The sequence below is a fragment of the Mus caroli genome, unplaced genomic scaffold (genome assembly GCF_978045245.1).
Source record: "Mus caroli unplaced genomic scaffold, Mus_caroli_1 scaffold_8, whole genome shotgun sequence".
NCBI classification, from domain to species: Eukaryota; Metazoa; Chordata; class Mammalia; order Rodentia; family Muridae; genus Mus; species Mus caroli.
This window is the reverse complement of record NW_028227263.1, coordinates 105,915,199-106,037,094: the sequence shown is the minus strand read 5'-3', so window position 1 is coordinate 106,037,094 and position 121,896 is coordinate 105,915,199. Positions and strand designations below refer to the sequence as shown.

General features: G+C 39.1%; 3 protein-coding genes across 7 annotated transcripts in view; all 3 read right to left on the bottom strand.

The window, feature by feature from the left end:
- Nucleotides 1-255: 255 nt before the first annotated feature.
- On the bottom strand, nucleotides 256-28,916 carry LOC110297357 (uncharacterized). 2 transcript variants are annotated; one of them, XM_029479766.2, is made up of 4 exons: nucleotides 28,787-28,916; nucleotides 4,086-4,212; nucleotides 3,822-3,879; nucleotides 256-2,711 (listed from the first exon to the last, which is right to left on the bottom strand). In XM_029479766.2, the coding sequence occupies exons 1-4, from the start codon at nucleotides 28,787-28,789 to the stop codon at nucleotides 1,679-1,681; spliced, it is 1,221 nt and encodes a 406-aa protein (XP_029335626.2). In that variant the 5' UTR covers nucleotides 28,790-28,916; the 3' UTR covers nucleotides 256-1,678. The 2 variants fall into 2 exon arrangements, with proteins under 2 accessions (XP_029335626.2, XP_085697991.1); XM_085841865.1 differs by lacking the exon at nucleotides 3,822-3,879 and having other exon boundaries at nucleotides 1,632-2,711.
- A 2,943-nt stretch (nucleotides 28,917-31,859) lies between these two features.
- On the bottom strand, nucleotides 31,860-76,990 carry LOC115031507 (vomeronasal type-2 receptor 116-like). 4 transcript variants are annotated; one of them, XM_085841862.1, is made up of 7 exons: nucleotides 76,742-76,990; nucleotides 76,010-76,188; nucleotides 59,413-59,704; nucleotides 58,250-59,056; nucleotides 57,364-57,591; nucleotides 55,732-55,855; nucleotides 31,860-37,296 (listed from the first exon to the last, which is right to left on the bottom strand). In XM_085841862.1, the coding sequence occupies exons 3-7, from the start codon at nucleotides 59,692-59,694 to the stop codon at nucleotides 36,365-36,367; spliced, it is 2,373 nt and encodes a 790-aa protein (XP_085697988.1). In that variant the 5' UTR covers nucleotides 59,695-59,704; nucleotides 76,010-76,188; nucleotides 76,742-76,990; the 3' UTR covers nucleotides 31,860-36,364. The 4 variants fall into 4 exon arrangements, with proteins under 4 accessions (XP_085697988.1, XP_085697987.1, XP_085697986.1 ...); XM_085841861.1 differs by having other exon boundaries at nucleotides 76,080-76,188; XM_085841860.1 differs by lacking the exon at nucleotides 76,010-76,188.
- A 38,624-nt stretch (nucleotides 76,991-115,614) lies between these two features.
- Nucleotides 115,615-121,896, bottom strand: part of LOC110289203 (uncharacterized) — a 19,181-nt gene continuing 12,899 nt past the window's right edge. Inside the window, exons 2-4 of the mRNA XM_021155359.3 lie at nucleotides 118,291-118,417; nucleotides 118,024-118,084; nucleotides 115,615-116,964 (exon numbers count right to left, since the gene is read on the bottom strand). Of these exons, the coding sequence (XP_021011018.1) occupies nucleotides 115,749-116,964; nucleotides 118,024-118,084; nucleotides 118,291-118,417 (1,404 nt within the window). The 3' untranslated portion in view covers nucleotides 115,615-115,748. The remainder of the gene's footprint in view (nucleotides 116,965-118,023; nucleotides 118,085-118,290; nucleotides 118,418-121,896) is intronic.

The window sequence follows — 121,896 nt, the reverse complement described above, 5'->3', positions numbered from 1 at the left end:
GTATCTCCCAAGCCACACTAAGGAAATCAGGCTCAGCACTTATCCCCACCAAGTCAACCAAGGGAGCCTAATTAGCTGGCTTTGAAATGCCCAATCATAATACAGGCCCTCTACAGGAAAGGTGGAAAACTCTCTGATATTCTAGATGACCCAAATCTATATACTTATTTCGAGGCTAGCCAGAGATTCAGGGTGAAACTATTCTTTTAAAAAATAATAAATGGAAAACAATAGAAAAGTCAGAAAAAAAGGAAATTTATCATGAAAATTAGAAACATATTTATTGAGTGCAACTAAATTGAAATAATGACAAAGATAGAAGCAAACTATGCAATCGTTGGGGATAATAGCATACTTAGGTGAAGAAAAGAGACAGATGCAAAGCAAGTAATCCATGCAAACAGTATAACAATTTTCCAGCCATCCCTTAAACTCATTCTAAGCAACTCTGTCTCCTGCAATGTGCAAATGTTTCTTCAGCAGAAGCATTCTTCAATGGAGGACTCAATCTTACCCAGAATGTGATTACCCAGGAAATTTGAATTTCATGCAGCCCAGTGGTTCACTAATTGTTAGCCAAAGGGAGTGGTATGTCTCTTTAGAATATCCTTAGTCTTCCCAGGGAAGCAGGTTACAAGGATTGATGAATAGGTGGGGATTGCCAGGGAAGGAGCACAGTGCTCTTACTGGCAGCTACATTGTAGTTGCCAAGAATAAGGAAAGAGTGGAAGACCTGGAGGGGCTGACCCATGACAGCTAAGTGGATGCAGAGAGCACAGTAGGAGCCAGCTTGTCCTCAGGTACACCCTGAACATCGACCTCTAGTCATTTGATTCTTTGGCTTTCAAATCCAAAGCTCTCCCACTCATAGTTCATCCATACCTCACACAGCTCTTTGCAAAGGCATGATTGTCCCAGTCTTAGGGTGACTGACTCCTGTTGAAGTCTTAGGATCTCCAGGAGTCCTCCTAACAGAATTTTACAGGCTTCAGAGAAGCAGAATGCAATCCTGATCTGACAAGTCAATCTTCATCCCTGCATATCTCTTTCTCTCCTTATGCGGGACATAAACTCCAGCAGGCATACAATGTACAATGTTTCCTTGTAGGCCTGCTCCCACTCTTGTCTTTTTTTGAGATAAACTGTCTTGTGGCATTGGCCAATTGCTCAGCCACTTTTTAAGACTTGTCAGTTTCTCTCCTGATCTTTCTTTTCACTCTTCTTCATTTTGTAGAGATTTGGGACTCTGAAACTTCTTTAAAGTGCCAAGGCTTCAGATACTTCTGATGCAATCAATCTTATATTTCTTCCAGGTCATCAGTGCATAACAGAGGGACATAATTCTTGAATACTTTGTTGAAAATTGTCAGATTTATTCCCCTGAATAAATAATTTTCTATAACTTAATGTAAATGTGTTGGCTAAAAATCTTATCAAATCTTTGATAGTCAAAAAATTCCATTAAGTATGAGTTTTATCTATTCAGTATGAGTTTTATCAGCACTCAAAATTACTGTGATGTGCAAAGGCATTAACAGATAACATCAAAGGTTTTACTCTTGTTTAACAATTTATGAAGTGCAAAACTTTATCACATTGACTATATTTATAGAGTTCCTCTGCAGTATGAATTGGCTCTTGATTTCTAAGACTACACACAAAGGTTTTACCACATTGCTTATTTATAGGGTTTCTCTCTAGTATGTGTTCTTTTATGTGTTCGGAGATAACTGTGTTGTGAAAAAGTTTTACCACATTCATTACATTCATAGGGCTTCTCAGCAGTATGTGTGCTTTTATGTATTTGAAGACCACCGTATTGTGCAAAGGCTTTATTACATTGATTACATCTGTAAGGTTTCTCTCCAGTATGAATTCTTTCATGAATTAGAAGATGACTATGGCGTGCAAAAGCTTTACCACACTGACTACATTTATAAGGTTTCTCTCCAGTATGTGTTCTTTTATGTATTCTGAGATGACCTTGTTGTGAAAAGGCTTTATCACATTGATCGCATTTGTATGGTTTTTCTCCAGTATGTGTTCTTTTATGTATTTGGAGGGTATTGTGCCGCCTAAAGGCTTTACCACACTGATTACATTCATAGGGTGTCTCTGCAGTATGTGTCCTTTTATGTATTTGGAGAGTACTGTGAACTGCAAAGGCTTTACCACATTGATTGCATTCATAGGGTTTCTCTCCAGTATGTGTTCTATTATGTATTCGGAGATGACCTTGTTGTGAAAAGGCTTTATCACATTGATCACATTTGTAGGGTTTCTCTCCAGTATGTGTTCTTTTATGTACTTGGAGACTATTGTGCCGCCTAAAGGCTTTACCACACTGATTACATTCATAGGGTTTCTGTGCAGTATGTGTCCTTTTATGTATTTGGAGATTACCTTGACCACATTGGTTCCATTCATCGGGTTTCTCTTCAATATGAATTCTTTTATGCTTTCGAAGGTAACTACGATGTGCAAAGGCCTTACCACACTGATTACATTCATAAGGTTTCTCTCTGGTATGAATTCTTTCATGCCTTTGAAGGTGACTTTGATGTGCAAAGGCTTTACCATGTTGAATACCTTCATGGCTTTTCTCTCCTGTATGCATTCTATCATGATTCTGAGGATGACTGTGATATGCAAAGACTTTGCCACACTGAGTATATACAGAAGGTTTTTCTCCAGTATGTCTTCTTTCATGCCTGCACAGATAATTGAAACATGTGAGAGCTTTACTGCATTCATTACACTAATGAATCAGTTTATCTCTATGAGTTTTACAATGTGTTCTAATTGTAAAGAGGAATCAGATCTTAAGGTTTTAACTCATTGTTTACATTCATGGTGTTCCCATTCATTATAGGTTACTTTTGTGTCTTTGAAGATACCTGTGATGGTAAGAGCATTTATTACATGGTTCACATTAATAACATCCTTTTTCTATATGAGATTTCTTTTCATATTTGAAGAGAACTAGAAGAACTCAGCTTTACCACACTCATTGCATTCACAAATTTCCCTATAGTGTGAGTCATGCTGCATATGTAAAGTGAACCAGGATATACAGAAGAATTTCCACATTCCTAGCATACAGGGATTTTCTGTAGTTTGAGCTTGTGGTTGTATTCCCAATGAAGTTGGAAAACAAGTTAATTGTAAATGTTTACCACATTTAGAAAGTCTATTGAAACTGGGGATTACTATATATCTTCTCAGTCTACTGGAAGAGAGGTATATTGCTTATTTTAATATCCCTATGCTCATATAGTTTAGATCTATTGTGACCATATAGCTATTGAAAGAAGAATATCAAATGAAAGGTTTCCAAATTGCATTCGCATAATTTGACTTTTTGCTCTTCACAGATATGTGGTATAGAGATTAAGGTTTCTCCATAACAACCTTCTTGACTCTCATACACTGTCCACTTCACTAAACTTAAGAATACTACAAATATATAAGTAACAGTAACTTATTAGAGGCTTTGGACATATACTTACCACCTATTCAATGTGTATACCTTTTGCAACACCTAAATTGTATGAGATTAAACAGACTGGCAGTTCTACAACATAGTGGCTAAGGGACTGATTCAAATGGGGATATCTGTTAAGGCACTGTTTCCCTGTCTTCTTTCTTAGAGGAATGACTTGCAAACACAAATCAAATACCTGACATTGAGGTATATAGTTTTGTGAAAATTTTTAATAATCATTGATACACTAAAAATCAGGTGTTTTATTTTACACTGTTGCTTTTCTTTAAAATTTTCATAAGAGGCATATTCCTATCAGCCTACATCTGAAAATTACCTTCCATGTCTTCTAGAATGTTGAAAATGTTCACTATTATGGTCTTCCCAATTGTAACCTAAAATAGAGTACCAGAAATTATATGATATATTATTGGAAATTAGGCAAAATTGAACTTGCTTTATATTCAGTGAACCTTAGAACCATGTTTGGTTTAGTCACCTTATACTTCCACATCCTCATTTGAAATTACAAAAGATCATCAATAACAAAGAAACAGTTGTCCCCATATTTTAAAATCCCAAATGAAATTCACTTTCTTACCTATAGCAGTGAGGTTCCTGTAGGTTTCCAGCATCACATCCTTGTAGAGCCTCTTCTGGGAAGGACTGAGCAAAGCCCACTCTTCTCCAGTGAAGTTTACATGCACATCATCATAGGTCATTCCATTCTAAAATACCCCATACATGTTAAAATAAAAAACATGATGCTGACAACACTGTAACTGTATACTTCATTGGCAATATATTCATATCATTCTGGTGCTTCCTCGACTTATTTCCTGATGCAGTAGTAGTAAGGCATGTTAGAAGGAAACTAAATAATGAGGCTTACCTCTGTCATTTCTGAGTTCTTTGAATAGGATATTGCTTTGCAAGAGAAATGTCAGTTAAAAAACATAAAAAGAGACAAGCAAACAGATAGAGATAAGCAAACAGATGAAAAGAATGGAGTGAACATCAAAGAAATTGTATGAACAATTACTAAAAAAAAAAAAAAAAAAAGAAAGAAAGAAACAAAAAAACAAAACAAACCTGCTGGTCAAGCTAGGTGTATTGGGTTGTGCCTTTAATCCTAGCACACAGGAAGCAGAGATAGGGGTATTCATTGAGTTGGATGTCAAGGTGGTCTATGCAACAAGTTCTAGGACAGCCAGATGTCTCCCGTACAAAAATCAATCAAACAAATTAAAAAGATAGAAAGAATTCAGAAGGTTTTTACTGAAGTTCCTCCAAGAAACTGTACCTGCACTCCAGTTCTGTATTCATCTTCCAGAAACCTACAGTGCCCTAGTTTGAACTGTAACATAAATAAAATCTTACTAAAAAGAAATGGACAGACGTCACTATAAGCAATGTAAATGCTGATCAAAAATAAGAAACATAGGGCAGAAGAGATGCTCTCCAATGAAGAGCTCTTGTCAGTCATGTTAATAATTAGGACCAATCACCACAACTGTGGTTACATTTGGGCTCACAACTATTCATTATTCATAGTTCATGTCTTCTAAGGCCAGGTTCTGACTGCTCTGAGGACCTGGCACAATGAGATGCATATTCATGCACAGAAGCAAAATATTCATACTCATTAAAAAAAAAACAAGTATAAAGACTATTATAAAATTATAATCTAATGACTCAATAGGTAGTACTAATGCCATGAATAGATGCTATTCTGAGAAATAGAATATACTCTGTCAAATTTCAAAATTCAGGATGTGGATGAAGATTAGTAGAACAGCATATTCTTGGTGTATACAAAACCCTACATTCCAGGTCCATCAGCCAATAATATGAAAACAAAACATGCCAGGCATGTTGGTCCACATTTAATGCCTGTACTCTTGAGGCACAGTCAGATGGATATCTTAAGTGTGAGACCTGCCTGGTCTACATAGCTACTTTAAGGGCAGCCAGGGCTATACAGAGAAACTTTATCTTTAAAAACAAAAGCAACAAAATTAAAAACATAAAAATATCAGCCTAGCAAAATCACTTAGCACTGAATAGCAACTCCCTCTATTGTATGTTAGATGAATTAGAGATAGAGTCAAAGGCAAGACTGCAAGAGGCAGAACCTGACTGATCAGGTTCAACAGCAACATAGTAGACAGGAAGTACAGGAAATGGGTTGAGTCTCTGGACACTTCAATTCCAAACCCAATAAGGAATCTAGAATGGTTGCTTCACAAAAGCTACCATAAGGTCCCCAAAGAAACAGACAAAGGAGAGACAAGCATCATCCTATGTTGAAACTGCATTTAGTAACTTCAATGATCTCAGTAGTCTACAACAGCCCATGCACTGTTCAAATGTCCAAAGTCTTTTCTGACACTCAAAACAATCTCTTGATTGCCATATCTTGCAAAATCACAAAACAAGATACATCTTTCCAAAATAAATTGGCTCAGAATACCCCATAGTGAGGGAGGATTGAACCAAGGCAAGAAACTAAGCAGGGAAAACACCAAATCCTTTATCTTTGGTTCAGATACATGGAGCTTCAGTTTCAAAGAACTTGGACAACCTTGTCCCTGTGACATCTCATCCATCTTTCACTTGGTAACTTATATTCATCTCTTCATATTAGATTTCTCATAGCTTGGGAATCTCAACATCTGTGGTCTCAAAATTCAACTCAGGCTTTATCCTCACAGCCTCCTGCAATGAACTCTGAGTTTCCTCACTGGGTCTCTGACTCTGCCAAACAGATGGCTGGAACAGCATTGAATTGAAACCACATAGGAAAAAAAAAAAATCCATGACGTTAAAGTGTATATCTTTCTTGCTTGTGGAACTAGTAGAACATGGGTGATAATGCCACTTCTTCTAACTTGGGATGGACCCTGCCCTGCTTGGACTATAATTGCAGCAGGTTTTAAAATATAAAGTTCCTTCTGGTGACTAGGAATCACTTTCCTTACTCTTTCCAGAAGAGAAGTCTTACAAGAGGGAATATTACCTTTAGGGTACCGTCATAGACTTCCAGTATAGAGCAAGGGCCTTCTCTTTAATGGTGATAACCTCCTTGAAAATTCCTGCATCTGTTTCAGAATTTGCCTGCCATCTGAAATTACCTAGTGCTGTTTTTCTCTACAGAACACACTTTGCATTTATTTCTGCCCTACTTATTGCTTTTCTTCACTGTAGTCCTGAAAGAGTCACCAGTAATAACCAACCAACAGTGTCAGGGTTTCTTCTAAGAAGTCTTCTTCCTTCCTTCCTTCCTTTCTTTCTTTCTTTCTTTCTTTCTTTCTTTCTTTCTTTCTTTCTTTCTTTCTTTCTTTCTTTCTTTCTTCTGCTTTACTCAATATCTCAGAGCATGGGCAGAATCAAAAAGATTTTGGACCAAAATATCACACAAATAATCTCCAGCTAAAGGTTTTTTGGAGTCTATTTTCAACTGAAATCTTATGACCACTGTATTACTCTCAACACTCCAATATTCCAGGTTCTCAAAGGACACCTGAGTAAGCTCTGGGTACTGCTTCACATGCCTTTGCCAGCTCAAGCCCTGATATTTTCCATATTCCTCCAAATAAGAACGTTCACAGGTTATGTCCAGGAGCAAAATCACATTTTGCTTACCATTTTTTTGTTCTGCTTTGCTTCTTTGCTGCTGTGATTAAATCCTCTAACCAAAACCATCTCAAGTAATAAGTGGATTTTTTTTTTGGATGGTTCTGTCAGATCACAGTCCATCATTTTGGGAGCTTAGGTTAAAAACACAAGCTAGAAAATGACTGTAAAAAACGTGGAAGAACCTTTTTTACTGGCTTGCTCCCTTGCTTGGTAGCTGCCTTATGATCAGCTAGCTCTCTTACCTAGGCCAGGCCTATTTGGTTAGGGATATTGCTACTCTCAGTGGAAGAAACATCCCACATCAATCATCAATTAGCACACTCTCTCACAGACATAGCAACCAACCATTCCGAGGGGGATGTGTCCTCAGATGAGGCTCCCTCAGATGACTGATGTTCTGAAATACTGAGAACTAAAGCTAATGATGACATAATAATATATGAAAAAGTTTTAAAAACTCCAAAATGTGTTAACTGTATCAATCATGTGAGTAGCAAAACTCCAAAGACTGATGACTACAGCAAGTGGAAAACACAGATTTACCAAGAAATAAGGAGAGGCAAGCCTTTAGGTTCAAGAAGAGAAACTTAAACTGTTTGTCCCTAAAAGTCCCAAACTAAGAAAAACTCAAGGAACTCATAATATAATATACACATTTTCAGGGGGAAAAATTGTAAAAGTCTAAACAACAATATCATTATAATTAATAAAATCACAGAACATAGATGTCATCACTGATAAAAGGAGACACAAAGACAGACCTATAAATATAACATAGTCCTTTAAAGAAGGGCAGGAGTATAGTCAAAATAAAAAAATCAAAGAAATTACTGGCCAGCACTCAGTCTGTGTGTGCATGCTGCTTCTTTGCTTTACCAATAACAGAAAGTGGATTGAGAGTGGAGGGCTATCCCAATTGGAGAGATTCAACTACAGCATAAACTGGTTCAATATCACAGAAATAGTTTTGACTATTAAAAGTATGTCCTTCTCTTATGATAAAGAAAAGGATGTCTGTTCAGATCACTTACAAACCATTTTATTCCCTATGATTGATAACTGGATATAAGTCTACACATGTGTGAGGAAATGCAAACTTTTAAAAAGTAAATTCAGCAAGCAGATTTTATAGAAACACCGTGTTTGTGTTATATTCCTAAATAGTTTGGTTTGCACTGTTTTAGAAGTCATACATAAACACTTATGAAAGCAAGTCTATCCCAATTTCTATCCTTATATTTGTGTGTGTGAGAGAGAATGCCTTCCATTGTGTATACAAGTGACACACAAGAAAAGGAAGGGGGGCTGGTGAGATGGCTCAGTGGGTAAGAGCACCCGACTGCTCTTCCGAAGGTCCAGAGTTCAAATCCCAGCAACCACATGGTGGCTCACAACCATCCGTAACGAGATCTGGCGCCCTCTTCTGGAGTGTCTGAAGACAGCTACAGTGTACTTACATAATATAATAAATAAATAAATCTTAAGAAAAGGAAGGGTCCGATCTCCTGGAACAGGAGTAGCAGGTGTTTATAAGCTTCCCAACTTTGGTTGAGTGTTGTTTAATTAACTCAGGTCAAACCCATAGAGAATATCTGCTGAATGATCTGTCAGCCCACATTGTACATGTTATCCAATAAGTCCTTCACAGATTAACAACAAAATTCTAAATATATACACGGTAAACAAATAAGCCCTGGAAATCTGATGCATCAGTATTAAGAAACTGGGTATAGGACCAAGTAGGATACCTCCAGACCTTTGCCATTCTGTTACCTGAGATCTAATGCTCAGGGTTTCCGCTAGTGATCAGCTTTTGCACCCCTACCCACGCCTCCAGTAGATAACACAGAACATCCCCATGATGTTGGCTGTTGGTTTGCTATCTATTGCTTTTATTATGTTTACATATGTGCCATGAATTCCTGGTCACTCCAAGACTTTGAACGTGAACTGCCAGCAGTTGTATTTTGCTGAAGGCTTCTTTTAGCATCTAATGAGATGGTCATGTGGCTTTTTTTCCCTTGAGTTTGTGTATACAGTGTATTACATTAATGGATTTTTTATATATTGAACTATCCCTGCATCCCTGGGATAAAGCATACTCGTTCATGCTGAATGATAGTTTTGATGTCCTCTTGGATTCGGTTTGTGAGAATTTTATTGAGTACTTTTGCACTGATATTCACAATTGAAAGTGGATTAAAGTTCCTTTTCTTTGTTGGGTCACTGTGTAGTATAGGTATCACAGGAACAGTGGCTTCATAGAATGAATCAGGTAGTGTTCTTTTTTATTCTATTTTGAGGAATAGTTTTAAGATTATTGGTATTAGTTCTTCTTTTAGGTCTCGTAGAATTCTTCACTGAAACCATCTGGACCTGGGCTGTTTTTTGATTGGGAGGTTTTTGATGACTATTTCTATTATTGGGGGAGTTGTGGGACTCTATATAATCTACTTTATCTTGATTTAACTTTGGTACATGGTATCTGTCCATAAATTTATCCATTTCATCTAGATTTTCCAGATTTGTAGAATATAGAACGATCTCATGGCAGTGGGGCACCAAGGCCTGATACTATTACTGATGCTATGATGTGCTTACAGATGGGAGCCTAGCATGGCTGTCCTCTGAGAGGCACTACCAGAGCTGACTGAGACAGAAGCAGATCCTTACACCCAACCATTGGACTGAAGTCAGGGACCCCTATGGCTAAATTAGGGGAAAGATTAAAGAAGCTGAAGGGAAGAGTGACCCTGTAGGAAGATCAGCAGTTTCAACTAACCCAGACCCTGAGAGCTTCCAGAGACTGAGCCTCCTACCAGGAACTTAGATGGATCAGACTGAGACTTCTGGCACAAATATAGCAGAACCCTGCCTATTCAGATCTCAGTGTGAAAAAAGACTTAATCCTTGAGAGACTTGAGGCCCCAGGGAAGGAGGCCTGCTGTGGGCAAAACACTCTCTTAGAGGCAAGGGGAAGAGTGAATAGGATGAGGAACTGGAGGGGGGGGGGTGCGGGAATTGAGAGGAGACAACAACTGGAATATAAATAAGTTTAAAAAAAAAGTGGAAAAGTAGTCTGCACAGGGGAGAGTGTGCACACAGAAGCGAATAGCTTCTGGGACAGGCAGGAGCCACAGAGCTTCTGAGGCAGCGCCCGTTTCGGGCTCCAGACATCTGACCACCTCCCCAGCCAGAGGACAGCTGTCCACCCAGCCCGGAAGGTTTTTGCCTCAGGAACGGTGGGAGCCATCTTGGTCCCGGGACTCCACCGAAAAGTAGTCTGCACAGGTGAAAGTGTGCACACAGAAGCAGACAGCTTTAGGGACAGGTGGGAGCCACAGAGCTTCTGAGGCAGCGCCCTTATCGGGCTCCGGACATCCTACCACCTTCCGGTCCACTGCAGCCCCGGGGTTCCTGGCCCGGGGATTCTCCGGACACCCGCAAGGACCCACACAGGATCCCCCACGTGACCCTAAGACCTCTGGTGAGTGGAACACAGCATCTGCTCCAATCCAATCACGTGGGACCTGAGACTGCATTAACTAGGGAAACAGATAACCCGGCCTGATTAGGGACACAAGTCCCTTCTGGTCCACTCCAACACCGGGGTTCCTTGTGCGCTGAGTATCTGGACACCCCCAAGTTTCTCACAGGACCCTCCACGGGATCTTAAGACCTCTGGTGAGTGGAACACAACTTCTGCCAGGAGGCAGGTTCGAACACCAGATATCTGGGCACCTTCCCTGCAAAAGGAGAGCTTGCCTGCAGAGAGTAATCTGACCACTGAAACTAAGGATAGAGCTAATTTCCCAGGTCTGCTGATAGAGGCAAACATAATCACCTGAGGAACAAGCTCTAACCAGAGACAACTATAACAACTAGCTCCAGAGATTACGAGATGGCGAAAGGCAAACGTAAGAATCCTACTAACAGAAATCAAGACCACTTACCATCATCATAACGCAGCACTCCCACCCCACCTAGTCCTGGGCACCCCATCACAACCGAAAAGCTAGACCTGGATTTAAAAGCATATCTCATGATGATGGTAGAGGACATCAAGAAGGACTTTAATAACCCACTTAAAGGAATACAGGAGAACACTGCTAAAGAGTTACAAGTCCTTAAAGAAAAACAGGAAAACACAACCAAAGAGTTAGAAATCCTTAAAGAAAAACAGGAAAACACATCCAAACAGATGATGGAAATGAACAAAACCATACTAGACCTAAAAAGGGAAGTAGACACAATAAAGAAAACCCAAAATGAGGCAACGCTGGAGATAGAAACCCTAGAAAAGAAATCTGGAACCATAGATGCGAGCATCAGCAACAGAATACAAGAGATGGAAGAGAGAATTTCAGGTACAGAAGAGTCCATAGAGAACATTGGCACAACAATCAAAGAAACTACAAAATGCAAAAGGATCCTAACTCAAAACATCCAGGAAATACAGGACACAATGAGAAGACCAAACCTACAGATAATAGGAGTTGATGAGAATGAAGATTTTCAACTTAAAGGGCCAGCGACTATCTTCAACAAAATTATAGAAGAAAACTTCCCAAACCTAAAGAAAGAGATGCCCGTGAACATACAAGAAGCCTACAGAACTCCAAATAGACTGGACCAGAAAAGAAATTCCTCCCGACACATAATAATCAGAACAACAAATGCACTAAATAAAGATAGAATATTAAAAGCAGTAAGGGAGAAAGGTCAAGTAACATATAAAGGTAGACCTATCAGAATTACACCAGACTTTTCACCAGAGACTATGAAAGCCAGAAGAGCCTGGACAGATGTTATACAAACACTAAGAGAACACAAATGCCAGCCCAGGCTACTATACCCAGCCAAACTCTCAATTAACATAGATGGAGAAACCAAAGTATTCCACGAGAAAACCAAAGTCACACATTATCTTTCCACGAATCCAACCCTTCAAAGGATAATAACAGAAAAAAAAACTATACAAGAACGGAAATCACACCCTAGAAAAAGCAAGAAAGTAATCCCTCAACAAACCAAAAAGAAGACAGCCACAAGAACAGAATGCCAACTCTAACAACAAAAATAATAGGAAGCAACAATTACTTTTCCTTAATATCTCTTAATATCAATGGACTCAATGCCCCAATAAAAAGACATAGACTAACAGACTGGCTACACAAACAGGACCCAAAATTCTGCTGCTTACAGGAAACCCATCTCAGGGAAAAAGACAGACACTACTTCAGAGTGAAAGGCTGGAAAACAATTTTCCAAGCAAATGGTCTGAAGAAACAAGCTGGAGTAGCCATTCTAATATCGAATAAAATCGACTTCCAACCCAAAGTTATCAAAAAAGACAAGGAGGGACACTTCATACTCATCAAAGGTAAAATCCTCCAAGAGGAACTCTCAATTCTGAATATCTATGTTCCAAATGCAAGGGCAGCCACATTCATTAAAGACACTTTAGTAAAGCTCAAAACACACATTGCACCTCACACAATAATAGTGGGAGACTTCAACACACCACTTTCACCAATGGACAGATCGTGGAAACAGAAACTAAACAGGGACAGAGTGAAACTAACAGAAGTTATGAAAGAAATGGAGTTAACAAATATCTATAGAACATTTTATCCTAAAACAAAAGGATATACCTTCTTCTCAGCACCTCACAGGACCTTCTCCAAAATTGACCATATAACTGGTCACAAAACAGGCCTCAACAGCTACAAAAATATTGAAATTGTCCCATGCATCCTATCAGACCACCATGGCCTAAGGCTGATCTTCAATAACAACATAAATAATGGAAAGCCAACATTCACGTGAAAACTGAACAACACTCTTCTCAATGATACCTTGGTCAAGGAAGGAATAAAGATGTGGTCTCCCTTCCCCCAGCCTGGAACCTGTTTGCTCAAGGGTGGAGTTTCCTGCTCATTCGTTCTGCCACGCCCACTGCTAGACCCTGTAGCTTTGCTGCTTTGGAGCCACACACTTGTTCATCCTGCTACTGGACCCCGAGTTACTTGATGGGAAATCGGGTTCCCTCCCCCTTCCTTTATAACTAGATGTTGAAACTAGTAAAATGGGGCTTTGAACAGGATGATCTTGCCTTGGCCTGGTTCCTTCTCCCTCCCCATCTAGCTTCCTCTCTTTTCAGCTCGAGCTGCCATCCTCAGTTGAACCGTTCACATTGCAGAGTGCTGGTAGGGCCACAACATAAAGAAAAAATTAAAGACTTTTTAGAGTTTAATGAAAATGAAGCCACAACATACCCAAACCTATGGGACACAATGAAAGCATTTCTAAGAGAGACACTCATAGCTATGAGTGCCTCCAAAAAGAAACTGGAGAGAGCACACACTAGCAGCTTGACAACACATCTAAAAGCTCTAGAAAAAAAGGAAGAAAACTCACCCAATAGGAGTAGACGGCAGGAAATAATCAAACTCAGGGGTGAAATCAACCAAGTGGAAACAAGAAGAACTATTCAAAGAATTAACCAAACGAGGAGTTGGTTCTTTGAGAAAATCAACAAGATAGATAAACCCTTAGCTAGACTCACTAGAGGGCACAGGGACAACATCCTAATTAACAAAATCAGAAATGAAAAGGGAGACAATAACAGATACTGAAGAAATCCAAAACACCATCAGATCCTTCTACAAAAGGCTATACTCAACAAAACTGGAAAACCTGGATGAAATGGACAAATTTCTAGACAGATACCAGGTACCAAAGTTAAATCAGGATCAAGTTAACGATCTAAACAGTCCCATATCCTCTAAAGAAATAGAAGCAGTCATTAATAGTCTACCAGCCAAAAAAAGCCCAGGACCAGATGGGTTTAGTGCAGAGTTCTACCAGACCTTCAAAGATGATCTAATTCCAGTTCTGCACAAGCTCTTCCACGAAATAGAAGTAGAGGGAACTCTACCCAACTCATTCTATGAAGCCACAATTACTCTGATACCTAAACCACAGAAAGATCCAACAAAGATAGAGAACTTCAGACCAATTTCCCTTATGAATATAGATGCAAAAATCCTCAATAAAATTCTCATTAACCGAATCCAAGAACACATTAAAGCAATCATCCATCCTGACAAGTACGTTTTATTCCAGGGATGCAGGGATGGTTTAATATACGGAAATCCCTCAACGTAATCCATTATATAAACAAACTCAAAGACCAAAACCACATGATAATTTCCTTAGATGTGGAAAAGCATTCAACAAGATCCAACACCCATTCATGATAAAAGTCTTGGAAAGATCAGGAATTCAAGGCCCATACCTAAACATGATAAAAGCAATCTACAGCAAACCAGTAGCCAACATCAAAGTAAATGGTGAGAAGCTTGAAGCAATCCCACTAAAATCAGGGACTAGACAAGGCTGCCCACTTTCTCCCTACCTATTCAACATAGTACTTGAAGTCCTAGGGAGAGCAATTCAACAACAAAAGGAGATCAAGGGGATACAAATGGGAAGAGATGAAATCAAAATATCACTTTTTGCAGATGATATGATAGTATATATAAGTGACCCTAAAAATTCCACCAGAGAACTCCTAAACCTGATAAACAGCTTCAATGAAGTAGCTGGATATAAAATTAACTCAAACAAGTCAATGGCCTTTCTCTACACAAAGAATAAACAGGCTGAGAAAGAAATTAGGTAAACAACACCCTTCTCAATAGTCACAAATAATATAAAATATCTTGGCGAGACTCTAACTAAGGAAGTGAAAGATCTGTATGATAAAAACTTCAAGTCTCTCAAGAAAGAAATTAAAAAAGATCTCAGAAGATGGAAATATCTCCCATGCTCATGGATTGGCAGGATCAACATTGTAAAAATGGATATCTTGCTAAAAGCAATCTACAGATTCAATGCAATCCCCATCAAATTCCAACTCAATTCTTCAACGAATTAGAAAGAGCAATCTTCAAATTCATCTGGAATAACAAAAAACCTAGGATAACAAAAACTCTTCTCAAGGATAAAAGTACCTCTGGTGGAATCACCATGCCTGACCTAAAGCTCTACTACAGAGCAATTGTGATAAAAACTGCATGGTACTGGTATAGTGACAGACAAGTAGACCAATGGAATAGAATTGAAGACCCAGAAATGAACCCACACACCTACGGTCACTTGATCTTTGACAAGGGAGCTAACACCATCCAGTGGAAGAAAGACAGCATTTTCAACAAACGGTGCTGGCACAACTGGTTGTTATCATGTAGAAGAATGCAAATCAATCCATTCCTATCTCCTTGTAATAAGGTCAAATCTAAGTGGATCAAGGAACTTCACATAAAACCAGAGATACTGAAACTTATAGAGGAGAAAGTGGGGAAAAGCTTCGAAGATATGGGCACAGGGGAAAAATTCCTGAATAGAACAGCAACGGCTTGTGCTGTAAGATCGAGGATTGACAAATGGGACCTCATGAAACTGCAAAGCTTCTGCAAGGCAAAAGACACCGTCAATAAGACAAAAAGGCCACCAACAGATTGGGAAAGGATCTTTACCTATCTTAAATCAGATAGGGGACTAATATCCAATATATATAAAGAACTCAAGAAGGTGTACTCCAGAAAATCAAATAACCCCATTAAAAAATGGGGCTCAGAGCTAAACAAAGAATTCTCACCTGAGGAATACCGAATGGCTGAGAAACACCTGAAAAAATATTCAACATCCTTAATCATCAGAGAAATGCAAATCAAAACAACCCTGAGATTCCACCTCACACCAGTCAGAATGGCTAAGATCAAAAATTCAGGTGACAGCAGATGCTGGCAAGGATGTGGAGAAAGAGGAACACTCCTCCATTGTTGGTGGGATTGCAAGCTTGTACAACCACTCTGGAAGTCAGTCTGGCGGTTCCTCAGAAAACTGGACATAGTACTACTGGAGGATCCAGCAATACCTCTCCTGGGCATATATCCAGATGTCCTAACCGGTAAGAAGGACACATGCTCCACTATGTTCATAGCAGCCTTATTTATAATAGCCAGAAGCTGGAAAGAACCCAGATGCCCCTCAACAGAGGAATGGATACAAAAAATGTGGTACATTTACACAATGGAGTACTACTCAGCTATTAAAAAGAATGAATTTATGAAATTCCTAGGCAAATGGATGGACCTGGAGGGCATCATCCTGAGTGAGGTAACACAATCACAAAAGAACTCAAATGATATGTACTCACTAATAAGTGGATATTAGCCCAGAAACTTAGTATACCCGAGATATAAGAGACAATTTGTAAAACACGTGAAACTGAAGAAGAACGAAGACCAAAGTGTGGACACTTTGCCCCTTCTTAGAATTGGAAACAATCACCCATGGAAGGAGTTACAGAGAAAAAGTTTGGAGCTGAGACAAAAGGATGGACCATCTACAGACTGCCATATCCAGGGATCCATCCCATAATTAGCCTCCAAACGATCACACCATTGCATACACTAGCAAGATTTTGCTGAAAGGACCCTGATATAGCTGTCTCTTGTGAGACTATGCCGGGGCCTAGCAAACACAGAAGTGGATGCTCACAGTCATCTATTGGATAGATCACAGGGCCCCCAATGGAGGAGCTAGAGAAAGTATCCAAGGAGCTAAAGGGATCTGCAACCCTATGGGTGGAACAACATTATGAACTAACCAGTACCCCGGAGCTCTTGACTCTAGCTGCATATGTATCAAAAGATGGCCTAGTAGGCCATCACTGGAAAGACAGGCCCATTGGACATGCAAACTTTATATGCCCCAGCACAGGGGAATGCCAGGGCCAAAAAGTGGGAATGGGTGGGTAGGGAAGTGGGAGGGAGGGTATGGGGGACTTTTGGGATAGCATTGGAAATGTAATTGAGGAAAATACGTAATAAAAAAAAAATTTTAAAAAAAAAGTAAAATAAATTAACAAGCGAAATGAGAAAGAAATCAGGCAAAGAACACACTTCACAATACCCTGAAATAATGGGAAAAATGTTGAAGTAACTCTAAAAATATCAGAAGTTATAAAAGTCTCTCATGTTCATGGATCAGAAGGATTAACAGAGTAATAAGAGCCACCCTATCTAAAACAATCTACAGATTCAGCGTAGTCCCATCAAAATTCAAAGAAAATTGTTTATAGACTTTGAAAGAACAATTCCCACCTGGTATATATATTGAAAAGAACTTAAGAAACTAAATGTTCAAAACATAAAAATCTCCTGGCACAAAACATCCAGGAAATTCAGGACACAATGAAAAGACCAAATCTAAAAACAAGTGGAATAGAGTAGAACAAAGATGCCTAGCTCAAAGGACAAGGAAACTTCTTCAACAAAATCATAGAAAAAAACCTTCTCCAACCCAAAGGAAGGGATGGCCATAAATTTTCAAGAAGCCTCTAGAACACCAAATAAATAGGACCAGAAGAGAAAATCCTATCATCACATAATAATCAAAACACTAAATGCACAGAGCAAAGGAAGAATATTAAGCGCTGTACAGGAAAGGGGGCAAGTAACATACAAAGATAGACCTATCAGAATTATACTATACTTTTCAACAAAGACACTAAAAGCCAGAAGTGCCTGGTCAGAGGTCATGCAGACCCTAATATCACACAAATGCCAGCCCAGGCTACTATACCCAACAAAACTCTCAATCAACATAGATGGAGAAACCAAAATATTCAAGGACAAAATCAAGTTCAAACAGTATTTATCTATCAATCCAGCCATACAGAGGATTCTAGATGGAAAACTCCAACACAAGGAGGGTACCTACACCAAAGAAAAGGCAAGATATTAATCATCTTACAACAAAGCCAAAAGGAGAAAACCACATGAAAATAATACCACCCACAAAAACAAACATAACATGAACTAACAGTCATCCGCCTTTAATATCTCTCAATATTAATGGACTCAAAACACCTATAAAAAGACATAAGTTAACAAACTGCACACACAAACAGGATATAGCACTTTGCTGCATACAAGAAACACACCTGAATAACTAAGACAGACATTATCTCAGAGTAAAAGACTGGAAAAAAAGTCTTCCAAGAAAATGGTCCCAAGACACCATTGCATACACTAGCAAGATTTTGCTGAAAGGACCCTGATATAGCTGTCTCTTGTGAGACTACGCCGGAGCCTAGCAAACACATAAGTGGATGCTCACAGTCAGCTATTGGATGGATCACAGGGCCCCCAATGGTGGAGCTAGAGAAAATACCCAAGGAGCCAAAAGGATCTGCAACCCTATAGGTGGAACAACATTATGAACTAACCAGTACCCCGGAGCTCTTGTCTCTAGCTGCATATGTATCAAAAGATGGCCTAGTCGGCCATCACTGGAAAGAGAGGCCCATTGGACTTGCAAACTTTATATGCCCCAGTACAGGGGAATGCCAGGGCCAAAAAGTAGGAGTGGGTGGGTAGGGGAGTGGGGGGAAGGGTATGGGGGACTTTGGGGATAGCATTGGAAATGTAAATGAGGAAAATACCTAATAAAAATAAATTTTAAAAAAAATTAAAAATATATATATATATATACTGTACCTAGGTATATATGTAGATACATGTGTGAAAAAAATAAAAAAATAAAAAATAAATATAAATAAAAGAAAAGAAAAGAAAAAGAAAAGAAAATGGTCCCAAGAAACAAGCTGGAGTTGCCATTCTAATATCCAATAAAATAGACTTTCAAACAAAAGTTATCAAGTATGATGAGGAAGGACAGTTCATATTCACCAAAGGGGAAAATCGAGCAAGAGGAAATCTGAATTCTGAACATCTATGCCCCAAATGCTAGGGCACCCACATTCATAAAACAAACTTTACTAAAGCTCAAAACACACATTGAATTCCACACAATAATTGTGGGAGACTTCAATACCCCACTCTCAACAATGGACAGATTATTGAAACAGAAACTAAATAGAGACATAGTGAAACTAAGAGAGGTTATGAACCAAATGGATTTAACAGATATCTACAGAACATTTTACCCTAAACCAAAATAATACATTTCAGCACATCATGGTACCTTCTCCAAAATCAACATATAATTGGTCACAAAACAACCCTCAACCCATAAAAGACTGAAATAATCCTATGCATCCTAGCCTATCAGATCACCATGGCCTAAGGTTGGTCTTCAAAAACAATAAAAACAACAGAAAACCCACATACAGGTGGAAACTGAACATCAGTCTACTCAATGATAACTTGGTCAGGAAAGAAACAAAGAAATAAATTAAAGACTTCCAGGAATTTAATGAAAATGTTGGTACAACATACCCAAACTTATGGGACACAATGAAAGAAGTGCTAAGAGAAAAATTCATAGCATGGAGTGCCTTGGTAAAGAAACTGGACATCTGAATGACAATAACTTCAATCTCTTAAGAAAGAATTTGAAAATCTCAGAAAATGGAGAGGTCTCCCACACTCATGGATTGGCAGAATTAACAGAGTAAAAATGGCCATCCTATCAAAGGCAATCTACAGATTCAATGCAATCCCCATTAAAATCAACACAATTCTTCAAAGACATGGAAAGAGAATTCTCAAATCCACCTGGAAAGGCAAAAAAACCCAAAAAAAAACAAAAAAACAGAATAGTGAAAACAATTCTTAACAAGAATAGAACAACTGGGGGGGGGGGGGAGGGATTATCATCCTTAATCTCAAACTGTACTACAGAGCAATAGTGATAAAAACTGCATGGTACTGGTACAGACACACATGTTGTCAGTGGAATAGAATTGAAGACCCAGAAGTAAAATCACACACTTATGTACACTTGATATTTGAATATATATACATATATATATATATATATATATATATATATATATATATAATGGGAAAAAGAATCTTCAATAAATGGTCCTGGTCTAACTGACTGTCTGTATGTAGAAAAATGAAAATACATCCATATTTGTCAACTAGCAAAAAGCTGAAGCCCAAGTAGATCAAGGACCTCAAAATAAAACTATAAATATTGAATCTAATAGAAGACAAAGTGGGAAAGAGCCTTGAACTCATTGGCACAGGGGGAAATTCCCTAAACAGAACTCCAATGGCTCATGCTCTAAGATCAAGATGTCATAAATGGGACATCATGAAACTGGAAAGTTTCTGCAAGGCAAAGGCCATATAGGACAAATCGGCAACCTACAGATTGGGGAAAAATCTTCACTAACCCCACATCCAACAGAAGGGTAATATCCAAAGTACATAATGAACTCAAGAAGCTAACCACAAAAAACCAAAAACCAAACAACCCAATCAAAAAATGGGGTATAGAACTAAACAGAGAACTCTTGAATCTTGAATGGCTGAGAAGCACCTAAAGAAATGTTCAAAGTCCTTAGTGATCAGAGAAATCACTATCAAAACGACCCTGAGATTCTACCTTACACCAATCAGAGTTGCTAAGATCAAAACCTCAGGTAACAACATATGTTGGAAAGAATGTGGAGAAAGAGGAACACTTCTCCATTGCTGGTGGGATTGCAAACCAATACAATACACTCTAGAAATCAATCTGGAGGTTCCTCAGAAAACTGGAAATAGATCTACCTGAAGACCCACCTATACCACTCTTGGAAATATCCCCACCACGCCACAGGGGCACTTGTTCCACTATGTTCATAGCAGCCTTGTTTGTGATAGCCAGAAGCTGGAAACAACCCAGATGTCCCATTACAAAATGGATTTGGGTGTTACAGAATACCCAAAATACAGTCCATAGAACTCAAACAGGTCAACAAGATGAATGACCCAAGTGAGGACACCTTATTCCTACTTGAGAGGGACGGGGTGGGGAAGAGGGGAACATGATCAGGTATTGGGTAAGGAAAAAGGACTGAAGCCCTGAGGGCCAGCAGAAAGAATTGAAACAGGTAACCTCGGGAGGTAGGAGGTGGGGGAACCCTCCAGAATGTACCAGAGACATGGGAGGTGAGAGACTCCCAGGACTCAAAGGGAGGGACCTTAGATGAAATACCCTACAGTAGGGGGAGGGAATGTGTAGAGCCCACCTCCAGTAGAAAGACAGGGCATCAAGTGAGGGATGGGATTGCCATCCCACAGTTAAAACTCTGACCCATAATTGTTCTTGTCTGAAAGAACTGCAGGGATGGAAATGGAGAGGAGCCTGAGGAAAAGAAGGTCCAACAACAGGCCCAAAAGGAACCGAGCTCAAGGGGAGGCCCCAAGGCCTGACACTATTACTGAGGCTATGGAGTGCTCACAGAAAGGGACCTGTCATGACTACCGTCTGAAAGACACAACAAGCACCTGAAACAGTCAGATGCAGATATTTGCACCCAACTAATGTACAGAAGCTGCTGATCCCTGTGGTTGAGTTAGGAAAAAGTTGAAAGAAGCTGAAGAGGAAGGCGACCCTGTAAGAGGACCAGCAGTCTCAATTTACCTGGACCTCTGAGATCTCTCAGATACTGGACTACCAACCAGGCAGCCTACTCCAGCTGATATGAGGCCCCCAACACATATACAGCACAGCACTGCGGGTCTGGGTTCAGTCAGAGAAGATGCACCTAACCCTCTAAAGACTGGAGGTCCCAGGGAGTTTAGAGTTCTGGTAGGGTGGGGGGTAGGGGCTTGGGGACATCCTAGTGGAGATGTGGGGTGGGGGGGGGAGGGTTGGGAAGGTGGTATGGGATTGGGAACAGCTAGAGGTGGACCGGGAGAAGAATAAAATCTATACTGTAAAAAGGATAGATTAAATAAAATTAAAAAAAAAAAGAATAAAAAGTTCAATTTAAAATAAGAGGAATCTCAAATGGCTGAGAAACAGTTAAAGAAATGTTCAACATCCTAATTCATCATGGAAATGGAAATGAAAACTACTTTGAGATTTCATGAGATTATACATGTCAGAATGGATAAGATCAATAATAATGGATAAGATCAATGGATAACACAAGTGAGAGCTCATGCTGGCAAGGATGTGGAGAAAGGGGAACATTCCTCCTTTGCTGGTGAGAGGGCAAATTAATACAGCCACTATGGAAATCAATATTGTGACTCCTCAGAAAACTGGGAATTGTTCTACTTAAAAATCCACCTATACCCAGAAACTACTCCGTCTTACCAAAAGGACAATGGCTCACCTATGTTCATAGCAGCTTTATTTTTACAGGACAGAAACTGGAAACAAGCTAGATTTCTCTAAACTGGGGGATAAAGAAAGCATGGTTCATTTATACACTAATGCCATGAAATTTGACATCATGAAATTTAAAGGAAAATAGATGCCAACTCAAAAACTAAAATCACCCTAAGTGAGGTAGCAAAGACCCAGAAATACAAATATGGTATACTTTGCCTTCCAAATGGATGTTGCTTATTAAATAAATGATAGTTGGGCTACAATACTCAGACCCAGGGAGGACAGGTAAAGAGAAGTGCTCTACGGAGGAGGGGTGTACTGGCTGATTTTATGTCAACTTGACACAGCTGGAGTTATCACAGAGAAAGGAGCTTCAGGTGAGGAAATGCCTCCATGAGATCCAACTGCAAGGCATTCTCTCAATTAGTGATCAAGGGTGGGAGGGCCTCTTGTGGGTCGTACCATCTCTGGGCTCTGTAAGAAAGGAAGCTGAGCAAGCCAGGGGAAGCAAGCTAGTAAGAAACATCCCTCCAAGGCCTCTGCATCAGCTCCTGCTTCCTGACCTACTTGAGTTCCAGTCCTGATTTCCTTTGGTGATGAACTGCAATTTGGAAGTGTAAGCTGAATAAACCCTTCCCTCCCCAACTTGCTTGTTGGTCATGATGTTTGTGCAGGAATAGAAACCCTGACTAAGACAGGGGGAAACATGGATCTCTCTCAAAAGGGAAACCAGAATGGATTCTATGGGTGGACTGGGGGTGAATGGGGACAGGAATGGGAGAGATCAGTTGGAGACACGGAGAGAGTGCAGTAAGGGAACAGCTGGATTTTGTGAACGTTTGAGGGTTAGTGTAGAAACTGAATGCACTGGTAACTTCCTGGAATTTATGATGGTAAATAAATAACAAACAAAATAAACTAAAGTAACAAATGGAGTAAGAAAGAAATCAGGCAAAGAACACCCTTCACAATACCCTCAAATAATGTAAAATAGGCTAAAGTAACTCTAAAAAAGCAAGTGAAAGACGTGTATGATTAAAAACTACAAGTCTCTCAAGAAACAAACCGAAGAATTATCAGAAGATGTAAAAATCTCTCATGTCCATAGATCTGTAGGATGAACCGAGTATTAACAGCCATCCTCTTCAAAACAATCTAGGTTGAGTGTGTTACTGAGGAATCCTAGTAATGAAGAATTTGGAATCTGATCTGGCCATCCTTTGTAGCAAGGCAGTGCTTCAGTGGTGGGACTGAGCTACATTTGGTTGAGTGGTTGGCCAAGGAGGTCCTATGAAGATCTCTAAAGAACCCTGCCTTATGCTAGGGCAGAAGGTTGCTCTCTGAAACCTGACAGCAGGACCCTATTGCTCAGGACAACTTTCACACAGCTCACTGAATGCAGAGGATGGTCAAGAGCTTGGTTGAGAAGACTTGGAGCCTTCACCCTTATATTCTAGTCTCTCTTGGGTGAGAAGGTACCCTACAGGCTAAAGAAATAGAAACCTGTATATCAACCCAGGTTAAAAACCCGCTACCTAAAATCTGTCCTGCATGCAAGATGTGCAAAGGCACGGTGGCACCAAATGTATTTGAGTGTCAACCCAATGTTTGATTTTACTTGAGGCTGACTCCAGAGAAAGAATCCATGTCCTATTCTACCTCGAAGGCCAGAAATCTCACAGAGATTTAAATGGTAAGCATGGGGTGTGTATGGGTTTGTACCAGGTCATCTGTTGCTCTGTTACGGCTGTTAGCTTGGTGCTTTTCTGGGACTCCTAACAGTGCGAGCAGGTATAGCTCTGTCTGTCTTACCTGCTTCTAAGACTCTTTTCCTCTTATCAGGTTGCCTTGTACAGTGTCATTATGAAGTCTATTGCCTTGTCTTTTTGTATCTTGTTCTTGTTTCCTTGTGCTCTCTTGGAGGCCTGCCCTATTCTGAAAAGGAGTTGGAGGAGTAGATCTGAGGAAGAGGAAGACAGGAGAGGTTAAGGTTAGCTGGGGGGGAGTGGACACTGGTCAGTATATACTGTATGAGAGAAGAATATATATATATCAATTAAAAAAATCATTCAATATGCATAGATGAAAATACAAAGAAGGGAAGCAATAATGAAAAAAGAAAAGCAAAACAGCCGAGGCAGGGAAAGCACGATTTTGATAGATATAATTTTCATTCTGTTTGTGCAAAGGGTGACCATCACACAGGAACTCATAACAAGCTCATTCATGGGCCCTGTCCAGATCTGTGAAATCAGAGGTTTTGCTCTCAGCAATGTGAAATATATACCATGCAAGATATAAGACAAACAAACCCAGGTCATTTTTTCATTATCTTCCACTAGTTTGGATTGTGGAATTACAGAGGTTCCTGCACACTTAATACCAAAAGATAATTCTTCCTTCTCTTTAAAGAAAGGTAATGTTTGAATAACTATTTAAATAATACAAACACATATATAATGTAACACAGTAGAGGTATATTAATTATATAATACATTAAACATATACAAAGTGATATATAAAAATGTTTAAAAATGTCCTTCAAAGCAAAAGTGTTACCATCTAAGGTGGGTAATTTCATCATAGAAAACAAAGAGATGTGTAATTTGTCTAGGACTATTACATTTTTTATAAACTATAATTTACTGTCATTATTAAAATTCAAACAAAAAGACTCAGCCTGATTCTTACCCTCATTTTTACTTTTTCCTGCAATATGATTTGTTGGGTTTCAGACCCTGGACAAGCACCTGAGGTGCCTGTTTAACACACCAAAATGGACCTGGCATCTAGGTTCTCCCAGCATCCCTCACTCTCTACCTGTTACAGGGCATGGCTGCCATACACCATCCTCTAAGATGAACTTCTCCTGCCCCAGAAACTCTTCCTTCTTTGCTCCTTTGGCATTTTCTCCATCCTTGTGTGTGCACCAACTTTCTCCCTTTCTCTTCCCTGTCCCCGTCTCCCTTCCCATGACAACTTCACTGATCGCAGACATGACCCTAAGCAATGTAAGGACAGGGAAGAGCCAGAAGATGTAGCTATTCTAGAATTAATACGCCTTCACAGGGAGAAACCAATACATACACAATTAAAAGAATAATTAAGAAATATGTCTTTAATGACAGCATGCATTCAGCTCTGGTTAATGCTCAAGTAGAACACTGAGAACAGGTTTCATATTTCCTATATGCTGTCAAGCTTAAGTCTCTTTTAGGTTCAGTCTCCATAGTATATTATATTTTTGAACAATTTAAATATGGACAATAGACTGCAAGTCTGGCCACTCGTATCACAGATGGGAGATTTACAAAGCACAGATATTCCCATAATTTGTTTTTAAATCTCAACTGCTCTATTTTACCAATGAAGACCCAGAAGCTAGATGCTGGGTTGAAAGTCTGCTAATCAGAGGCAGAGAAAGTAAGCAGCTGACTTTTCTCCTCAGCAGATGCTCCACCAAGAATGATGCTCTCTCATACCACGGTAAAAAACACCCTCCAATGTGTGCATCTCTATTCATCTCACTGACTCCTTCTTACTCTTTATGGTTTTCTTTTTTTCTTTTCTTTTTTTTTGTTTGTTTGTTTGTTTTTTCGAGACAGGGTTTCTCTGTGTAGCCCTGGCTGTCCTGGAACTCACTCTGTAGACCAGGCTGGCCTCGAACTCAGAAATCTGCCTGCCTCTGCCTCCCGAGTGCTGGGATTAAAGGCATGCGCCACCACGCCCAGCTATGTTATTTTTCTTATCAATCCTATTTACACTTTTGCCAACTGGTTACTTACTCTGACTCTTAACCTATGGGTGACTTTATTAAATCTTGTTTACAAAATTCAAGCAGGAAGTTCTTAGATTAAAAGGTGTGGGCTAAAGTTGAGCCACAGCACAATTAAAAATAGGTTTCCCAGTGAATAACATGGGGTTCACAGTGAGAACCAATATCCTGCAACACAGAGTCATTTCTTCTTCTTCTTCTTTTTCTTCTTCTTTCTCGATACAAAATGAAGAGGTTTATTTTCTGGCATGTTGTTGTTGATCTTCAATTAGTCCCTCAAGTGACTAGAAGGCGACCCTGAATGGCCATTACAAGCAGTTTTTATACTTTCTAGGGGCACAGGTTACATCAGCAAGGTTACAGTTCAAACTTATTGCCTAAGCATATTGACCATTAAATCTATTGGCTAGCAAGCATGACATACATTTGAACTCTACCTGGGACTTTCCAGAGGGTACTATCATTCAGTACATTCTGAGAATTTTTTACTCAAGAATGTTCCTGTGGGTGGAGAATGGAACTTGCCCTAGCCTTGACCCCAGGCGGGAGAGGGAAGCTGTAAGGAGGATGTGGGAATAGAAAAAGCCCTTAGGGTCCCTCATTCTCCCTTTTTTCTTGTACAAGCTCCAATACTGGAGCTACACTCAGGGGTCTGGGGTAACTAATTCATATTCTTCAGGTCCTGTCCTCAGGGTCTCATATTGTTGGCACAGGACCATCAGCTGCACTGTTCCTATTCTCTTTTATGAAGGCTATAAGATTGTTCAATATGCAGGGTACACATGTCAATAGCGAGAGAACAATTAGGGGTCCTAACAAGGTGGATATGAGGGTGGTTTACCAAGACGAGGAGTTAAACCAAGACTCAAATCAGCCCTGACAGGGTTCTAAGTGGAAGGCCCCAGAGGATGAGAAAGATAGGAAATGTAGAAAGTAGAAAAGATAAAAGCTGGGGAGGGGAGGTCTCGTGCAAGCTATGTCTTATGCCAAATAGACATCTTAATAATAGCATCTGTGTTCTACTGACCAAAGGAAAATGGAAAGAAATGGGAAATTTCTATGAAGTCAGTAGAAACTACCATACAATGGGACAAACTCAGGAGGACTCTAATAAAATAATACTGTACAAGGGAACACAGGGTATTTCAAGGTCATCACTTAAAGCCTACAGAGGTCTTGGGTCTGATCACCACAACCCCATATGGTGAGAAGAGTTGGGTTCTCAGGATCTGAAGTAACCTTTTCCCAGAGGCTTTGGCCTCAGATCATTACCACCTCTCCCAAGCATCTTCCTTACTTTAGTAAAGGGACTCTTCCTATAGTGTTACAATCCCCTTCAGCTCCATCAGTCCTTACCCTAACTCTTCCACTGGGTTCCCCTGGCTGGGTCCAATTGAAAGAACAACAATATTAACTAACCAGACCCACCAGTGCCCCCAGGAACTAAACCACCAACCAAAGAGTATATATGAGTGGGTCCATGGCTCCTGCTACATATGTAGCAGTAGCAGAGGACTGCCTTAACTAACATCAATGAGAGGGGAGGAGCTTGGTCTTGTGGAAGCTTGTTGCCCCACAGGGGGGTGGGGGAGTGGATGCTAGAAGGGTGAGGCAGGAGTGGGTGAGTGAGTGGGAACCCTCATAGAGGCAAAGGGGAGGGGATGGGATGGGGGTTGTGGAGGGGAGACCAGGAAGGGGACAACATTTGAATGTAAATAAGTAAAATAATTACTACTACTAATAAAGACAAAGGAAGAAAAAAAGGAAAAGGAAAAAGAAAAAGAAAAGGAGTTCTATTTTACTCTCAATACATGAGGGCCTACCTGGCTCTGTCAAGCATGTTCCTGGGTTTGAGAAAGAGCTATGCCATTTTCTATACATGAGGGCCTCACAGAAAGCCTTGCGTGATCAAGCCAGGCCTGGACCCAACAGTGTTTTCCCTTTTCAAAGAGTTGCCAGCCGGTGTTCTCCTGCGAATATGGCAGAACTATGCTTTTTCTCAAGAAGAAAACTAGCAGCACTTTGTGGTAAACAGCCTTTAATGTTGATTGGGACTCTATAACGCTCCCCTGAGCAGCCACTTCTTTGCTATGAGGATGGTCCTAGTGGCTAGTTGTCAATCAGAGTAGCCTCCTTTGTTATGCACTGGAGCAAATTTCTGGACAATCCTAGTGAACAAATATATCTATCCTAGCATCCTGATCGCTAACAGGTCTGGTTAGCATGCTACTTATCTGTAGGGTGTCTCAGAGGCATTCCTCCCTCAGCTAAACTCTACTTGCTGTCGCTTACTATCTCCTAAGCATTGGTAAATCCTTTAACATCATCAATTCTACTCTTCATCACAGTTTGATATTGGAGTGCTACCCAACATGAGATGCCTTTTACAACCTCTACAAAATTAACTCCAAATAGGTCTTACAGCTAAATGTTAAATGATTGGGGAGTTAAATTTTAGAAGTAGAGAAACTAGGCCTCTCTGAGTTTGACATCCTGCTAAGGATGTTTCCACACTCAAGTCTCTGAGCCAGATGCTTTGAGCAGCCGCCCTCATAGTGAAGTTATTCACAGCCCACCGCTGGGTTCAGGGAATGACTAGGACAAAAAGGGAAGTAACAGGTGGCTAGATCTGGCCACAGCTTATCACCCAGACCCAGAGACAAGCCACCATACCAGCTCCTGCTACACAACTGCCTGCTCCTTCCCTCTGTGGGCAGTGGCTCTGCACTCACCATGTCGCGAATTGGGAACTTGCTAGAGCTTCCCTCACAGCACCCAGCAGCAGCGCTTAGAGAAAAACAATCAGAACTTTTCCAGCCGGCTCCCCTATAGAGCTGAAGCTGCCGCAAGGCACCCGGAAGGTCCCGCCTTCTCTCCTGACTGACAAATCCACCTCAAGGCTCTGATTGGTCACTAAGTCTTGCGTAACATGAACAGCTCCACCTCAAGGTTCTGATTGGCCATTAAGTCTTGAGTTATGTGAGCACCTCCCTTAGGGTTAGAACGTGCAGATGGGACTCCGCATGGTTGCTGGCCTGGTCTTCCACTACAGTATCATTCTTTTTACAGATACACAGAGATTTGCATTTCAGTAGCGCTTGTGCCTGTTTTCCAAAAGCATACCCGTCTGTCTTCCCATCCAGCTCTGGGGAGAACCCACCACGTCAGCTCGGGCTGCTCCTCCCCTTTGTAAGCATTGACCCTGCCCTCCCTAGCTCTCTAAGTCGGGAAATCTGGAGCTTGCTTGAACTACCTTTGCTTTATTCATTAGGCACTTCCCTTTCTTCCTCCGGAAATGAAGGTGGATATGTAATGGAAATCGAACTTGCGTATGTAATTGCCAAAATTAACCTGTAAGCGTTACGGGCCCAGGAGCCAGGTAACTTCTAGGGATTCTGGGAATTGTAGTTTTTTTTGTAAGTAACCCTCGTGAGAAAGTGCGGTGGCCAAATTGATTATCTGTATAAACCCCTACAATATGTGACCGGGGGCTATTCCGGCTGGGAAATTCTGCGGATATTTCTGACCCAGGTCTATCTCTTGGTCAGTACTTAATATTTAATAAACTGTTGCTTTAAATTTGGGCCGAAATGGTTGCGTTGGTTTTTCCAGTAAAACGTGGGATTAACGTATGGAGGCGCGGAAGAAGAAGAAGGAGAAGGAGAAGGAGAAGGAAGAAGGAGAAGGAAGAAGGAGAAGGAAGAAGGAGAAGGAAGAAGGAGAAGGAAGAAGGAGAAGGAAGAAGGAGAAGGAAGAAGGAGAAGGAGAAGGAGGAAGGAGAAGGAGGAAGGAGAAGGAGGAAGGAGAAGGAAGAAGGAGAAGGAAGAAGGAGAAGGAAGAAGGAGAAGGAAGAAGGAGAAGGAAGAAGGAGAAGGAAGAAGGAGAAGGAAGAAGAAGAAAGAAGAAGAAGAAAGAAGAAGAAGAAGAAGAAAGAAGAAGAAGAAGAAGAAGAAGAAGAAGAAGAAGAAGAAGAAGAAGAAGAAGAAGAAGAAGAAGAAGAAGAAGAAGAAGAAAAAGAAAAAAAGCCCCAAATTCGCTTTTCATCCTGGATAATCGAGGGGTGGGCTGACCCAGCTGATCTAGGGTCTCCGGGAAATGCATTCCCTCTGCAGAATCCCAAGGTGAATGGCAGACTCGGAGAAAAACAGTAAACTTCCTGTTGATTCCTGGATTATGGTTAGGAGATACCTGTCTGATAAACAGGGTGAAATTGATGGGGTTTGTACACCCCGTTCGGCAATTGGGAGACGCCTATTTTTTTATTTTATTTTTTATATTTATTTATTTATTGAGTAATTTCTGCGTAGTTGGGAGTTCATCCAAGGCCATCAGTTATTTTCTGATCCGTTATTTGCCTTGGAGCCTTGGAAATGCCATCTACTGACGCTGAGGGGCAGAAACTGCAGTGGCCCAGTATGTGGCAACTTCAGCTGGGTTCCAACGCCTAGGCTGTCCAACAAAGCAATTTACAGAGGATACCTGGCAGTTCAGAGATTATACAAGGTGTCAGTTGAAACACAATCCTATTGGTAAAGTTGTCATAATCAGTCTGGTGAAACCTCTATGCGACACCAATTCATTCTCTACTGTTGTCTTGTCTGTTTTGTGACTTGTCCACATCTGGTCTGTCCCTGTGGGTTACTATTTAGGGGGCGTCTAAATTAGACAAACGCACAATATAAGAAGGACTGATGGACCTAGAAGTAGCAAAGACCAATTTTAAATATCGTTGTCTTATATATCAGATCTGTCTTTGTATGATCTGTCTAGTGAAGCTGAGCCTCTGAATTTGTGATGCTCTGACTTGGGATGGTATCCAGGAGTCAAAGACTCTACCCTTCAGTCTACCTACAGTCGCAGGCCCTTCTTTTGCCTGCTCCTACCTCTGTCTAGCTGGCAGGAAAGATGGGTCGATAAAAATGTAACATCTTAGAACACCAAGCATGGGTAAGGGGGACTTGGGGTTAAAGAATTCACAAGTAACACTTGGGGCCCAATGGATATCTTTGTAATGTCCAGAGCCCCATATAGAAGCCAAGTGCTTCTGGGCTGCCCTACCCCCAACTGCATTGAGCCAGACCCAGCTCCTCTCCAAAATATGGATGAATCTTTGATTTCTCTGCTTGTAAGTTTTGTTGTTTATGTGTAAGGATGTACGTGGCCATTGCATGCTGGTTTCTCATTGGTCTTCAAAGCATGAAAAATGTTGTTTCTCATTCCTGTAGCTAGTTTACTGAGCTCTAGTTTACTCTGGGTTTTCTGGACACAGGACTTCATATAATAGGAATTCAAATAACTCCAATATATAGTCAACTTCCTTCCCTAACCACCCACCCCAACTCCTCCCAGTGTTCCTTTAGCATTTTCCCTCTCTCAGCCTGCCAGTTGTTGGTAGCTGTTGCAATTAACATCTCACTTCTCAAAACCCTTGGGTCCTTACTTATGAGGAAATTACAAAACACTCCTTTCTTCAGCCTACCACTCTCCCTTTGTCTTGGAGGCTTATGGACAAGTGCTGTAACACCACACACATGGTATAAGTTACTAGATTCTTTGTAAATGTCACCAAGTATGGTAATACTGCCCTGGCTTCTAGATATACTTTACTGACTTTTACTCACTCGGGTGCTTGGGTGCAACAAATGCAATTACTCATAATTAACTTTGCTTAAAAAGGTTAACACAACTTCTAAACTTTTGTTCTGATACATAATACACAGTGCTAGCAGGGGAGAATCTAGAATCAATATAGATTTCATCATCAGAAACCTCAATTCACAATTTACAAAATTGATTCAATGGAAATTGCAGACACAGAAAAATATACTTTATTTTGGTCATATAAGGTTACATTCTAATATTCCAGGCATTTTGTCTGAGGGAAATACAAAGGAAGTTTGCCCTTATCACTGCCATTTTCTTAGGAATTAATAAACTACAGGAAGCATAAGAATCTCATAAGTGCTTATATGAAAATGCTTCAGTATTTCGATGATATTTTTCACTAAATAGCAAAGTCACCTTACAGCTAAAAATATACTTCATGTGTACTAGTTAATATCAAGCCTTTACTCACTTATGTGTAACTCCTGGAGGGCTACTGTATCATATTTGCATGTGGATGTTACTCACATTCCCTGTTTGGGGAAGTTAAAATACGTTCAGGACATCATACCTACTTAATGTTTGCTCATTTTTGCTGTTCTCATATCAGGAGAAGCAGGTAAGGATGTGATCGCCCTTTTACTCAGAAACTTTGCTATTTTAGTTCTCAGTAAAATATTTTTTTTTGGTTTTCTGTGTTTAATTTTTTTTAATTAGGTATTTTCCTCATTTACATTTCCAATGCTATCCAAAAAGTCCCCAATACACTCCCCCCACACACACACTCCCCTACCCACCCACTCCCACTTTTTGGCCCTGGCGTTCCCCTATACTGGGGCATAAAAAGTTTGCAAGTCCAATGGGCCTCTCTTTCCAGTGATGGCCGACTAGGCCATCTTTTGATACATATGCAGCTAGAGTCAAGAGCTCTGGGGTACTGGTTAGTTCATAATGTTGTTCCACCTATAGGGTTGCAGATCCCTTCAGCTCCTTGAGTACTTTCCCTAGCTCCTTCATTGGGGGCCCTGTGATCCATCCAATAGCTGACTGTGAGCATCCACTTCTGTGTTTGCTAGGCCCTGGCATTGTCTCACAAGAGACAGCTATATCTGGGTCCTTTCAGCAAAATCTTGCTAGTGTATGCAATGGTGTCAGCGTTTGGAAGCTGATTATGGGATGGATCTCTGGATATGGCAGTCTCTAGATGGTCCATCCTTTCATCACAGCTCCAAACTTTATCTCTGTAACTGTGTAACAAAACATGGGTGTTTTGTTCCCAATTCTAAGAAGGGGCACAGTGTCCACACTTTGGTCTTCATTCTTCTTGAGTTTCATGCGTTTAACAAATTGTATCTTATATCTTGGGTATCCTAAGTTTTGGGCTAATATCCACTTATCAGTGAGTACATATAAAATATTAAAAGTGGCAATTCTCCTCTATATACTGCCAAGCTTTGTTAAGAATGTTACCAATAATCTGTTCTTATTGAGCGACATCACAGGCATTTTATATAACTCTCAGCATCAGTTGTTTGGGGAAAGATCTAATGGATGACTTAAAAATACAGGAGAGAGAGAGAGTAGAGTAGTATGACTTCTCATAATATTCAATCCTCTAGAGCAAGTGCAAGGATAGCCTACTGCCACAAAAAACTTTTTTTGTCCTTCTCCAACAAATTCAAAATCACAGTATGTTGGAGAGATGTTATGGCAGGTCATGAGAACTGCCCAGATCCAGGAATTCACTGGATCTAAGATTATGTTTGTGCTTTTCCTCGGGGTATACTGAAATCCCATTGTGGAAACCTGAATGACTTGATCTGTGAAAGATGGACCGAGAAAATCCACTATGGATACAAATGCTAAACCTAAAGAATAGAAATTGAATGGGGGTGATTGAGTCATGAAGCGATGAAAAACAGAGACTCTCTACCAAGAGTAAATCAGCTGTAGAAACCAGTGACTGAGGGAAAAGCACTGATAAAATCTCAGAGAGAGGGTTTGACTGCGAGGTTGCTGGTCCTTGCTATGTTTTCTCTTTTGAATGCCTATGTTACTACTACTACTCATATTGTTTCCTAGGCAAAGATGGTCACACAAACACTTGACGAGTATATATTCATGCCTTGCATGATGAAAAATTAACTATTAACTAAATTTGCATGAATTATCCTTTATTGCTGCACAAAAGCTAATGAAGGTTTTTCTTAATTGTTTTTGTCTCTAATTGGATTCATAAATGTGGTCCTTATAAATGTCTCTAGAATGTTTTGTTGGTTATACTGGAGAGCGTTATAGCCCTGAGATTGCTTTGCTTCTGCATGCATGCTTTAAAGTTTGAACTGCAATGAAATAAAAATATTTCAAAAAAGTGGAACTGTGGTGAATCCTGGAGATGGCCTGGTCTAGTTGGCTTAAGAAGTATGCGCCAGGGCTGGAAAGGTGTCTCAGAAATTGAGAACACTGACTGCTCTTCCAGAGGTTCTGTGTTCAATTCCCAGCAACCACATGGTGGCTCACAACCATACATAATGGGATCTGATGCCCTCTTCTGGTGTGTCTGAAGACAGCTAAAATATACACACATACATAAAATCAATAAATAAGTCATTTTTTTTAAGTATGTGCCATATTATTTTAAGTTTAGAGACAATAGCTCCTGGGGCAAGGTGTCCGGTCATGTTTCTGACACCTGAAGCAATACCTCAATCAATGGAGCATTCAGGCACCTGTGTAACTCTGTATTACCAAAAAAGTCAGCCAAGCATACAGAAGCTTCACAGGACAATTATTTTCCAACATTAACCTTTTGTACTCTGTATAGCTTGCAAATGTCATGTGTCTTAGCAACTACAATTGTGCTCCTCCTGGAGACATCCATTATATTTTATTTCTGATAAGTGTGTAAAAACTATGACTGCATGCAATGAACTTGTCACATCCCCAGGCTTCCTGTGGCCTCTCCTGCTAGATGAGATTTCCTCAAACAATGATCAGGCTTGGTAAGGAAGGGCTGGTGCTTACATCTAGCCAAACAGTTTTTGATTCTATGAAGTATTGCTGAAGTCCCCTGACTCAATGTGGAAACTCCAGTTCTTTCTGCCCTAACATGAATCCCTCACCCACTAAACCATGCATCATTGTAGTCATGACAAATCAATTTCTAAAGATATAATAGATACATGTGAAATAAATACCAAAAAAGAAAAAAGAATCTGCATTTACCTTTCCATGTCTCAAAAAAACCCTTACATAAACTCTACGTGTTCCTCTCCCTTTTTCATAGGAATCACCTTTCTCACTAGAGGATCTCTTTTTCCTTCTATTGGAAATAAATAATCACTTCTGCTGGAGTACATTGCTCCTTTTCCGCCTTCTTTCTTTCTACATTGCCTGAGAAACATAACAGGGTAAATGGAGAAAAAAAAACAAAAACAAAAAACCTCTACCCACCACTGAAAAGCACACCTCTTTAACTATATCACAATGATAACAAATCTTCAAACAGAAAAACAATAAAGGACTGAACGTCAACTAATATTGACTCATATTAGTGGCATTTGTGATTTTTCTAGAATAAGAGACATTAATAATCCCCTGCTTTCACAGAGCCATGAATTTTGCTCAGGGACTTTGAATATCCACATTTGGCATATATAATCAAATTCAAAGTCTTTCCCTGAGGCCATTTAAAACGATATTTCCAATTTCATTGTCAATTATAAATGGTTTCCACTGCTTAAGAAAACTGTTTAATTTTTTCAATGAAGTATTTAACTCCATATTATATCTGTTGTACAGTTTAAGGTAATTCATCCTCCATAATGCTTGTTTCTGAAGTGAGCTCTCCTGATTTACCTCTGTCCCAGTACATTGTGCCCATAAAAGTTTGTGAACTGCCAGATCAGTCACTAGCATTCTGTTACTGAGCTCTGTATTTCTAAATGACTGCTAATTTCCAATGAGGCATCATTTTTAGTTACCCATGTTTTCCCTCATTTTACAAAATAATGAGAAATCAAAATAGAAGGAGCTTCTACTGTCATTCTGTGCCATGGAATTTCTTCTGAAAATAAGAACGTGTGAAATTGATGCTTGAGAGACAAACCTCTTATGATGTTGAACTTACAAAGTAGAGTATAATAAAATCATTTACAGTTCAAAAACAAATGAAATCTGTTACATACAGGGGATACTGGGGGAAGTGGAGGGATGTGAGGGGGCAGGGTGGGTTCATGGGTGAGGGAACACCCTCTCAGAGGCCAAGAGGAGGGAGGATGGGGTAAAGAAATTTGGGGGGGGAGTACTGGCAAGGGGGTAAAATTTGGAATTTAAGTAAATAAAATAAGTTAAAGAATATTTAATCAAAGAAGAACCAAATGAATATAAAATGGCTGGGGATGGTTACATATCTTCAATATCAGCACTTTGCAGGCAGAAGAAGACAGATATCCATAAGTTATACCACAATTGTCAACTTATGGGGAAGCAGGCCAATAAAAAATACAAAGTGAGATACTGTTACAGAAAAAAAATGTATAACATAAAGATCAGTCTTAAATAAAAATTGTTACACTACAAAGAAACATTAAAGCAATGAAATTAAGAATTATGAACCCACATAATAATATATCTGAATAAGAGATTTAGAATGATGTCATACTTTTTAACCATTATGTTTAATTAACATGGATTAATTTTAACTCTTAAATAAATTTTAAATGACTACTTCTTCTTGAATGTATTTTGTGCTTGATATCAAGACATGAGTTCTTATCTGGCCTTAACAAAATTATGTAGCACTTGGGGACAAATATCAAGGCAAAAAATGATGTACTGGAAGCCAAGATAGAGAAGACTTCCATAGCCACCATGACCTTCCCCTTTGTGCTATGATAGACAGGGAGGAAGGTGATCCAAACACAGAAGAATACCTGCATGCTGAATGACAGGAACTTGGCCTCATTGAATGTGTCAGGCAGATTCCTGGATAAGAAGGCCATGGTGTAGCTCCCAAGCGCTAAGGAGCAGAGATATCCCAGGACACAGTGGAAAGCAGCTGCAGAACCCTTGTTGCACATAATGATGATGTGACCATGTTCAACATGAGCATTTTGATCAATAAAAGGTGGAGAGGTAGCCAGCCATATTCCACAGATAATAAGTTGGATCAGTGTGCAGATGGGAATAATGAAATTTGGGGCCCTTGATACTATTAACCACCTCATCATTCTAGATGGAGAGGTGACCTTGAATGCAGTAACCACTACAATAGCTTTGGCTAACACTGTGGAGAGAGCCACAGTGAACAAAGTTCCAAATGCCATTTGCTGCAAGATGCAGGTGGCTGTGTTGGGCTGTCCAATGTAAAGCAAGCAACTGAGAAAACAGATTATGAGTATCAATAGCAGGGTGTAGCTGAGAGCCCGGTTATTGGCCTTGACAATGGGTGTGTCTCTGTGCTTCACAAAGACTACAAGAACCACAGCTGTGAGTAGAGAGAAGCACAGGGCTGTGATGCTGAGTGCCATCCCCAAGGGCTCTTCATAGGCCAAAAAGCTCACAGATTTCTGAAGGCAGTGGTTCTTCTCTGAGTTTGCATAGTGACTTTCTGGACACTGCACACACTGATCCATATCTGTTTAGAAAAGAAAGTGACTGTAAATTAATCCACAGGTGTTACCTCCCCCCCCACCCAGCTTTTTATTTTCTGCAGCTAATTATTATTCTTCCTGGATAACCTTTTTTATTTTCTGAAACAAATATTTATGTACTCTATGAATCATTTCAAACCTAAGCAGCCTTTTTTTTTAACTTATGGTGACAAATATTAGAGTCCAATGCTTTGCTGTTTTTGTCTGCTATCCCTGAATTTGTGACTCTGTTGCATCTAGTTTACAGGTCATAAAATTAGAGAATGATATTGCATAAACCTAATTTGATTCTAACATCACCTTATAAAAATCTCTAATTTGTGGATTTGTAATTTGTACAATGTGGACAAAGTTCTTTGAAGAACCTTCTTAGAAGCAAATGGGGAGAGGAGGAGTGGGGTGGGGTTCTTGGAGCAGAGACCAGGAAAGGGGATAACATTTGAAATGTAAACAAATGATTAATTAAAAAATTCATTTCTTAGTGTGTTGAAGGCACATAGTTTTAAATTATTTCATTTATTTACATCCCAAATGTAAATCCTTCCTGGTACCCCTCCCAGAGTTTCCCATTCCATTTCCCCTCCCCTTTGCTTCTGAGAGAGTGCCCAAGTAGGCATTCTTGCTCTCCAGGGCATCACATCCTCTACATAACTAGCGACATCCTCTTTCACTGGGGCCAGACAAGTCAAGTTAACCCTCTACTATGTGTGCTGAGGGCCTCAGACCAGCTCGTGTATGATCTTTGGTAGGTTGCTTAGTCTCTGGGAACTTCCAGGATCCAGGTTAGTTGACACTGTTTTTCTGCAGGTCCACCATTCACTTTAGTTTCCTTAACCCTTCCACTAACTCTTCCATAGGGGTCTGTGACCCCAGTGCTATGTTTGCTGTATCTGCATCTATTTCAGTCATATTAACCTATTTTCATAAAATCCCTTGGATACTTCAATTTGGTTGATAATATGAATAATTTTCAATTAAAAATACAATTGCATTCTTTGAGCTTAAATCCTTCACTAGAAATTTGTTGTTATAATTCATTACAACATTGTTTTTCAACATTTAAGAAGATAATTCTTGAAATATTTCTACTTATGCATAAAAGTAGGTTTGGATATTCTGCACCTAAACATTTCTGATTTTTCTTGACCTAAAAGATATTGTATACCAAAAGGAACTGCCATATTTAGAGAACATTTCATCCATACACAAAAGAATATATCTTCCTCTTTGTACTTCATCAATCTTTCTCCAAAACTGACCATATTCTCAGACACTAAGCAAGTCACAACAGATACAAGAAATTTGAAATAACCCCCTGCACCTGATGAGATTACCACTGATGAAAGCTGGACATCATCAAAAACAGACACAATAGAAAGAATACAAACTCATGAAAACTGAACAATTATCACAACTGTCTAATGAATGGGAAAAATCTTAAGACAGAAATAATGTTCCAGTATGTTCATAGCAGCCTTGTGTATTATACCCAGAAGCTGGAAAGAACCGAGATGTCCCTCAACAGAGGAATGGATACAGAAAATGTGGTACATTTACACAATAGAGTACTAGTCAGCAGTTAAAAACAATGAGTTCATGAAATTCTTAGGCAAATGGATGCATCTGGAGGATATCATCCTGAGTGAGGTAACCTAATCACAAAAGAACACACAGGGTATGCACTCACCTATAAGTGGATGTTAGCCCAGAAACTTAGAATATCCAAGATACAATTTGCAAAACACATGAAACTCATGAAGAAGGAAGACCAAAGTGTGGATACTTCTTTCCTTCTTTGAATGTGGAACAAAATACCCATGGAAGGAGTTACAGAGACAAAGTTTTGAGCTAAGACAGAACAAAAGACCATCCAGAGACTGTCCCACCCAGGGATTGATCCCATATACAACCACCAAACCCAGACACTATTGCATATGCCAGAAAGATTTTGCTTACAGGACCCTGACATAGCTCTCTTGTGAGTCTATGCCAATGCCTGGCAAATACAGAAGTGGATGCTCACAGTCATCTATTGAATGGAACACAGGTCCCCTAATGAAGGAGCTAGAGGAAGTACCCAAGGAGCTAAAGGGCTCTGCAACCCTATAGGAGGAATAACAATATGAACTAACCAGTACCCAACCCCAGAGCTGTGTCTCTAGTTGTATATGTAGCAGAGGATGGCCTAGTTGGCCATCAATGGGAGAAAAGGCCCTTGGTCATATGCCCTAGTACAGGGGAATGCCAGGGCCAGGATGCAGGAGTGGGTGGGTTGGGGAGCAGGGTGGGGGAGGGGATAGGGGACTTTTAGGATAGCATTTGTAATTTAAATGAAGAAAATATCTAATAAAAAAAAGAAAGCAATCGAAGACTTTCTAGAATTCTATGGAAATAAACACAGATCAATTCAAACTGTGGAACAAAATGAAAATGGTATAAAGAAAAAATTCATAAATCTTGGAGCCTACTTGTAAAATTGGAACTAAAAAATATCCTGAGTGAGGAAACTCAAACTGAAAAGGACGTGCATGGTATCTACTCACTTATAAGTAGATATGAGCCATAAAATTCTGGACACCAACACTACATTTCCCAGACCCAACAAAGCTAAACAAGAAAGAAGGCCTAAGTTAGGTTGTTTGATATCACTTAGAATGGGGAATAAAATAGTGATAAGAGGCAGATGAGAGGTGGTAACTGAGTGGGAGAGGCGATGAGGATAGGAATCAGGGCATTCAGGATCAGGTGTGAGAAGAGACAGGAGATAGGGCCAGAGGGCCAGAAGAATGAAGGGAAATGCAAGCTGCTTTGGGTGTAGGGTAAGAGCATCTCTAGGACATGCCAGAGATCTGGAATGGGGAAGGCTCACAAGAGTTTATGGAAATAACTTTAGCCATTGTTTGGAGGAAACTGGATGGGAGAAAGAATGGATGGGGGAATAGGGGGTGAGGTTTAGGAAAAGCCAGAGAGAAGGCTGGGAGAATGAACAGAAATTGGCTGAGTTTGGGAGACATACCAAGTACATGATAGAGATCTGGGATGCAGGAGGATCCAGGGTCTCTATGAGGATGACTATAGCTGAGAAGCCTAGGTGTGGGGTATATAGAACCTGAAGTGGCCACTTTCTGTAGCCATGCAGGACCACCAGTGGAGGGATAAGGGCCACAAACTACCCACAAAAAGTTCAACCCAAAGTTTATTCCGTCTACAAGAAATACAGGGACCCTGGTGGAGCAGAGATCCAGGGAATGGCCAACAAATTTCTTCCCCAACTTGAAACACAACCCATAAGCAAGCATGTATCCATGACACTATTAATGATACTCGGTTATGCTTGTAGACAGGAGTGTAGCATAAATGGCCTCTGAGAGGCAACACCAAGCAGATGACTGAAACAGATGCAAAGACCCACAGGCAAACATTTGACTGAACTCATGGAGTCTCTTGGAAGAGTTGGTGGAAGGATTGCGGGACCCAGAGAAGCTAGAAGGAAGGCCAGCAGAGCCAACTAACCTGAGCTTTTGTCAGCTCACAGATATTTACCCACAACTCAAAGAAGTTACCTGGGCAGAACCTAGGCCCCACGCACATACATAGCAAAGCTGCAGGCTAGTCTTCACGTGGGTCCCCCAAAATGAGTGGGTGGTGTCCCTGACTCTGTTGCCTTCCTGTGGATGCCATTTCCCTCACTGGCCTGCTTTGTCTCCCTCAGTGGTAGAAGATTGCCTAATTCTGCAGAGACTCAATATTCTATGGTGTTGGAGATACCCAGGGGAAGTTTCCACCCTAACAGAGGAGAAGGGGAGTGGGAAAGGGAGTTGTGAGATGGGGACCAGGAGCAGGGGTGTCACTGATCAGGATTTAAACTGAATTAAAAAAGAAAATAATAGAAAAAAAATGAGGACTTCTTGTACTAGGAACTTATCAGCACACCTGAAAAGTCTAAAACCAAAAAAGTGACCACTCTCAAGAGGAGTAGATGGGAAGAAACGATGAAACTAAGGTCTCATAACAATAAACTAGTAAGAAAGACAATGATACAAAAAAAAATCAATGAAACTAACAGAAGGTTCCTTGAGAAAATCAATAAGATTGACAAATTTTAATCCAGATTATCTAAAAGATGGAGAGAAAATATCAAAATTAACAAAATCAGAAATGAAAAGTTTGACATAAAAAGATACCAAAGGAATCCAGTCAATAATAAGGAAATTCTTTAAAATCCTGTAATCAAGAAGTTGGGAAATTTAAATGTGATGGCTAATTTTGTCATCAAGTACTATCCACCAAAGCTAAATCAAGATAAGATATTTATAAAATATTTAAATAGAACATCAATATATAGCAAGACAGAAGCAGTCAATAAGATTCCCCCCCCCCAAAAAAAAATCCCAGGGCAAGATAGTTTTAATTCAGCATTCTCCTAGATTCTTAAAGAAGAATAAACACTAAAAATTCTCAAATTTTCTCAGCTGAAGAAACAAAACGAGCCCTTCCTTATTTATTTTGGTTTTTCGAGACAGGGTTTTTCTGCGTAGCCCTGGCTGTCCTGGAACTACTTTGTAGACCAGGCTGGCCTTGAATTCAGAAATCCACCTGCCTGTGCCTCCCCAGTGCTGGGATTAAGTGCATGCACCACCACTCCCAGCTCCAATTTATTTTTTACAGCCATATTTACCATAATGCCCAACCACATAAAGTCTCCACAGAGAAAAAGTATTACAGACCAATTTTCCTTTGAACATGCATTCAAAATGCTCACTAAACTACTTGAAAAGAAAATCCAAAAACCTATTAGAAGCATCATCTTTCATGATCAATTAAGCTTTATGCTAGATATGTAGGGGTGGCTCTATATACAAAAATAGGTAAGTAAAACCCACCATATAAAACAAGCTGAAAGAAAAATCAAATGATCATCTCAGTACATGCAAAAAGGGCATTTGAGACAATCCAGCACACCTTCATGATAAAATTTCTGAAGAAATTAAGTACACAAGGGACCTATTCAAACATAATAATGGCTATTTACAGTAAGCATATACCCAACATTAAACACAATTGAGAGAAATTGTAAATAAATCTGCTAAACTCAGGAACAAAACAAGTTTATCTCTTCTCTCCATATCTATTCAGGATGGTAATTAAAATTTTAGCTAGATCAACAAAAGATCTATGGTATAAAAGACAGAAAAGAAGTACCCTCATTTGTTTATAATATGATAATATATATTAGGGGCCCTAAAACTTCCACCAAGAGACTCCTACAGCTGACAAACACTTTCAGCAATGAAGCTGAATGCTTCCAACAATCAAAACAATCAAAACAAAAAACAAAAGCAAGAAAACAAACAAACAAACAAACAAAAAACAGTAGCCCTCCTATATACAAATGACAAATGGACTATGAAAGACATCAGGGAAACAACACCTTTCATATTACCCTCAAATAATAGTAAATACCTTGATGTAACTCTAAACAAGCAATTTAAATTCTTCTGTGATAAAAATCTTCAAATGTCCTATTGACAAGAGTCCTTTCCCTTACAGAAGCTTTGTAATTTTATGAGGTCCCATTTGTCAATTGTTGATCTTAGAGCATAAGCCATTCCTGTTCTGTTCAGGAAATTGTCCCCTGTGCCCATGTGCTCAAGGCTCTTCCCCACTCTCTCTTGTGTTAGATTAAGTGTATCTGGTTTTATGTGGAGGTCCTTAATCCACTTGGACTTGAGCTTTGTACAATGACATAAGAATGGATCAATTTGCATTCTTCTACATGCTGACCTCCAGTTGAATCAGCACCATTTGTTGAAAATGTTGTCTTTTTTGCCCACTGGGTGGTTTTAGACTTTGTCGAAGATCAAGTGATCATAGGTGTGAGGGTTCATTTCTAGGTCTTCAATTCTATTCCATTCATCTAACTGCCTGTCTTTGTACCAATACAGGTTTTTCACTTGCTTAGTTAGAGTCACACCAAGGTATTTTATATTATTTGTTACTATTTTGAAGGGTGTTGTTTCCCTAATTTCTTTCTCAGCCTGTTTATCCTTTGTGTAGAGAGAGGCCATGGATTTGTTTGAGCTAATTTTATTTTATATTTTTTTAATTTTTAATATTTTTATTACATATTTTCCTCAATTACATTTCCAATGCTATCCCAAAAGTCCCCCATACCCCCCTCCTTCCCTACCCACCCATTCCCATTCTTTTGGCCCTGGCATTCCCCTGTATTGGGGCATATAAAGTTTGCAAGTCCAATGGGCCTCTCTTTCCAGTGATGGCCGACTAGGCCATCTTTCGATACATATGCAGCTAGAGATAAGAGCTCCAGCTACTTCACTGAAGTTGTTTATCAGGTTTAAGAGTTCTCTGGTGGAATTTTTAGGGTCACTTATGTATACTATCATATTATCTGCAAATAGTGATATTTTGACTTCTTCCTTTCCAATTTGTATTCCTTTGATCTTTTGTTGTCTAATTGTTCTGGCTAGGACTTGAAGTACCATATTGAATAGGTAGGGAGAAAGTGGGCAGCCTTGTCTAGTCCCTAATTTTAGTGGGATTGCTTCCAGCTTCTCTCTATTTAGTTTGATGTTGGCTACTGGTTTGCTGTATATTGCTTTTATTATGTTGTGGTATGGGCCTTGAATTCCTGATCTTTCCAAGACTTTTATCATGAATGGGTGTTGGATTTTGTCAAATGCTTTCTCAGCATCTAATGAGATGATCATGTGGTTTTTGTCTTTGAGTTTGTTTGTATAGTGGATTACATTGATGGATTTCTGTATATTAAACCATCCCTGCATCCCTGAAATGAAGCCTACTTGATCATGATGGATGATCGTTTTGATGTGTTCTTGAATTCAGTTAGCAAGAATTTTATTGAGTATTTTTGCATCTTTATAGATATCTTAGAATTAGTTTATAACACTGCATACAGATAAAAGCTTAAAATAACTTGCTTGGAAAATACATTTATTGAAATGCTATGGTATTTAAAACTTAGAGGAACTCTGTGCATACAAGTTATTTTTCTTTTTATTCTTTTCCTCAAACTTAAGACTTGAAACAGGACCCCTGTGTTTCATGAAGAAATCTCCCCAGTAACTCTCTGTAAAATTTTAAGGCTATTTTTTCTGGAATGTGTTAGTCATGGCTCACCTTGCTATGTCTGACTTATTCATATAAATCAAGGTTGAAAATGAAACTGATAGTTTGGTAGCAATCCTGTTTCAAAAATACATGATAATACCAAATATCTGCCAAACTTTGTTGTTCAGCCAGCTTGTCAATTTGCATTTTAATCCTAGAGCAGATAAATTCAAATATTAAATAACAAAGTCTGAGATGAATGACATATTCACTCTGTTCTGTATTCTAGTTTCAACTTTCATAGTTTGGTTTGTTATTTTGTTTGCTTGGATTTTGTTATTGTTCATTTTGTCTTATTTTGTTTTGATGTTTGTTTTTCAGAGATGATTTTCTCACCACTGTTTATAGAACATTCTCATCATATTTGTTCATCTTTTCTTCTCTTTATACATATTTTATACTATGATACTTTAATAGTTTACTCTTCAAATACTGAGTTCTTACTATAAACAAAGCATCCTTGTTTGCTTACTGCTGTCTCTAATGTAATCTGTACAGTATCTGATACATAAGTGGTATGCAGGTGAACCTGGTCAATGAGTCAAATGACTGCAGCATTGATGTTTGTTGTTCAGTAATGATATGCTTAACAGGTCAAGTCTTTTTGGTGAAATGTGTATACATTTCTAATTCACACATAACTTAAGCATGCTCCAACTCCAGTTCCTTATCCCATTCCTTAAAGATTGGAGTTATTAATATGTTGGCTTTTATGTATGTATTGAGTTTCCATTTTCCAAAAACTATATACTTTGTATAACAAACAAAACTGTAATTTCTTATTTAATAATTACCTTGTGATGTATTTCCAATTCAATAAATACTTCTTACAACCTTGTAAAACACTTAAAGAGATACAACACTTGGCGTGCTTGTAAACTGATACAGTAGTGGTTGTTTCCATGAAGGAGTAGGGTTTTCAGAATTTATAGGTATGAAATTAGCCAAGAAATGCTACAAATATTTTAGATATGAATAGAGTACTTTTAACCAATAAAATAAAGAAAATGGAAAAAAAGGAAAAGGAAACATACCTCAGCAAATAAAAATAAAAATACAAAACAAAACAAAACATAGACATTACCTCAGTGTAAAGTGCTGGAACAAAGGTTCTCAAGTAAACAGACCCAAGAATCAAGCTGGTGTAGCCATTCTACCATCTAACAAATAGACTTTCATTCAATACTAATCAAAACATACAGGCAAGGACACTTAATATTCAACAAAGGAAAAAATTTACCAATATATATCTCAATTCTGAACATCTATACCCCAAATACAAGGTACCCACATTTGTAAAAGAAACATAGCTATGGCTCAAATTGCACATCACCTCCATACATTAATAGTGGGAGACTTCACCACCCCACTTTTACCTTTTGACAGGAGATCCAGACAGAAACTAAATAAAAAAAAATGATGAAATTAACAGATGGTATGAATCAAATGGACCTAACAGACATGTATAGAGTATTTTACCCAAACACAAAAGAATATACCTTCTTCTCAGCACTTCATGAAACCTTTTCCAAAAGTGACCATATAGTTGTTCACAAAGTAAGCCTCAACAGATACAAGAAAACTTCCAATAATGCCTGTATCTTACTAGACCACCATGGATTTAAGCTGAACTTCAACAACTACAGAAACACTGGAAAGCCTACAAACTCATGGAAATCACACAACTCTCTACTCAATGATCTCTGGGTTTGTGAAAAATAAAGAAAGAAATTAAAGAGTTTCTAAAATTCAGTGAAAATGAAGGCACACTAGAATCAATTTTGTGGCACAGGGGGAAGTTCACAGCACTAAGTGCCCCCATAAGGAAGTAAGAAAGTTCTCATATCACAAATTTAAAAATACACCTGGAAGCTCTAGATCAAACAAGAAGCAAGCACACCAAAAAGGAGTGGAAGGCAGGAAATGACCAAAATCAATGCTGAAATCAGTCAGTTAAAAACAGAAAAAACAATACAAAGAATCAATGAAACTAAGAGCTGGTTCTTTGAGAAACTCAACAAGCTAGACAAACACTTAGCCAAACTACCCTAGAGAAAGCATCGTGGGACAGTAAACCATGCCAGGAAGCTTGATGGGTAGAAGGAGTTGAAAGCTCAAAACTCACACCTGAGATGGTAGGCATCACACTGCTCCCTGCCAAATTCCTGGCCTACAACACATGCCAAACTTCCAACATAAGGAAATGTGACCTGTGGTCACATAGGCCCAGAACAGAGTTCTGCATGCCAATGAGGAACCTAGAAGCCATGAGGATTTAGCCAATAAGCTTCCCCTCCCAGACATTCCTCCCTGGAAAGGGTATTTAATCTCAGGTCCACTTGGAGAAGTTAGTGCATTTTTCATCCATTTTCCACAATAAGAGTTTTTAGAAGCATTGACTGTCTCTTCCATCAAGAATCATCATGGGTACCATGAAGGAGGTTTTTGACTATAGAGCTGCAGCCTAAACATCCCACAGAGGCCCCTCTGTGCTTCCAGCCACAACTGCATTCAAGCTAAGGACAATCACTGTTGAGAAAGCCTGATCTCCCAATCCCCTTGGCCTCTAGGCTAGATGCTTTCCTCAGCCTCTGGCTCCCAACTCCACTCCCAACTCCTTGTGACTCAGCAATGCCTAGATTTCCAGGGGTTTGGGAGCCCCTGTTCCCCACTCTGTGGACCCTCAAAATTTCACTCCCTACTACTCTGTGTGATTCTACAGTGGAGACTGGAGGTCCAGAAGCCAGGGAACACCAACTTTGACTTTATCACATCTTAGACCTCGCTCCCTTCCCTCCATCCCCCTATCTAAAGCAGTGAATTGGCAATTGCCTGAAGCCCAGCACCTGCCTGGGATAAGCAGAGTCAACCCCCCTCCTCCTAGTTTCACCTCCCAAGTGACATGCCCTATAGTAGAACAGAATGTGGACCTGAAGTATTCAAATGAACAAAATCAGTAATGATAATGGTAAAAAAAAAAAAAAAAAAACTGACACTGAAGAAATTCAAATAACCATTAGGTTTTACTTCAAAAGCATATCCTACACGAGACTGTAAAATCTTAAAGAAGTGGATGATTGTCTAAACACATACCACTTGCCAAAGATAAATTGAAATAAGATAAACAACTTTAAATGTCCCATAACCCCTAAAGAAATAGAAAAAGTCATTAAATTCTTCCAACCAAAACAGCCCAGGGCCAGATGGTTTCAGTGCAGAATCCTACCAAAATTTAAAAGAAGAGCTACTCAAAAAAAATTAAACAGAAGAATCATTACCAAACTTATTCTATGAGGCTACAGTATCACTCTGATACCTAAACCACACAAACAGTCAACAAGGAAAGAAAAATCCAGACAGATTTTGTTTATGAACATTGATAGAAAAATATTCAATAAAATACTTGCAAACTGAATCCAGGAAAACATCAAAGACATAATCCATCATGATCAAGTAGGCTTCATTCCAAGGATGCTGTAATGTTTAATATATGAAAATACATCAACATAATCCACCATATAAACAAACTGAAAGAAAAAATAACATGATTATCTGATTAGATGCTTTAAAAGCCTTTGATAAAATTCAACATCTTTTCATGTTAAAGGTATTAGAGAAACCAGAGATACAGGCCACATACTTAAACATCAAACAACATTCAGCAAGCATGTAGCCAATATCAAACTATATGAAGAGGAAAATTAAAGCACTTCTACTACAATCACAGACATGACAAGGCTGCTCACTCTTTCACTAACTTTTCAATATAGTACTTGAAGTTCTAGACAGAACAACAACAAAAAAAAAAGAACAACTAGAGGAGATGAAGGGGATACAAATTGGAAAGAAGTCAAATATTACTGTTTGTGAATCATATGATAGTATACATAAGGGATCTCAATATTTCTACCAGAGAACACATACAGCTGATAAACACCCTCATCAATGTGCATAGATACAAAATTAATTCAAATTAATCAGTAGCTCTCCATTATATAAATGATAAATGGCTCAAGAAAGAAATTAGAAAAAAAAACCTCTTTACAGTAGCCTTGAATAATACAAAATATGTAGTTGTAACTCTCATCAAGCAAGTGAAAGATCTGTATGACAAGAACTTCGAGTCCCTGAAGAAAGAAACTGAAGAAGTCCTCAGATGTAAAGATCTTCCATACTCATGGACAGATAGGATTAACATATTGAAAATGGATATCTTATCAAAATCGATCTACAGATTTAATGTCAATCCCCATTAAAACTCTGTCACAATTTTTATACACCTTGAAAGAGGAATTCTCATCTTCATATGGAAAACCAAACCAAACCAAAACACCAGAATAGCCAAAACAACCCTGAACAATGAGAACTTCAGGAAGAATCACCATCCCTTACCCCAAGCTATACTACAGAGCAATAGTAATAAAAAGTGCATGGTACTGGTACAGAAACAAATGCATTGATGAATGGAATCAAATCAAAGACCCCAAAATAAGCCCACAAACCTATGGACATTTTATCTTTTCTCAAAAAGCCAAAACCATAACATGGAAAAATAAAAACATCTTCAAAAAATAGTGCTGATCTAACTGGATGGAAACATGTAGATGAATTAAAAATAGGTCCATAATTATTACCCTGAATGTAATAGAAGTCTAAGTAGATCAAGGACTTCAAAATAAAAAATGGATACAACAAATCTCATAGAAGAGAAAATGATCTAAACAGTCCCATAACCCCTAAAGAAATAGAAGAAGTCCTTAATACTGTCCAACCAACCAAAGTCCAGGACCAGATGGGTTTAGTGCAGAGTTTTAACAGACCTTCAAAGAAGACCTAATTCAAATTCTCCTCAATCTATTCCATAAAATAAAACAGAAGGTACTCTACCCAGTTCATTCTATGAAGCCACAATTAATATGATACCTAAACCAAATAAAGAACCAACAAAAAAAGAGTACTTCAGACTAATTTCCCTTATGAATATTGATGCAAAAATCCTCAATAAAGTAATTGCCTACAGAATCCAAGAACACATCAAAACAATCATCCATCCTGACCAAGTAGGTTTCATCCCAGGGGTGCAGGGATGGTTCAATATACGGAAATCCATCAACGTAATCCAGTATATAAACAAATTGAAAGACAAAAACCACATGATCATCTCCTTAGATGCTGAGAAAGCATTTGACAAAATCCAACACCCATTCATGATAAAAGTCTTGGAAAGATCAGGAATTCAAGGCCCATACCTAAACATGATAAGAGCAATCTACAGCAAACCAGTAGCCAACATCAAACTAATTGGTAAGAAGCTGGAAGCAATCTCACTAAAATCAGTGACTAGACAAGGCTGACCATTCTCTCATACCTATTCAATATGGTACTCCAAGTCCTAGCCAGAGCAATTAAAGACAAAAGGAGATCAAAGGAATACAAATTAGAAAGAAAGAAGTCAAAATATCACTACTTGCAGATAATATGATAGTATATATAAGTGACCCCAAAAATTCTACCAGAGAACTCCTAAACCTCATAAACAACTTCAGCACAGTTGCTGGATATAAAATTAACTCAAACAAATCAGTGGCCTTTCTCTACACAAAGGAAAAACTGGCTGAGAAAGAAATTAGGGAAACAACACCCTTCAAAATAGTCACAAATAATATAAACTACCTTGGTGTGACACTAAGGAAGTGAAAGATGTGTATGATAAGAACTTCAACTATCCATCAACGTAATCCACTATATAAACAAACTCAAAGAAAAAAAAAAACACATGATCACCTCGTTAGATGCAGAGAAAGTATTTGACAAAATCCGACACCCATTTATGATAAAAGTCTTGGAAAAATCAGGAATTCAAGGCCCATGCTTAAACATGATAAAAGCAATCTACAGCAAACCCGTAGCCAACATCAAAGTAAATGGTGAGAAGCTGGAAGCAATCCCACTAAAATCAGGGACTATACAAGGCTACCCACTTTCTCCATACCTATTCAACATAGTATTTGAAGTCCTAGCCAGAGCAATTCGACAACAAAAGGAGATCAAAGGGATACAAATTGGAAAGGAAGAAGTCAAAATATCACTTTTTGTAGATGATATAATAGTATATATAAGTGACCCTAAAAATTCCACCAGAGAACTCCTAAACCTGATAAACAGCTTTAGTGAAGTAGCTGGATATAAAATTAACTCAAACAAGTCAATGGCCTTTCTCTACACGAAGGATAAACAGGCTGAGAAAAAATTAGGAAAACAACACCCTTCTCAATAGTCACAAATAATATAAAATACCTTGGCGTGACTCTAACTAAAGAAGTGAAAAATCTCTATGATAAGAAAGTCAAGTCTCTGAAGAAAGAAATTAAAAAAGATCTCAGAAGATGGAAAGATCTCCCATGCTCATGGATTGGCAGGATCAATATAGTAAAAAATGGCTATCTTGCCAAAAGCAATGTACAGATTCAATGCAATCCCCATCAAAATTCCAACTCAATTCTTCAACGAATTAGAAAGGGCAATCTGCAAATTCATCTGGAATAACAAAAAACCTAGGATAGCAAAAAACTCTTCTCAAGGATAAAAGAACCTCTGGTGGAATCACCATGCCTGACCTAAAGCTGTACTACAGAGCAATTGTGATAAAACTGCATAGTGCTGGTATAACAACAGACAAGTAGACCAATGGAATAGAATTGAAGACCCAGAAATGAACCCACACACCTATGTGTGTGGAGCTAAAAAGGTGTGTGACAAAGGAGCTAAAACCATCCAGTGGAAAAAAGACAGCATTTTCAACAAATGGTGCAGGCACAACTGGTGGTTATCATGTAGAAGAATGGGAATTGATCCATTCCTATCTCCTTGTACTAAGGTCAAATCTAAGTGGTTCAAGGAACTCCACATAAAACCAGAGACAGTGAAACATATAGAGGAGAAAGTGGGGGAAAGCCTCGATGATATGGGCACAGGGGAAAAATTCCTGAATAGAACAGCAATGGCTTGTGCTGTAAGATCAAGAATCGACGTATGGGACCTCATAAAATTGCAAAGCTTCTGTAAGGCAAAAGACACCGTCAATAAGTCAACTCTCTAAAGAAAGAAATTGAAGAAGATCCCAGAAGATGAAAAGATCTCCCATGCTCATTGATTGGCAAGATTACTATAGCCAAGATGGCTATCTTCCCAAAAACAATCTACAGATTCAATGCAATCCCCATCAAAATTCCAATGCAATTCTTCACTGAGCTAGGAAGGGCAATTTGCAAATGCATATAGAATAACACAAAACCTAGGATTGCAAAAACTATTCTGAACAATAAAAGAACCTCTGGGGGGATCACCATGCCTGACCTCAAGCTGTACTACAGAGCAATTGTGATTAAAAACAAAAAACAAACAAACAAACAAAAAAAAACCCACCAAAACTGCATGGTACTGGTACAGCAACAGACACGTCGATCAATGAAATAGAATTGAAGTCCCACAAATGCACCCACATACCAATGGTCACTTGATCTTTAACAAAGGAGCTAAAACCATCCAGTGGGAAAAAGACAACATTTTCAACAAGTGGTGCAGGCTCAATTGGCAGTTATCATGTAAAAGAATGTGAATTGATCCATTCTTATCTCTTTGTACAAAGCTCAAGTATAAGTGGATCAAGGAACTCCACATAAAACCAGAGACACTGAAACTTATAGAGGAGAAAGTGGGGAAAAGCCTCAAAGATATAAGCACAGAGGAAAACTTCCTGAACAGAACAGCAATGGCTGGTGATGTAAGATCAAGAATGGACAAATGGGACCTCATAAAACTGCAAAAGCTTCTGTAAGGCAAGAGACACTGTCAATAAGACAAAAATGCCCTCAAGAGATTGGGAAAGGATCTTTACCAATCCTAAATCAGATAGGGGGCTAATATCCAATACATACAAAGAACTTAAGAAGTTGGATTCCAGAAAATCAAATAGCGCCATTTAAAAATGGGGTGTCAGTGGAAAGAGAGGCCCATTAGTCATGCAAACTTTATTTGCCTCAGTACAGGGGAACGACAGGGCCAAGAAGTGGGAGTGGGTGTGTGGGGGAGTGTGTTGGGGACTTTTGGGATAGCATTGGAAATGTAAATGAAATAAATACCCAATAAAAAAGAGAAAATAAATGGGGTGCATAGCTTAACAAAGAATTCTCACCTGAGGAATACCGAATGGCTGAGAAGCACCTGAAAAATAATGTTCAACATCTTTAATCATCAGGGAAATGCAAATCAAACCAACCCTGAGATTCTACCTCACACCAGTCAGAATGGCTAAGATCAAAAATTCAGGTGATAGCAGATGCTGGCCAGGATGTGGAGAAAAAGGAACACTCCTCTATTGCTGGTGGGACTGCAAGCTTGTACAACCACTCTAGAAATCAGTCTTGCCGTTCCTCAGAAAATTGGACATAGTACTACTGGAGGATCCCGCAATACCTCTCCTGGGCATATATCCAGAAGATGTTCCAACAGGTAAGAAGGACACATGCTCCACTATGTTCATAGCAGCCTTATTTATAATAGGCAGAAACTAGACAGAACCCAGATGTCCCTCAACAGAGGGATTGATACAGAAAATATGGTACTTTTAAACAATGGAGTATTACTCAGCTATCAAAAGCAATGAATTTATGAAATTCTAAGTCAAATAGATGGATCTGGAGGATATTATCCTGAGTAAAGTAACTTAATCACAAAAGAACACAAATGATATGCACTCACCCATAAGTGGATATTAGCCCAGAAACTTAGAATACCCAAAATATAATTTACAAAACACATGAGAAGTTTGTTCTTTTCTAATAAGAGACAAATCAGAAGTTGATATAGATTGGGGAAGAGGTGGGTATGAACTGGGAGAATTGGAGGGAAGGTGTGATGGTTTGTATATTCTTGGGCCAGGGAGTGACATCATTTGGAGGTGTGACCTGGTTGGAATAGGTGTGACCTGGTTGGAGTAGGTGTGTCACTGTGGGTGTGAGTTTAAGGTCCTCCCTCACCTAGTTGCCTGGAAGTCAGTCTTCCACTAGCAGCCTTTGGATGAAGACGTAGAACTCTCAGCTCTGCCTGTGCCATGCCTGCCTGGATTCTGCTGTGCTCCCTCTTTGATAATGGACTGAATCACGGAACCTGTAAGTCAGCCTCAATTAAATGTTGTTTTTTATAAGACTTGCCTTGGTTATGGTGTCTGTTCACAGCAGTAAAACCCTAACTAAGACAAAAGGGAAACTGCACTTATGTTGTGTGAGGAGTCTATGTTTAATAAAAGAGAAACAAAAATTTAAAAGATCAAATTATTTGAAATAATATATTTTCAGCAAAACAAAGAAACCCAGTCATATATAATTAATTAATAATGGGGTTATAATTATTAATGAATAACTAATTCAATCCTACATATCACTGAGCATTAAAAGCAATCACAGGAAGGTGGATGGAGAGATCTGGGTGGAAAAGGGGACACATAGGATAAGAGGGGAACATGATCAGGTTTTGGGTAGGAGAAACAATACTGAAGTCTTGAGAGCCAGCAGAAAGAGAGGAAACAGGCAACTTTGGGAGGTAGGAGGTGGGTGGGACTCTAATCATTGTACTAGAGACCTGGGAAGTGGGAGACTTTCATTACTCAAAGGAAGGGACCTGAAATGAAAATCCCTACAGTGGGAATAAGGAACTTGTAGAGCCCACTTCCAGCTGGAATGCAGGGCATCAAGTGAGAGAAGGGGTCGTCATCTCACAGCCAAAACCTCCGACTCATAATTGTTGTCATCTGAAAGAACTGCAGGGACAAAAATGAAGAGCCTGAGGATAAGGAAGTGTAGAGACAGGCCCAAATTGGGATCCAACTCATAAGGAGGCTCCAAGGCCTGACACTACTACTGAGGCTGTGGTGTGCTCTAAAAAAGGGGCTATCATGACTGCCCTCCAAAAGACCCAACAAGCAGCTGAGAGTCAGATGCAGATATTTACACCCAACCAATGGACAGAAGCTGCTTACTATTGTGGTTCGATTAGGGAAAAGCTGGAAGAAGCTGAGGAAGAGCGTGACCCTGGGGAAGATCAGCAGTCTCAACTAACCTAGACCTCCGGGATCTCTCAGATCTCACCAACCAGGCAGTGTAAGTCAGCTGACATGAGGTCACCAACACATATATAGCAAAGGACTGCCAGGCCTGGACTCAGTCAGAGAAGATAGACCTAACCCTCAATAGACTGGAAGCCACAGGGAGAGGAGAGGTCAGGTGGAGTGAGGGGTGTGGGGATTGGCACATCCTCTTGGAGAATGGGGTGGAAGGGAGGAGGAATGGGATGTGGAACAGTCAGATGATAGAATGGAAGGGAAAAAATATCTGGACTCTAAAAAATAAGATTAAATAAAAAATTTAAAAGCCCAAAAACCATGACACTAAAAACACTGTTTCTATGGTGTAATGAAGGGGACTGTGTATTTGTCAGGAAAGTGAGTATTCACAGGCAAAGTATGTGCAATGGCTCAGCAATGTAAATTGAGAATGATTTCAATGTCTAAGGTCTGTGATGTCAAACAGAAATCATCTAGCCTCAGGCTCCTCTGTGCAGGGGATTTCAGGTGATCCATTTCTCCCTGGCAAGACCAGGTGTGATTCGCCTTTGGATGGATCAAACCAACTTTATCGGTCATCCTTAGGTAGAGAGAAGCAACTGTGGGGACTTCCATGTAAAAAATGGAATGTGAAGACCATAAAATGGAATATGCATGTACAATTAAGCCACTTAGGACCTTAATAACAGTGCAAGAAACTTATGTCAAAGTGGCCACAAGACTGTTACTAAGAGATAGACAAATGTATTTCCACGTTTACTGCTAGAAACCAACAATTTGTGAGAAATCTTGAATTTATAATGTGAAAGTGTGTACTTGTCTGTCCTTTCCTTGATCCTTTCCTGAACTGCAGGACACTAAGCCCCTGGGGTGTTTATTTCATGGTTAATTTTTACTGTACCCACGAACTTAAATTCCTATTGTATAATCATTTCCTGGTGCATGCTGGCTTTACCTTCCCTTCTCTTCCCTTGGAAAATAAAGATTTATTGGTACAAAACAAAAACAAAAACCTAATAGCAATATTTAAATTTCTAACTACTGGGCAAGAGTTTATCTCTTACTTATCTCCAGTCCTTTCCTGTTTGCTTAGGTATTGCAGATTCCTTTGGACAAGTTGGAAACATCTCTGTAAGCCTTTATTTACCTGTCTCATTGGAAATCTCATTGTCTGCACAAGGAATGCAATCAAAGCAGCAGACAGCTTTCCCCTCCTGGGCAGCTTTCCTGAATCCAGGCCTACAGCTCTCACTGCACACAGACTGAGGAATCTAGGAGGAATGAAATCTATTAGCAAATGCCTGGGCTTTTTGAAAAATCCAAATTTCTGGACTATTTCTGAGTATCATTGAACAGTTACTTTGTAAATGATTACACTAAAAATTGAAGATAATGAGTTTGGTATTAATAATTTTGTTTCCTTTTGCATGAAATCATCCACATGTTTACATCTTGGGCCAATACCATGCAACTGTTGTAAAGAATACCTCATTAAAGTAGCATTGGAGAATGCCATGTGTACTGGCTAGTTTTGTGTCAACTTGACACAACTGGAGTTATCACAGAGAAAGGAGCTTCAGTTGAGGAAATGCCTCCCTGAGGTACAACTGTAAGGCATTTTCTCAATTAGTGATCAAGGGGAAAAAGCCCCTTGTGGATGGGACCATCTCTAGGCTGGTAGTCTCAGTTCTATAAGAGAGCAGGCTGAGCAAGCCAGGGGAAGCAAGCCAGTAAAGAACATCCCTCCATGGCTTCTGCATCAGCTCCTGCTTCCTGACCTGTTTGAGTTCCAGTCCTGACTTCCTTAGTGATGAACAGCAGTATGGAATTGTAAGCTGAATAAACCCTTTCCTCCCCACCTTGCTTCTTGGTCATGATGTTTGTGCAGGAATAGAAACCCTGACTAAGACCATGGTATGACTTCAGAATTAATGTGCGTCAAGCATACTGGCTACTAGATGGAGCTTTTATATCCAACATGAGTATAATTCCTGATTGTTAACTTTACAGGACTTGGTTTCATCATGGAAAAAAATCTTATGCAGTTCTGGGAGGAATTTTATAGAGACGTTTACCTGAGGTAGGAAGAGCCACCACATAATAGGTGTCAGCATTTCATTGTCCACTGTCTCAGACGAAAATGAAATTTAGATAGAAGGTAAGCAACCACATTCTTTGATTTCTGATTCTGCTCTGTGAATATAATGTCATCACCTCCTCTGGTATATAAAACACTCTTTTCCACCATGATATAATGCCTGCTTACAGTGTCAGTTAAAGAAACCTGTACTTTCCTTCAGTCAGCTTTTCTTGACTATTTATGTGAAGCAACAATCAAAAATAACATACACACATGTACACACACACACACATGTACACACACATGTACACACACACACATGTACACACACACATGTACACACACACACACACACACTGGCCTATTATGATATTTTATCTTTTCAGAGGCTGAAAAATAAAATTTCATCTTAGCTTTCTTGCTGAAATTTCTTCAACTTCTTGATAAAATAAACTCCTATCAGTGTTTGAAGCAGTGACAGAAATCTAACAGATACTATTTATAAGATATGTGTGGTTATTAATAACAACTTTTCCATTAATCAAAGTCAAGGAAATGACAAAATAGTCAAATGTTGGCTGTTACTTATTAGGAGTTAAAGATTGACTGATACTGAATGAGTGTCCAATTAACACTATATCCTGAAAATTACTTTTGTTTTTATAAAAAGGCAAAGCAGTGAGGTAAGTCACAACTTACTTTTGTAAACTGTGTCGGCCACTGTATCATTTCCTCAGATAAAGATAACTGTTGACCCTGGGGAGAATTTGGAGAAAAGGTTCCTACTTTCATCTTTAATCCAAGACCCGTTGGGAAATTCCAAAAATTGAAAATGTCATATTCTGAATATAAGTTTTTCCTCTCATCTATTACAGTTTGACCACTTGGATGGTTTTTAAGTAGGGTGATCTTTAGAAAAGGGAGGATCTAGAAGAGATGCAGGGATGTATATTGAAATCTAAGATACAATGTAATACAAACAATAGCTGTGTCATGATGGAAAGGAACTATAAAGGAGTCATCAAAATGGTTGAGTAAATAAAATATACATGGATTGAAATGTTTTCATTTTCAAAAATCACACTATGTTCAAGAGAAATCATTCAAATAAATATAGCTAAGAAAACATGTTATGTGGATTCAGTTCCTTCAAAATTCTTTGTACTGCTAGCCACACCTGTTAACTTTTGAAATATATTCAGAGCTTCCGTGCATAAAATGGAGGCCCTCAAGTTGAAGGTGCAATTTAAAGTGATTCTGAGGAATATACTTGGGAAATGTCAACTTTTCAAATTGAAGATATTATGAAGAAGCCTGTAAAGCAACTTATTATATGAATTTAGGATTGGTTTAATAAGTTTTTTCCTTTGTTCCTGGCACACAATTTATAAAGATACTTAACTAAGGATTTTGCATTGAACATCAGAGTGAAACAAGTATTATCTCACTTGTTCATTCACAACCTATTCTAAAGCCTTTGATGCCTAATACTAACCCTAAATAAATAAATAAATAAATAAATAAATAAATAAATAAATAAATAAATAAAGTGACATTGCTGATAATACACAGGAAGGGATATTACCTGCCAGGGCAAGAATGCCATTCCTTCTCCATTGGCATATGGTTGTGCCTGTATTTGTTGAACAGTCATCTCATGGAGGCTGTGAGCAAGAGCATACACAGCATTGTATATGTTGTAGCTCTCTTCACTCATGGCTGGGTCAAAAATGTGTCTGGGCAGTAAGTCCAAAGATGCATTGGGTTGGCAGTTCTCCAAAAGTTGGCAATCAAACTCAGAAAAAGGGCAATTGAAGAAAAAACCCCAAAATTTAGGAAGATAAGCATCTTCTGGGTATGTGTAGGGATTAACTGTTTGAACAAAATTCACAAACTCAACCATCTCTTCATGATGGTGTGTAAAAATGAGACTCCCATGAAAGGATTCTATCATAAAATAATCAGAATAGTAGTCAATATCCCATTGAGAGTTCAAGACCCAGACTTTCCATGTCACTAACAGTTGTGCAATGTGTCGCATTAAACCTTGTAAAGAAACAATGTCCCCATAAATAACAATCACATTTGCTGATGATTCCTGAATCTTTTCCATATTTTTCCATACTGCATCAGAATATGAATTCCAGGTGCCAGGAATCATTTTCACAAAGGCTAAGCAGACCCTATTACTTTCCATAACGTCTCTAAAGTCTGATAGAATCTGAGTCCCTCTGGGGTCATTTGGGACGATCAGACCCACCCAGGACCAGCTGAAATAAAGCATCAAAGACACTAAGGCCAGTGACAGATATGTGTCCTTGGGGGCCACCTGAAAGAGTGTTTTATACTGACTTTGGTCATTCATGTTTGAATCAAAATGTCCAAAAGTAAACTGTAGAAAAACAAAATTGGAAACAAGAGAAAGAATATTGGCATCAAACACAGTGTCAATCATGAATCAACAGAAGTCAAGATGAAAATGACTTTGTCATATTTTAAAAAGCCAACTCATTACAGAGTTTTCAACAAAAAGCACTGACAGTTCTCTATTTTAAATAACATAGCTAGTCCTATTCACCTCTCCTTCCATTCTATTTCAGGTAATGGAAATGTGGATCTGTCATCAAGTACCTTCATACTTTACTTTGGTTCTTGATTAATTCAAGTACCCGTAGTTTACATTTTCAGAAAGCTGTAATGCTAAAAAAAAATGATATATGACTCCAGTTCCCACAACCTACTGCTCACCTGAGGTATTTTGTAGAGTTGTAGCAGTGTCCCAATATGGGCAGATATTGCCCATGATGTTCCTGTAAGTGCTGCAGGTAAATTTCTCTTCTGGCCACAGTTATAATTAACTAGTTGATTACTCAACCCTGCGAGCCAAAGAAAGGGACCAAAAAGAATATTCTTTTCAGAAAATTTAATGTTATGATGCTCAAATCCAAGAGTTGTGTTGGGTAGAAGATGAGGATTTCTGTTGATCTCCTCAATGGTAAACATCAGGACCAGAAGAAACTGGTAGTTCATTACCTTATACCTGCATAGATTTCATAAAATTACATGGAAAAAGGACATAAATCATACAATCTTTATACTTTTTGAAATAGCATTTTCATTCAAATTGTAATGTTGCTATAAAATCCTTATTTTAATGTCTTTTCATGAAATGCTTACAATTAGAATGGGCATTTTAAGTATGTAGTATTAGGTAAGATCTGACAGCATTAACATTTAATAATCATGGTCTCTGGGACTCTTAGTATATTGATTTATCTTTTATATGTGGAGAAAATGGTGCACTAATAAGTAATTATGTTCTGACAAATCATCAGAATATTTAGTCCTTGAATCTTGGCCTATGAGGCTCTATAGAAATGAAAGGTCAATATATCTTGATCCAGTCACCCAGGTTTTTGTGATAATATCCCTTTTAAAGAATATCACAAAGATAATTTAAGTCATATATTGCTACAGTTGTCATTTTGTGATATTTTTAATAGAGTGGTCTAGGACATAATATGTAGACCAAGCTGGCCTTGAACTCAAGGGAATTTCTCTTACTTTGCCTTTAAACTCTGGGGATTAATTCAAGTGTAGTCACATCCAAATTTATTTTATATTTATTGTTTTTATGAGCTGTGTGCATCACTTATGCAGATATGAGTCCCTGTGAGGGTAGAGGTCCATGAGTCTTAATAAGTATAATTGCCTGAAAGAGAAGAACTTCAAGAGACAGTCTAAGCTGTCCAAACATTCTTTCACAGAATTTCTTAATCACTCATTTAATTATTGGCTGACTAGCTGACTGAGTTATTAGATGAAGTGTGCTATTCACAATGCTGTTTCCTAAGTTTATATTTGTAAATATTACACTTCAGTTGGATATACATAATTCATAAAAATATATTTGTCAGAGTTTCATAGAAAAACAATATTATTTTTTATATTTTTGAAAGATATAGGGAAAGATTAAATTTATATTAAACTTACATGAAGAGAAAAAAAAAGCATTTTTAAATGTAAAATTTTTTTCTACAGAATTCTGGCCTTATAATCACATACATATTTTATTTACTCAACTCTGATCTTTGTGCTTCCGTATTATCTTTTCATAAACTTTTTTTTTCTTTTAGCAAAGATGCTGGTCTGCCACATATCTGACACTCATGCTGTCTCAAAGAAAACTGTATATTCTAAGTACATCCTCTAAACTTTTTTTCTGGGATGCTGCTGAGATTTACATTTTGCATGCCCTGCCTGATGTTCGTGTCTTTTAAACATAGTGAATTAGCCTAGAATCTTCACATGAAATCAAACAAAACACTTTGTATATATCATAATTCTAAAATAATTAATAAGGATGAAAATGTATGTAGCAGAATAAAATCATGAAAGAAAACCTTAGGAGTAATGTGACTGGCAGCAAAGACTAAAGTAGGAATTTGGGGATTAGTAATGATAATATTTTAGTTAAAAATCTATTATAGGGTTCATCCTGGTAGATTTTTACCTTTGATGAGTATGAAGTGACCCTTCTTGTCTTTTTTGATAACTTTGGGTTGGAAGTCGATTTTATTCGATATTAGAATGGTTACTCCAGCTTGTTTCTTCAGACCATTTGCTTGGAAAATTGTTTTCCAGACTTTCACTCTGAGGTAGTATCTGTCTTTTTCCCTGGGGTAGGTTCCCTATGAGGAGCAAAATGTTGGGTCCTGTTTGTGTAGCCAGTCTGTTAGTCCATGTCTTTTTATTGGGGATTGAGTTCATTAATATTAAGAGATATTAAAGAAAAGTAGTTGTTGCTTCCTGTTATTTTTGTTGTTAGAGTTGGCATTCTGTTCTTGCAGCTATCTTGTTTTAGGTTTGTTGAAGGATTGCTTTCTTGCTTTTTCTAGGGTGTAGTTTCCATCCTTGTGTTGGTGTTTTCCCTTTATTATTATTTGAAGGGCAGGATTCATAGAAAGATATTGTGTGAATTTGGTTTTGTCATGGAATACTTTGGTTTCTCCATCTATGGTAATGGAGAGTTTTGCTGGGTATAGTAGCCTGGGCTGGCAATTGTGTTCTCTTAGTGTCTATATAACATCTGTCCAGGATCTTCTGGCTTTCATAGTCTCTGGTGAGAAGTCTGGTATAATCCTAATAGGCCTGCTTTTATATGTTACTTGACCTTTTTCCCTTACTGCTTTTAATATTCTATCTTTATTTAGTGCATTTATTGTTCTGATTATTATGTGTTGGGAGGAATTTCTTTTCTAGTCCAGTCTATTTGGAGTTCTGTAGGCTTCTTGTATGTTCATGGGCATCTCTTTCTTTAGGTTTGGGAAGTTTGCTTCTATCATTTTGTTTACGATAGTTGCTTGCCCTTTAAGTTGAAAATCTTCATTCTCATCAACTCCTATTATCTGTAGGTTTGGTCTTCTCATTGTGTCCTGGATTTCCTAGATGTTTTGAGTTAGGATCTTTTTGCATTTTGCATTTTCTTTGATTGTTGTGTCCATGTTCTCTACAGAATCTTCTGCATCTGAGATTCTCTCTTCCATCTCTTGTATTCTGTTACTGATGCTCGTATCTATGGTTCCTGTTTTCTTTCCTAGCTTTCTATCTCCAGAGTTGTCTCCCGTTGGGTTCTCTTTATTGTTTCTACTTCCATTTTTAGATCTTGGATGGTTTTGTTCAATTCCATCACCTGTTTGGATGCATTTTCCTGTAATTCTTTAAGAGAATTTTGTGTTTCTTCTTTAAGGGCTTCTACTTGTTTAGCAGTATTTACCTGTAATTCTTTAAGGGATTTTTGTGCTTCCTCTTTTAGGCCTTCTACCTGTTTAGCCGTTTTTCTCCTGTATTTCTTTAAGTGAGTTATTAATTTCCTTCTTAAAATCCCCTACCAGCATCATGAGATACGATTTTAAATCCGAATCTTGCTTTTCTAGTGTGTTGGGGTATTTAGGACTCGCTGAGGTGGGAGTGCTGGGTTCCGATGATGGTAAGTGGTCTTGGTTTCTGTTGGTAACATTCTTATGTTTGCCTTTTGCCATCTGGTAATTTCTGGTGTTAGTTGTTATAGCTGTCTCTGGCTGGAGCTTGTTCCTCCTGTGATTCTGTGATCCTCGGTCAGCACTCCTGGGAGTCCAACTCTCTCCTGAGTCTCAGTGATCACAGTACTCTCTGCAGGCCACCTCTCCTCTGAAGGGGAAGAAGCACAGATGGCTGGAACTTAGATCTGCCTCCTGCCAGTAGATGAAGGCCCAAACCAGAACCTGTCCCAGAAGCTATGTTGCCTCTGCAGTCCACAAGCTGCGCAGACTGGTCTCAGAGGGGACGGGATACAAGATGGCTCTCTCACCTCCTCTGGCAGCCAGAGCCCTCCCATGCTGCCAACCCTCCTCTGGCAGGGAAGGAGCCCAGATGTCTGGAGCTGAGGTAATCCAATCTCAAAAGAACTCATTTGATATACACTCACAGATAAGTGGATATTAGCCCAGAAACTTAGAATACCCAAGATACAATTTGCAAAACACAAGAAAATCAAGAAGAACAAAGACAGATGCATGGATACTTCATTATTCCTTAGAATAGGGAACAAATTACCCATGGGATGAGTTACAGAGACAAAGATTGGAATTGAGATCAAAGGATGGACCATCCAGAGACTGCCCCAACCAGGGATCCATCCCATAATCAGCCACCAAACGCAGACACTATTGCATACATCAGCAAGATTTGGTTGAAAGAACCTTGATATATCTGTCTCTTGTGAGGCTATGCCAGTGCCTGGCAAATACAGAAGTGGATGCTCACAGTCATATATCGGATGGAACACAGGGACCCCAACAGAGGAGCTAGAGAAAGTACCCATTAAGCTGAAGGGGTCCCCAACCCTATAGGTAGAACAACAATATGAACTAACCAGTACCCCCAGAGCTTGCGTCTCTAGCTGCATATGTGGCAGAAGATGGCCTAGTCAGCCATCATTGGGATGAGAGGCCCCTTGGTCTTGCAAACTTTATATACCCCAGTACAGGGGAATGCCAGGGCCAAGAAGTGGGAGTGGATAGGTAGGGGAGCAGGGTGGGGGAGGGTATAGGGTACCTTCGGGATAGCATTTGAAATGTAAATAAAGAAAATATCTAATAAAAAATCAAAAAAAGGGAAAAACATTTTAAAAATCTATTATAGAGCACAAACTCTGGATACAGTCCCACAATCCCCAGAGGACTCTCCACACGATCTTAGGATCACTGGTGAGTGGAACACAACATTGGTTCAAATCCAATTGTGATGGACCTATGACAGCAGGAGCAAGGACACAGGAGCCCTGCCTGTACAACAGCTTGCATTCCTCCTGATCAGTACTGGTATACCTTGATTTTGAACACACTAGACAGTTCCCAGTCCTCAGAGGAGACACCACTTCCAGATGCTGTAACCTGCCCAGGATCTTAGGATTCCTGAATCCCAGGATAACAGGAGCTTGGTCACACCAGGATCTCAGGGTCTCAGAGAAAGCATGGCTGCCAATAACTCTGACACACCCAGAATCTCAGGTTCACAGGAGCCCTGAATCACAGGATCACAGAGGAATCTGGACTCCGAGGACTACTGAATCAACCAGGATTATAAGAAGGACAGGCTTCAATCCAATTGCTAACGCAGGCTACTATACCCAGCAAAATTCCCAATTACCATACATGGAGAAACCAAAGTATTTCATGACAAAACCAAATTCACACAATATCTATCCATGAATCCAGCCCTTCAAATGATAATAAAAGGAAATCTCCAACACAAGGAGAGAAATGATGCCATAGTAATATCAAGAAAATAATCCTTCAAAAAAACTAAAAGAAGATAGCCACAAGAACAGAATCCAAACTCTAAGAAAGAAATCAATGAAGGTCTCAGAAGGTGGAAAGATCTCCCATGCTCATGGATTGGCAAGATTAATTTAGTCAAAATCTTGCCAAAAGCAATCTACAGATTCAATACAATCCCCATCAAAATTCCAACTCAATTCTTCACCGAGTTAGAAAGGGCAATTTGCAAATTCATCTAGAATAATAAAAAAACTAGGATAGCAAAAACTATTCTCAACAACAAAAGAACCTCTGGTAGAATCACCATGCCTGACCTCAAGCTGTATTACAGAGCAAATGTGATAAAAACTGCATGGTACTGGTACAATGACAGACATGTAGATCAATGGAATAGAATTGAAGACCCAGAAATGAACCCACACACCTATGGTCACTTGATCTTTGACAAGGGAACTAAAACCATCCAGTGGGAAAAAAAGACAGCATTTTCATCAAGTGGTGATGGCACAACTGGCATTCATCATGTAGAAGAATGTGAATTGATCCATTCTTATCTCCTTATACAAAGCTCAATTCTAAGTTGATCAAGGAACTCCATATAAAACCAGAGACACTGAAATTTATAGAGGAGAAAGTGGAGAAACGCCTTGAAGATATGGGCACAGGTGAAAACTTCCTTAATATAACAGCAATGGCTTGTGCTGTACAATTGAGAATTGACAACTGGGACCTCAGAAAATTGCAAAGCTTCTGTAAGGAAAAGGACACTGTCAATAAGACAAAAATGCCCCCAAGAGATTGGGAAAGGAGCTTTACTAATCCTAAATCTGATAGGGAGATAATATCCAATATATAAAACAAACTCAAGAAGCTGGATTCCAGAAAATTAAATAACTCCATTAAAAATGGGGTACCAAGCCTTCTGGTCTGCGCCAACACCGATGCACCTTGGGCGTGGAGTCTAAGGACAACCCCAAAGTCCCCACAGGACTCTCCACGGGATCTTAAGACCTCTGGTGAGTAGAACACAACTGCTGTTCCAATCAAATCGCACGGGACTTGAGACAGCATTACTTAGGGAAACAGAAAACCCGGCCTGACCAGGGTCTCAAGTCCCTTCCAGTCGGCACCAACACCAGCACCGATGCACCTTGGGCCCAGAGTCTGCAGACATCCCCAAGGTCCCCAGAGGACACTCCACAGGATCTTATGACCTCTGGTGAGTGGAACACAACTTCTGTCAGGAGGCAGGTTCGAACACCAGATATCTGGGCACCTTCCCTGCAAGAAGAGAACTTAGATACAGAGAGTACTCTGACCACTGAAATTCAGGAGAGATCTAGTCTCCCAGGTCTGCTGATAGAGGCTAATATAATCACCTGAGGAACAAGCTCTAATCAGAGACAACTATAACAACTAACTCCAGAGATTACCAGATGGCGAAAGACAAACATAAGAATCTTACTAACAGAAACCAAGACTACTCACCATCATCAGAACGCAGCACTCCCACCTCACCCAGTCCTTGGCACCCCAACACACCCGAAAAAATAGACCCGGATTTAAAAGCATATCTCATGATGATGGTAGAGGACATCAAGAAGGACTTTAAAAACTCACCTAAAGAAATAGAGGAGAACACTGCTAAACAGGTAGAAGACCTTAAAGAGGAAGCACAAAAATCCCTTTAAAAATTGGAGGAAAACACGACCAAACAGGTAATGGAATTGAATAAACCCATCCAAAACCTAAAAAGGGAAGTAGACACAATAAAAAAAAAAAAAAACCAAAGTGAGGCAACTCTGGAGATAGAAAGCTAGGGAAGAAATCTGGAACCATAGATGCAAGCAACAGCAACAGAATACAAGAGGTGGAAGAGAGAATCTCAGGTGCAGAAGATTCAATAGAGAACATCGGCACAACAATCAAAGAAAATACAAAATGCAAAAAGATCCTAACTCAAAACATCCAGGAAATCCAGGACACAATGAGAAGACCAAACCTACGGAAAATAGGAGTACATGAGAATGAAGATTTTCAACTTAAAGGGCCAGCAAATATCTTCAACAAAATTATAGAAGAAAACTTCACAAACCTAAAAAAAGAGATGCCCATGAACATACAAGAAGACTACAGAACTCCAAATAGACTGGACCAGAAAAGAAATTTCTCCTGACACATAATAATCAGAACAACAAATGCACTAAATAAAGATAGAATATTAAAAGCAGTAAGGGGGAAAGGTCAAGTAACATATAAAAGCAGGCCTATCAGAATTACACAAGACTTTTCAACAGAGACTATGAAAGCCAGAAGATCCTGGACAGATGTTATACAGACACTAAGACAATAGAAATGCCAGCCCAGGCTACTATACCCAGCCAAACTCTCAATTACCATAGATGGAGAAACCAAAGTATTTAACGACAAAACCAAATTCACAAAATATCTTTCCACGAATACAGCCATTCAAAGGATAATAACAGAAAAAAAAACAATGAAAGGACGGAAACCACACCCTAGAAAAAGGAAGAAGGTAATCCTTCAACAAACCAAAAGGAAGACAGCCACAAGAACAGAATGCCAACTCTAACAACAAAAATAATAGGAAGCAACAATTACTTTTCCTTAATATGCCCTAATAGCAATGGACTCAATTCCCCAATAAAAAGACAGACTCACAGACTGGCAACAAAAACAGGACCCAAAATTCTGCTGCTTACAGGAAACCCATCTCAGGGAAAAAGACAGACACTACATCAGAGTGAAAGGCTGGAAAACAATTTTCCAAGCAAATGGTCTGAAGAAACAAACTGGAGTAGCCATTCTAATATCGAATAAATCAACTTACAACCCAAAGTTATCAAAAAAGACAAGGAGGGACACTTCATACTCATCAAAGGTAAAATCCTCCAAGAGGAACTCTCATTTCTGAATATCTATGCTACAAATGCATGGGCAGCCACATTCATTAAAGAAACTTTAGTAAAGCTCAAAGCACACATTGCACCTCACACAATAATAGTGGGAGACTTCAACACACCACTTTCACCAATGGACAGATTGTGGAAACAGAAACTAAACAGGGACAGAGTGAAACTAACAGAACTTATGAAAGAAATGGAGTTAACAGATATCTACAGAACATTTTATCCTAAAACAAAAGGATATACCTTCTTCTCAGCACCCCATGGTACCTTCTCCAAAATTGACCATATAATTGGTCACAAAACAGGCCTCAACAGATACATAAATATTGAAATTGTCCCATGCATCCTATCAGACCACCATGGCCTAAGGCTGATCTTCAATAACAACATAAATAATGGAAAGGCAACATTCACATGAAAACTGAACAACACTCTTCTCAATGATACCTTGGTCAAGGAAGAAATAAAGAAAGAAATTAAAGACTTTTTAGAGTTTAATGAAAATGAAGCCACAACATACCCAAACCTATGGGACACAATGAAACCATTTCTAAGAGAGAAACTCATAGCTCTGAGTGCCTCCAAAAGGACACTGGAGAGAGCACACATTAGCACCTTGACAACACACCTAAAAGCTCTAGAACAAAAGGAAGCAAATTCACACAAGAGGAGTAAACTGCAGGAAATAATCAAACTCAGGGGCGAAATCAAATAAGGGGAAACAAGAACTATTCAAAGAATCAACCAATAGAGGAGCTGGTTCTTTGAGAAAATCAACAAGATAGACAAACCATTAGCCAGACTCACTAGAGGACACAGGGAAAGCATTCTAATTAACAAAATCAGAAATGAAAAGGGAGACATAACAACAGATCCTGAAGAAATCCAAAACACCATCAGATCCTTCTACAAAAGGCTATACTTAACAAAACTGGAAAACCTGGATGAAATGGAGAAGTTTCTACACAGATACCAGGTACAAAAGTTGAATCAAGATCAGGTTAATGATCTAAACAGCCCTATATCCCCTAAAGAAATAGAAGCAGTCATTAATAGTCTCCCAACCAAAAAAAGCCCAGGACCAGATGGGGTTAGCACAGAGGTCTATCAGACCTTCAAAGAAGATCTAATCCCAGTTCTTCAATTAACTATTCCACAAAATAGAAACAGGAGGTTCTCTACCCAACTCATTCTATGAGGCCACAATTATTCTGATACCTGAACCACAAAAAGACCCAACAAAGATAGAGAACTTCAGACCAATTTTCCTTATGAATATTGATGCAAAAATCCTCAATAAAGTTCTTGCTAACAGAATCCAAGAACACATCAAAACAATCATCCATCTTGACCAAGTAGGTTTCATCCCAGGGATGCAGGGATGGTTCAATATACGGAAATCCATCAACGTAATCCAGTATATAAACAAATTGAAAGACAAAAACCACATGATCATCTCCTTAGATGCTGAGAAAGCATTTGACAAAATCCAACACCCATTCATGATAAAAGTCTTGGAAAGATCAGGAATTCAAAGCCCATAACTAAACATGATAATAGCAATCTACAGCAAACCAGTAGCCAACATCAAAGTAAATGGTGAGAAGCTGGAAGCAATCTCACTAAAATCAGAGACTAGACAAGGCTGTCCACTCTATCCCTACCTATTCAACATTGTACTTGAAGTCTTAGCCAGAGCAATTAGACAACAAAAGGAGATCAACGGGATACAAATTGGAAAGGAAGAAGTCAAAATATCACTTTTTGCAGATGATATGATAGTATATATAAGTGACCCAAAAAATTCCACCAGAGAACTCCTAAGCCTGGTAAAGAGCTTCAGTGAAGTAGCTGGATATAAAATTAACTCAAATAAGTCAATGGCATTTCTGTACACAAAGGATAAAGAGCCTGAGAAAGAAATTAGGGAAACAACGCCCTTCTCAATAGTCACAAATAATATAAAATATCTTGGTGTGACTCTAACTAAGGAAGTGAAAGATCTGTATGATAAAAACTTCAAGTCTCTGAAGAAAGAAATTAATGAAGATCTCAGAAGATGGAAAGATCTCCCATGCTCATGGACTGGCAGGAACAATATAGTAAAAATGGCTATCTTGCCAAAAGCAATCTACAGATTCAACACAATCCCCATCAAAAGTCCAACTCAATTCTTCAACGAATTAGAAAGGGAAATCCGCAGATTCATCTGGAATAACAAAAAACCTAGGATAGCAAAAACTCTTCTCAAGGATAAAAGAACCTCTGGTGGAATCAACATGCCGGACCTAAAGCTCTACTACAGAGCAATTGTGATAAAAACTGCATGGTACTGGTATAGTGACAGACAAATAGACCAATGGAATAGAATTGAAGACCCAGAGATGAACCCACACACCTATGGTCACTTGAACTTTGACGAGGGAGCAAAAACCATCCAGTGGAAAAAAAGACAGCATTTTCAACAAATGGTGCTGGCACAACTGGGTATTATCATGTAGAAGATTGCGAATTGATCCATTTCTATCTCCTTGTACTAAGGTCAAATCTAAGTGGACTAAGTAACTCCACATAAAACCAGAGACACTGAAACTTACAGAGGAGAAAGTAGGGAAAAGACTCGAAGATATGGGTACAGGGGAAAAATTCCTGAATAGAACAGCAATGGCTTGTGCTGTAAGATCGAGAATAAAATGGGACCTCATAAAATTGCAAAGCTTCTGCAAGGCAAAAGACACTGTCAATAAGACAAAAAGACCACCAACAGATTGGGAAGGAATCTTTACCTACCCCAAATCGGATAGGGGACTAATAACGAATATATATATAAAGAACTCAAGAAGGTGGACTCCATAAAATCAAATAACCTCATTAAAAAATGGGGCTCAGAACTAAACAAAGAATTCTCACCTGAGGAATACTGAATGGCAGAGAAGCACCTGAAAAAATGTTCAGCATCGTTAATCATCAGGGAAATGCAAATCAAAACAACCCTGAGATTCCATCTCACACCAGTCAGAATGGCTAAGATCAAAAATTCAGGTGACAGCAGATGCTGGCGAGGATGTGGAGAAAGAGGAACACTCCTCCATTGTTGGTGGGATTGCAAGCTTGTACAACCCCTCTGGAAATCATTCTTGCGGTTCCTCAGAAAATTGGACATAGTACTACCAGAGGATCCCGCAAAACCTCTCCTGGGCATATATCCAGAAGATGTTCCAACTGCTAAGAAAGACACATGCTCCACTATGTTCATAGCAGCCTTATTTATAATAGCCAGAAGCTGGAAAGAACCCAGATGCCCCTCAACAGAGGAATGGATACAGAAAATATGGTGCATTTACACAATGGAGTACTACTCAGCTATTAAAAAGAATGAATTTATGAAATTCCTAGGCAAATGGTTGGACCTGGAGGGCATCATCCTGAGTGAGGTAACCCAAATCAGAAAAGAACTCAAATGATATGTTCTCACTGATAAGTAGATATTAGCCCAGAAACTTAGAATACCCAAGATATAAGATACAATTTGCTAAACACATGAAACTCAAGAAGAACGAAGACCTAAGTGTGGACACTTTGCCCCTTGTTAGAATTGGGAACAAAATCCCCATAGAAGGAGTTACAGAGACAAAATTTGGAGCTGAGACAAAAGGATGGACCATCTAGTGACTGCCACTTCCTGGGATCCATCCCATAATCAGCCTCCAAATGCTGACACCATTGCATACCGTGGGAAGATTTTGCTGAAGGGACCCTGATATAGCTGTCTCTTGTGAGAGTATGCCAGGGCCTAGCAAACACAGAAGTGGATGCTCACAATCAGCTATTGGATGGATCACAGAACCCCCAATGGAGGATCTAGAGAAAGTACCCAAGGAGCTAAAGGGAACTGCAACCCTATAGGTGGAACAACAATATGAACTAACCAGTACCCCGGAGCTCTTGTTTCTAGCTGCATATGTATCAAAAGATGGCCTAGTCGGCCATCACTGGAAAGAGAGGCCCATTGGTCATGCAAACTTTATATGCCCCAGTACATGAGAACACCAGGGCCAAAAAGTGGGAGTGGGTGGCTAGAGGAGTGGTGGAGAGGGTTTGGGGGACTTTTGGGATAGGATTGGAAATGAAAATCAGGGAAATACCTAATCAAAAATGATTAAAAATATAAAAAAATGGGGTACAGTTCTAAGCAAAGAATTCTCAACTGAGGAACACTGTAGGGCTGAGAAGCTCTTGAAAAAATGTTCAACATCCTTAATCATCAGCGAAATGGAAATCAAAACAACCCTGAGATTCTACCTCACATCAGTCAGAAGGGCTAAGATCAAAAATTCAGATGACAGCAGATGCTGTCGAGGATGTGGAGAAAGAGGAACACTCCTCCATTTCTGGTGGGACTGCAAACTTACACAACCACTCTGGAAATCAGTCTGGCAGTTCCTCATAAAATTGGACATAATACCACTGGAGGATCCAGCAATACCTCTACTGAGCATATTCCCAGAAGATGTTCCAACCGGTAATAAGGATACATGTTCCACTATGTTCATAGCAGCCTTATTTATAATAGCCAGATGCTGGAAAGAACCCAGCTGTCCCTCAACAGAAGAATGGATACAGAAATGTGGTGCATTTACACAGTGGAGTACTACTCAACTATTAAAAACAATGAATTTATGAAATACTTAGACAAATGGATGCATCTGAAGGCTATCATCCTGAGTGAAGTAACCCAATCACAAAGAACACACTTGATATGCACTCACTCATAAGTTGATATTAGCCCCGAAATTTAGAGTACTCAAGATAGAATTTGCAAAACACATGAAACTCAAGAAGAAGGAGGACCAAAGTGTGGGTACTTTTTTCCTTCTTAGAATGGGGAACAAGATACCTATGGAAGGAGTTACAGAGACAATTTTGGAGCAGAGCCTGAAGGAGTGACCATCCAGAGACTGCCCCACTTGGGGATCCATCCCATAAACAACCTCCAAACCCAGACACTAGTAAGATGCCAACAAGTGCCTGCTGACAGGATCCTGATATAGCTGTCTCCTGCGAGGCTCTGCCAGTGCCTGGCAAACACAGAAGTGGATGCTCACAGTCAACCATTGGATGGAGCACAAGGTCCACAATGAAGGAGCCAGAGAAATTCCCAGGGAGCTGAAGTGGACTGAAGCCTCATAGAAGGAACATCAATATGAACTAACCAGTACCCTCAGAGCTCCTTGGAACTATACCACTAATGAAAGAAAACACTGTGGAACTTGTGGCTCTAGCTACATTTGTAGCAGAGGATGGCCTAGTTGGTCATCAATGGGAGGAGAAGCCATTGGTCCTGTGAAGGCTCTACGCCCTAATATAGGGGAATGCTAGGACCAGGAATGGGAGTGGGTGGTTTGGGGAGAAGGGGGAGGGGGAAGGGTATAGGGGATTTTTGGAGGGGAAACTAGGAAAGGGGATATCATTTGAAATGTGAATAAAGAAAATATCTAATTAAAAGAAAAAAATCTATTATAAAGAACTCTCAAAAAATGAAAAACACCATGGACCAAATTACCTAGACCTGAAATCTGTACCTCAGTTCATTTCTATACAATTAGAATAACCTTTCTGAATCATATTGTAAAAGTCAAATATCATATATCATATTCATTATCTAGAATACACATCAGAAAGATAAGATCATATCCTGCAGAACCTGATGGTAAGACTCTCTTACTGGAGACACTATATACTTGAATTACAGACCATGGAAAAATCAAGCTGGTACTCACCTAGGTGTTTTCTTTCCTGGCTAGATTTCACTGTGTGAAAGGTGCTATGCATACTACTGAAAAAATAAAAGTAATCCTCACTCTCAGCAATCTGTGAACCATGAGGGATACAGCAGACTGGCATTATATGGTATAGCTTCTGGTATCAAAATGGGCACACATGATATAAATGTAATTAACCCTTGACTGATCTGTTTTAAAATCACTTCCATAGTATGGAACCTATGGTTGGCACTACAAAATGGCCAGAGATTATGACTAGGTACGTTATAGACCCAATTGGAGAAATTAATTTTGTTATTCTCATAAATGAACGCAGTATAAAATCTAGTCCTTATAACTTATGGATGAAATACCATAAGCAAAATGAATGCAGAAGTAAAAGGATTTTTTGGTGTCTTAATTATAGTTACTATCACTATGATGAAAAAGAATGTCCAAAATCAAGATGGGGAGAAAATTTATTAGGCTTATACTTTCAAATCACTGAAAGAAGTTAGTACAGGAACTCAAACAGGATCAAAATATAGAGAAAGCAGGTGATACAAAGCCTGCAAAGGAGTTTTTCTTATTGATTTTCTCATATTGGGTTTCTCAGCCTGCTTCTGTATAGAATTCAGCACATGAATGATTATTCATAATGGCCTAGATCATCCCCCATCAATCATTAATTGATAACATGCCCTACAAGCTTGCCTACAATCCAACCTTATGGAGGGATTCTTTCAACTGGCATTCCTTCCTGTCAGATGACTGTACTGTGTCTCAAGTTGAAATAAAAATGTCCTACATATTTGACTTACATTTCATTATTGGAAGAAATCAAAACATGAATTCAAGCAGGCTAGGAACAGAAGGCAGGAGCTCTGATCCAGATGCCTTAGAAGAATACTGTTTATTGGCTTGTCTGTGTGGCTTCCACACCCTGCACTCTTATGGAACCAAGGACCACCTGCTCATGGGTGGTTCCTCCCAAATGGGCATGAACCTGCCTCATCAACCAATGATTAGGAAAATAGCCTACAAACCTGCATATAGTCTGGTCTCATTGAGGTATTTACTCAATTGTGTCTTCCACCTTTCTTGTGAGTCTAGTTTGTGTCAAGTTGACATACAACTAGCCAGAACAAAAAGAAACATGAGGTAAAAAAAATTTACAAATGTTTTAGACAACATGCAAATGTTAAGAAAATGTTAATAGTTAAATAAAAGTATAGGATTATGAACAAAAATAATCTTAAAAATGGTTATTTACAATATTCTTTTTATGATGATATTAAAAGAACCTGAAGATAAATCAGTAGGAAAGATCAGAAATCAGAGAAATTTCTTGTATTATTTCTAAATGTCTACTATATTACATAATTTACTTAAAATCAAAGAATATTCATAACATTTACATATTTAATTAGAGCAAATAGCATTGAAACAACATACAACTAAATAATATCTTAATAGTCTACTTTAAAAGAAAATTAATCTATAAAGGTCTGAATTCACATGTCTTTCTGTAAGTAGGAGTTAGAGATAAATGGAAGTACAATCCTCACAGTGCTGACAATGATTGGCAACAGCACTCATTTCAGCCAGACCCTGACAAAATTCTTTACACCAGAGAGGTTGATGTACACTTCATGGGCTGCTTGTACTTGTGTTTCTGGCTGTACTGGAAAATGCCCCTGTATATTACATCTTCCTTCATAATTGTTCTGAGGAAAGGGGAGCTAGAATTACAACCATGGTGCCTAGTAAGAGAACAATAGTTAGATGAGGAAAGATAAGTAGATAGAGAAGAGCAGACATCAAAGTTGCACTTTGCAAGTAAATGAATGCAGGACACATACATCATAGAACACCATGAAAGGATTTAGAGGTCACTCAGTTGCCATTCAATTGTGTGCAAGTCTGCAATTCATAGAAATTGAGACCTCAATTATACAGCCACAGGTTAGAGTACAAGAATGTGCTTGGGACCTAGAAAACTTGCAGTTACTTCATTTTATCTATTTTTTTATTCTGGAAAAAATAATATAAAAAATTTAAGTGAATTAAGAAATATATTGTTAATATATATGGAATTACATTGTATAAGACAAGCTATTTAGTCTTTTATAGTAAAATTACTATTTTCCTGTCATGAAGTATTTTGATTATAGTTTTGGTTGCATAAAAAGTTGAAGAATTTTACAAGATATAATTATTTCATTAGCATGAACAAGCAAGATACTCATGGCTTATATAACTAAAGTATAGCCTTTTCACATATGGGCATGTTGCTGCATAATATATAGAAACACACATACAGATGTACATTGCTGCATGAGCTGCTGGAAGTAGGGAGCAGAGGGAATAGACAGTAAGAAGGGGAATTAGTTATAATGAAGAACAAGTGGCTCCACTCAGCGTCCAAATCCCTCAGTCTGCTAGGTATATTAGACAAATTTGTCAGTTTGAGAATGAATGTTATCCTAAAGAAATTAAGTCTATCTTCAGTTACTGCATCAAGGAATTATTACATTTATATATAAAATTTTGGATAGATGACTATCTAGGATATGCTAGTTTCAAACTAAATGTGTCACGATCCCAAATGTATAATGATTGTTTTTGCCTCTGAAAACACTTTCCTCAATGTTTTACTGAAAATCCCACCAATGTTTTAAGAAATACACAATAATTTCACAATGTGCACAATTCTCATACAGTACTATATTTTATTTTATATTTTTTTAAAAAATAGATTTGCAAACCCCATTGTTATATTTCAGGGTATTTTTAAACTGATCCATAGAGATATAAGATAAGCACAACTTACTTCCTTTATAACCAGCCACACTTGACTATTTTTCATCAATTTTTTTCTGAGGAATTAAAAATTTTCATACATTATCCCTTAATACTGCAGACGTCAGAAGAGTTAAAAAGTGGTCCTAAATGGCTACCCTCAAAGCAAGAGTATCTTGATAAGCACATCCATATACCTGAAGGAAAGCACTGGAAACATATAGGGAGAAAGGTAAACATTTAGAATAAAATTAAAATTAAAAAGTTTAGCAAAGAAACTCTTAAATACGAGAGAGAGAGAGAGAGAGAGAGAGAGAGAGAGAGAGAGAGAGAGAGGGGGGGTATAGAAGAGAACAGTGTCAAAATTTAATCTTGACAGTTCTAAAGCCAGGTACATGTAACATAAGCAAGTCTTGTTACTCAACATTCAGAAGTCTTTGTATTTATTGACATCATTTATCCTCAGAAGAGCACATCTGTACTTTAAGAAAGCTCAGAAGTACCAGATCATACTTAGATTAAATTATCCATACTTTAAAATCATAAAACTGAAAATATTCAATTCATCTGGCATTACAAGCATAAAAAATGTCATGAAGTTCTAAGATGATGTAAGGAACACAAAAGAGATACAAATGAAACTAGAACTTCAGAGATTTGAGAGTGAAAAACAGTGGTTATGAAAAAACTCATGAGAGTTTTGATCCATACATCCTTTATGTCACAAGAATTCTGAACTTTTACAAGGAATAATTGTACTTACTCTAGGTACATATCCTGGAAATAGTATGGGTCCAATTCATGTGGAACATGGTTACGCGTGCTGTAAATATGAAGAGGAAAAAACGCACCAATTGTCAAATCTCCTTCATGGTAAGTATATTCTTCGATTGTTTCATAGCACATGTAGCCAGTAAAGGCACATACAAAATTGGGAATATACAAAACTCCAAAGATGAAAATCCAGAACATCCCATTAACACAAACACATATGCCCATCCATAAGACTGATGGATACAGATCTAATGATCCAGCAGGTATATATTCAGGTCAAGTGTTTGTGAACATGTGTGTTTCTAACTTTGCTAATGAGGGCAGATGTCACAACACCTTTCTCAAGTTCCTATTTACACTTCTGCCACTGTCATTCAGAGTTCTGAAACTCTTTTCTTCCCTTAGGCACTGCATCTGAGCCCCTGTGTTCTGCTTGAAAACAAGTTGGAAAACATGTCTTAGATTTTCTTCTCTAGATACAGGCACCATGATTTCAGCCAAGAAGACAGCTCAAGGAACAATTTCCTCATTGGGCTGTTTTGGCCAAATTTGAAGCAAAAAACTTTTTATTATGACAACAACTTTAGCTGACAAAAACATGCTAAATCATAGGTTGCCAGAGTAGGTGAATTAGGAGCAGGCATGGAAATACACTCATGAGCAAAATAAGTGGAATATGTTTTTCCAAATCAGAAACAGCAAGTTTAGTCTACACTTCCTACTGACTTTAGGTATCTAAGAATATTCTTTTATGATACATTTGTATGTGCCAAACAATATGATGTCTGCACTTAAACCTACTCCGCTTATTTCTCATTTTGGAAAAGCCAATAGTCTGTGACATTTCTCATTTATAAATTATCTACTTAAATTCAATGCAAATGTTGTTTTGCCTCTTTCCATTCTGAGATTTGAACTTCTCTATCCTGGGATTATCATTGAGTTGAATTGTCCTTGTGATACATTCCTGTATCTAAAGCTGTGTATTTCCTTCTTACTCTACTAACAAAATATAACAGTGTGTAAGAAATCCATCTCCTTTCTGTAAAAGTGTAATTTAAAGTTATCACAGTGTGTCCCTTCACCTAGTGCTTAGGGAAGCTCTCTTGAGTGAGGATCTATATGCAGACCAACAAGAGTACAACAATAAATGTACTCTCTTTTGTGGTATAGTAATAAAAGAATGTCCCCAACATAAATTGACTTCTCTAAGCAAGAATTGGTGAGCAGAGTGAATGAAAACTCAAATGAAACAACAATATATAGCAATAAGAAATGATAACAGTCAAAACTGTAACTCATTGAGACTTTCTTTTTTTATTCAGATTAAGAATATGCAAGGAGGGTTTTAGCTCCTTTGTAAAAGATCAAGTGAACATAAGTGTGTGGGTTCATCTCTGGGTCTTCAGTTCTATTCCACTGATCTTCCTGCTTGTACCAATACGATGCAGTTTTTACCACTATTACTCTGTAATACAGCTTGAGTACAGGGATGCTGATTCCCCCAGAAGTTCTTTTATTATTGAGAATAGTTTTCACTATCTCCAGGGACTAAACCATCAACAAAGGAGTACACATGGCTCCAGCTGTATATATAGCAGATGATGGCCTTGTTATGCATCAATGGAAGGAGGGGTCCTTGGTCCTAAGAAGGCTTGATAGATGTCCCAGTGTAGGGGAACTGAAGGTGGGGAGGTAGGAGTGGGTGGGTGGGTGGATGAACACTCCCATAGAAGCAAGGGGAAGGAGGATTCCATAGAGTGCTTGGGGGGGGGAGGGAACCTGGGGAAGGGGATAACATTTGAAATGTAAATTTAGAAAAATCCAAGGGAAAAAAAGGAAAAAAAGAATATGCAGGGAGTACATATTAAATAGATCCTGACTATTATAAGACTATATGCAATGAAAAGGCATGGGCATACCTGCTTCTCAGTAAATCACAGTTCAGTGCAATCCTGTGTAATACTGCAAACCTATCTAACAATCAATCCAAAGATACTCCTCACTTAGACACATAGTACTAAGCCTGTGTATTAAGAAGCTTATTGACACCTGTCTAAAGGAACTGCAAGAATAAAAAATGGAGAAAGAGCCTGTCCAGTGACAGGTCCAAATTGGGATCCAGCACAAGAGGAGGACTGAGGCCTGATACTGTTACTGATGCTATGGTGTGCTTGCAGACAGGATCCCAGCATGACTGTCCTTCGAAGGGCCCAACAAGCAGCTGAAAGAAGCTAGCACCCTGTGGGGCATTGGGCTATGCAAAGACAGTCTGGTCTCCAGTCTGGTCTCCAGTCGAGCTGAGATGTTGGACCCCAGGACCTGGTGGTGATCATTCACCTACATGTGATGGAAAGAGTTCTCTCATGTCTCCTGGAACTCTGGTTCCTGTTGAAGTTACCTCCTCCCTCAGCCCCCACAAGAGAAGCATGGTTAGTAGTCAAGTTGACAATGTCCCAAGCTTCTGACCTTCAGGCTAGACTCCTCCCCAGTTACCTAGCAAGAGTAAAGATATAGCACACCATAAGAGGGGCTGCTTGGCCCCACCTCACTCTCTTGCTCTTACTCCTCTTACTCCCCTTACACTCTTCTCTCCTCTCTCCCCTCCTCTGCCTCTCTCCCTCTCCCTCTTACTCTCTAACCTTTCTTCTATCTTTCTCTTTCCCTCTTCTCTCCTCCTGGCCATGGCCTGCCTCTCTCTCTCTCTCTCTCTCTCTCTCTCTCTCTCTCTCTCTCTCTCTCTCTCTCTCTCTCTCTCTCCCTCCCCACAGTGTATCTGGCAAGCTTCCTCCCTGCTCCCTCTCTCTCACAGGTTTCAGCTGCAAGCAGCCTGTTCTCAGGCTCTGCAGCCCCCTTGGCTTTGATCTGTGAGTGTGCAAATGACTGTGTCCAGCAGCACAGCGGCAGCACCTGCTCTAAACTCTCTGCCTCCTCAAATGACAGTGTTGCTCTAAGCTATGTCCCTCCCTCTCCGCCATAGCCCCTCAGTCCCACGCCGAGCGACTGAATGACCCGGCCCCGCCCCGAGCTCGGGAGACAAAGGGGCGGGCAGTGGGCCGGCAAAGAAGGAGTACAGCAGAAGCAGGCAATGGGCGGGCGGAGGCAAAAGAGCCACTGCAAACCGCAGGCTGCAGGGGCGGGTGAAGGTGATGGTGATGTGCCTCCGTGGGCGGACAGCCACTTTAGCTAAAAAGCCTTTCACAGCCCGGCGTGGGGGTGTATGCCTTTAATCCCAGCACTCGGGAAGCAGAGGCAGGCAGATTTCTGAGTTCGAGGCCAGCCTGGTCTACAGAATGAGTTCCAGGGCAGCCAGAGCTACACAGAGAAACCCTGTCTCGAAAAAACCAAAAAAAAAAAAAAAAAAAAAAAAAAAAAAAAAAAAAAAACCAAAAAAAAAGAAAGAAAGAAAGAAAGAAAGAAAGAAAAGTCTTTCACTTAACCTTATATGTTAAACTCTCACAAAGGGGGAAGTAAACTGTAGGGTACAATGTACCTCTCCCCCCCCCCGCCCCCATCCAGCTAAGCCTGTGGAAAAACCCCATCCAGGAACACCTGAATCGTGCTTTTCTTGCTTCTTTATCTAAATGCGTATTTTCTCTCTAGTATTCATGATATATGTCCAAAAAGCTTCTCTCAACTTGTTTAAATTTTCCTTTAAGGTTCAAAAATCATCCAATCCTTAATTAACAACTGATTTCCTTTTAGAGAAGAATGGTTACTTCCTACCCCAGATACACAATAATATGATATTTTCCTCCTCAGCCATCCAAAACAGACCATGATGTGCTCCTAAGCAAACCATTGTAGGTGTAACTTTTGCTATCCACCCTATGCAGACAGACATACTCTGCTGGAGTTTTGCTCCTCTGTTACAATTACTCTACAGGTCTATCTCCACATAGTGCCTGCTGCCACAGATCCACCTGAGACAGCGCCATCTCCTGAGACTTACAGACAACAACAGTTGTCTCCTCCAAGAACCTCATCTGACTGAAGACTCTCAAGACACATGCTGAACCCCACAGTTGTGAATTCTCCATTTAATTCTATACCCCAGTTTTTGATTGGGTTGTTTCGTTTTTTGGTGATTAACTTCTTGTGTTCTTAATATATTTTGAATATTAGCCCTCTATAGGATGTGGGGATAGTGAAGATTTTTCCCAATCTGTAGGTTGCAAATTTGTGTTATTGACTATGACCTTTGCCTTACAGAAGTTTTACAGTTTCATGAGGTCCCATTTATCAATTTTTTATCTTAGAGCATGAGCCATTGGAGTTCTGTTTAGAAAATTTCCACCTGTGCCAATGAGTTCAAGGCTCTTTCATGTTCTCTTCAATTAGATTCAGTGTATCTGGTTTTGTGTTGAGGTCCTTGATCCACTTGGACTTGCGCTTTGTACAAGGTGACAAATATGGGTCTATTTTCATTCTTCTACATACAGAGAGCCAGTTCGGCCAGCACCAGTTATTGAAGATGCATTCTTTTTTCCATTGTATATGTTTGGCATCTTTGTCAAAGATCAAGTGACCATAAGTGTGAGGTTTTACTTCTGGGTCTCCAATTGTTCAACATGTCTACACTCTTGGGAATATAATCAAAAGATGCCCCACAATGCCACAGGGCCACATGTTCCACTAAGTTCATAGTGGCCTTATTTGTATTAGCCAGAAGCTGGAAACAACCTAGATGTCCCACAACTGAAGAATAGATATAGAAAATGTGGTTCATTTATACAATGGAGTGCTACTCAGCTATTAAGAACAAAGACTTCCTGAGTATTGCAAGCAAATGGATGGAACTAGAAAATGTTATCCTGAGTGAGGTAACTCAGATCCAAAAGGATATGCATGGCATGTTCTCACTAATAAGTAGATGTTAGCAAAGAAGAAGAAGAAGAAGAAGAAGAAGAAGAAGAAGAAGAAGAAGAAGAAGAAGAAGAAGAAGAAGAAGAAGAAGGAGAAGACGGAGAAGGAGAAGAAGAAGACGGAGAAGGAGAAGGAGAAGGAGAAGGAGAAGAAGAAGAAGAAGAAGAAGAAGAAGAAGAAGAAGAAGAAGAAGAACAACAACAACAACAACAACAACAACAACAACAACAAGAAAGAAGAAAGAAAGAAAGAAAGAAAGAAATTAAGAAAGAAAGAAAGAAAGAAAGAAATTAAGAAAGAAAGAAAGAAAGAAAGAAAGAAAGAAAGAAAGAAAGAAAGAAAGAAAGAGAAAGGAAGGAAGAAAATGAAAGAAAAGTACAGAATACTCAGGACTCAAAGGGAAGGACCTTAGATGAAATGCCTGACAGTAAGGAGAGGGGACTTATAGAGCCCACCTCCAGCAGGAAGTAAGGGATTGGGTTGCCATCCCCCAGCCACATCTCTGATCCATAATTGTTCCTGTCTGATAGAATTACAGGGAAGGAAATGGAGAAGAGTTTGAGGAAAAGAAGGTCCAGCCACAGGCCCAAAGTGGGATCCAGCTCAAGGGGTCCCACTATTACTGGGGCTATAGACAGCTCACAAAAAAAGTGATCTATCATGACTGCCCTCCAAAAGACCCAACAAGCAGCTGAAAGAGTGAGATGCAGATATTTGTACCCAGCCAATAAGACAGAATCAGCTGACCCCTGTTGTTAAATTAGGAAAGGCTGAAAGACGCTGAGGAGGAGGGTGATCCTGTAGGAGGACCAGCAGTTTCAATCAATCTGGACCCCTGATCCGTCTCCCAAACACTGAACTACCAATCAGACAGCATACACCAGCTGATACGAGGCCCCCAACACACATACAATAGAGGGCTTTCAGATCTGTGTTCATTCAGAGATGTTGCACCTAACCCTCAAGAGACTGGAGGCCCCAGGGACTAAAAGTCAGGTGGGGTGGGGAGCAGATGGAGGGTGAATGGGGAACAGAAAATGCAATATGGAGTGTAAAAAATAAATTAAAATTAAACTTAAAAAAACTCAACATAAAGCCTGATCCACTAAATCTCATAGAAGAGAAAGTGAGAAATATCCTTGAACAATTTTTCAGGAGATGATTTCCTGAATTCTGAGGACACGAATGGCTCAGAATCTAAGATCAATAATTGATAAATGGGACCTCATGAAACAGCAAAGCTTCTGTGAGGGAAAAGATGCTGTCAATAAGGCAAAACAGCAGCCCAAGGTTGGGAAAGAATCTTCATCAACCTCCATCTGACAGAGTGCTAATATCCAAAGAACTCAAGAAGTTAAACGCCAACAACCAAAATAACCCAATTTTTTAAAGGGAGTACAGAGCTAAACAGAGAATTTTCAACAGAATCAAATGGATGAGAAACACTTAAAGAAGTGTTCAAAGTCCAATCTGGGAAATCCAAATCAAATCAACTCTGAGGTTCCAACTGATACCCATAAGAATGGCTAAGATCAGAAACCCAACTGATAGCACATGCTGGCAAGGATGTAGAACAAGGGGAACAATCTTACAGTGCTTGTGGGGCTGCAAGCTTGTAAAACCACTTTGGAAATCAATTTGGAGATTCCTTGAAAACTGGGAATAGTTTTACCTCAAGACCCAGCTATATCACTCCTGGACATATTCCCAAAAGATACTCCAACATCTGACAAATACACTTCCTTAACTATGTTCAAAACAGCTTTATTTGCAATAGCCAGAAAACGGAAACAATCTCAATGCTCCTCAAGTGAAGAATGGACAAAGAAAATGTGGTACATCTACACAATGGAATACTATTTGGTCTGAAAAAAAAAAGATATCATGAATTTTTCAGGCAAATGGATGGATCTTGAAACCATCATTCTGAGTGAGGCAACTCAGTCTCAAAAAGATATGCTTGGTATGTATTCACTAATACATGGAAATTAGCCATAAATACAGAATGCACATGCTACACTCTTCAGACTCAAGAGGATGGACAGGAAGGCGGGAACAAGCAAGGATGCTTGAGCCTCACTTTGAAAGGAGAACAGAAAGGTCATGGAAGGCATATGGAGGGACAGAATTGGGTGATAGAAGGGATAGATAGAAGAGTAGATGGATTCTGGATCAGTTGTTGGGAGGGGAAGGGGTATGGCTGGATGGCTATGAGAATTAATGGAAATTTGCAATTGATGAGGTGTAGGGAAGGTAGTGAGCATCTCTAGGAAGAGATGGATACCTCCTGGGATAGGGGAGGTACCCAAATATCAATGGGGAGTCCTTTGCTGTAGGACAGTGGACTGTGCCAGGAAACTTGGTAAGGGTGAGTAGGTTCAGAAATCTCAGTATCCACCTGAAGATGATAGGAGTTTCCTTACTATTGACCAGATTCCTGACCTGGAACATGTGAACACAACTCCCCACATTAAAAAAAAAAAAAAAGTGACTAGTGGTCACACAGCAGAAAACAAAGTTCTCCATGATAATGAGGTATCTAGATAGGCCCTGAGGGTTTAGTCAATGAGCTCCCCTTCCTGGACATTTCTTCCTGCAAAAGGTATTTAATCTCTGGTCTACCCTGAGAAAGTTGTAGGTACCCATTTTCCACGAGGAACAATCAATAGACAGTTTAGAACCAAGGACTGTTTCTCTCATCAAGAACCACCATAGGGAGCATGGAGTAAGGCTTAGTCTACAGAGCTGTGCTGCCTAAGTCTTCCACAGAAGCCCCCCCACACACCTGCCCTGCACCCCAGGCAATCACTGCTAAGCTAAGCTGGAGTTCCCCCTGGCCCCAGTCTTGGACTTCTCATCCTCAGTCCAAGGGCCCTCTTCATTCCTGACTCCATGTGGTTACCAGTGGTGACTTGATGTCTGGTAGCCTGGGAACCCCTCGGCCTCAGTCTGCCTTGTTTCCCATCTGGCCTGGGGTGCTCATCCTAGGCTGCATTCTCCCACTCCTGAGCAGGGATTCAGTTTCCCCACAAGCCCATCACCCCGTGGCATCATAGAGTAGACTCAGTCTAGCTTTCTGCATTTCATCAGCCTGAGCAAAGTTCACAGGGTAGAGAGATAGAATGCAGAAGCACAATTAGCTATGACTCCCAGCACTCTGGATACAGAGACTGGAGAGGCTGCCTCCTATGGTCAAGCAGGCAGCCTATTAAAGTGATAAGAACACCCAAATGCCCACAAGGCTTTCAACCCAAAACTTATCCTCTCTACAAGAAATGTATAGATTGAGGATGAAGCAGAGACTTAGGGAACTGCCAACCAATAACTGGCCCAACTTGAGACACATACCATGGGCAAGCACAAATGCCTGGCACTATTAAGGACACTCTGTTATTCTTGCAGACAGAAATATAGCACATGGCTGTCTTCTGAGAGGCATCATGCACCAACTGACTCAGACAGAGGCATACACCCACAACCAAACAATGGATGGAGCTTGGGGAACCTCATGAAAACATAGAAGGAAGGATTGCAGCCCGTAAGCGTATAAGAACTACACAGGAAGACCAACAGAATCTACTAACCTGAACCCTTGGGGCTCTCAGAGATTGAACCATCAACCAAAGAACATACATGTGCTGGACCTAGGCCTTTCTGCGCATATGTAACAGATGTGCAGCTTGGTTTTCTTTTCTTTCTTTTTTTTTTTTTTTTTTTTTTTTCGTTTTTTTGAGACAGGGTTTCTCTGTATAGCCATGGCTGTCCTGGAACTCACTTTGTAGACCAGACTAGCCTCGAACCCAGAAATCCGCCTGCCTCTGCCTCACAAATGCTGGGATTAAAGGTGTGTGCCTCCACTGCCCGGCTGCAGTTTGGTTTTCATGTGGATCCCAAACAACTGGAGTGAGGGTTATCCCACAAGCTGTTGCCTGTATGTGGGTTATGTCCTTCTAGATGGCCGCCTTGTCTGACCTTCAGAGACTTAAAGTGCCAGGGTCGAGGGATAGACACACACACACACACACACACACCCCACACACACACCCCTCAAAGAAGAAGAGGAGTGGTATAGAGGAAGAATTTTTGGAAGGGGTGACTCCAAGGGAGTCAGCAAGTGAAATGTAAAGTGAATAAGTAAAAGTAAATGAATAAATAAATAAATATTAAATCAAACAAAATAAAACAACAACAAAACATCCTAATACACACAGATACATACACACACAAAAGAAGGAGTAGTATCCTTACCATAAGTTGTAATATGTCAGTAAATATTTAAGAATACTTCCAGTCTCTCAAAATAAAAATTTATAATAGTATTTAAAAATAATTTATGGTTGGGGGATCAGTACAACCTGAGGAACTGAACTAAAGAGTGACTGTATTAGGAGAGTTGACAGATCATCATTTAAATAGTAATCTTAATACACAAATGATCAATTCATTTCAGAAATTATTTTTTAAATATTTTAAATATTTTTTCAAGGAAATCATCCTATTTCATTATGCATTTTTCTTAACATTTTCTGCACAAGACCATAGATCCCTAAATAAAGCTTCATTAAACATGGGCTTTTATAAAGATAACCTCTATACATTCTCAGTAGGAATTGACTATGTATATATGAACCTATACTACCACAAAGTTTATGAATATTGCATTCATGGTGATAATTCATATTTAAAATGAAATATTTGTAAAAGTGAGGAAAAGGCAAATGCTTATGAATTCTGCAAATGAAGCACTGACGTAAGAAGTCACTCTGTCCCATCTTGTGCATGTATTTACCACTGAACAATCACCTTTACTCTTCTTTGTATATCCATCCAGCAAACTGTATTGTAAAATTTCTCTTTCTCAATGATAATATGGATTTGAAAGTAGCACCAGCTGTGTTCCATCTGATTCCATTAGCGAGGAACTGAAAGTACAGAAGAAGGTCTCCCTGACTGTCCTGTAGCAGAGCCGCAGAACACCAAGAGGTCTCAGAGGCAGAACAAACCTAAGGTTTTCCTCTGAATGCAAGTGGCCTGGTCCACCACCAAAATTAAGTCTTCCAATGTAGACAATATAAAGAATGTGGCTGGTGAGATGGCTCAGTGGGTAAGAGCACCCGACTGCTCTTCCGAAGGTCCAGAGTTCAAATCCCAGCAACCACATGGTGGCTCACAACCACCCAAAATGAGATCTGACGCCCTCTTCTGGTGTGTCTGAAGACAGCTACATATAGTAAATAAATAAATCTTAAAAAAAAAAAAAAAAAAAGAATGTGGCTGATTTGTACTGCTTGAATAACTCATAAAGACTGGTATTTAAAATGGAGGCTGAACACTACATTTGGTGAGATATCCTCTGAATCCTTCAATTACTTTACATTGGAAGGGGAGGGGACTGTTGTTTAAAAGACCCTTGATACTTCTATTTAAAAAAACAAAAATCAAAAAACAAAACAAAGCAAAGCAAAAAACCCAGAAGCATTCTGTGGGGTATCCACAGCTGAAAAATGCCTCTCAAATCACCTGAAAATCTGGTTGCCAATGGTCAAGAAATACCAAGGCACCAAGTCTTCACTATTGTCTCCACTGAGTTTTCCGTGTCCTCTTATAAAATTGTGATTGCAAGTGAATGCTCTGTCAAGTTCTATTTTCAAATTGCCATTTTATTCCCAGGACCACTGTCCAAAGCACCAAAGTAGAGACATTTAAGAGCACAAAATATTCATGAGATCTCTGCACAATTCTAATACCTGTGGCTGTTAGGGAGGACAATCAAACTCCATCCTGTAACATCATTGTTTATGACCCTTTTTTGTGTGTGTGTGTGTGTGTGTGTGTGTGTGTGTAAGCCTGGAAAGTGCCATTGTATTTAATTTTGCTTTGCAAATCATGTTTTCATTAACTATATTGCATAAGAAGTTATTTGAACCTGCCAGGAAGTAAGTTTGTACTAAGCTTGATGCCTCACAATAGAGTTTAATTGCATTTGCTAAAGGAAGTGGATGACAATGATTCACCTACCACCAATACAATGTTTAGAAGTAGTGATATACTGTTTTCTGGTTCCTTAAATCTTTCTCTTACTGTAAAGTGCATTTTCTATAGAATAACAGCTGTATGCTATGCCTGTCATTGTGCAGAAATGCAGGGTCCATGCATGGGACCATATTAAATTTCATATAAAATTACTATACCCTTCATCAGGTAGGCTGTGATGTAGATTGAGAAATGTATGTGTGACACACATTTTAATCAAATACAGGCTTCTAATACATCCATCACTTAAATATTCACTGTTCTTTTATGATAAATACATACAACAATCCCTCATCTAAAAAATTTGATGAAAAGAATCTGTTTGGTATTTTAATTACCCTGTAGTGCCATTAGAAAAAAATGTGACCTTGTATAAGAGCAAACTTTGCTAAAACATTCCATAACTGAAACCATGCAGTTGTATCAAATTTATGGAATGGAGTGTGTTTCAAATTTCATATCCACTAAGAGCTTGCATTTCTGTGGGGACCCTAGGTGTTGCTAACACTGGCATTTTTTTAAATTGGGTTAACAGTTGCTTACTTAGAATATTTTTCATATTTTGTAGGCCCAATGTAAGGTGACACTTTTCAAATTTCACAAATAAATAAGTCCCAGTTCACTTTGGTGTTCAAGATACTTTTTTTCTCATCCATCCTGAAAATGATTCATTTTCTCATTAGACTCTGGGTACTTTATGCATGTATGTATACACAAACATATATAAAAATGTAGAATTTATATGTTGGAGGTATTTTGTTTCTTTCATACCCCTAGTTGTCTTTTTTAGAACAGTGTTTCCAACTCCAATCATTTCCATGCAAAATTTATGATAAGTATTTTCAGTATGGCAGAAGAAGTCCACAGCCTATCTCACATTTTAAATTGTTAACCTGTGGGAGAAGGTTTAAATTACACAGATATTGTCTTTCACCAAAGTGACAATTAGAAGTAATAGTCAGAATCTGCTATGAATAGGAGTGTTAAACCAGGCAGAAAATGATTAAAATACATTGTACGTAAATAAGTAAATATAGACTATTATAAATCTTTAATAATTCAAAAAACAAAATATTTGTCACTCTGGATATGTAAACACATTAGAATTTGAAAACAATTTTAACAAAACAAGATGATTCAGTGAAGAAACAACTATTAAACTTATAAATAAAATGAAAGCTAAAGACTACCCCAAAAGATGAAAAGCAAAATTCTTCCTTGTAAAATAAAAGATAAATTATGATAATAAGCATGTCTGAACAATAACAAGGAATCACCCAGTTAACCATGGTGTAATCAAACCCTATAATATTCATAAATCTCTTTATTAATATACACATATATTAAATGACCGTTTTTTCATCTCAGCTCACTAATAAATACTGCAAGACCAGATAGTAGAAGACTTGTCTTGACTTGTTGGTCAAGATTATTACAGAAAAAGCTGGGCGTGGTGGCGCATGCCTTTAATCCCAGCACTCGGGAGGCAGAGGCAGGTGGATTTCTGAGTTCAAGGCCAGCCTGGTCTACAAAGTGAGTGCCAGGACAGCCAGGGCTACACAGAGAAACCCTGTCTCGAAAAACCAAAAAAACAAAAGATTATCCCAGAGAGTCTCAAAGATTTCAGACTATCACTGTTGTACTTGGTTGGCTGCAGAGTTGGAAGTTATGTCCTTAGAGATGAAGACACCATGTGCTTCAAAAGCAGAGATCAGAGACTTTTGAATTAGAACTGACCTGAATTCCTTCTCTTTGAATATGAAATTTTTCTGGGAGCTGAAGGCTCCCTGAAAACTTTCAAAGGAAAGAAGCTGTGAAAACCTATACATTTGTGACATCCATGAAACACAGTAATGACCAACATGGCACATTAATATCACTAAGGACACAGTCGTGACATGCATATTTTGTTGTTAATGAGCAGCTGTGTAACTGGATTTATTGTCTGGTTAAAGAGAGGGAAACTACACATGGTACTGGAGGTCTAACGATCCAGTCAGTACTAACTAGAGAAACAACTAGTTCTATTAGAGGAACAACTATTACCATTATTTTTCTAAACCAACACAATTTCTGAAAACAACCTATAAATATGTGTCCTTATACCTATGTATAAAGGTAGTCCTCACCACTCATCCAAGGAAATTTCACTGCTACAGATGAAAATGTAGACTATTACAGAAAAAAAAAACAAATTAAATGCCATAGTTGTAGATCTTAGTCCTAATGTACATATCTACCAATGACTGGACCCAAGGCAGTTGTGTAAGAGATGACAGAAAGAGTTAAGAACCAGAGGATCAAGAATTATCTTTGCTCTATGATGGGGTATCCATTTGCTCACAAAATTACTTCCTAAATATTATCTGAATAAAGACAGGGCCAGTAGTCTTGGGAAAAATGGGCAGGAAGAAGCCCATAATCCCTCAACTTAAAAAAAAAAAGTACTACAAACTACAAATTACATAAATAGGAAATTTCATGCACAATACTGAAACAGATTTCCTGCTCATTTTAGAAATTGTAGGTTGGTAAAGATGACCAACTGTTTGGTTGGGATCCAGAACTTCTGACAGAGACACAAATATTAAATTAGTGACTAAAATTATGTTCAAATTGAGAAGTTATATGCACAGGTAGGCCCTAACTAGGACTTCATACCTTTCTATGTAAGCAGAGTTGGAGTCCATGTGTATTACATAGATCATATAGTTTCTATGGAATGCATACTGTTCTATTCACATGCCCTCACCATTACTGACAAAAATAAAAAATGGATTAGCCAAAATCAGCTTTGCATCAATGTGTTGAGTTTCATCTGCATTTTCTTAGAGTGAGGAATACAGTTTATCAATCCATCTCCCATGAATTTTTGTATCATGGTTAAACATGTTTTTTTAATTATAGATATATATCAGCAGGCATGAGACCACACATATACACATACACACAAGAGGGAGAGAGGAGGGATATGGGGGAGACAGAGAGACAGAGAAAGAAACAAAAACACTAATCTAAACTTGACTCTATAAAATATTTTCAGCTTAGAATCATTCACCTTAAATGTAAAACTACAGGCTGAATTTTGCAGTACCAGTTGCAGTGTTATCGGAACTACTATGTGTAGTATTCTATTACTAATTACTCTCCAACAAATAATTCATTCATACTATATGCCATATAATTTTTATAAGAATTTTATTGTTTATTTAATACTAAAGTAGTCATTTACAATAGTATTTTGCAAGTCAGTTCAATAAAATGTTCTATAGTAAAACTTTTACAGAGCAATCATCCTAAATGCCCCAACTACATAAGATACGAGTATTTTCCAAAAGTAAAGATAATTCGGCAGAGTTAAATGGTGTGGATAGTTTTATGTCCTAGATGGGGATTTTGTGGTATGCCACAGCTTTTTGTTAAAATGGACATTCTACAAAAAGCAATCTACAAATTCAACACAATCCCTCTAAAAATTCTATCACAATCTGTTCCTGACCTGGAAAGGACAATACTCAATTTCATATGGGAAAACAAAAATCCAGGATTGATGAAATAATTCTGGAGGAGAAAAGAATGTCCAGGAGTATGACCATCTCTAATTTCACATGGTACACAGAGCTACAATAATGAAAACCATATGGTATTGGCATGAAAATGATATACAGCAGAGGACTGCCTGGTCTGGCCTCAGTGAGAGAAAATGCACCTAACCATCAAGAGACTTGAGGGGTCTAGGGGGTGAGGAGGCCTGTCAGGGTTGGGGAAGTGGGGTCATTGGAATGAGAAACTGTCAGAAGGTAGACTGGGACAGGGATAAGGATGGGACTTAAAAAAAAAGACTAAAGATATTTTTTAAAGAAAACATGTTGACCAACAGAGTCAAACTGAAGACTCAGACCTAGATCCATATACTTATGGAGACTTTTTTTTTTTTTGTAAAGAATCCAGAAATTCATACTGTAAATAAAGAACACATCTTCAACAAATCATGCCAGTCAAATTGGATGTCTACAAGTAGAAGGGGATTCACAAATACATATTTATGACCCTATAGAAAACTCAGGTCTATGTCAACCAAAGAGTATTAAACAAAAGCATAGACACTGAACATGGTAGAAGAAAAAATGTGGAACAGCCTTAAACTCACTGGTACAGGTAACAAGTATCTGAACAGAACACCAATAGTATAGATAAGATCAACAATTATCCAGTTGGTACCGGTCTACCTTGGGTGCAAAATTGGTGGAGAGTCCCATGGACTCCAGAGGATTCTACACTCCTAGTCGCTCTAGCATGCCCAGGATCTTAAGATCACTGGTGAGTAGAACACAACATCTGTTCCAACACCACCGGGAATGACTGGGCCCAGCAGGATCCAGGGACCCAGAAACACTACCTGACCAGTGACTAGGGTTCCTTCCTGTCAGCGCAGGTATACCTTGGGCACGAACTTGGAGGACAGTCCCATGGTATCCAGGGGAGTCTCTACTCCCAGGTGTTCTAGGACACCCAGGATCTTAGGATCCAGGGATCTCAGGAGCTTGGTCACACCAAAATCTCAGGGTCTCAGAGGCAGCTTGACTCCCAGGAACTCTAACACACCCAGAATCTTGGGATCACAGGATCCCAGAATCACGGGATCACAGAGAAAGCTGGACTCTGAGGAGTTCTGACTCAAAAGGGATTACAGGAAGGACATGCTCTAATCAGATATACTGAAGGCAGGGAGCACTTGAGATAAGCAGATGGCAGGAGGCAAGTGTAAGAACATAAGCAACAGAAACCAAGGTTACTTAGCATCATCAGAACTCAAATTCTCCCACCATAGCAAGTCCCGGATATACCATCACACAAGAAAAGCAAGACATGCATCTAAAGTCACTTCTCATGATGATGCTGATGGAGGAATTTAAGAAGGACATAAATTAATCCCATAAAGAAATGCATGAGAACACAGAAAAACAGGTAGAAACCTCCAAAGAGGAAACACAAAAATAAATCCCTTAAAGAATTACAGGAAACTACAATCAAGCAGATGAAGGAAATGAACAAACCATCCAGGATCTCAAAATGGAAATAGAAATAATAAAGAAATCCCAAAAGGAGACAACCCTGGAGATAGAAAACCTAGGAAAGAGGTCAGGAGTCACAGATGCAAGTATCAAGAACAGAATACATGAGATAGAAGAGAGCATGTCGGGTGCAGAAGATACCATAGGAAATATTGACCAAACAGTTAAAGAAAATGTAAAAAGCATAAAGCTCCTAATCCAAAAACATCCAGGAAATCTAGAACACAATGAGAAGGACAATAGGTATAGAAAAGAACACAGATTCTCAACTTAAAAGGTCAGTAAATATCTTCAACAAAATTATAGAAAATTTCCCTAACCTAAAGAAAAAGATGCCCATGAACATATAAGAAGCCTACAGAACTCTAAATAGTTTGAACCAGAAAAGAAATTCCTCCCATCACATAATAATCAAAACACAAAAATGCACTAAACGAAGAAACAATTTTAAAAGCAGTAAGGGAAAAGGGTCAAGGAACATATAAAGGCAGACCTATCAGAATTACACCTGACTTCTCCCCAGAGACTATGAAAGCTAGAAGATCCTGGGCATATGTCATGCAGATCATAAGAGAACACAAATGCCAGCCCAGACTAATATACCAAGCAAAACTTTCAAATACCACAGATGGAGAAACCAAGGTATTCCATGACAAAAACAAATTTACACAGTATCTTTCCACAAATCCAGCCTTTAAAAGGATAATAAAGGGAAAACTCCAATGCAAAGAGGGAAACTACACAATAGATAAAGCAAGAATATAATCTTTTACATTATAACATTTTCCTGTGTTACCTTTTGTTAGTTTAGATTGTGGAATTATAGAGGTTCCTGCTCATTTTATTCCAGAAAAATATCCTCGCTTTTCTGTAAAAAAAACCTCATGTATCAACTAACTATTCAAATAATAGAAATATATATGTAGTGTGACACAATATTGCTACATTAGTTATAAAATAAAGTGAACACATGAAAAGTAATACATGAAAATGCTAAGTGTTTAAAAAAAGTTGGCAAGTCAACAATGAAAGTGTTATCATGTAAGGTGAGCAATTTGATATAAAAAAATACCCACAGAGCACTGTCACTTTTCTAAGACTATTACATTTTTGTTAAACTATAATTTATTGTCATTATTTAAATTCAAACAAAACAAGTCAGTCTGTTCTTAACCTCAAGTTTTCTTTTTCATACATTAGGACTCATTGGCAGAAAGGTCTCATACCATCTAAATAGTACTTCATACAACTAATTTTCAAGTGCATGGAAAATGTACTAAGAAGATTGCCAGAATCCATAGCAATTCTGTCATTTTATGAGAACTTTGTTTACTGTAGACAAAAACACATGGATAAAACAAGAAAGTATGAAGAACACTGTTTACTGTGCTGTTTGTGGTAATGAGGTGTCTTAGTCAGGGTTTCTATTCCTGCACAAACATCATGACCAAGAAGCAAGTTGGGGAGGAAAGGGTTTATTCGGCTTACACTTCCATGCTGCTGTTCATCACCAAAGGAAGTCAGGACTGGAACTCAGACAGGTCAGGGAGCAGGAGCTGATGCAGAGGCCATGGAGGGATGTTCTTTACTGGCTTGCCTCCCCTGGCTTGCTCAGCCTGCTCTCTTATAGAACCCAAGACTACCAGCCCAGGGATGGTCCCATCCACAAGGGGCCTTTCCCCCTTGATCACTAATTGAGAAAATGCCTTACAGTTGGGTCTCATGGAGGCATTTCCTCAACTGAAGCTCCTTTCTCTGTGATAACTCCAGCTGTGTCAAGTTGACACAAAAATAGCCAGTACAATTGACCCCTTGTCAACTTGACACACAAACACATCACTAGTAAGCCTCAACCCTTACATTCTTACTCATCCCCAAGATCTAAATAACTTTAAAAGTCCCACAGTCTTTACATATTCTTAAAATTTCAATCTCTTTAAAATATACATCTCTTTTAAAATCCAAAGTCTTTTTACAATTAAAAGTCTCTTAACTGTGGGTTCCACTAAAACAGTTTCTTCCTTCAAGGGGGAAAATATCAGGGCACAGTCACAATCAAAGAAAAACTCAATCTCCAACTGTCCAACGTCTGGGATCCAACTCACTATCTTCTGGGCTCCTCCAAGGGCTTGGGTCACTTCTCCAGCCATGCCCTTTGTAGCACACATGTCGTCCTCGAGGCTCCAGATGCCTATACTCCACTGCTGCTGCTGCTCTTGGTGGTCATCTCATGGTACTGGCATCTCCAAAACACTGCATGACCCCTTCAGTCCTGGGCCTTCAATTGCAACTGAGGCTGCATCTTCACCAATGGCCTTCCATGGCCTCTCACAGTGCCGAGCCTCAGCTCCTCTGCATGACCCCTTCATGCCTTCAAAACCAGTACCACCTGGGTGACCCTTACACATTACCAAGTCCCACTGCAGAAGGAGTACAACCTTGCCTATCTCTGGAACACAGCCTCTTTGTGCTTTCAGAAAACACTTCCCAGAAGATGTCACCTCAACGATGCTGGTCTCTTCTTAATCACCACTAATTTCTTAGCTCCAGCTAACCAGCATCAATAGTCCCAGTAATGCAAAGTTTTTGGTTTAGTAGTTCTGGTATCTTGTTAATCACAGCTGATTCTTCAGCCCCAGCTAACCAGAACTACAAAATCTTCACAATCAAAACAGCAATGGCCCTGAAAAGTCTTTAATTTTCCCTCTGAAATTTCACAAACCAGACTTCCATCTTCTGCACTGTTCTCAACATTATCTTCCAAGCTCCTACACAACATCTGACAGAGCTCTTAATAACGAATGGATCTTCAAGCCCAAAGTTCCAAAGTCCTTCCACAGTCCTCCCCAAAACATGGTCAGGTTGTCACAGGAATACCCCACTCTGCTGGTACCAATTTGTCTTAGTCAGGGTTTCTATTCCTGCACAAACATCATGACCAAGAAGCAAGTTGGGGAGGAAAGGGTTTATTCAGCTTACACTTCCATGCTGCTGTTCATCACCAAAGGAAGTCAGGACTGGAACTCAGACAGGTCAGGGAGCAGGAGCTGATGCAGAGGCCATGGAGGGATGTTCTTTACTGGCTTGCCTCCCCTGGCTTGCTCAGCCTGCTCTCTTATAGAACCCAAGACTACCAGCCCAGGGATGGTCCCACCCACAAGGGGCCTTTCCCCCTTGATCACTAATTGAGAAAATGCCTTACAGTTGGGTCTCATGGAGGCATTTCCTCAACTGAAGCTCCTTTCTCTGTGATAACTCCAGCTGTGTCAAGTTGACACAAAAATAGCCAGTACATGAGGGTACAATGGTGTACATAATATGTCCAAATGTATCTGAGCACATACACTAAATATGTTCAATTTTACATGAACTATAACAATGTAACATGGCTCTAACTAATTTTAGCTGATGTCTGTAGTAAATCTCAACCAACTGCTATCAGAGTTAATTCCATATGCTAACACAAAATCCCATGTCACACTCAAATTCATTGTTCAATCCTGGATCATGGTTCACTTCAGATTTTTTATTGTTGTTTTCTCAGTTAAATTGCACACAGCAGGATAGCTTTTAAGTGATTATATCAATGTATTCTGTGCAACTAAACTATATATTGATGTCCTTCTATGGCTTTTTACATTATTTCATATCAGCTTGAGTTACATACACTTCATATAGTTTGCTACAGTTTGCTAAATGAATGATTATATAGAGTATTTTTTACCCTTTTATACTACAGTAAACAGTGCCATTAAAATGTACTTCCAGAAAGGAGAAAAGAAAGAAAAGAAAAGGGAAGGGAAGGGAAGGGAAGGGAAGGGAAGGGAAGGGAAGGGAAGGGAAGGGAAGGGAAGGGAAGGAAGGGAAGGGAAGGGAAGGGAAGGGAAGGGAAGGGAAGGGAAGGGAAGGGAAGGGAAGGGAAGGGAAGGGAAGGGAAGGGAAGGGAAGGGAAGGGAAGGGAAGGGAAGGGAAGGGAAGGGAAGGGAAGGGAAGGGAAGGGAAGGGAAGGGAAGGGAAGGGAAGGGAAGGGAAGGGAAGGGAAGGGAAGGGAAGGGAAGGGAAGGGAAGGGAAGGGAAGGGAAGGGAAGGGAAGGGAAGGGAAGGGAAGGGAAGGGAAGGGAAGGGAAGGGAAGGGAAGGGAAGGGAAGGGAAGGGAAGGGAAGGGAAGGGAAGGGAAGGGAAGGGAAGGGAAGGGAAGGGAAGGGAAGGGAAGGGAAGGGAAGGGAAGGGAAGGGAAGGGAAGAAGAAAGGAAAAAGAAAGAAAAGCAATATTGGATATGATCAATTTGCAGCATAGATTCAATATGATTGAAAGAAAATTCTTAATACAGGGAAGTTGATTCCAACGTTGTGTGCCATGTGGAAAAACTCAGAATTCTCAGTAAGATTATGAAGAAATAGTATACACACGAATACAATATGAGTTTCATACCACAAAGCTACATCAATCAAGGATGTGTATAATAGGTGTGAAAAAATGAGGTGTTGAAGAGAAAGAAAAACACAAAAATATAGTCAAGCTTTTATAAAAAGACCTAAGGAAATTGCATCAGGAAAAAATGTGAATTGACTAATGTTTCCTATGATTGTATATGTAAAGAAATTGAATAAAGACTCCATAATTTGCACAAAATAATTCATAGAAGTCCCTAAACTGTTAGGTTTCTGACCCTCCATCTACTACTGATTTCCCTTCCAAACAGAGAAGCACCATGACCTGGAAATGGAGGTGATCACAAAAGAGGGCAGTGCATGGTTCTGCAGGCACTAACACTCCATTTTGGATTCAGGCAAATCCAGCCCCACTTACGCACACACAAAACTATGTTGAAGGCTAATTCAATGTCTGTTTCCTGCCACATGGACTAAGACACAAGACGTAGAATCATCTCTAACCACATTCAAAATACCATGCACACCTGAGAAAACTTTTCATCTCAGAAATTCCTTTTATGCCCTAGAGTTGAGTTACAATGACATCATGGTGGCTGGTCATCATGAAAAGTTAAAATAATTCCAATCTAATATTGCTTAAGAATAATCCCACTACCTCCTTTCTGTTCTAAACTATTTGGAAAATTTGTCACACAAAACTGAATGTGAAATGCAATGTTCAAAACTCAAACAAACAAACAAACCCAGACCATTTTGTTGAACTCATTTCACAGTGCACACTAAAAGCAGTCTTTGTGTGTATACACTAAATGAGTATTGTATGCACCATAGCTTTCCACTGTAAGGGCTGCAGATCCTCACCCTCGTCATGGAATCTACTCAGGATGACTGAAGGTCTAAAGGTCCCTGCCCAGATCACCAGCAGAACTACAATATAGCTCACAGTCCATTCCAATTCTAGCACATCAGACTCTGATACTTCAGCCAATCTACTCTTCCAGGTCTGGGGACAGCCCCTACATATTCTCTGTGATCTGGCTTGTGGTCTCCCTCACAGCTCCCTACATCTGCATAAGAAGAGAATTCTGGAAAGAATAAGCAAGGTATCTCCCACTAGTGCTCCTGATTCCCAGGATTTTCCATTGTGCATCATTAGCTAGTGTCACCCAGCCTGGTCCCAGGAGAGTAGCAGCTACCCTACTACTTGAGCAGATATCAACTGATTTAAACAGCACATGGCTTTCCAACTCTGTCCTTCCACCCTAGGGGCAGACAGGGCCTCATTGTGGAAATTTTATAGTTTTGTAGAAGTTCTTCAAAACTGTCAAAATATAAACCACATGTGGAGATCAGAACCATAAGACTTGCATGAACATGGTGAATTATTTACCTGTTCAAGGCTATTTTGAGAAAGAGGTGCAGAAATAATTTTTTTGGTGATTGAATGTGATGTCAAAATTGTTACTAAATTGTTTGTAGGAACAGGATTTTTCTCGTGTATAAATGTTTTTCTTATTACCTGATATCAACATACTATATAAATGCTTTCAAATGTTTACAGGGCTAGATGCATGGCTAAACATTTAAGACAAGTTTCTTTCTATGAATAAGGGTCAGGGTTTTTTGTTTGTTTGTTTTTGCTTGTTTGTTTGTTGTTTGTTTTTTGCCTCCCTGTACTTCCTGTTCCAAGATGACCCAAAGGGTTCTTGGAACCAGCATGTATGTGCACAAAGCCATAAAAAAATACACTGACATCACATAATTAAAATTAAACAAATCATTAAACAAAATTTTGCTCACGAATATTTTTCTTATGTAAGCATTCATTCCTGTAACAATGGTGTTGAGGCATCTAAAGGCTTACCTATAGTTTTTATTATCATGGTTTGATTCATGTAAGAGCAAGAATGTATGTTTGGAGTCAGAAGAATCACTCCTTCTAATTGATTGTATCATTTGGGAAAACTGAAGAAATGCTGCCTTGGTGGAGTAAATATGTCACTGGAGGTGGGCTTGATAGTTTACATCTGCATGACATTTCTAGTTCCCACTCCTAGCCACATGCTGCAGGTTGGAGATTTGAGCTCTGAGCTTCCCACTTTAGCTGCCATGTCTCACAACTGATTTAATGATACTTAAATGGTGTGGAACTAGAAGACAAATTAAACTGTTTTATAAGTTGTCTTAAACATTATGTTTTATTGCAGCAACAGAAAAGACATTAATACACACCCATAAAGTTTTATACATAGATGAGTTTTTTTGTGTAAAGAGAAGTGTGAAATCTAAAAGGGTTATTATTACCTTATCACTTAAATCCATAGTGATTTTGTCCAGATGAGCTTGCAGGTGCATTTAAAATAAAAAGGAACACTGTGCTTGAATAGAAGGATGACACTTGTCAGATTATTTTTCGCCACAAGAATCTTGTGTAGCTGAACATAATGATCTTACCAAATCCTTTATAGTCAGATTCCGTTCATTATGAGTTCTTTCACATGCTCAAAGACTACTGTGATACGCAAAGACTTTAACAGACTGGTTATACACTAAAGATCTTACTCTTCTGTAAAAATTAACTGAAATGTAAGAGTTTAACACATTTAACTACATTTATAGGGTTTCTCTGCTCTATGATTTCCTTTTATCATAAAAAACTACTGCTATATTCAAAGGCTTTACCACATTGCTTACATTCATAGGGTTTCTCTCCAGTATGTGTTCTTTTATATATTCAAAGATTGCTGTCACAAACAAATGATTTGTTATATTGATTACATTCCTGGGGTTTCTCTCCAGAATGTGTTCCTGTATGTATTCAGAGACTACTTTGATGTGTAAAGGCTTTACACTCCTGCCTGTTTCGGCACTTGAATGCCACTGAAATTACCTAGTGCTGTTTTATTCCATGAACCAGACTTTTGCCCCACTAGTTCCTTTTTTTCACTCTAGTTGTGAATGAGCCACTTGTAACCACCCAAAAGACTGATTGTTTCATCTAAGAAATCAGCCCATTACTTCTAAAATCTACCTTACTCAGGGCAAGGGTAGAAAAAAAATTGGGGCAAAAATATCTACAAATGACAAATATCTCTAGCTTAATTTTTCCTGAAGTCTATTCTTCATTGAAATCCTTTGACCTTGAATTCTTCTATCTCCATTACTATCAAAATTCCAATCATCCAGGTCATACAAAAAAAAAAAAAAAACAAAAACAAAAACAAAAAACGGTCAAGTAAGCTCAGTGTACAACTTTGGCTTTGGACATCTAAAGTTCTGATATCTTCCACATTTATCAAAAAGACAAATTCACGAGTTCTGTCCAGCAACAAAATCACTTATTTATTTATTTATTCATTCATTCATTCATTCATTCATTCATTCATTTATAAACTCCAGCTTCCCATCCCAGCCCACCCTCCACCTGCTTCACATCTCATACCTCCTCCCCATCCCCGACTCCATGAGGATGTCCCTGCCCCTAACTCCTACCCCACAAGACCTCTAAACTCTCTAAGGCTTCCAGTCTCTTGAGGGTTAGGTGCATCTTCTCTGAAAAGACCCAGCAGACCTCTGCTGTATATGTGCTGGGGGCCTCATAGCAGCTGGTATATGCTGCCTGGTTGGTGTTCCAGTATCTGAGAGATCTCCGGAGTCCTGGTTAATTGAGACTGCTGGTTCTTCTAGCTTTCCCCTCAATCAACCACATGGATCAGATCCTTCTGTCCATTGCTTGGGTGTAAATATCTGCATCTGACTTTCAGCTGCTTGTTGGGTCTTTCAGAGGGCAGTGATGATAAGTCCCATTTTGTGATCATTCCATAGCCTCTGAAATAGTGTCAGGTCTTGGGACCCAAAATTGTTCCTGTCTTAAAGAACTGTAGGGATGGAAATGGAAAGGATCCTGAGGAAAAGAAGGTCCAACAACAAAATCACTTTTAAGCCACATTTTTTGTCCTAATTTTTTTTTTTGGATCTCTACTGCTGTGATTAAATCCTCTAACCAAAAACATCTCATATAATTAATAATGTTGTTCGGCTGATTCACATCAGACCACAGTTCATTACTTTGGGAGCTCAGGATTGAAACTCAAGTTACAAAATTAAGGAACGAAAAACATGGGCAAACATTGTAAATTGGCTTTCTCTCTTGTTGGGTCACTACCTCAGGTATCTATATAATTCAGACCAGGACCACTTACTTAGTGATATCTCCACCCTCAGTGGAAGAGCCTTTCCATATCCATTACCAATCAACACATGCTCTCAGAAATACAGCAACCTGTCATTTGGATGGGGATACACCTTCAATTGGGGCTCCCTCAGATGAAATGTTGACAATTGAAGCTAATTAGGACAAAGAGTCAATAATATGGAAAAAAAAAGATTAAAACAAATGCGTCTAGCATATCACAGACTTAAGAAGTAAAACCTGAAACACTGAAGACTGTGATAACTGGAAAATAGAGATGTGCCAAGAAATGAGAACAGTAAGGCCTTTAGAATCAAGACGAGTAAACTAAATATTTCTCTACAGAAAGTCCCCAAATAATAAAAACTCAAGGAATTAATAACAGAATATAGTAAATTTGCAAAGTACAAAAATAGGTAAAGGTCTATCATTTTTTCAGAAAATGACAATACAATTAAATTATAGTTAGTAAAATATAACATATATGGCACCACTGATAAAAGAAGACACAAAGATAGGCCTATAAATTCAATAGTCCTTTTAACAAAACCCCACAGGATTATAGTCAAAATCAAAATCAAAAAAGTCATTGGCTGTTTTAGAAGCACAAGCCGAGGGAAGCAGAAACCGGCCTGAGTAGGGCCACAGGCCACATCCGGCCGGATCAGCACCGGGTAGCGGGAGCGCAGGGTTGCCTGACAACCGCCAGCTACCCACGACCCCCGCCGCAGGATTTTGGGACTGCTGGTGAGTGGAACACAGCTTCTGCTCCAATCCAATTGCGCGGGACCTGAGACTGCATTAGTTAGGGAAGCAGAAACCGGCCTGAGTAGGGCCAAAGGCCTCATCCTGCCGGATCAGCGCCGGGGTTGCCTGACACCCGCCAGCTACCCACGACCCCCGCCGCAGGATTTTGGGACTGCTGGTGAGTGGAACACAGCTTCTGCTCCAGTCCAATCACGCGGGACCTGAGACTGCTCTGGTTGGGGAGAGAGAAATCCGGCCTACATAGGGCCACAACCCTCTTCCGGTCAGAAAAGCACCAGGGCAGCTGGGGCGCAGGGTCTGCTGACACTCGCCAGCTACCCACAACACCCGCCACAGGATCTTAAGACTTCTGGTGAGTGGAGCACAGCTTCTGCTCCAATCCAATTGCGCGGGACCTGAGACTGCATTAGTTAGGGAAGCAGAAACCGGCCTGAGTAGGACCACAGGCCTCATCCAGCTGGATCAGCGCGGGGGTAGCAGGAGCGCAGGGTTGCCTGACACCCGCCAGCTACCCACGACCCCCGCCGCAGGATTTTGGGACTGCTGGTGAGTGGAACACAGCTTCAGCTCCAATCCAATTGCGCGGGACCTGAGACTGCATTAGTTAGGGAAGCAGAAACCGGCCTGAGTAGGGCCACAGGCCACATCCGGCCGGATCAGCGCTGGGGTAGCGGGAGCGCAGGGTTGCCTGACAACCGCCAGCTACCCACGACCCCCACCGCAGGATTTTGGGACTGCTGGTGAGTGGAACACAGCTTCTGCTCCAATCCAATTGCGCGGGACCTGAGACTGCATTTGATAGGGAAGCAGAAACCGGCCTGAGTAGGGCCACAGGCCTCATCCGGCCGGATCAGCGCTGGGGTAGCGGGAGCACAGGGTTGCCTGACACCCGCCAGCTACCCACGACCCCCGCCGCAGGACTTTGGGACTGCTGGTGAGTGGAACACAGCTTCTGCTCCAGTCCAATCACGCGGGACCTGAGACTGCTCTGGTTGGGGAGAGAGAAATCCGGCCTACATAGGGCCACAACCCTCTTCCGGTCAGAAAAGCACCGGGGCAGCTGGGGCGCAGGGTCGGCTGACACTCACCAGCTACCCACAACACCCACCACAGGATCTTAAGACTTCTGGAGAGTGGAACACAGCTTCTGCTCCAATCCAATTGCACGCGGGACCAGAGACTGCATTAGTTAGGGAAGCAGAAAAACGGCCTGTGTAGGACCACAGGCCTCTTCCGGCTGGACCAGCACTGGGGTACTGTCAGCTACCCACGACCCCCGCCGCAGGATTTAGAGACTGCTGGTGAGTGGAACACAGCTTCTGCTCCAATCTTTAAACAGTGACAACGATAACAACTAACCCCAGAGATTACCAGATGGCGAAAGGTAAACGTAATAATCTTACTAACAGAAACCAAGACCACTCACCATCATCAGAACCCAGCACGCCCACTTCGCCCAGTCCAGGGCACCCCAACACACCGGAAAAGCTAGACACGGATTTAAAAGCATATCTCCTGATGATGATGGAGAACTTCAAGAAGGACTTTAATAACACACTTAAAGAAATGCAGGAGAACACTGCTAAACAGGCAGAAGACAATAAAGAGAAAGCACAAAAATCCCTTAAAGAATTGCAGGAGAACACTGCTAAAGAGTTACAAATCCTTAAAGAAAAACACGATAACATAATCAAACAGGTAGAAGTCCTTACAGAAAAACAGGAAAACACATCCAAACAGATGATGGAAATGAACAAAACCATACTAGACCTAAAAAGGGAAGTAGACACAATAAAGAAAACCCAAAATGAGGCAACACTGGAGATAGAAACCCTAGGAAAGAAATCTGGAACCATAGATACGAGCATCAGCAACAGAATACAAGAGATGGAAGAGAGAATCTCAGGTGCAGAAGATTCCATAGAGAACATCGGCACAACAATCAAGGAAAATGTAAAATGCAAAAAGATCCTAACTCAAAACATCCAAGAAATACAGGACGCAATGAGAAGACCAAACCTACGGATAATAGGAGTGGATGAGAATGAAGATTTTCAACTCAAAGGACCAGCAAACATCTTCAACAAAATTATAGAAGAAAACTTCCCAAATCTAAAGAAAGAGATGCCCATGAACATACAAGAAGCCTACAGAACTCCAAATAGACTGGACCAGAAAAGAAATACCTCCCGACACATAATAATCAGAGCAACAAATGCTCTAAATAAAGATAGAATACTAAAAGCAGTAAGAGAAAAAGGCCAAGTAACATATAAAGGCAAGCCTATCAGAATTACACCAGATTTTTCACCAGAGACTATGAAAGCCAGAAGATCCTGGACAGATGTTATACAGACACTAAAAGAACACAAATTCCAGCCCAGGCTACTATACCCAGCCAAACTCTCAATTAACATAGATGGAGAAACCAAAGTATTCCACGACAAAACCAAATTCACACATTATCTCTCCACGAATCCAGCCCTTCAAAGGATAATAACAGAAAAAAACCAATACAAGGACAGGAACCACGCCCTAGAAACAACAAGAAGGTAATCCCTCAACAAACCTAAAAGAAGACAGCCACAAGAACAAAATGCCAACTTTAACAACAAAAATAACAGGAAACAACAATTACTTTTCCTTAATATCTCTTAATATCAATGGACTCAACTCCCCGATAAAAAGACATAGACTAACAAACTGGCTACACAAACAAGACCCAACATTTTGCTGCTTACAGGAAACTCATCTCAGAGAAAAGGATAGACACTACCTCAGAATGAAAGGCTGGAAAACAATTTTCCAAGCAAATGGCATGAAGAAACAAGCTGGAGTAGCCATTCTAATATCTGATAAGATTGACTTCCAACCCAAAGTCATTAAAAAAGACAGGGAGGGACACTTCATACTCATCAAAGGTAAAATCCTCCAAGAGGAACTATCAATCCTGAATATCTATGCTCCAAATACAAAGGCAGCCACATTCATTAAAGAAACTTTAGTAAATCTCAAAGCACACATTGCACCTCATACAATAATAGTGGGAGACTTCAACACACCACTTTCACCAATGGACAGATCATGGAAACAGAAACTAAACAGGGACACAGTGAAACTAAGAGAAATTATGAATCAAATGGATCTGGCAGATATCTACAGAACATTCTATCCTAAAACAAAAGGATATACCTTCTTCTCAGCACCTCATGGTACCTTCTCCAAAATTGACCACATAATTGGTCACAAAGCAGGCCTCAACAGATACAAAAATATTGAAATTGTCCCATGCATCCTATCAGATCACCATGGCCTAAGGCTGATCTTCAATAACAAAATAAATAATAGAAAGCCAACCTTCACGTGGAAACTGAACAACACTCTTCTCAATGATACCTTTGTCAAGGAAGGAATAAAGAAAGAAATTAAGGACTTTTTAGAGTTCAATGAAAATGAAGCCACAACATACCCAAACTTATGGGACACAATGAAAGCATTTCTAAGAGGAAAACTCATAGCTCTGAGTGCCTCCAAAAGGAAACTAGAGAGAGCACACATTAGCAGCTTGACAACACACCTAAAAGCACTAGAACAAAAGGAAGCAAATTCACCCAAGAGGAGTAGACGGCAGGAAATAATCAAACTCAGGGGTGAAATCAACCAAGTGGAAACAAGAAAAACTATTCAAAGAATCAACCAATCAAGGAGCTGGTTCTTTGAGAAAATCAACAAGATAGATAAACCCTTAGCCAGACTCACTAGAGGGCACAGGGAAAGCATCCTAATTAACAAAATCAGAAATGAAAAAGGAGACATAACAACAGATCCTGAAGACATCCAAAACACCATCAGATCCTTCTACCAAAGGCTATACTCAACAAAACTGGAGAACCTGGATGAAATGGACAAGTTCCTAGACAGATACCAGGTACCAAAGTTGAATCAAGATCAGGTTAATGATCTAAACAGCCCTATATCCCCCAAAGAAATAGAAGCAGTCATTAATAGTCTCCCAACTAAAAAAAGCCCAGGACCAGATGGGTTTAGTGCAGAGTTCTATCAGACCTTCAAAGAAGATCTAATCCCAGTTCTTCACAAACTATTCCACAAAATAGAAACAGAAGGTACTCTACCCAACTCATTCTATGAACCCACAATTACTCTGATACCTAAACCACAAAAAGACCCAACAAAGATAGAAAACTTCAGACCAATATCCCTTATGAATATTGATGCAAAAATCCTCAATAAAGTTCTTGCTAACCGAATCCAAGAACACATCAAAACAATCATCCATCCTGACCAAGTAGGTTTCATCCCAGGGATGCAGGGATGGTTCAATATACGGAAATCCATCAACGTAATCCAGTATATAAACAAACTCAAAGACAAAAACCACATGGTCATCTCCTTAGATGCGGAAAAAGCATTTGACAAGATCCAACACCCATTCATGATAAAAGTCTTGGAAAGATCAGGAATTCAAGGCCCATACCTAAACATGATAAAAGCAATCTACAGCAAACCAGTAGCCAACATCAAAGTAAATGGTGAGAAGCTTGAAGCAATCCCTCTAAAATCAGGGACTAGACAAGGCTGTCCACTTTCTCCATACCTATTCAACATTGTACTTGAAGTCCTAGCCAGAGCAATTCGACAACAAAAGGAGATCAAAGGGATACAAATTGGAAAAGATGAAGTCAAAATATCACTTTTTGCAGATGATATGATAGTATATATAAGTGACCCTAAAAATTCCACCAGAGAACTCCTAAGCCTGATAAACAGCTTCGGTGAAGTAGCTGGATATAAAATTAACTCAAACAAATCAATGGCCTTTCTCTACACAAAGAATAAACAGGCTGAGAAAGAAATTAGGGAAACAACACCCTTCTCAATAGTCACAAATAACATAAAATATCTTGGCGTGACTCTAACTAAGGAAGTGAAAGATCTATATAATAAAAACTTCAAGTCTCTGAAGAAAGAAATTATAGAAGATCTCAGAAGATGGAAAGATCTCCCATGCTCATGGATTGGCAGGATCAACATTGTAAAAATGGCTATCTTGCCAAAAGCAATCTACAGATTCAATGCAATCCCCATCAAAATTCCAAATCAATTCTTCAACGAATTAGAAAGTGAAATCTGCAAATTCATCTGGAATAACAAAAAACCTAGGATAGCAAAAACTCTTCTCAAGGATAAAAGAACCTCTGGTGGAATCACCATGCCGGACCTAAAGCTCTACTACAGAGCAATTGTGATAAAAACTGCATGGTACTGGTATAGTGACAGACAAATAGACCAATGGAATAGAATTGAAGACCCAGAAATGAACCCACACACCTATGGTCACTTGATCTTCGACAAGGGAGCTAAAAACATCCAGTGGAAGAAAGACAGCATTTTCAACAAATGGTGCTGGCACAACTGGTTGTTAACATGTAGAAGAATGCGAATCGATCCATTCCTATCTCCTTGTACTAAGGTCAAGTCTAAGTGGATCAAGGAACTTCACATAAAACCAGAGACACTGAAACTTATAGAGGAGAAAGTGGGGAAAAGCCTTGAAGATATGGGCACAGGGGAAAAATTCCTGAATAGAACAGTAATGGCTTGTGCTGTAAGATCGAGAATTGACAAGTGGGACCTCATGAAACTACAAAGCTTCTGCAAGGCTAAAGACACCATCAATAAGACAAAAAAACCACCAACAGATTGGGAAAGGATCTTCACCTATCCTAAATCAGATAAGGGACTAATATCCAATATATATAAAGAACTCAAGAAGGTGGACTCCAGAAAGTCAAATAACCCCATTAAAAAATGGGGCTCAGAACTGAACAAAGAATTCTCACCTGAGGAATACCGAATGGCAGAGAAGCACCTGAAAAAATGTTCAACATCCTTAATCATCAGGGAAATGCAAATCAAAAGAACCCTGAGATTCCACCTCACACCAGTCAGAATGGCTAAGATCAAAAATTCAGGTGACAGCAGATGCTGGCGAGGATGTGGAGAAAGAGGAACACTCCTCCATTGTTGGTGGGATTGCAAGCTTGTACAACCACTCTGGAAATCAGTCTGGCGGTTCCTCAGAAAATTGGACATAGTACTACCGGAGGATCCAGCAATACCTCTCCTGGGCATATATCCAGAAGATGTCCCAACCGGTAAAAAGGACACATGCTCCACTATGTTCATAGCAGCCCTATTTATAATAGCCAGAAGCTGGAAAGAACCCAGATGTCCCTCAACAGAGGAATGGATACAGAAATTATGGTACATTTACACAATGGAGTACTACTCAGCTATTAAAAAGAATGAATTTATGAAATTCCTAGCCAAATGGATGGACCTGGAGGGCATCATCTTGAGTGAAGTAACACAATCACAAAAGAACTCACACAATATGTATTCATTGATAAGTGGATATTAGCCCAAAACTTAGGATACCCAAGATATAAGATACAATTTGATAAACGCATGAAACTCAAGAAGAATGAAGACCAAAGTGTGGACACGGTGCACCTTCTTAGAATTGGGAACAAAACACCCAGGGAAGGAGTTACAGAGACAAAGTTCGTAGCTGTGATGAAAGGATGGACCATTTAGAGACTGCTGTATCCAGGGATCCGTCCCATAATCAGCTTCTAAACGCTGTCACCATTGCATACACTAGCAAGATTTTGCTGGAAGGACCCAAATATAGCTGTCTCTTGTGAGACGATGCCGGGGCCTAGCAAAAACAGGAGTGGATGTTCACAGTCAGCTATTGGATGTATCACTGGGCTCCCAATGGAGAAGCTAGAGAAAGTACCCAAGGAGCTAAAGGTATCTGCAACCCTATTGTTGGAACAACATGATGTACTAACCAGAACCCTGGAGCTCTTGTCTCTAGCTGCATATGTATCGAAAGATGGCCTAGTCCGCCATCAATGGAAAGAGAGGCCCATTGGACTTGCAAACTTTATATGCCCCAATATAGGGGAATGCCAGGGCCAAAAGAATGGGAATGGGTGGGTAGGGAAGTGGGGGGCGCTATGGGGGACTTTTGGGATAGTATTGGAAATGTAATTGAGGAAAATATGTAATAAAAATATTAAAAAATTAAAAAAAAAAAAGTCATTGGCCAGCACTCACCTATGCACTCTGGTTCCTTCCTTTGCCAATAATAGATAAAGTATATGGGTAGACAGTTATTCTAATTGGAGAAAGTTCCTTAAAGCATTCTAATGTTTCAAAACTGGACAAAATAGTTTTGAGTACTAAAAGTATCTCATTCTCTGATGATAAAGAAAAGAGTGTCTGTTAGGATCACTTAGAAACTATTTTGTTTCCTATGATTGATGATGACTGAATGCAAGCCTCCACCAGATTGAGGAGATGCACACTATTAAAAACTAAATGCAAGATAACAGATTATCCAGCTAAACAGCTTGTGTTGCTCTTTTGAAAACAAGTTCATTCTCAATTTTATGCATATAATAGTGTGTATGAAAGAGAATGCTTCCCATGTGTGTAGAGATGACACACAAGAGAAGTTATCAGATCCTCTGGATCTGGCATTGCAGGTGTTTATGAGCCTTCTAACTTGAGTGTTGGTATCTAAATTCAGGTCAACTCCAGTAAAATTTACCCAGCCTACACAGTATTTTTTATCTCATAAACAAAAAATCTATTGCAGAACAAAGAAGATAAAAACCTAAATGAAAAAGAAGTAAATAAATGATCCCTAGGAACTTGATGTCTCAGTATGAAGATGTTGGGTATGGGACAAGGTAGGATGCCTCCAGACCTTCCCTACTCTCTGTTACCTGGGACCCAATACTCATGGTTAGCCCTAGTGCTGCAGTTTCCTCTCCTACTGTCCATGCCTTAGGCAGATACCATAGACAACCCCACCTTCCCATCATGTAGTGGCTATTTCTATTGGTCAACATGACTATATTTGGAATGAACTGATCAACTACTAGATTCTTGGACTTCTCATTCACAACTGACCATTGTTGGGGTAACTGGATTAAATTTACTCAATATAGAGAGACATTCCATAAGTTTTTGACCCTAGAATCCTGACAAATACAAATCCTTTCTTGCTGATCTCTTAGTCACAAACTTGCTGATCTCTTAGCTACAAACTATGGTCAGACACCCTGATTAACTACATGCTATGTCCACCAAAACACTATGTAGTCTATACAAAGACTTACCCCATTATTAGTTACCAAAGACTAAATTCTCACAGTTTCCCTTAGTATTAGAACAGAATACCAGGGGAAGCTTCCTCTCCCCATTTATGCCTTCATAGATAAAACATGCCATCCCGAGTTGTCCTTCCAATCCTACCTCATTTCTGGATCCTAGCCCAAACTTGGGCAGACAATCCCTGTTAAACCCACATGCCATGCTTGCCAGAAGACCAGGTAGGCTCTCCACAGATCTACCAATGTGATCAGTTACCCCAGACCGAAATTGTCACAGTTGTCCTTAGCACTGGAAAAGAACAGCAGAGGAAACTTCACCGCCCCTTCATCTATGCCTTGTATGAATAGCTAAGATCATTATCTCCCTAGCCTTCCCTTCCTCCAATACCAGAAAGCATTCCCACTCGAACCTACCAGCTAAGCATGCCAGTAAAGTAGGCAACGTTTAGCCAACACACTCCGAAAATACAGAGGGCAAACAGAACTGCAGGAACAAAACTACTATTCAAACAAGACAAATTCAGAAATCAGAACCTAGTCCTAAAATCACCCCAAAACTAGACACACAGACACTAGCATAGGCATAGAACCAGTAACAGCCAGGGAAATATAGGTCAGCAACAGAGCCATGCTATCCTATCATAGCAGGTCCTGAATATTCCAACATAGCTGAAAGTACAAGAAAAAGACCTTAAAACAAACTATATGAAGATTATGGTTCTTAAAGTGGCAATGAATAAAATCCCTTACAGAAATCCAGGGAAACACGATCAAACAATTGGAGAAAAATCAACAAACCCATTAGGGACAGCCAGAAGAAGACAAACAAATAATTGGAGGAAACCAATAGCTCCCTTAAATAAATCCAAGAAAAAAAGTTGAAGTAAAGCAGTTCAAGACCTTAAACTGAAAATAGAAGCAATAAAGAAAAAAACAGACTAAGAAAAGCATGGAAATGAACAATTTAGAACTGTAAACAAGAACTACAAAGGCAAGGTTTACCCACAGACTGGAGATAGAAGAGAGAATATCAGACATTTAAGATATAATGGAAGAAATTGATGTTTGTCAAAGAAACTGTTAACTATAAAAATGTTCTAGCATAAAAGTCCTGAAACTTGAGGGTGTTATGAGAAGACAAAAACTATAAACAACAGGAATAGAGAAGGATACCATCTCAAATGCCTAGAAAGTATTTTCAACAAAACCATAAAAAAAATGTTTTAAACCTAAAGGAGATGCCAAGAAACATAGAGAATACCAAATAGGTTGGACCACAAAACAAAGTGCCTTTGCCATGTAATAATCAAAACCCTAAACATATATAGCAAAGAGAGAGTAACTGCAAGGGGGGGGGGGCGGTTGAACCAAGTAACTTATATCCCTGTGCTCTAGAATCCCTCCTGTCTATTTAGAGGAGACTCTGAAGCCAGAAGGGCTTGGGCACAGATTATATGAAACTACATATTACTTAATCTACTGAAACTACTGACTACTAAACCTAGAAAACTTCAATCACCATAAACGAAAAAAATAAGATATAGAAACAACATCTATAAATACATTCCTACAGAAGGGGAGAGAAGTAAAAATCCAACACAAGGATAGCTACACATATGAAAACACAGGAAATAAGTAATCTCACATTATCAGTAAAACCAAAAGTACACACACACACACACACACACACACACACACACAGATATACATGCACACATGTACAGACCACAACCAACAAAAACAAAATAAAAGAATTAGTAATCACTATTCATTGATATTTCTCAATATGGCCTTAATTCCCCAAATAAAAAGACACAGGCTAATAGATGGATGGTGAAACAGCATGCATCCTTCTCCTGCATACAAGAAACCCAGTTCAACATCAAGAATAAACATTACCTCAAGGTTAAAATGTTGGAAAACGATATTCCAAGCAAAGAGATCTAAAAAACAAACTGGTGTAGCCATTTTAATATCTAAATATATATACACTTCAACCCAAAATTAACCAAAAGATATACAGGGCACTATACATTAATTTAAAAAATCTACCAAGATAACATTTCAACTCATAAAGTCTAAGCACCAAATGTAAGAGTAGCTACCACTGTAAAAGAAACACCTTTGCAGCTTAAATCACACACTGACCCTCAAGCATTTATAGTGGGAGACTTGAACATCTCATTCTTGCCAATGGACAGGTCCTACAGACAAAAACTAAAGAGAGAACAACTCAAGCTAACTGACATTAAAAAGGCAAATGGATCTAACTGATATTTATAGCACATTACACCAAAACACAAAAGAATATACACACTTCTCAGGAATTCATGAAATGTTTTCCAAAATTAATGGCATACTTGAACACAGTGCAAGTATCAACAGATACCAGAAAATTGAAATACCCTGCTGCATCCTGTCAGACCACAATGGATTAAAGCTCCACATCACCAACTACAGAAATGACAGACCAGTAACAAAATCATGGAAACTGAATAACTTTGTACTGAAGGTAAAATGTATCAGACAGTGATAAAGAAATTAAGCACTTCTAGAATTCAATAAAAATGAATACACAACATATCCATCCATGGGACACAATGAAAGCTGTGATAAGAGGACAGTTCATAGCACTAAGTGCATACATTAAAACAGGGGTGGGAGAAGTGTCTTACTACCAACTTAACAGAACATGTGAAAGCTCTAAAACAAAAAGAAGCAAAGGCACTTTAAAGGAGTAGAGAACAAGCAACTATCAAGTTGAGGGCCAAAGACAAAAAGAGAGAACAATGCAACAGCAACAATAACAAAAAGCACTGAAACACACAGCTCATTCTTTGAGAAAAATCGGTACAATAGGCAACTCTGATCAAAGACTATCAGAAACAAATGGGGACATAACAACAGACATTAAGGAAATCCACAGAATGATAAGAATATACTTTAAAACTGTGCCCCTCCAAACTGGAGATTCTAAAAGACATGAATGATTTTCTCTTTGGTACCACTTACTACACTTAAACAAACATCAGATAAAAATGTAAATAGACCTATAACAACTAGTGATAGAGAATCAATTCAAGACTCCCAACTTAAAAACACAGAGCTGGATGGTTTTAGTGCAGAATTCAATCAGACTTTCAAAGAAGACTTAATGCTATTACAGCTCTACATATTTTACAAAATAGAAACAGAAGGAACAATACCCAATTCAGTTTACCCCCATACTCAACACACATAAAAACTCAAGAACAAAATAAGAGTATTACAAACCAATTTTCCTCATGAAATGGCTTAGTGGGGATAAGTAGCTGAGTCTGATTCCTTAACGGGGCCAGGAAGATACAGGCTATTTTCTGAGGAACTGAAGAAGGCTCCCATCAAACAGTCCTTCTGCCTTAAACTCTACTATCTCCAATAAATAAGCTATATTGTTTTTCTTTATCATTGTTATAACTGTTATAAACTCCAATGACTCATGAAGGGACTAGTGGAGAGTTCTGTCTTTATTCTAAAGATGGTTAAACTCACAGAGATAGGTGGTTTTTCAACTGCAGTAAAGTGTAACTGCTCACCTTACTAATCCCGTAATTCTAATGACTCATTATATGAAGTTGAAGCCACTAAAGACAGGCTTGGTGACACAGGCTTGAGGCTTTAAATCACAGAGCTCAGAAAGTGGAGGCCGAAATTTCAGAATTTTATTGTCATCCAAGTAGAGTTATCAGTGGGTGTGGAGTGAGTCCCAAGGAACCAAGAGACTGTGATTGGCTCAGGCTGATGCCTATATTTTTTCCTGTTATATGCTAGTTCGGTGTCTAATGAGTTTATTCTGTCACTATATAGTGGATTACATTTTTTTTTCTGTTGATCCATTTCCTCATCTCAGGTGAAGTCTTCACAATCATGGTTAGTATTCTTGATATGTTTTTTGATTCACTTTGTATTTTATCGAGCATTTTGTTTTTTGATTCACTTTGTATTTTATTATTTTGGCATTTATGGGGAGCCTAATTATCTGGCTTTGAAATGCCCAATATTAATACAGGCCCTCTACAGGAAAGGTGGAAAAAAAACTCTGATATTCTAGAAGACATGAATCTATATACTTACTTCCAGGCCAGCTAGAGATTCATGGTGAAACTAATCTTTAAAAAAATAATAATAAATTGAAAACAATAGAAAAGACAGAAAAAAAAAAAGGAAACTTGTCATAAAATTAGAAACAAATTTATTGAGTGCAACTAAACTGGAATAATGACAAAGATAGAAGCAAACTATTCAATCACTGGGGGTAATGACATATTTAGGTGGAAGGAAAGAGATAGATGCTAAGTAATCCATCCAAGCAGTATAAGAATTTTCCAGCCATCCCTCAAACCATACTCCATTCTTAGTTCCTCTGTCTCCTGCATTGTGCAAATGTTTCTTCAGCAGAAGCATTCTTCGACGGAGGACTCAATCTTACCCAGAATGTGATTACCCAGGAAATTTGAATTTCATGCAACCCACTGTTTCACTAATTGTTAGCCAAAGAAAAAGAAATATCTCTTTAGAATATCCTTAGTCTTCCCAGGGAAGCAGGTTACAAGGATTAATGAATGGGTGGGGACTGCCAGAGAAGGAGCACAGTGCTCTTACTGGCAGCTACATTGTAGTTGCCAAGAATAAAGAGTGGAAGACCTGGAGGGGTTGACCCATGACAGCTAAGTGGATGCAAAGAGCACAGTAGGAGCCAGCTTGTCCTCAGGTACACCCTGAGCATCTCCCTCTAGTCATTTGACCCTTTGGCTTTACAATCTGAAGCTCTTGCCCTCATATTTCTTCCATACCTCACACAGCTCTTTGCAAAAGCATGGTTGCTCCAGTCTTAGAGTGGCTGACTCCTGTTGAAGTCTTAGGATCTCCAGGAGTCCTCCTAACAGAATTTTACAGGCTTCAGAGAAGCAGAATATGATCCTGATCTGACAAGCCAATCTTCATCCCTGCATATTTTCTTTCTCTCCTTATGGGAAACAAACTCCAGCAGGCATACAATATACATATTTCCTTCTGGGCTTGCTCCCACAGCTCTCTTTTTTACCACTTTTGAGATAAACTGTCTTGTGGCATTGGCCAATTGCTCAGCCACTTTTTAAGACTTGTCAGTTTCTCTCCTGATCTTTCTTTTCACTCTTCTTCATTTTGTAGAGATTTGGGACTCTGAAATTTCTTTAAAGTGCCAAGGCTTCAGATACTTCTGATGCAATCAATCTTACATTTCTTCCAGATCATCAGGGCATAATAAAGAGGGATATAATAATGCCTGAATATGTTGGTGACACTAGTCAAATTTATTCCCCTGAATAAATAATCTTCTGTAACTTAATGGAAATGTATTGGCTAAATATCTTACCAAATTCTTTATAGTCATACAATCCCTTCAGTGTGAGTTTTATAACCACTCAAAACTACTGTTTATTTATAGGGTTTCTCTCTATTATGTGTTCTTTTATGTATTCTGAGATAACTGAGTTGTGAAAAAGTTTTACCACATTCATTACATTTGTAGGGCTTTTCAGCAGTATGTGTGCTTTTATGTATTTGAAGACTACCATATTGTGCAAAGGCTTTATTACATTGATCACACTTGTAAGGTTTCTCTCCAGTATGAATTCTTTCATGAATTTGAAGATGACTATGACGTGCAAAAGCTTTATGACACTGATTACATCCATAAGGTTTTTCTCCAGTATGTGTTCTTTTATGTATTCTGAGATGACCTTGTTGTGCAAAGGCTTTATCACATTCATCACATTTGTAGGGTTTCTCTCCAGTATGTGTTCTTTTATGTATTTGGAGACTATTGTGCCGTGTAAAGGCTTTACCACATTGATTACATTCATAGGGTTTCTCTGCTGTATGTGTCTTTTTATGTATACGGAGAGTACTGTGACTTGCAAAGGCTTTACCACATTGATTACATTCATAGGGTTTCTCTCCAGTATGTGTTCTTTTATGTATTCGGAGACTACTGTGACATATATAGGCTTTACCACATTGATTACATTCATAGGGTTTCTCTTTAGTATGTGTTCTTTTATGTATTTGTAGTGAACTACCTTGTGAAAAGGCTTTATCACATTGATTACATTTGTAGGGCTTCTCTCCAGTATGTGTTCTTTTATGTATTTGGAGATGACTGTGAGATGCAAAGGCTTGACCACATTGATTGCATTCATAGGGTTTCTCTCCAGTATGTGTTCTTTCATGTAATCGGAGATTTCCTTGACATGCAAAGGCTTGACCACACTGGTTACATTCATAGGGTTTCTCTCCAGTATGTGTTCTTTTATGTATTCGGAGATTACTGTGACATGCAAAAGCTTTACCACATTGATTACATTCGTGGGGTTTCTCTCCACTATGTATTCTTTTATGCTTTCGAAGGTAACTACAGTGTGCAAAGGATTTACCACACTGATTGCATTCATAAGGTTTCTCTCCAGCATGAATTCTTTCACGCCGTGGAAGATGATTGTGATGTGCAAAGGCTTTATCATGTTGAATACCTTCGTAGGGTTTCTCTCCAGTATGAATTTGGTGGAGTCTTTGAGTATGACTCTGATATGCAAATACTTTATTACATTGAGTATATACAGAAGGGTTTTCCCCAGTATGACTTCTTTCATGCCTGCAACGATAATCAAAACATGTGAAAGCTTTACCACATTCATTACACTAATTAATCTTTTTACCTCTACAAATGAGTTTTACACTGTATTCTAATGATAAAGAGGAATCAGATCTTAAGGTTTCCACATTTTGTTTCCATTCATGACGTTTCCATTCATTAAGGGTTAGTTTTGTGTTTCTGAAGATACCTGTGATGACAAGAGCATTATATTGCTCCCATTTATAATATCCTTTTTCTATATGAGATTTTTTTCATATTTGAAGAGAACTGGAAGAATGCAAAGCTTTACCACACTAATTCCTTTCATAAACTTCCCTAAAGTGTAAGTCTTCACATTCCTAGCACACAGGGATTTTTCTGCAGTGTCAGTTTCTGGTTATATTTCCAATAAAGTTGGAAAACAAATTAATTGTAAACTTTTACCACATCCAGAAAGTCCATTCAAAGTGGGGACTACTATAGATCTTCTAAGTCTACTGGACGAGAGGTACACTGCTTCTTTTAATATCCCTATACTCATACAGTTTGGTTCCACTGTGATCATATAGCTATTGAAAGAAGAATATCAAATGAAAGGTTTTCACATTGCATTCACATAATTTGATTTTTTTTTGTTGTTCTTCATACACATGTGGTACAGAGATTAAGGTTTCTCCACAACAACATTTCACTAAACTTAACAATACTATAAACACCAGCTTGACCATGGAATAGTTACTTATTCCAGGTGTTAGACATATGTTTACCACCTATTCAATGTATATACCTTTCCCAACATCTAAGTTGTATGAGATTAAACAGACAGGCAGTTCTACAACATAGTGGCTAAGGGGCGATTCAATTGGGGATATCTGTTAAGGCACTGTTTCCCTGTCTTCTTTCTTAGAGAAATGACTTGTAAACACAATCAAATATCTGACATTAAGGTACATAGCTTTGTGAAAATTTAAAAATTATTGATACACTTAAAATCGGGTTTTTTTTTCTTTACACTGTTGCTTTTCTTTAAAATTTTCTTAAGAGGCATATTCCTATCAGCCTGCACCTGAAAATTACCTCCCATGTCTTCTAGAACGTTGAAAATGTTCTTCAATATTACGGTCTTCCCAACTGTAACCTAAAATGGAGTACCAGAAAATGTATGACATATTATTGGAAATTTGGCAAAACTGAAGTTCCTATATAGTCAATGAACCTTACAAGCATGCTTGGTTTATTCACCTTATTTTTCGTCATCCTTGTTTGAAATTATAAAAGAGCATCAATAACAAAGAAACAGCTGTCCCCTTATTTTAAAATCCCAAATGAAATTCACTTTCTTACCTATAGCAGTGAGGTTTCTGTAGGTTTCCAGCATCACATCCTTGTAGAGCCTCTTCTGGGAAGGACTGAGCAAAGCCCACTCTTCTCCAGTGAAGTTTACATGCACATCATCATAGGTCATTCCATTCTAAAATACCCCATACATATGTAAAATAAAAAGCATGATGCTGACAACACTAATTGTATACTTCATTGGCAATATATTCATATCATTCTGGTGCTTCCTCGACTTATTTCCTGATTCAGTAGTTCTAATGTAATCACTAAGACATTTTAGAAGGAAACTAAATAATGAGGTTTACCTCTGTCATTTTTGAGCTCTCTGAATAGGGTATTTTTGCCTTACAAGGAAAATCCCAACTAACAAACATAAAGAGAGACAAATAGATGAAAAATACTAAGTAGACATTACAGAAATGGTATGAACAATTACTAAGTAGATACACACACACACAAAGTGATGGTCAAGCTAAGTGTATTGGCTTATGCCTTTAATCCCCGCACAAAGAAAGCAGAAGTAGGGTATTTCATTGAGTTGGATGCCAAGCTGGTCTATATAACAAGTTCCAAGACAGCCAGAGGTCTCCCTTACAAAATCAGTCAAACAAATAAAAAAGATAGAAAGACTTGGAGGTTTTTACTGAAGTTCCTCCAAGAAATTGTACATTCACTCCAGTTCTGTATTCATATTCCAGAAACCCAAGGTGCCCCAGTTTGAACTGTAACATAAAAAGGATCTTACTAAAAGGGACCACATGTTTAAACAGTAACTAATGAGTGGATGACAATATAAGCAATGTAAATGTTGATCAAAAATAAGAAGCATAGGGCAGAAGAGATTGATCCCCAGTGAAGAGCTCTTGCTGGTCTTGTTAACAATTGGGCTCATTTGCTAGTGCTTACATTTGGGCTCACAATTATCCATTATTCATAGTTCAGGTCTTCTGAGGCAAGGTCAGAACGACTCTGAGAACCTGGCACACATGAAGTGCATATTCATGCATACCGTCAAAATATCCAAACACATTCAAAATTAAAACCCAAGTATAAAGACGATTGCAAACTTACAATCTAATGACTCAATAGGCCTAGATAGTAGTAATGTCACACATACACGCTATCCTAAAAAATAGAATATACTCTGCCAAATTTCAAAATTCAAGATGTGTATGAAGATCAGTACAACAGCATATTCTTGATGTGTATATAAACCTACCTTCCAGGTTCATCAGCCAATAATATAAAAACAAAAAAGGGCCAGGGATGTTGTTCCACATTTAATACCAGTACTCTAGAGGCAGAGGCAGATGGATCTCTAAGTTTGATGTATCCCTGGTCTACATAGCTACTTTAAGGTCAGTTGGGGCTACTAAGTGAAACTTGATCTTCAAAAACACAAGCAACAAAATTAAAAACATAAAAATATCAGTCTAGCAAAATAGGTTAGCATGGAATAGCAATTCCCTCTATTGTATGTTAAATGAATTAGAGATAGAGTCTATAATGGTGAAGGCATGACTGTAAGAGACAGAACCTAACTGATCAGGTTCAACCACAACACAGTAGACACAAAGTACAGGAAATGGGTTGAGTGTATGAGCACTTCAATTCCATCCCCAAAAGGAATCTAGAAAGGTTGCTTCACAAAAGCTACCATAAGGTCCCCAAAGAAACAGACAAAGGAGAGACAAGCATCATCCCATGTTGAAACTGCATCGAGTAACTTCAATGATCTCAGTAGTCTACAATAGCCCACGCACTGTTCAAATGTCCAAAGTCTTTTCTGACACTCAAAACAATCTCTTGATTGCCACGTCTTGTAAAAATCAGAAAACCAGATACATCTTTTCAACATAAAATAGTTCAGAATACCCATTCCCATTCCAGTAGAGAGGAATGTGTAAATAGTGAGGGGAGATTGGACCAAAGCAAGAAACAAGCAGGACAAACACCAAATCCTGTATCATTGGCTCAGATACATGGAGCTTCAGTTTCAAAGGACTTGAACAACCTTGTCCCTGTGACATCTCATCCATCTTTCATTCTGGTTACTTCCACTATATTCATCTCTCCATGTTAGATTTCTCATAGTTTTGACTTCTGTGGTCTCAAAATTCAACTCAGGCTTTATCCTCACAGCCTCCTGCAATGAACTATGAGTTTCCTCACAGAGGTTCTGACTCTGCCAAACAGATGGCTGGAACAGTGTTGAATTGAAACCACATAGGAAAAAAAAAATCCATGACGTTAAAGTGTATGTCTTTCTTGCTTGTGGAACTAGTAGAACATGGGTGATAATGCCACATTTTACTTCTAACTTGGGATGGACCCTGCCCTGCTTGGACTATAATTGCAGCAGGTTTTAAAATATAAAGTTCCTTCTGGTGACTAGGAATCACTTTCCTTACTCTTTCCAGAAGAGAAGTCTTACAAGAGGGAATATTACCTTTAGGGTACCTTCATAGACTTCCAGTATAGAGCAAGGGCCTTCTCTTAAATGGTGATAACCTCCTTGCAAATTCCTGCATCTGTTTCAGAATTTGCCTGCCATCTGAAATTACCTAGTGCTGTTTTTCTCTACAGAACACACTTTGCATTTATTTCTGCCCTACTTATTGCTTTTCTTCACTGTAGTCCTGAAAGAGCCACCAGTAATAACCAACCAACAGTGTCAGGGTTTCTTCTAAGAAGTCACTTCTTTCTTTCTTTCTTTCTTTCTTTCTTTCTTTCTTTCTTTCTTTCTAAATTCTGCTTTACTCAATATCTCAGAGCATGGGCAGAATCAAAAAGATTTTGGACCAAAATATCACACAAATAATCTCCAGCTAAAGGTTTTTTGGAGTCTATTTTCAACTGAAATCTTATGACCACTGTATTACTCTCAACACTCCAATATTCCAGGTCCTCAAAGGACACCTGAGTAAGCTCTGGGTACTGCTTCACATGCCTTTGCCAGCTCAAGCCCTGATATTTTCCATATTCCTACAAATAAGAACGTTTACAGGTTATATCCAGGAGCAAAATCACATTTTGCTTACCATTTTTTGTTCTACTTTGCTTCTTTGATGCTGTGATTAAATCCTCTAACCAAAACCATCTCAAGTAATATGTGGATTTTTTTTTGTTGTTGTTGGATGGTTCTGTCAGATCACAGTCCATCATTTTGGGAGCTTAGGTTAAAAACACAAGCTAGAAATTGAACGTAAAAACCATGGAAGAACCTTTTTTACTGGCTTGCTCCCTTGCTTGGTAGCTGCCTTATGATCAGCTAGTTCTCTTACCTGGGCCAGGCCTATTTGGTTAGGGATATTGCTACTCTCAGTGGAAGAGCCTTCCCATATCGATCATCAATTAACACACTCTCTCACAGACATAGCAACCAACCATTCTGAGGGGGATGTATCCTCAGATGAGGCTCCCTCAGATGACTGGTGTTCTGAAATACTGAGAACTAAAGATAATGATGACATAATAATATATGAATAAGTTTTTAAAACCCCAAAATGTGTTAACTATATCAATCATGTGAGTAGCAAAACCCCAAACACTGATGACTACAGCAAGTGGAAAACACAGATTTACCAAGAAATGAGGAGAAGCAATCCT

What these genes read in the sequence shown, in the direction of transcription:
- LOC110297357 (XM_029479766.2), bottom strand. An exon ending in CAGGAACCTCACTGCTATAG is followed by an intron (nt 3,880 to 4,085) that starts GTAAGAAAGTGA and finishes ACTCTATTTTAG; the next exon opens with GTTACAATTGGGAAGACCAT. An exon ending in CATTCTAGAAGACATGGAAG is followed by an intron (nt 2,712 to 3,821) that starts GTAATTTTCAGA and finishes TTATCTGTGCAG; the next exon opens with GCATGAAAGAAGACATACTG.
- LOC115031507 (XM_085841860.1), bottom strand. Translation starts at nt 76,977, where the DNA reads ATGGGCATATGTGTTTGTGTTAATGGGATGTTCTGGATTTTCATCTTT. An exon ending in TTCCAGGATATGTACCTAGA is followed by an intron (nt 59,705 to 76,741) that starts GTAAGTACAATT and finishes AAATCTATGCAG; the next exon opens with GTATAAGGTAATGAACTACC. An exon ending in TGGCATTCTTGCCCTGGCAG is followed by an intron (nt 57,592 to 58,249) that starts GTAATATCCCTT and finishes CATCTCTTCTAG; the next exon opens with ATCCTCCCTTTTCTAAAGAT.